The sequence below is a fragment of the Macrosteles quadrilineatus genome, unplaced genomic scaffold (assembly GCF_028750875.1).
Source record: "Macrosteles quadrilineatus isolate MER2022 unplaced genomic scaffold, UCM_ALF_1.0 Scaffold_2__2_contigs__length_208266976, whole genome shotgun sequence".
Taxonomy (NCBI): domain Eukaryota; kingdom Metazoa; phylum Arthropoda; class Insecta; order Hemiptera; family Cicadellidae; genus Macrosteles; species Macrosteles quadrilineatus.
The window spans coordinates 152,371,720-152,501,939 of NW_026542595.1; the positions used below are offsets into that span (position 1 = coordinate 152,371,720).

The window sequence follows — 130,220 nt, forward strand, 5'->3', positions numbered from 1 at the left end:
CGCTGGGAGCATATACTTCCGGTCTGCTGTGGGTCCAAGCCCTGGCAGCTCAGCTACCTGTAGACGTCAACGTCGTTCTGGGAGTTAGTCGTCGATCCGGGGGCGAAGCTGGGGAACATCCTCAGCGACCAGGTCCCTGATGTGTTCCCACGGAGAGTCATCCGCCGTCTCTTCAAGTCTCGCTCGAAGGCCGTCTACGAAGTCTCGGAGAGTTGTCACTGCCGTGGAGTCCCTGATGACGGAGTTCCTCACGTACCAGGGTGAATCTGTCGCCTGCCGAAGAGCCTTGCTCTGGACGACGAGCAGCCTCCGTCTAGCGGTTCTGCAGGTGAGGTGGTACCATGCAGGGGCTGCGTACGTGAGGACAGGCCGAAGCAGGGCCGTGTAGAGTCGGACTCTTGCAGCCGTCGACAACTTCCGTGACCTGAGCAGCGGGCGGATGGCGCCAAGACCTTTCCTGGCGAGGTCGCAGACCCTCTCGACGTGGGGAGTCAGGGTGAGTCGCTGATCCAGCAGGACGCCGAGGTACTTCACCCGGCGCTTCCATGGGATGTCGGCCCCGTCTAGGTGGAGGTGTTGACCATCGTCCTGCCTCCTCGACCTCGTGAAGGAGATGGCCTCACTCTTGTCAGCGTTGACTTTGACTCGCCACTTCGTCAGCCACGGCAGCAACAGGTCCAGCTGTCGCTGGACATACACCCTGGACATCCTCAGGTTGGCGGAGGTGGCAGTGAAGAGCGCATCATCTGCATAGAGCGAGAGTTGCACTCTCGGCGCCAGGGGCATGTCGTTGGTGTACCACAGGTAGAGTATCGGCCCGAGAACCGACCCCTGTGGCACACCCGAAGAGACTGGCCGTGGTGTGGAAGTCGCCCGTCCAACGGAGACCTTGAAGCGGCGAGCGGTCAGGTAGCTCTTGACGAGCCTGTAGATCGAGCCGGGTAGAGGGGAGGACGCCAGCTTGTAGAGAAGCCCCTCGTGCCAGACCCGGTCGAAGGCTTTGCTCACGTCGATCAGGACTGAGGTCGAGTGGTGCTTCCGTTCCATCGCTCCAGCGATGGTGTTGAGGACCCGCCGCAGCTGGAGGGTGGTGGAGTGGCCCCGCCTGAAGCCGTACTGCTCAGTCCTGATCGAAGAGAAGAACTCCTCGGGGAATCTCGCCAGGATGATCCGCTCCAGCATCTTGGAGAGCACAGGCAGGAGGGAGATCGGCCTGTGGTTCTCGGGGAAGATGTGGTCCTTGCCGGGCTTGGGGATGAGGATGACGTTCGCCAACTTCCAGGTGTCAGGGAAGTGGGCCAGCCTCACGCAGGAGTTGAAGAGACAGGTAATCACGACAATCACCCAAGCCGGCAGGTTCTTCAGTGCTGGAGTCCCGAGGGAGTCCGGTCCAGGGGCCTTCTTCGGACGGAGTCGAGCGATGTGGCCCTTCACCTCGCTGACGGTCACGTGGGGGATGTCCTCTTCGTCGGAGTCCGGCTCGTAGGTCTCTACGAAGTCGTCAACAACCTCGCAGAAGTCCTCGTCGTAGACGTCCGGGTGTGGGGAAAACTGGTCTTCCAGCGAGTCTGCGAAGGTCTCTGCACGGTCTTCGGGCGAGTAGACGAGCCCGCGTCCCCCATGCAGCGGCCTGTTGTGGGTCTTCGTGCCGCGCAGAGCCTTGGCGATCTTCCAGATCCCGTCGTTGGTGTCAGCCTGTCCCTCGACGAAGTCCTCCCACTCCTGGGACCGATGCTCAGCCAGCAGTCGGGAGCACCTCCTGGCCTGCCGGTTGAAGTCCGCCTTCGCTCGAGGGCAGCGGGACTGCTGGTACGCCCTCCTCAGGCGACGTCGCAGGGCGATCTCCTCCCGCAGCCCCTGGGGAAGTGGTGGGGGGGCCCTCGGGTCAACGTCAGAGCTGGCGGCAACCACAGTGTCCTGCAGCAGCGTTGACAGGTCCAGGACTTGCTGGTCGAGCTCCTCTGCCGTCTCAGGTGGCGGGGGAGGCGGTCGAGGGGCGTTGGCCAGGAGGTTGGCAAACTTCGCCCAGTTCACCCTCTTCCTGCGGACCGGAGGGCGGTCGGGGACTCCTCCCTGCGGCAGATCGAAGATCACCGGGACGTGGTCAGAAGAGAGGTCGGAGACGACGAAGACTTCAATCGGGCCATCGAACGAGCCAGCCAGTCCGATGTCCAGGATGTCGGGCGGGTGTCCAGCACGGGAGTAGTGTGTGGGGTCGGCCGGGGCAACCACGTTGATGTGAGGGTGGGCAGTGAGGTAGCGCCTGAGAGCGGCTCCAGTGAAGTTGCCTCTCCTGCAACCCCAGTCTAGGTGCTTCGCGTTGAGGTCGCCTGCCAGAAGCGCCGGGGTGTCGGGGGGCAGCAGTTGGTCCAGGAGTCCGGGATCAAGGCGTCTCCCTGGGGGGTTGTAGGCAGAGGAGATTTCCAGCTCTGCACCGTCGTGCTGGAGGGCGATGGTCGTCACCTCGATGCCAGGCGGGAGGTTCCTGACGATCGGTCTGTGGGTGACCCGACGATGAACCAGTATCGCCGAGCCACCACTGGCACGTTGTTGCAGAGGCCTGTCTGTCCGGTGAGTGTAGTAGTTTCGGACGTTGAACCTGTCCCCACCGCGCAGATGCGTCTCCTGGATGAGGGCAACGTCAACGTCCATGTCAGTGAGGAGTTGTGTCAGCTCATGGCGTCTGTCGGCAAGCCCGTCGGCGTTCCACGTGAGGATGCGAAGTCTACGCATGATGTTGGGTCAACTGGTCAACAAGTCGCTCGACGACGACCAACATGCTCCTCAGCGTGGAGATGAGTTGAGCCAGCTCAGACTGCTGCGACGGGCTCTTGGACGACTGGGCCGGGGTTGAGGCCGGCTCGATAGGCTGGGCAGGGCGGCTGGGCTGCGGGGCAGGGCTGCTGGGCTGCGGGGCTGGGCTGCTGGGCTGCGGGGCTGGGCTGCTGGGATGCCGGGCAGGGCCGCTGGGCTGGCGAGGAGGGACTTCCAGGCGAGGGCGGGGAGTTCGCCTCACTCGAGGGTTCGGGGTCTCAGCCGGGGCGGCGGACCGCTCCACAGGAGGGGTGGGTGTTCGGGGTCTCGGGCCGGAAGCTCTGCCGCGGTTGTCCGGGTTCCGAGGAGCTCGACGACGTCTTCTCCGCTGAGTCCGGAAACCCTCGTCATCAACCTCGGGAGCCCCAGGCGCCTCGTCGTCCACTGGGTCAGGTCTCGGAGCAGGCGGGTCGACCCGGCGCGGTTGACGGCCCGACGGTGCCGTGGACGATTTCGCCGCAGCCGCGTACGAAGCCCGTTGCAGAGTCTTGTAGCAAGTGCAGCCCCTGTAGTTGGCAGTGTGGGCCTCACCACAGTTGCAGCACTTCGCCTGGGCTGCTGGCTCCTTGGGGCACTCGGTCGCTGGATGGGTGTCCCCGCAGCGGACACAGCGGACCTGGCGGTGGCACTGGCCCGATCCGTGGCCGAAGCCCTGGCAGCGGTGGCATTGAATGGGTCCGTTGGGCCGCTTGTACTGCCGCACCTCCACCTTGCAGTAAAAGGCTCGCCTTATTTCATACACAGTGGACGGCAGGGAGTATCCTTCCGTCCTGCGGATCGTGAGGAGCCAGAGACCAGTCGGCATTCCTCGACGAGTCTTCATCATTTTCACTTCGGATATGTCGAAGTCGTGAAATTCCGCCATAATCTCATCTGGTGCTAGCGTCGGCGGCAGGCCCTTCACCACCACCTTGAGCAGCCGCTCGGTGCGTAGGGCGAAGGTGTGGAACGGTACCCGCTCTTGCTGCAGATACCGCTGGACGGCACGGAAGTGGGGCACAGTGTCCACTCTGATCCGCAGATTTTTCCCCGTGCATGAGGCGTCGAATTGGCCACCAACCAGTTGGCCGATGGCGACGGCGTGGGCAGGCCAGCTCCGCGGCATGTCCAGGAGGATAGGCGGAGGCCGTGGCTCGTTCCGCGACGGGGCCGGATCATCCTCCATGTCGGAGTCAGCGGCGGTCTGGAAGGTGTCTTGGCCGGTTTTGCGGGTCTTCCGCTCGGCAGGAGGAGTCGGGGACGCTCGCCTCTTGTTGGTAGTCTGGTGGCCTTGAGAAACGCCGTTTTCTCCAGACGACGGGCAGGGGTTCGCCTGGCAACTGTTCCCCTCGCCGCCAGTGAAGACGAACGGGCCTCCGCCAGGGGTGGCAGTGGCGCACCGTTGGTCGACACCCGCTCGGGTCACCGCAGCAGCGGTCTTCCCCCAGGCACTGATCTCCGTCCCCGTGAGGGGAAGTCCCGGGGGGGTGGAGTTGCTGGGCTGGGCGGCGACAGAGTTTGAGGGCCGGGCGGCGGCTAGGCCGGGGTGAGCTCCGCCAGGGGCTTGAGACACCTGGTGGCCTTTACTAAGGCCGTTTTTCCGGTCCGCGGGTGTTTGTGAAGCGAAGCTCCACACAGAAGCTGGGGGTCGGTCCGTATCCGAAGTCGAGTCCGTGGGCGATTGCAGGGTCGATGTCGGGCCCGACGCGCGAGGTAGGGCTGCAGAGCCAGAAGGCAAAGCAGCGGGCGCATCGGGGTGGCCTTGTAAAAGGCCGTTTTGCGGCTGGTCGCAGCTCACGGGTTGTAAATCCGGAGGGGTCCCAGTAGTCCCGCCTGTATCTTCCTCTTCCATCGTGTTGTCTAGAAGTTCAAACTGTTGCTGCGCTCCGAGATGTTTACTCTACGAAGGTTGGCGATCGAATGTGGCCTCACCCTTCAGGAGGGTCGTAAGTATAGTATTTTCATGTTATAAAGCCAGCGGCGTTCTTTACGTTTCCAAGGGGTCCAAACTCCAGTCCAAGGCGACTCGTTGATGTTGTGAGCTAAAATTCCAATTCGGTAATCGTTTCTGTTCAGGATCGAACCAGAAAAATTCAAATTCACTATATTTAATCAGTACTCAGTTGTTCTATATAGGGTTAAACAATTACTAATTTTAATTTAAATCGCAATACAGTACGGTAGGAGGAAAATGTATAATTGTGCTTAGTGCTGATGAAACAGAACAAAAGTCACCCAAAGTAACTCACTCTATTCTTCATCCAACCCGATCCCTCAATTTATTGGGTCTGGGTAGCCGAGAGGTTATAGTGCTCGCCTTCAAATCTGAAGATCGCTGGATCGATTCCAAGCAAGATTCTTTCCAGACCCAGATGCCATTTGTCATTGGGCTATACTGTACATTAATTGGTTAATGGTTAGATAGTAGTCTAACAAAGACCAGGGTTTGGACCGTTCCCTTTCAAAACGAAAAAATACCATTGACTTAGAAAACACGTAAACACTCAAATACACGTTGTGTTGTGCCTCAATGTAATGGTAATGAATGACAATGAAAATAAAACGACCATTGCGTTACTGTTACTTTTTAATCAACCGTACATTTTGCATTGCTTCAAAGCAGCAGACAAAAAGATAATGTTACATAACGAAATAAGAAAAGGTAATTTGCGTTAATACAACGTACAGGTCACGGAATGCGTGCAGAACGCCACTTTACAGGCATCGTTAATGCTGTAAAGAACAGTAGTTTGGTAAAGTACAGAGTTTGAGGCCGACGTCGCTATTTCTGTCACCACCGACTGGTAAATATGACATGCAGGATACAATGCTTTGGAAAATATGACATGCAGGATACAATGCTTTGGAAAATATGACATGCAGGATACAATGCTTTGGTAAATATGACACGCAGGATACAATGCTTTGGTAAATATGACACGCAGGATACAATGCTTTGGTAAATATTACTATCAGGATACAATGCTTTGGTAAATATTACTAGCAGGATACACGGCTTTGGTAAATATGACACGCAGGATACAATGCTTTGGTAAATATTACTAGCAGGATACACGGCTTTGTTAAATATTACATATAGGATACAATGATTTGCTAAATTCAAACTATGGGTATGATACATTGGTAAATACAACATACTGGTTACGACACCTAGGTAAATATAACGTGCTGGTTACAACGCCTTAGTAAATTTAACAACATACTGCTTGGTAAATGTAACGATAGTGTGTACAACGCCTTGATAATAGAGCCAATAGTTGTCAACAAATTATAAACTTTTCTATTAATGAAATATAGAGTTCAATGAGTTACTAAGGTCAGAATAATATTTTGCTCTCTAAACAACGCTCGGTCACCATGTTCCAATGAATAGCACTATTTTACCAACATATTCCAATTAAACTAAGTTTAGTACTTTAATATTTATAAGTGGAAACTCTAACTCAAGTTTTAATCATCTTTCGACAAACTTATCAAAACTTAGCTATTTTGTTTTGAAGATAAGTGCTTGTCGACCCGCTGAGAATCAAAACATTAAAACAAACAAACCGTTAAAAGATGTCGACGCACACCTTATAACAGCTAGCCCAATGATCAGTGGCAGGTGGGTCCAGTTTTGAACCATCAAAATCGTCTACAGTAAGTATTAAACATCTTGATACCAGCGGTAACCACTACTCTACTTATACAAATTTATAATTTTGTACATTGATTACAATTTTCTGTATGATCATTATAATTTCCTCGAATCAAAAAGTTATTACAGTTCTTTAGAAAACGCATCGTTGCTTTGGATATGCCATTCAAAAGTACAGGCCTAAAACGTTTTTTAACCTGATAATTTGTATACAGAATATCATATTATGGATGATTCTAGCATTAGATACAGGAATGGAATGGTAAAACCTGAGTATTGGAACTTATAAAAACTAGAAATCGTGAACAAGAAACCTACAATGCTCAGTGCTCGGAGCATCAACAAGAAAACCTGCAATCCAAGATGGCGGACCGGTCTAGTCCATAACCAGATCCGATGTTTCTGAAGCCACAAGCCAGCCCGCCGCTATAAAAGGAAAACTGTAAAGAAGTTTACCAACTTGAAGATTTATATACAGTGCACCATTGTAACTGAGCGGAAGTCAATGTGCAGACCGGAAGTTCAAGTCGTTGGTTCTCAAGTCCGAAAAGTCCCATCTACAATCAGCTGTTCTCGGGAGGAATCAGATTTATAACTGACCAAAACTGACTAGACTTAAATATAGCCCAGCGAATACATAAAAAAATTATTATTTTATTATGAGCTCGCTGGATTAACCTACCTGCTTTAGCAGCAACTATTATTTTAAACGGTATTTTGTTATCTATACTATTATATAAAAATCTAGTGGTGTCTGTCTGTATGTGTATTACTAATAGGCGCATAAACTGCTGAACTGACTGGGCTTACAGTTTACAAAAATATAGCTACCATATCAATGACCATTATAGGACTATTCACACTTCGATACTGACTGTGGGCTTTGCCTCTTTGGCTTTAAAAGTTCTGAGTTGAGGATTTTAAAAGTAAATATTGATTGGTCTCCATGGCTGCCATGAAAACACACAATGTTTGCAGTTTGCTATGCCACCCAAATGTAAACAAGCTGAACTTTCAAACCACATCAATTCACAATTCCACAGCTGGTTTATAAATAGGCATATAATATTCTCTACAATCATGTGACATGTACATACTCTTTTTTCATGTCATTTCAAAAAGCACCATTTAAACATTCATCAACCCCGGACGAAGGACGGGTCCTCTGCTAGTTTACGATAAATAATAAAAAATGTATACAATAAACCAAAGTAGAATATTTATTTCACTTTAATGGATTTGTATAGGGTCATAGCGCAAATAACGGAGAACAAAATTCTTAAGTTAAAACATTTCATTGTTAAAACATTGTTCATTTTGAAAACTAAAAAAACCAAAAAACCTTTATGAAAATTAAATTTTCTCCGTTAGGCCTATTTGTTTTATGGCCCTACTAGCAGAGCACCCGTCCTTCGTACGGGGTTGGCATATAAGTATAAAATGCTTATTTGCAGTTATACCATAGATGAAACATTATGTTTTATTTATGGTTATACTCAAGCTTTGCGTTTGCAATGGGGGGAGAACACAGTTTGATAAAATTTGGTTCATAAATTTACGGTATGATATAGTGTAACACATCTACCATTGCCATAATGTTCTACAATTGCACCTAAACAATATAAAAAAATAAATTATCAAACATTCGCACAATATCACAAATTATTCATTAAATTAAAAACTCAAACCTATCTTAAACAATCCTACTTTGACAGTTCCGATTGTGTATCACAGTTCAAATTAGCTATTGTCATATATGCAAAAACAAAATAATAATAGTGCTGCACCCTGTTGGGAAACCTTTTAACTTTTTAATGCTATGCATATTATAGAATCAACTTGCAAAGTTGAAACAGCTGACTAAATTTTTCAAATCCCTTAAATAATAATACTCATAAGGTTAACATGGGGAACTACAGAGCCACTTGGGCGGAGCCCGAAAGCATTTTTGAGATAAGAATATGCCTAAATGTTAATCGGGAATGTGAGCTATCATCATGCCAAATTTCAGCCCAATCCGTCCAGTAGTTTATGCGTGATTGAGCAACACACACACACAAAATCTATTTTTTTTAGATTTTTTTTTTTAGATTGGTCTTTTGTGATGGAATTAGCGAAACTTAAACTGTGGTGACAAATTTCCATAATTTCTAAGTTAAAAATGAGAATTTAGGATCACATGGTTTGATTGCAGTACCCTACTATCAGAGAGATGAGTTCACGGCAGATTCATTGATTTTGTAGTTTCCTGTTATTTATAGTTTCCTTTTCCTTCCTCTGTAATTTAAGAACTTAAATAATAGAAGAAAATTAATAATTTGTTCTAGTTGATATAATAACTGTATTCAAACGAGGAAAATCTGTACCTAACATTAAGAGTTTTGTCAAAGTGTTTGTCAATGTTTAGAGTATTGGTTCAATGATAACCTAGGTTTGAGGCTATGAGGCCTCTCTGACGTAATTTTGAAACTTTAAAATTTTAATAAAATTACGCAAAATTTCATGAACATTTGTCCTGAAACAAACAATTTACAGTGATAGGATAGGGCCTATATTCACCCCAAAAAAATCGCCATCCAACATTAGGTCCGGGGTATCCAAACTAAAAATTGTATCAAACACGAAAATCGTACGAGCAATTTTATCAATGAACATCCTGTATTTAGTATATGTTTATTTTGCTGATGGATAATCGTGGTCCTTACAGTTGTCTTGGTGCTTGGTCTTACCACAAATAGTTCGATAACAAAATACTTTATTTGCTCTTGTTACTAATCCTAGCCGTGCTACTTGGAGAAGTAGGGAAACACGTGAAGAGTTGTTTTAAAAATTAACGCAAATGAACCCGCCTGGTTATAGACTAACGGAATATTGTATATGGAAGCGTGGGAAATGACCAGGCCTTAGATATGCAAACTGTTTATGAAATTTTTAGAATATTATTTTAGCGCAAACGTGAGCTAGGTGATTTTTTAAATGTACCAACAGAAAAGTGTTTATGACGACTCAAACATATTTAACTAGCAGATCAAACTTTCTTGCCTAGCTAGTGGTATAGATTTGTCGGGGAATTACACTTGAAGGTACCGTTGGCTTTGAATCTCGCAGCTTTGTTGGTGCTAGCTCAGAGTAATAATTGATTACTCTGAGGAGAGCACTTATTACTTTTATTTAAATAAATACCCTAATGATAATATCAGGTACTTCCCCAAGGCAGATTTTGGTAGACTTTTTTTGTTGTTGTGTGGAGGTAATGAAATCCGTTGAGAAACGTTTGAAACAATTTTGTTGAACTTCCACTACTCAATGATTTGACTAATACGGAATATTGAAACTGTTTAGCAGAATGAAGAGAAGTATTTATTCATTCATTCAGGGTTCCCTGTTTTATCTGCGATGGGTGTACAGTTTTAAGTACTGTGTACAGTGTATACACCAATACAAGCCAATAGAGGTAGGGCTGGTTTATTGGCTATAGCACGGGACTTCTGTACTGGGGACACAGGTTCAAATCCTTCTATTCACCAGAACAGAACTCCTCCACTGGCCCCACTAAAACCATACAATATTTGTATTTGTATTCAATCAAAGTCACTTTATCAACCTTCAAAATCCTACAAAGAATAATTTGAAAAGGTTCATTATTTTAAGCTTAAGTAAATTCCCTTGATGGGGAATCGTTTCAGCAACCGCTTAGTGTTAAGTGGAATCATTTGGACGTTGTCATTTATTTATTAAATATGGTATAACGTTACATGGCGTGTGTACACACACATACACAGACACTGTACACGGTCAAACCCACACACGAACACGCACGCAAATATCGATTGGGCTTACACAAAGAACGCAGACATGCGCAGAGAATCTGATCTCGCTTTCTTAAACAATAAAAACATCGAGCAAACATTTAGGAGCCCGAATGCCATTGAGTAATGGAAAATATCTTAAAGCTGAAAGTGCATAATTTTAAAATTATGTTAAATTCTGATAAAGATAGTTATAATAAGAATCTCCAGGGCGGGGGTGGGCAATTGTTAAAGGTACAAACCTTGGTTTACGTAATTCGCCGTTAAATCGAATTATGTTAAAATATAACAAATAATTCAATATTTGTTCAATATCAAGTTTAAATAAAACAACTTTAACGATAAAAAAACTATATCAAAACAAGGACGCTAACTGTGAATCCTTTGTTTCCTTTGTCTAACAGAGACTTTGCCATGTTGCAAAATCCACAAAACGTTTCATTAAAGGCGAACCCTCTACCATTGAGTGTCAATGAACTTTTGAAAAGTTCTAGAATAATTATAAAAGGACGATAAATAAATTATAATAATAAAAGGACGATATAGATAGCATTTTTATTAGTAATCCACGTTAAGATGGCTCAACGAGTATTTCATTCCTTTGTTATACGTTAGTGTATTGACATGTGAAGTAGCCTATATTTTGTAATGTGAAGTAATTTATTTTAAATTTTTAGTGCTTTAAGTTTTAATGTTGTAAGGGTTTAGTTCTTACTTAATAACTACAATTGAATTATTTAAATTCAGCTACGTTTTGTTAACATGAATTTTTATGCGAAATCTATATCTATAGCCTACATATAAATTTTATATGTTCGCTATAAAATGTATATATGTATATAAAATGTATATAAAACCAATTGCCTTTTTCGCTATTATAAGGCGTTTTATGAGGTAAACGACCCAAAATATGGTAATGCACATTACTAACATGTAACATTTTTCCACTGATTACTGTGATTTTTCTTAGTCTTCTCTTCTTTTTTCAATTTTCGGAAACTATCTGAAGGAAATACTAAATTTATTATATTTTTCTTTGCACTCTCCTATCTACTATGAACAATTTTAAGAAGAATTTTCTACCAATTTCCTTGAGCTGGAAGGGGGGTTTTATTTTAGGTATACACACGAGTTTTGTACCCTGGTGCCCTGGTAGTACAATTTTATTTCATTCTTATACTAAGCAAAATATAAAATAACATATTTAGGTACATTTAACACCTAGGTATGTCAAACGAAATAAGTTTAATGTGGTTTAATTCAATCAGCTTGTATATACATGAGCTGCAGAGTTAGTAGTCCTCTTCAGTTTTTTTTTTTTTTTTTATTTTTTTATGAGGAAGATATTGATTTACTGTTTAATTGATATGGTTTTAACATCATTATATTACAACAATGTAGGCCTATTAGTCTAAAAGAGCAATTATTGTGGCTTAAAGGCTAAAGAAAACTCTGGTTGTTTTAGGCTATATAGGCAATTACTTTCGTTGGAACAAATAAATTCCTCTGTACATTTTTAACGGGGATTCAGGAGTTGCTTTATTTACATATTATTTCTTTTAGTCTGAGTACAAAGAAATGGAGGAATCGTTACAAAGCCACAAAACAATAGCTAGCAAGTAAGATTGGAAAGGATAAGCTTTCAGAACCAAACATCTCTGGCTGTACTCTCCGAAGCTCATACAAGAAAACTCCATCCATTCCCAGAAATCGTTTTCATTCACAAGGAGCTTGTTGAAGGCCCTGGGATCCTCCCCCCACTCCTCGGTACATAACATTTCAATAGCCAATCAGATGGCGGCAGCCTTTACTCCTGCAGTGTGCCCGGTCCAAGATTATCAATGGGTCGTAGGGGAGTCCCCATATGTTTACAAAAATAAGATCGTCTCGTAGTACGTGTTGTTTCGCACTAAGAAATAATGGGTATCGATATTTCTGTTACAGTTCTGTGTATTTAAGCCATTTAAGATTATTAGATAACAGTTTTTGGTTCATTGCAAGGTAATAAAAGTATTTTTCATTGTGATTAAAGAGAGCACAACTGCTAGGTTCCTCCCCTCATCTCGATACCGAATTGGACTCGTCTCAATCCACTCCATTTCAGCTGACTCTCGTACTCTCTCGTAGTAAGGCGAGGAAGGTGGATGGGGGTAAACAGTTTGTTGTTCACCGGCGTACCGATCGGTTGTGTGCGAGATGTCCGCTCTTGAATACCTCGTCAACGCATACTATGTAGATTAGAAATTTACTTATCGTAGTTATGAATGTTTTTTTCGTGTTGTAAAACTAATTTACCGTCGGATTATCGTCAGAATACAGCTTATCCTTAGGATTATCGGAGTAAAGTGATCCGCTAGGCACTGATCCGTGTTCGGGTAAAATATGCTCAAGTTTCTAACTCACAAACTTCGTACGCATTCCTTGAATGAAGAACACCCACATCAAAAGGTAAAGTTTCACTAAATAATCTAATTGAAGCCGAGTATTGATAAATTCACCTTCCTTGAAGGTCAAAACCAGGGACCTACCATCCAAGCTAGAGGCAAGATGGCGTCGAAACCTGTAAAGTAGAACAAAGGAATCGCACTTTTAGGTGTGATTTATTTCAATATGAGATCAGTTTTGATGATTTTATTGCTGTGAGATTATACCTTGGTATGTTAATTTTCAATAAATTGCTACTTTCGTATAATTTCTGTTATTTTCTGGTAGCATTTACGATGTAAGTTGGCGTTTGCGAAAGTACCCCAGATGAAAATGGCTGACGATAATTTTTCTGTAAACCCTTTAATTTTGACGTAAGCTTTCGATTTCAGGTTGAGGACGACGATCACGATTCTGGCACTGAATCCGACGACGAACAGGGCGAAAGTGAGGAGCCAGAAAACAGTGAGTTTGTTGAAAGTGGTTAAAAATATTTTCAGTTGTTATTAGGACAGAGGTCTTTATTTGACGTGTGTCACAAAACTAATAAGTTAAGATAAGTTGACTCTTGAGGCTGCCGATAATGAAGCTATAATTAGCCAGATCTATCTCCAGTGTGGTGCTTGGTATAAAGCTATATACTTAAATAGTTTGCTTACTTAAGTTAATTGATGGCAAGAAAACTTAACAAAACAGTGAAGTAACTTAGGCCTACTTACTTACCTTAGTAGGCTTGAACTTAAGTTAACTTAAACGTAGTACATTGGCCTAACTTGGGCCATTGATTTGGTTTCAAATTGTCTTTCCTCTACAATTCAGGTTTTCCTTATCCTGCATTTTTATCCTGTAGCCTACATAACGTATTTACATTGGTTAGCCTGCATTTAGGAAGTTACATCGACTTAGCCTGCTGTTAACTTAATTTATGGTACGGTACTCAAAAGTCTTGAAAGACTAAACTTAACTTAAGTATTTAGTCACTTAAATGCATCATAAGTTAGCCTAACTTAAAATTGAAAAAAGGTCGTGTGATCTGTAAGGTCTGCTCAGCTGTAATATCCAGGACGAGGATCTAGGAGGTTTCTTTTAACTTATAAGTAGCCTACCGTAGTTTTGATTTCCATCCAGGCTTAAACTGAGTTTTTGTTCTGTTATTGTCAGATCAATTTTTGATGTGGCCTTATCTCATATTTAAGTTAGCTTCTAGGCTCTTAGCTTAAACTTCTAAATTAGAATCGTGGTCTTCTGGCGATGGCCGTCTCTAAAACAGCAAAACATTAAGTTTCTCGATATTTAACTTAACTTAATTTAACCTAGTGCGCCATCCTCAATTTAACCTAGTGCGCCATCCTCAGGGGGCCTTGACTCTGCACAGATGACAAATCAAGTTGAATTCCAAATTAATGTGACGATGGTTGCTAGCGGGTCGTCTGCAATGGAGTGGCACCAGACAGATGTGTTTCAGCTTATAGGAAAATGCTCCCAGGTGGCGCGCGCCGACTAAAGTCGGCACCAGACCAACAGAAATATATTGAGTCAGTGTGAGCTTAGCCTCAGACGGAGACGTTATAATCGTAGCCAGCCTGCCGGCTTAGAATGCGAGCTTTACTTTGTTGTAGGGTGGTACTAAAATTTCCCGTAAAATCCTGTCTGGTAATGCTTTTGTCCCGATTTTGGGGATTTTCTCTCTTCAACCCACATTACAAAGACACTGGATACGGATCCATGCAGTGCTGCTACCTTTGGGTGTTTCAGTGAACTACATCCACTCTCGGGGTAACGCAGCACAGTCACCACTGCTCTTTTGTGATTCGTCAGACTGAAATATTTGAATGCCAATTGCGTTCGCTGATTCGGTTGCGTGCCGGGGCTTCGCCCGCCACTGGGGAGCGCCTGTACGTTGTTTTCAGCAGTCAACGTGTTAAATCAGGCTACATGTCCTCCAGTATCCATGAACAATATTCACCTCCCTCAAGTAACAGAAATAAAATACTTGGGCATGCACTTAGATGCAAAGCTTAATTGGAAGGCACATAATATATGGACTAAAAGACAACATCTAAATTTAAAAACAACTAAACTTAATTGGCTTCTTGGATCTAAATCACAACTCAGTACACAAAATAAATTGTTACTGTACAAAACAGTTCTAAAACCAATTTGGACTTATGGTATTCAGCTTTGGGGATCAGCAAGTACCTCAAACATTGAAATTATTCAACGTTACCAATCAAAATTATTACGTAAAATTGTCAACGCTCCTTGGTTTGTTACCAACAGAACACTTCACAATGATCTTCAAATTCGAACAGTAAAAGAAGAAATTACAAAATCTAGTGAAAAATACATTATAAAATTGGAAAATCATTCAAATCATCTTGCACTTAATTTATTGGACAATCACAACACCATTTACAGACTGAAGCGACATACGATATTGGACCTACCATTCCGATTCGGCTAAGTGTTATCAAAATTCTCTTTGTAAGCTAGTGTTGACGGTGGTCAATCACTAGCTCATGTTCTTCAAGTTATTTTTGTATTACTATTTATATCATTTGCTTATTGTTCAACTTGAACAGATTGTAAATTAAATAAAGTTAAAAAAAAAAAAAAAATTTGGAGTGCAAAAAGGTGTCCACAAGTCTGGCAGAGGAGCCAATGCTGCAAACTTCTGTAGTAGTCACAGGTAGCCAAAAGCCAAAAAACGTAGGGTTACATCAAGTCTATCTTTGACTGGGATTGCGTCCCTCAATGAAGTGTTTTTTTTTCGATTCTTTCTCCTATAACTTGAGCAAAGTCAAGTAGCCTACTCAAAGTCTGCACTTGTCATTCTTAGAATGTTTTTGAGACTGCCATCAATCCTCAATTCCCCAGGAAGAAAATCTATACCGTATCATCTAACTTATTTTAAAATCTTATAACATTTTACTGCCACTGTACTTAATCCTAGCCTGCAGTGAAGGACGTACTCACTAGCGACCCTTTTCTCTTTTCCTTCTACCACAGGCAATCTCAACACAAGCAGCAGCCCACAACAACAGATACTTGTTACTTGGGACTGAAAGTTTTGAGCAAGCTCTTTCTAAACTTGTTTTATATTTTGGCCCATACAACTTGTAGGCCTACAAAAAAAGTTTATAAAACAAGTTGCATAGTGTGAACATGGCTTTACTCTTACTGTCGGTTGCATAGGCCTACTGAATCAGCCACCAGAAGAGTTGCCTTTGGATGTCCAAGCGTGATTTTCATAAGTTAAATTATAATTGCATGCTTTCTTAGGCTAAGTTACTTAATTATTCTTTGCTAGGTCTACTTATTCATAGAAAACATTGATTAACACGTTTGCTGGGCCTGTCAAACGGCAGGTGTATCCCCAATGCGGCGCAGCCCGCATCGTCTAACAAACCCGATTGCCGCGTGTGATTGGCTTTCCAATTTCGGTCTGATGAATAGCCAAATAACGTGCAGAGATGTCCTGCTTTACGACGAGAGTCGACGTAGTTTGCTTAACATCCACAGATAGCAGCACTGCTTGGAACGTAGCCGGCCCCATTGTAATTGTATTGCCAAATGGTGGGAAAGAGACGGGACAAACAGTTAAATTTTTAAGTTTGCCAGATGGGGATTTTACAAGGAAATTTACTACTGACCTACACCACAAAAAATGCAAGTCACACACTACACGCTAACGTTGTATAGGTCCGCTTTTGACCGAAGCTAGAGCAAAAACAAAGATATACAAAAGGCATTGCTGAGCGTTCCCGATTGGGTCACATGGACGCACCATACGGGGACTGAGCACCTTACCCGATCGGGAACGGTCGTTGAGTGCTTTAGTCTACCTCCGTGTGAGGGCAACGGCATTTCAAAAGTGATGCTAGGCCAGCTAGCCTAATAAAAAGTTGCTGTTTTAGCATTATACTTGACTAACTGATGTTATACAATATCTAATCCAAAACACTGCTGTTTGATGAACTTTAAACTATTGATGAACTATTTGATGAACTGAAGTTTAGGCATAGCCTACTATTTACGAGACTATCTGGATTAGGCTAAGTTAAAAGATGACAACTACTGTAGGTGTTGGGTTTTTTCCACTTAGGCCTACAGCTTATTTCCGTATTTGGTTTTGAAGGAAAATGATTTGCCATCTTACTCAAACACGTTTTTCACGACTAAATTACTGGTAAGCTTAGCTCTTTATAATACTAGGTAGGCTACTGAATTGATACAATTTAATTTTACACACGTTTTAATACTTAAATATTTTTTAATACTTTTCATTGAAATGGTGACCGTACAAAGTAGGCTAGCTATTTTAAGCCGGGTATGAATAATATGAGTGGCGCGATCTTGTAGTCTTGTTATTGACTAAGCCATTTTTGGCGTTAAAGCCTAGACTACACTTAGGCCACACAAATAAATCTCCATGTAGGCCTATTTTCTTAACCAAATAAAAAAAATTATTTTGGTTCTAAAATGTTTCAATAGTTTAATAAGCCTAGGTCATACCGGTACTTGAAAGAAGCATTTCAACCCAAACTGATAGTTTGAATTAGGTTTAGGCCAATTTAAAATTTAAGTTAGGCCGGGGCCACACTTGTAATTTTTAACCAGCGAGACTGCTTTTTCCGTTTTCACGTGCAACGTGACCGTGGCCTCACTCGTCTTACGAGATAGGTTTTTCTGGCAAACCAGTGAGACTGATAGAGCATGCCACACTGGCAATAAAAATTGTCCGTGTCTGTGATACGCACTGCCCCCCCTCCACGCTCACTGCACAGTAACAGACAGGTTAAAACTAGAAACGTCCGTGGAAAAAATTCAGCGAGATAAGATGAGTGTGTTCACTCCCATAAGCCGCAATGCCCCGCGACTAGTTTTACGTGCAACGCCCGTGGAATGTTAGTAGAGAATACACGTGCAATTCCGTTTGTTAGTAAATGTCAAAAAAACCAGCGAGACTGACAAACGCGTTCACACACGTTTTTACTCTAGTGTGGCCTGCTCCATATACCGTAATGTATCTCTCAAACCCACAGGTAACGCCCGTGGAAAAAATTTAGCGAGATAAGATGAGTGTGGCCCTGGCCTTAGCCTATGCAAATCTATTTGATTCTAATGTCATGAAAACGTATAAAGGTTTGGACAGCTTGCCACAAAAGCACAAGTGTTGCGTTGTAAAAAAATTCTGGCATCGACAATTACAAAATGTAAAATTATACTTGCGCCTTCACCGATCACAAGCTTTTGACTCTGACCATTCTTAAATTTTTTGTGTATAAAACCGAAAGTGTAACTTTCCTACTAGGCCTAGTTAGTGTGTGTGGTTTTTTTATTTGAATAGGCTAATCTAATCATTTGGATAATCTTTTTGCCGATTGCATGGGAACTTCATTAGTAGGCCTAAACATTTAATTTGTTGTTGTTATTACTTTCAACATTTTTAGGGAAATATCCTCTAGGCCCATCTATAATTTGCAGATTTTGACCAAGTGATTTTTATAATATCCCCCCCTATTATTTAAGTGTTAAAAAAGTCATATTCTCATTCAATTGTTGACAGATCTTTTAAGTGCTACCGTACGGTAAAATTTATGAATGGCCTTATATTTGAACCACATATCTTATATCTTCATTCCAAACATTCAGCAAAATATTCCCCATTGTTTTTTATTTATAAAGGATTATAAATCCCTAATGAGGACCTCATTTTAATATCTTTCTTGTTCGAAGTAGAAATTACAGTAAAGGGAATTACAATGTAGGCAGTAACTTACCGTATATAATTTGCAACCGTACATTTACTTAATAATTGAACTGAACCAAATGAATGGAACCTTTTTGAATTTAGACACCAAGTAAACTCCTTTTAGGAGAAACGCAATACAGAGGTTTTAATAAGTTATTGTGTGACACCATTTTGGGTGCTTCAAGGGCTCTCGACAACTTTTATTTAAACATTAAAGCCATATTGCGGTTAATCACCTGTATCTGTAAGTAGGTTACACGTATGTATCTTGTCTAGAAGTTAAGGTAAAAAAATGTCCATTAGAACAAAAGGTGAACTGTAATTAGATGCTTAAAATCAGGAGTTTCTCATCTTTGTGAACACCCCTTAAGGTAGGCTACTGTTCAATTATTGGGTTAGGCTACTTGAAAAACCAAATTATTTTATTTTTTTAGTTGATATGCTTGATGGTTAGGCCTACAAAGAAAATATAAGAAAAAAAACATAGAATTCTCATGCTATTATGGGAATAAGTTAAATCTGTTGTAGCTTGATCATGAATATTTTTTTGATCAAATTCGGCAAATTTACTCAACTCCGCTGTAGTACAAAACCTCTACCTAGCAGAAAATCCAAGAACTTGTTAACCCTAATGTTATTTAAATAGGGAATAAATCTGACACGTTCGAGGTACCGTAACGTTTTAGTAAAAATACAATCATGTAAATGGAAAATTGCTTAGACAGCATGTTTTCAGGGTCGGTATTATGATGTGCTGCTGGTTGTAAAAATTAAATAAATAGGTAGTTAATTTGAAAATACTTTTCATCAGTTGGCTCAATCTAACAAACTAGCATACAGCATATGTAAAAGCAAAGGAAGGTCCCGGTACTTAACCATCTGGCAAAGGAGGCCATTTGTTTTTACATGACTGTACCGAGTCTTAAGGATTTGATCCTGGTTGTAAATTATTAGCTCGCCTTTCCTTGCTGCTGTTTATCCTTTTGGTGGGCTCATGTGTTTCAATTAAGGATCAATTTCCCCATGGCCTACTGTGGACTTAGCAGTATTTTATGTCCTATTTCCCCGTCTGAGAAAGGGGAAAAGTTACTTTCGTTTATCTGAAAAGATTATTGTTGAGTTACGTTGTAAAGGACATTTTTGAATTTGGTGTTGAATCTGATATTTGCTGGTTCAATTCTGAGAGGTAGCGATTTTTAAAGCATCAAATTAAATGAAGAAATGAAAAATGTTAATCACTACAATTTGGTCCCTTCCCAAAATAATACATACCTACAAAAATAAAGTAGGCCTAAGTACTAAAACATAATACTGAATTGTTTTAACATGATAAACAATAGGGTAATGCATCTGAACTTAGAATAAAGTAACTATAAAGAGATCTCTTACTAAATTAAAATAGCCTACAAGCCTGGCATTGTTCAATATCCTAAATTTAGTACCACCAATAATGCCTTATAAGTTAAGGTATCTCTATAAGTTTTAAAATAAAGTAAGCCCTACTTTGATTTTTTGGATTATGCAGTTGGTGTTTATAAACATGTTAATATTTTAATAAAACCAAAGGATGATTTTATTCCTTCTTATGCAACACAATTGTCTGAAAATTGTATATAAAGTGAGGATCGCACACAAAACGAGGCTACGTATAAACTCACTTCATCTTCTATACAAAGCTGATTCCTAACAATACTACACCCTGTTGCATATTTAACCCCTGTAGCATCTTCTGTTATTTAAATGTCCGTCTCATTTTGCCTGGTTGCTATGACTAGGGGGATTGTCGCTTGGGTTCCAAGGTTAAGAGGCCCAGAGCTTATGACCACTGGAATGAAGAATGATAAGTAGAAAGGCGATTTGGAAGCTTTTCATATAACTTAAGTGTTTTGTTGTGACAGTTTTCTTGGGTGGACTAGAGTATTTGAGTAAGTTATCTTAGGGTAAATAATTGCCCAGTTTAGAGTATTTGAGTAGTTTTGGAAAACAATTTTCTAGGTTAGAGTATTTGAGTATGCCTAGTTTTGTTTAAACAATTGCCTAGGATAGGGTTAATTTGTTTGATTAACTTCAGTTCAGTTGAGTAACGAGTAGTTGGATGGAATTGTATACCCTGTATCTTATCTATTGTAAATTTTTAACTACAGTAGAACCTCTTTAACCCGAACTAATTGGGACCAGGGGTAGTTCGGACTATTGAATAGTTGGATTACCGTACAGAACATATTGTTGTTTTTACATAACATTAGCTAAAACATGGCTAAAATTTGTCAAAATTATTTTGGGGAAAGTGAAAAAATGTTTTATAAAGTAAAATACAGTGTTAATTTAATACAGTACCGGTAGTAAACATGGTGAATAAACAGTACTGCAAATTAAACAGTATACAATAAAGAACTGCTGTACTGTGTATAGAGTACAGCAATGAGTGGTTCGGATTAGTGGACGTTCGGATTACAGGGATTCGGATTAAAGAGGTTCTACTGTATGTAGGCCTTTGCCACATCCCATAGTAAGAACAATCCCATAGTCCCCCATGTCCAGTGACATGATTATTTACAATTTAATTTATATTCTATTCAGTAAAGTCTCTTAAAACAGTTTTTTTTTACTTTGTGTTTATCAAACCATGAGTTATTATCCCTGTTTTGTATGAAAATGACCCAAACTCTTCTCTTCTAACTTAACTATCTATCGTTAACTTGTTCTTGGTACATATTATCAATATTCTTTACCGGAAACAGGTTGAGGATTGAATTAGCAACCTTTTATTGTAAGAAAGCACTCCTAATTGTAACAACTCAGGTGTGACAAAAACTTTGAGAAGTCATCTAGATACGATTTGGTTTGATCCATCGTTACAAATACACATGCTACTATGATAGGCTACTGAAAAACTGGCCAGTGTTATGATAGACACATGCGGCGATGTCGGAAGATAAGTCATGTCTCATTGTCCAAAACTATAGAAGTGTAATATTGCAAAGAACCACTTGATGAAGCAAGGTACCATTATTAACAATTTAGCTCTAAGTTAGTGATTCAGGGTCTACTACACCATGAAAAGTTAAAATTTTCATTAGTTGTAAGGTTTTACAATCATAGTCTTATTGTCACCTATACAGTGGATTGAAATAAACACATGTAGGTATCACCTGTTATTTATAATAGCATATGTTCAGCTTAACATAATTGCTTAACTAACCTATACAGCTATTTTTATCCAATTCAATTACAAATCTCTTTTTCTCTAGATTAAAATGCAACTTGCCCCCTCTGGCTTGGGTGACTTGAATGGATTTGACGTTTTTGTGCTGATCTCATCGTCTGCGCCAAGTTGGCACAAAAACAACACGAGTCGTAAAGTTTATGTTGCGCTTCACGGATCCATCGTGTCTTATCAGCGTATAAACGCTAGGGCCTACCACAGGGACGGCTCACAGCTGCATGCTGCATTATCTAAGTAATATGCTGCAACTGTGCCAAGTTACCGTGCCAACTTGTTATCATGGTTTAGCGTAGGCAAAATGTGCCCCAGCCTCATCCGTTTGGCAAACTATACAGAGTTACGTTCATTAGAACATGAAATTTGCTCCGATGTTTTGGAACCTTTACAAAACGTCCTTTGTAAATATGTCACAAAGTATATTTTCACTTAAATGTGTTGTTCCTGTACAACACATTTAAGTACAGTCAACAGTGAAATAAGCCAAGTTTTTTAAAGATGTTTTTTTTTAACTAAAGGGCCTAAAGGTATAAAGATATAGAGTAACTCAAAATTATGGTAAGAATAGAGGGCTCAAAAGTATTGTTTTTAGCCTAAAACTAAGATATTTCTAACAATTTGGAGGAAATCTTAGGAGCTGTTTTTGAAATTATTGTGCCCAAACTTTACTTATATTATAGTAGGCCTATTATAGATAAAATAATTTTGTCAGCTGTTTCAACTACACGAGTTGGTTCTATGATAGCCTATTAAATAGCATTAAAAAGTTGTTTACCAACCGGGTGCAGCACTATTAATTTTTTTTGCATTTATGACGTCTAATTTGAACCAACTTAGCAACAAAAAGCTGTGGAAAATGAGGATTTCAAACACTTTTTTCTATTGTTTGGGTGCAGTGGTAGAACATTATAGCTATGGTAGATGTGCTAAACGATAGCATACCGTAAATTAAAATAACAAAATTTTCATAATTCCTGTCCTCTCCCATTGCAAATGCAAAGCAAGAGTAGGACTGCTATAAGCATTTTATACTTACGCCAACCCCGTATGAAGGACGGACACTCCTAGTAGCCTATATATATACTTAAATTTTACTTTATATATATGCTTTGTCTGTAAATGCAATGACTTGAGTAATTTTTGTCCAATTTTGATGAAATTTGACTTTGGAGGTGTAGGACAAGATAAACTTGAATAAGTTTGTGAACCAGCATGATCGGGCCATTGGATCATGGAAGAATAGGGTTTTCCCACTTTTGCCCCTCAAAACATAAAATTTTCTTATTTATCTTTAAACTATTGAAAATGCTTTAAAAACAAATAATTTGGTATATTGAAGTTTTATTCTACGGTTATTCGTTATAGAAGATAGTAAAAAAAAATAAATTTCCATGTTGTTGTTATGGAGAAGTTAACGGTTGTAGTTTGCTTATTTAGGGACATATTTTGATCAAACTTTGCAAATTTATTTACCGTATTTTATACTTAGCTTTTAATATTTAACAAAATAACACACTTTATTATCCTCCCTGTAATAGCGAAGATTAATATCAGGTAATTGGAAATTCGCATAGTCTACAGGTTTGATGTGGTGGGGTTTAAGGGATTCGCGATTTTCACATTTAAATCACAGAGAAGTTACTTTATTTAATTGTTAAGTATGCTAAGGGCAAAAATAATCATCATATAGTCCTTACAAAACAATAAGAATATTGAACTTAAAGCAAAATAATTTCTATTCAATATGAGTATTTTGGTTTTCCCTTGAAATTTAGTTTAAAAAAACCATATATAGTGATTAGGCCAATTTGAAATAGTTTTAACAAAGTCAGAATTTGTTCAACAATAAATCAACAACAATGCTATTTTCATAATTAAAATTGCCTTGATGGTTAAATACAATTTTTTACATGATGTACATGTTTATTTATTTTAACATGTTTTACTTTAACAGTTAACAGTAAATATTTAAGTCATCAAAATATATGTTTTAAGGTTGTAGTGGAAGCTGAAAATATCAAACTGGTGTTGCAACTTAACAATAATCTTAATTAAAAATATTTTTACTGCGGTAGTTGTAACACTAATTTTCATCTAACAAACATTGTACATAAATGTTGTCGACGCCAACCTGTAACTCGTAACTAGTTTCCAAGTAAATTATCCCAGCAAACATTTCTACAGTGAAACGTGACAATCCCCAACTGAGAACAAACATTGTTTCGGCTTCATTAAGTCAGAAAGCTAAACTAAATACTGCTGGAGCGATTCATCAGAAAATCCATCAAGAAAATGCTAAGCCCGCGTAAGCCTCCCATGTGCATAGCTCCCGCCGCCGAGCAGAATTTAATTATGGAGAGAGGCCGCGGATTCTGTCTTTAATTAATATTTGCAAAAACGGCAGCGGCGACAGTGGCGCGGTATTTGTTGAGCGTACTGGCGATGCTCCAATCATTTAAAGATGGAGGAACCACATAAATCGAGAACTACACCCTGATATGTCGTGGCCCCTGCTGATTTATATGACACCAGTGTGTGATGCATAGACGCCACATGTAGGCCAAGGCAGAACGGCCACATATTTTCTGTTATCGCCTCCCCAAGTTTTCACTTTGAGCTTTGAGTTTTCTCTGCGATTTGGTATTCTTTTATTCCTTTCCTTGTGATTACACTGTTCTTTTGAATACGGTAGTTTATTGACTGTGTGAAGTGAATGTGAACTAGTACGTTTTTATGGGTAGGTACAGATTTTTATGATGACATCCAATAATTAAATTAAATCAAAAAGTGCCATTGATAACGATTCCAATATAAAATGTTTTAAAATTTGTAAATAGAGAATGTTCTATATCTGAGCCCTTGCTGGTACTTAATGGTTTTTTAATTTTATTTTATCATAACTAGTCCTGATATTCAAATAAAACAACTAGTTAAAAAAGATTACAAAACACACAGTTCACCAACAGACTCTTTAGTTGGTTTTTCTTGGCAAAATGTGATTTTTGTATCTTTTTAACTTTGTATTGTTTTTCCTGTCTTAATGCACAGTAGCCATCAGTCCAATAAATAACAAATAGTTGTTTGTGTAACTAGCAGCTTGCACTCGTGTTACATATTATATTTTTCCTACAGTTACTATAAATCATGTAAATAATTCAGTCTTTCATAATAAAAGCACACTGTTTAGTATTGTTTTGTTGGAATACTGGTGTGCAACAAAGTTAAAACTGTGTGCCAAAGTAAAAACTGTTTGCTAAAGTAAGTCTTTCTGTACTATAATCTGTGCAAGGAAGTCACTTTGTCTGGTGACTATAGGAAAAATATTGTTTAACATTACAAAAGGATTCACAAGTACCATGTAGAATTTATTATTGAATAGAAACTATAGGGTACCTTCACCGCTTCCCCTAAGGTACTCCCAGCACTTAGTTAAACTACATGGGCTAAATTGATTTCTTAGGACTGAAAAAGGCTTTACCTTAAAACAAAACATTAAAATTATACCAAAACAAAGCTCACTAGAATTCTGTTTTTCAATGTAGGCCTAAGCCTTAAGTTATCTATTTTTCAATCTTCTGTTAAATGATGTGATCATAAGGATGGTTGTTTTTTTTTAAACATCAACATTACATTATTGTTCACACTTTTGTTAGTTGTTACCCTGCTGGTGATAGATCTTTGGTTTTAAAGTCAGTTTAAACTACAGTATATTGAAAGTTCTGTCACAGAAAGTTTCAGTGAAATGATTTTCAAGGTCAAATTAACATTAAAGTAGTCATTCTTTATTTATACCATAGCAGATTAATTATTAATATGCATATTACAGTAATTAACATGATGATTGGGGTTGCAGGGAAGAGGTTTGTAAGAAAAGCACAGGAGTTACCAGTTTCTGTTACGGGTTACCAGTCCATCACACGGTAAATGAACAATAAATATAAAAGAATAAACCAAATACAAAAATCATTAGTAGTCATTTGTACTTATTGGACAAGATGTGATTTCTTGTCTGCCTTGCCTTTCAATTGCCTTTTGGCTTAAAAATACGGTAGTAGCAAAAACCTTTAAGGGCTTGAAGCCACTTTTTAAATATTACATAATTTACTAAATAGGCCTAAATCTTGAAGCAAATCAATCTTTTATATTTCTAAACATTGTTTTTTTTTTTACAGAAATACTAAGCTTTAGGTTACCTAATTTTAATAATATAATTAGGTCTATAATAATAGGCCTACTAAATCAATTGGTTAACTATGAATTATAACAATTTGTATCCTCATTTTGGAATGTTTGCACAAACAACATAACTTATATAGCCTAGTCTAATAATTATTATCATAACAATAGCAATAATAACAATGAACAAGATTTCCTAAGTTACATGGATAAATAAATAAAGAATCAGAATATTCTTAACATGAAGATGTAAAACAGGTCAAATTGCAATGTGGGTGTGTAATTTTTCTATTTTTTTATATTAAGTTTAAACGTCAAATATGTTTTTCAAAACTAATTTGACTGTGGGATTTGATTACAAACCATAAAATATTTAAATTTAAAAAAGGAAAAATATTCAATTTAGTGAAATAGTAAAATGCTTAGTCTTTTTCATGTACCAGGGTATCAAATTTCAATTTTCCTTTTTTGGATTTAACCATTTAATTATTATTATTTCTTTTGTAAATTGGAAACCGGTAAAATAATTTTCAAATCACAGCTACTACAGTACTAACCAAGCCTGTTCCCTTTCTTTGCTTTATCTATCAACCTTTCCATTTGTTTTATATCTTGAATTTTTTATTAAATTTTAATATTTTGTACACTGACAAGGTACAGTACAATCTATTGGATTAATATCAATAAAGTTGCCAGTTTTGACAGTGAATAGAGAAGAGATCAAATATCCTAGATAAACAGGGTTCCTACAATGAAGTCTCTCTCTTTTATGGGTTTAATCCTTGTGATATAAGAAAAGAAAGTACCAAGATGAAGGCACAAATTACATAACACCTTTTGCTATGGTGGAAAAACATTTGAAGCATAAGTGCCTGTGACTTATGACCAAGAAAATGGAAAGTCAATCAACTGAATTACAATTTTACTGCAAACACAACCTGGATCACTGCAGCTAAACTAGATGGTCATTTAACCAATAAGTTCTAAACCAACTTCTGTATATACTTAATAATCTGTCTAGCAAAAGGTAAGAAAAGGACAATGAGGTGTAAATAATGGGTCGCGGGAATTTTATCCCCCTGGAATTTTACCCCCTGGGCAAAGCTGACGTCACTATGACGTACTAACCTGAGCGGCCAAAAGTTTGTTCGCGGCCGGAATTTTACCCCTGCGGATTTGGAAGTCTAATGAAAATAGTCAGTGCGTGATTAATTAGATTAGCGATGAAAACCGGAATTTTACCCCCTGTCCATATAATTAGCAATTACACAACTGAAGATGTACGGGCCGGATTTTTACCCCCGGAATTTTACCCCCGGATTTTACCCCCTGGCCGATTTTAGAAATTGAATGTTTGATTTTCTTAGCCTATTTCTGTTTTTAATTAATTGTAAACATTTCATTATTTAGTAGCCTATCTTTATTTATTTTGTAATCTCAACTAAGTAAACAGAATTCGCTGTTTTAGTTTGATCATATTAACCAACAGTGATTGAATCCTGATACTCGAATCTCAAAATTAAAATTGAAAAGCTGTTCGATTAGTTAATGTTACAAATGTATATTAAGATAGGCTACTTAATAATAAAATGTTTACTATTAAATTAAAAACTGAATGAAAATAATTAATCATTCTCACTAATTTATATATCTGGCCAGGGGGTAAAATTCCGGGGGTAAAATTCCGGGGGGTAAAATTCCGGGGGTAAAAATTCGTGCCGTACATTCTAGGTTTTTATATTTTGATGTGTTCTGATTAAATTCACAACCGTGAAAATATATGTTTAATTCCGCGTTTAATCCATCGAGCTGATGTCGCGAAACTCAAAAGTTTGCGGCCGGAATTTTACCCCCTGGTTTGTGACGTCACGTTTGCCCAGGGGGTAAAATTCCAGGGGGATAAAAATCCGCTACCCCTAAATAATTGGCTTAAATGCTTTTAGGTTCAAAATATTAATCTATCGTACCCTTTTAGTGATAAAACAATATAGAGTAGTGGGCAAATAGTGTTAGGAAAGGGTTAAGGATCAGGGTTTCACTAATGAAAACCAAAGATTTATTTGTTTAGTTGTACCTATAATTCCTTTTAAAATTGTTGTCAAGTATTTTCATTGAGTGTAAACGTATACTCAATGAACAAGAGTATAATTGTCTTGAATATACGTGGATTGATAACAGTTTTGTGGCACTACTTTATATGAGAAATATTGGTACTAAGAACATATTGTAATAACTAAATAACTTAACAATTGTATTGAAAATTATTATTAATCCTTAGAGGGGTTTTTATGAAGATTTAACTAATGTTCACTTAGACTTTCTTGTTAATGAAATGGTGGAAAATTCAAGTACTGTAGTTTCAGTTTAATTCCAAAAGATGTGTTGACAATAGTGTGTAGCAATTATTTAGATATAGGCCTATAAGAATTTGGAATCAACGTGATTTAAGGTTACATAAAGCAGAAAAATTTAAGTTCCGATACATAAATTAACTGCTTTAATGCTGATTAAGGACCAGAATTTGGTGCTTTTACAGCTTGTGGGGAAAACAGTGTGGTAATGAATCTAGTGGTACAGTACTGAGATTGGTGGCCTAGGTTAGAACCAATGTAAGGGTATAGTATAATCCAATGTAAATAGGAGTGATGGTCCAAATTTGGCTGGTGGACAATTGCTCGAGGCCTTCAATTGTGAAGCCCCAGTTGCAAATTGAGTGCTGTTAAATCAATGGGCCTTACAAAGGGTTTCACAAACATTAACTTATTAGCCGAGTCTGCTTTGATATATGTGGGATTATGCTATTTCGGTGGTAGGAGGATTTTGATACCAGGTCGAAATCTTAAAATTAGGAGATAAATAAAAAATATTATGGTGTATATTTATGGAATTATTGTAATTTACCTGGTGTTAGAGAAATTCCATTCAGCCGTTTGGCAACAGTATCACATTACAGCTTACAAATTTTTTTGGGGGAAAGTTGTATTTTTATTTTTATTAAGGCTTGAAAACAGGTTTGAAGTTAAAATACTGGTAGGCTTAATGATCTGCTTGATAAATTTAACCTAGGGCTTGGGGGCGGAGCCCTAAAATGAGAGTCGAAAGGGCTAAAATTAAAAACCCTTGCTGCAAGGGTATTTACTCAAGTTTTCATGCTAAGGGACAGACACACACAGACATGCACACACGAATTGAATAGTTGTTGTTTTTTGCCTCTGGGAACAACAAAACAAAAAAGTAACTGAGACCGGGTCTTGCTATAAGACAGATCTACAGTAATAGATTATTCGCTATCCGGGAAGTTTGCTAAAAAGAGTTAAATCTAATAAATACTGTGCTATAATTTTAACAACAATATCATAATTTATAAGTTTAATCAAAAGATCTTCTGCTTTATGGGTTTGCCTAATTATTTTTATTCTGTGCTGGTCTAAGCTCTTGTTAAAATAACATCTAAATTTTGCAAACAAATCTATACACTTAAAATGTGAATATTCGGTTATTTTGGGTTGCATCAGGATGAAATGAGAGGGGATTGTAGTGTTGGAACCCCCTAAAGTTGAAATACCAATTGACATTTTCAATTTGACCTACATTTTATATAAAGATATCTTATTACACTTGTTTCTTCTATTGTGCTTACCAACATTGTTACAATGTTCCATACTGCAATTCTTGCAATGTTGTCATAACCATTTATACAGCAGACATTTATTACTCAAATGAAAAGTTAGTGCATGCTTATTACTGTTGTGACACAAAGGCCAAGTTTTATAGCGTTTCTCTATTGTTTTTCTTGTCTACAACCAGTGTGCATTTGCAGAGTTATATTAGTCAGTTGAATAGAATTGTTTTGGTCTAGTATGATTCAAATGTGTTAGACACTATTGGGACATTTTAAGGATCTTTATAGTGAGCACTCTCAGATCACAATTTGTGTAAGAATCTATAATATATAGAACGCAGAGTAAAGTTTTTTTACTTATCGTTTATACATGTTGCCTGAGCACAGTTGTTGTAAATATAATCAATCAGATCAAATTTGTAAAAGGATCTTCTTAAATATTACGAGCACAATTAGTTTGTGTAAGTATTTCATAATTACAATAAACACCCTCTTCAAGGGCAAGTTATGTATGAATATTATAAAGTTAAGTCTTAAAGTTAGCAATTTATGTAATAATCTTGAATACTAACAACACACTCAGAGTACAATGTGTGTAAGAATGAAGCATACAGTAAACACTCAGAGCACAATTTATGTAAGAATCTCAAATTCAATCAACACTCTCAGAGCACAATTTGTCTAATAACTTGAATACGATTAACATTCTCAGGGCACAATTTGTGCACGAGTGTCTTGAATTCTATAAACCACTCACATAGCACAATTTGTGTAAGAACTTGAATCCAATCAACACTCTCACAGCACAATTTGTGTACAAGTGTCTTGAATCTAATGAACATTCTTAGGACACAATTTCTATACAAGTGTCTTAAATTCAATGAACAACCTCTGAGCACAATTTGTGTAAGTACTTGAATTCAATTAACACTCTTAGAGCAAAATGTGTGTAGTATTAAATATAAGCATCTCAAATCACAATTCATGTAAAAACCTGAATACAACAAACACAGTCAGAGCAGAGTTAGGAAAAGCACATACAGTACAACAAATAAGAATTAATTATATCACACAAGTTGTCATCATTGCCACCATATTATGATTGACTGGTTATGACAGATGACAGAACAAGACTGGCTCGGGACTGAGACTGAGACACCATTCCCCCCGGCAATTCAAACCTAGCCCTAAATACTGAGGCTTAAGTACAGCATTAAGCCGCTCGATCAAGACTTTCTCTGCTTTGTTTTATCGCTGTTTAAATGCAGTCGCCCTGCCTAATGAAATTAACTTTGCCATCCACTCACGCGCCAAGTTGCTGCGTATAAAGGAAATAACTCGCCTTTGGCTCGCTGGGGGCTCCGCCCCCAGGCCCCCTAGCTGTTAGTCGTCATTAGTAGATTAGGAAGGGGTGAGAGGCCATCACCAAGAAGCCGGGGAAATTTCAAGCCCGTAGCACACCTAGAAGTGGTCTAGAGAGCACTCTCCGCATCTCTAAATTCTTTGTGGGGTTGTAATAGCGAAAATCGATATTGAAGTAATAACCATTTCACAAAATATTCGAGTAGATTGATAAGTAGAGAATAGTAAAGTATAATATTAAGTAAATAGTTCATCGTAAATATTCATGTATATGTTTATGAAAATAGATGAAGTTATTTTTGTTTCCCTGTCAGTTAGCCACAAACTGTATGGCATATCCAGTTCCGCCACGGGGAGGCCAGGAAACGTAGGAACCATATTAATTTACAATTATTTATATTAACAGTTATAGTATTTCAAGTAAAGAGATGTTAGTAAATATTTATAAATTTATTAATGAACATAGATCAAGTAATGTTTGTTTCCCTGTCGGTTAGCCATAAACTGCAAGGCATATCCAGTTCCGCCACGAGGAGGCCAGGAAACGTCGGAACCATATTTACAATTATTAACACATGTACAAGTCAGTAAAATTTTGTATAAGATAAGTAGATTGATAAGTGAATAAGTTGATAATAGTAAAGTGTTATATTAATAAAATAGATTATAGTTGATATTCATGTATATATTTATGAAAATAGATCAAGTAATGTTTGTTTCCCTGTCGGTTAGCCATAAACTTTATGGCATATCCAGTTCCGCCACGAGGAGGCCAGGAAACGTCGGAACCATATTTACAATTATTTACAAATGTACAAGTTAGTAAAATTTTGTATAAGATAAGTAGATTGATAAGTGAATAAGTTGATAACAGCAAAGATAATAGTAATGTGTTATATTAACGATAAAGATTATAGTAGATATTCATGTATATATATTTATGAAAATAGATCAAGTAATGTTTGTTTCCCTGTCGGTTAGCCATAAACTTAATGGCATATCCAGTTCCGCCACGAGGAGGCCAGGAAACGTCGGAACCATATTTACCAATTGAATTGAACAAATTTCTTTTGAATAATTCACCGTTGATTAAAGATCCCATACTACAATACTACGCAAATTTCAAGTCTCTAGCACGTTAATAAACGGTTCAGATGAGCATACCAAAGTCGGCCACTTTCGATGTTATTCTCCATAAGAATAACATGGGGCTCGTAAAAGTGGCAAAAAACCTTTAAATTTTGACATTTAACCTAAGTTTTGGGGGTTAAGGAGTAAAGTTACGAAAAAACGTTAAATGAGTAAAATTTGAAGGAAAACACAGAGCAGTAATAATATGTGCAAAAATGAATTATTTAAATATGAAAAAGTACCGAAAACCGGTAAAAATTTAATAAAAATTTACCAAATTTTGAAAGTAGGGCATTTTTTGAAGCTGAAGGAGTCCGATTTTCGGAAAACGCCTAAGAGGGTTTTGTAGAAAATGTAATTCCTGTTCCTGGATATACTTTCAAATCTTTTCTATCTCTTACCGTTTTCGAGCTACATCCGGTTGAAAAAAAACGTGTTTTGTCGTTTTCAGAGGTCCGCCATTTTGGATTTTTGGGGGGGTTAAAATTTGAAAATGGGACTTTTGCGAATTTCACTGGTATTGTAAGACCTCTTACTACAATACTACGCAAATTTGAAGTCTCTAGCACGTTTCTAAGTTGTTCAGATGAGCTTACCAAAGTCGGCAATTTTCAATGCTATTTCCCATAAGAATAACATGGGGGGGAAATTCGAGATTACGGGGGGGTTAAAACTTAAAAATGTAACTTTTTGGAATTTTCCCGGGGGTTTGGGCACTAGACCTACAACCACCGAAAATTTCAAGTCTCTAGCTCATCTAGAAGTGGTCTAGAATTAGTATCCCCCGTGAGTGAGTCAGTTACACATCGGGCTGTATAGTTATTTAGACTCGCCTTTGGCTCGCTGGGGGCTCCGCCCCCAGGCCCCCTAGCTGTTAGTCGTCATTAGTAGATTAGAGTTAAGTTGTAACAAAGCAAGAAGTGAAACCGTCAATATTAAGTTATATAAGTTAACTTTGAGTAAGATAACTTCTAGCTTAAGGAACACCTCATAAAAAAATCATTTTTTAAGTTGCGGTAAGTGAGTATGTTAGTCAAGTATTTTTACAATTGAGTTTTTGGTCAAAGGAAGTAATAATATGAAGAGAGAAGGGTTCGTTATAGTAAAAATCGACATTAAAGTAATAACGATTTCATGAATTTATTAGAGGAGATTGATAAGTTAATAAGTTGATAATAGTAAAGTATTATATGAAGTAAATAGATTATAGTAGATATTCAAGTATATAATTACGAAAATAGATTAAGTAAGGTTTGTTTCCCTGTCGGTTAGCCATAAACTTTATGGCATATCCAGTTCCGCCACGAGGAGGCCAGGAAACGTCGGAACCATATTTGCAATTATTTGAATATGTACAAGTTAGTAAACTTTTGTACAAGATAAGTAAATTTATATTGATGTTCATTGATAGGTTAATAAGTTGATAATAGTAAAGTATTATATGATGTGAATAGATTATATTAGATATTCATGTATATATGATGTAAATAGAAAATAGATTATAGTAGATATTCATGACGTATATATTTATGAAAATAGATTAAGTAATGTTTGTTTCCCTGTCAGTTAGCCACAAACTGTATGGCATATCCAGTTCCGCCACGAGGAGGCCAGGAAACGTTGGAACCATATTTACAATTACTTACAAATGTACAAATTAGAGAACTGTTGTATAAGATGAGTAGATTGATTAGTATGTCGATTGATAAGTGAATAAGTTGATAATAGTAAAGTATCATATGAATTAAATAGATTATAGTAGATATTCATGTATATATTTATGAAAATAGATCAAGTAATGTTTGTTTCCCTGTCGGTTAGCCATACAATTTATGGCATATCCAGTTCCGCCACGGGGAGGCCAGGAAACGTCGGAACCATATTTACAATTATTTACAAATGTACAAGTTAGTAAACTTTACTAACTACTTTATACAACAACGGGGACTTTTGATAAGGCAGGCCCCCTATCGTACTGCCGATGTTGTCAAGTCACAACGGGGAGTTTTGATTAAGCAGATCCCCTAGCCTACTGCTAATGTCAAATCAGGTTTAGAGAAGGAGATCGCCATACACGATGTTCTTTGCGTATGCGATTCCATCTCGGACACGTTCGGGGTGTACGAGAACAACAATATGGTCTGGATGTCTGACCCTACTGAGCAAGACGTATAGTTGCCCGTGCGTGAAGCAATCGGTCCGTAAATCAACACCGACTGAATCTATTGTCTGACCTTGGCTCTTGTGTCCGGTCATGCAATAGGCCAACATCAGTGGGAACTGACGTCGACGAACACGTAACGGCGAACCCTCGACAAACGCAAAAGTAAAGGTAATCCGGGGAATTCCGATAGGTTGCGTCTGTCCGGGAAGTCTCACTGTAATCAGGCGGTTGGTGATGCCGATTACGATGACTTTAGTGCCGTTGACGAGTCCTTCAGCGATGTTGAGGTTCCTCATAATGAGGCAAACAGAACCGATCTTCAGCCGCAGAACATGGTCTGGTACGCCCTTGCCAGTAGCCGTGTTCAGGAGTTGAACGTCGACATCCAGGCCATCGTCGTTCTCTCTGTCGACTGTGTCGGCGCTCCTCAGCTCGTACAGATGACCGTCGAGGGAGTTCAAGATGTGGTCGTTGATCTCCTTGACGTTCACTATCAGAGTCGAGAGGATTGCGCGTCGCGAACACATATCAGAGTCGAGTAGGACGTTTGCGGGAAAGACGGAATCGACCAAATCAGTCAAAGACGTCACTTGTCTAATCCCGAGCAGCGGAATTAGACTTTGTTCGTTCCGTCCCTCCAAGAAAGTGGTCGAACTGACAGTTCCGTTGCCTACCCTAAGAAGGAATTCGGAATAGGCTGTGGAACTACTAGTCCGATGAGCTGTTGTCAGGGCAAAAATTTTGAAATGCTGCCACAGATGGGAAGCCCGAAGTGAGACACAAACAATGTCAGTTGGAGTACGAGCGTTTACAACGACAGGCGCGATCTGGCGAAAGTCGCCACAACAGAGGAATATTTTACCACCGAATAGCTCACTGGAACGCATGAGGTCTCGCAGGGATCTGTCAAGAACCTCGAAAACGAACCGATGTGCCATCGGGGCCTCATCAAAGACAATGAGCCTTGCGGCCCTGATGAGCTCTGCTCGCTGGGAGCCGTTGGTGATGTTCCAAAAGCCGGTGCCGTCACCGAAGTCGAGTGACAACCGGAACATGCTGTGAGCTGTAGTTCCACCAGGCATGTTACCCGCGGCGATCCCAGAGCTAGCGACTGCCAGTGCAACCTGACGACAACCTCTCACGTATGCGAGAATGACACGAATCAGAGTGGTCTTCCCATAGCCTCCCGGGCCGTCAAGAAAAATGATTTTCGACGACGTTCCGCTGGCAGGGGCATTGAGAACGGAGGTAACGTACTCAAATACGCGGTTTTGATCTTCAGAGAGCTTTGGCACCCACTCCTCCACAAACACTCTCTGTTGATTTTCACCATGTAAGAGCAGTTCTCTGCCCAACTCCGTCGTGTCATCGTGTACATCGGGGAGGCCATGATCTGCGACGCAAGAACCCTGCCGACGAAGACTCCGATCAATATCGATGAGACCTAGCTTGTAGGCCAGTTCAACATCGAGAGGATTACGCTCTATGTGGTCCTCGCAGATGGAATCACGGAAAGCATCCCACAGGAGAGCTGCAGGAGCCCCCATGTTGCAGAGGATCACAAAGAAAGAACGAAGTCTCGGGCCAGTCATGAAAGTGGCGGCCTCGCGCAGTGCGTAGTGGTACTCCTGTTCGTCTTGCACCAAGCCAAGATGCCGCGCGACCCCTTGAAAAGTGCGGCAGTTTGGTCCACCGCGGGACAGGAGGTCGGCATAACCACGGCAAGATACAGTCATAAGCAGGATACGCAGGTAATACTGTTCTGTCCTGCTCGGTGAGACCCAAAACAGTCTGCACACCTTCTCGCCACGCTGTCGGGCAGTGATAAAATGGACGCCATCGGGGTGCTCGTATATCCCGCAGTTTTTGGGCGCTTGGCATGAACCACAAACGTTTCATAGAACCCCTGATAAGTCAGGTCGTCAAACAGTGAAATACGAGGCCGGTCAAAGTAGATGGTGAGTTTGGAGCTGTTCCTAGCGGCTGCCTCTGCCAGTTGGCCAGGTCTAAACAGGACGGACTGCTTGCCCTCCAGATGGACGGGAAGACATTCAACCGCCGGCTCAGATTCTGATACTGGAAAGTTTAATAAACGCCAGCACGCGTCACTGGCACCCACCATTCTCTTCGTCACGTAATGCTGTACCTCATCATCTTGCTTACTGAAGGGAGTAACTGTGACGTTCTGGAGAGATCCTCCCTTCATAAGATATTTGAAGAGGTACTTAATCACGCGGCGAGTAGACGCCAGCTCCAAATTGATGTGAGCCTCGTATTTCAACATCAGTGCGGGATTATAAGGCACAACCCAACCGTCATGTACGATAATGTTCTTATTGCGTGATACAATTGTCCCCCGATTGGTATAATCTCGCTTGTACTGGACGAATCCCCTCTCGTCGACGTGGGTGGTTTCACAGCAGGGCTTGGGGAAGTATTTGGTGCAGTAACCCTTTGCAGAGTCCCAACAGAGAAAGTCAGTCCTATGATCATTACCACATGGACCGTGGATCATGTGTTTGAGGACCAACTTTCTCAGTCGGCCTCCGGCCTCTTCTTCCGAGGGAATATCCGCGCGGATGATGGAGTCAATTTCGGACGCCTGAACTGGTCCGTCGCCGTCAATCTTGAATACAATGTGGGCGTGAGGAAGGCCCCTCATTTGCATCTCGATGACGTAGACGATATAGACAGAGCGTCCAAACATTGCTCCGCTGCGCAGGTCTCGGAGAAGTTCCAGAAGTTTGATCCTAAAAACTCTGCAAGCAGTGCTAGGGTCACTGCGAGTACCTCCACGAGGGCAAGCTTTCTTGTTTTCCTCCCAAGTCGCGTTGTAAGTAAACGTCAAAAAGAAAGTGGGGGAACCCAGGCGCGATACGATTGCCATAGCGTCTTCGTATTTTACTTTCATGTACCTGGGCCCCCCGGTGAACGAACTTGGGAGGTAGACTTTTCCTGCCTGCACCCCACCCTCGCCTTGGACGGTTTCATCACGAGCGATGTCGTTCAAGACCTGCTGTGCATTCCGAATCTCGTCAACCGGCCCCACCCGCAAGGCACTATCGGTGTTCTTCAGCTGCGTAAACTTAATGTAACGCAGTTTCTCCTCCTCGTACCTCGCGAACATCTCAACCTGCCAAGCTTGTGAGAGACGGCCTAGGTGAGAGAAGCGAGGTTCAGAAAGTAGGAGGCACCGCGAGTACTTAAATTGAGTCAGTTTGGCACCCTTGTTATCAAGGCGGCCAACGTGCCATCCCACAGTGCCTTGCGGGTAAAGTAGGGGATATTGGAAAGGTTCCATTAGGGGGTGTAAAAGATCAATAAATGTAGGTCTATCGGAACCGGATTTCCATATAGTCAGTCTCCGGGGCTCAGTGTCGTTTTCATCATTGCTGAGCACGGCGTGCACTTCGACGCCTGTTTGCCGATCACCGAGAACAGGGCCATGGGTAGACCTGCTTGTTACTTCAAAAGCCAAGTGAGCTGTTACGGAAGGCTCGTTGCTCAATCGACGGTAATGCTCAATGTAAGGATTTTCCCTAGACAGGAAATCAGCAATACCGTCGATGATCTCGGCATCAAGCGATCTACCCATCGCAATGTTACGGCGCTCTTCGCCATCGTCAATATACAGGCGGGACCGATTCACAAACTGAACGTTCCCAGAACGAGTGGTGAACTTTTGTCCTGGGGCGTCCAGATTGTAGACCTGGTGGTACATTCTTCCCTCGATCTTGAAAAAAGAAAGACCACTGGGATGACGATACCCGCCTGACACTTCGAGCGCGCAGAAAGCAAACAGGTCGTTGTACGCACGGGCTCTTTCCAGGAAGAGACGGTCGGAATAAAAGCGTTCTTGCAACGGAGGAATGTCGAGAACATTGAACGCTCCTTCCCCGCAGCACCATTGCTTTCTATTCTTCTCCTCCTCGAAGAGCCGTGCTTGGCAATGACGACATCTGTAAACGTCGTCAACCCAGAGACTGACTTTTTTTAATTTGTATGGTTGTATTTCATTGAGTGGCTCCCCATTCCAAACAGACATGGGGCCATTTTTGACTACGGACCGAGCAAGTGATGCGGGCATATAGCGAAGTTCAGACATTTTCGGATTTTTCAGGCGAAAAATCTGAACTCTCTCAGCAGAAGCACCGGGATTACGCAGGTCGTATTGCTGAACAGCCTTTCGGTGCACCTCAGGGTGGGTTTGAGTGTAACGTTGACTGTCATCCCGGAGTTTGTCAGCGTGCGTCTCCCTATACTTCTTCTTCGCCGCATCCACTTGCTCTTCTCGGGTCGTGTCTAAAAGCTTTGGACGACCACGCTTTATTGTTTTTGGTCTACCAGGACATTTGGTTTTCTGAACAACTGTCTCAGAGGCAGATTCTGATAACTGAGTTAAGTCATTGTCCGAACAGTCGACCGTGTGGACAGTTTGAGTTTCGTTGACGGAAAACTTTATTTTTGTGACGGAGTACTGCCCACCGACGAACGCAGAATTCACCAAAATGAGGGAAGCTAGAGAACGAAAACTATTACAGACGAACACCCTAGCCTTATTTCTCGCCTCATCAATGTCTCGACGACGGTTTTCGTTTACCGCGTGGGAATCAAAGAGGTACAGCCGCCCTTGGAAACGCCAAAAAGCGACTGTCACCAACTGTCCCGTAAACAAAAAACCGCTATCAACGGAGTCACCGGGCATAGCTGCTTCCAAAACCGAAGACAAGGAAGAGGTCACCTCATCTAGGCCATCGTTTCGTAACGGATACAACCCGTCCCAAACACAAGAAATTTCTTCGATGGTAACACGATGGTGTGCAACCACGAAGTGCCTGGCGAGGTCCTCAGGGAACAGATACCGGTTAGTGATGCTATGCTCACGGCGAGATAGTGTATACAAGCTATCGCCCGCCATGAGTATAGCGTCAATAGCGTTGGTACTGAATCCGCCGCAGAATCCTTGCCATGCGAGGGCACAGGTTGCATTTGCCATGCATTGAGCGTTGTTGCTCTCGGTAAATCTGGGATCTCCCTGGTGGAACGACCCAGCAGCAACGCAAGAGAATTCCATGCTTACAGAAAATTGCAGCAAAATCGCCAAAATAACAAGTCCAATAAATAGGAAGAAGTGACAGTGAAACTTAATCATGGGTAGCCAAATCCATTAGCAAAAATTAGAGCGAGAACCAAATGACTATACAGCGTTACTGACCTACGCGTTTTGGGGGTCAAGGAGTAAAGTTACGAAAAAACATGTGAAGGGTGAAATGTAAAGTAAACTAAGGAGAGTACGAAACATTAATAATATTTGAAGAAAAAATTTTTTATGTACGAAAAATTATCAAAAACCGTTAAAAATTTGAAGAAAATTTACCAAAATTTGAAAGTAGGGCGTTTTTTTTAGGTGAAGGAGTGCGATTTTCTAAAAACGCGTAATAGTGTCTTGTAGGAAATTTAATTCCTGTTCATGAAGATTCTTTCAAATTTTTGCTAGCTATTACCGTTTTTTAGTTATAGTCGGTATTAAAAACCGTGTTTTTTCGTTTTTATACGTCTACCATTTTGGATTTTTTTGGGGGTTAAAATTTTTAAAAGGCATTTTTGCAAATTCCACCATTAACGGATGATCCCATACTGCAATACTACAAAAATTTAAAGTCTTTAGAACGTTTCTAAACTAATCAGATGAGCATACCAAAGTATTAAAATTACATAGCTATTCTCCATAAGGATAACATGGGGCTGGTAAAACCGGTAAAAACCAATCGAATTTTCACATTAAAATTAAGTTTTTGGGGGTCAAGGAGTAAAGTTACCTACGAAAATACATGTAAAGGGTGAAATGTAAAGTAAACTAAGGAGAATACGAAACATTAATAATATTTGCAAAAAATAATTATTTAGGTACGAAAACATAGCAAAAACCGATAAAAATTTGAAAAAAATTTACAAAATTTTGAAAGTAGGGCGTTTTTTGAAGCTTAAGGAGTGCGATTTTCTGAAAACGCCTAAGAGGGTTTTGTAGAAAATTTAATTCCTGTTCCTGGATATACTGTCAAATCTTTTCTAGCTCTTACCGTTTTCGAGCTACATCCGGTTGAAAAAAAAGTGTTTTTTCGTTTTCAGAGGTCCGCCGTTTTGGATTTTTGGGTGGGTTAAAATTTGAAAATGGGACTTTTGCATATTCCACCGGTAATGTAAGATCTTTTACTACAATACTACGCAAATTTGAAGTCTCTAGCACGTTTCTAAGTGGTTCAGATGGGAACACGAAAGTCGGCCATTTTTAATGTTATTCCCCATAAGAATAACATGGGGGGGGGGAATTCGAATTTTCGGGGGGGTTAAAATTTGAAAATGCGACTTTTTGGAATTTTATGGGTGGTTTGGGCACTAGACCTACAACCACCGAAAATTTCAAGTCTCTAGCTCATCTAGAAGTGGTCTAGAATTTGTATCCCCAGTCAGTTACACATCGGATTGTATAGTATTTAGACTCGCCTTGTGCTCGCTGGGGGCTCCGCCCCCAGGCCCCCTTTTAATAGTAGCCGAGAAATGTTCACGGGGGACAGGATGTTGTCCGGAAATATTTTTTGTCCGGAAACATTCTTGCGTAAAATACGTAGTGATAACTTGGCAGTTGCGAATTCTTCCATAGGGGGGTTGTTTAGTGCAAACCAAACCAGTCTTGACATGTTAGAGTCTCGATGTAGGGCCGGAGCTATGATAAATTAAATTTGCTAAGTCACAACCTCTAAAACTTTCTTAACATCAATAAGCATCGATATAAAGTCTTGGGAGTTAGAGTGAGGTAAAATAATATTTTAAAATAACCTTAGGCCCCCTTCGGTGGCGGGGGGTTGGTAAAAATTATCAGCACGAAGAATGGACCCCTTGCGCAGTAAAAATCACCAAAAATAGGGGAAATAAGGTAAAATTTCAGGTTTAAACACGAATTTGGGGTGGAGATGGGGAAAAAATTAAACTAAATGCATGGCTCAATCAAGTCCTGGTTGAAGTTCGTTCGCTACGCTCACTCACCTTTAGGTTGGAGCTCGTTCGCTGCGCTCACTTGCCTTCAGGTTAGCTCGTTCGCTACGCTCACTCACCTTTAGGTTGGAGCTCGTTCCCTACGCTCACTTGACTTCAGGTTAGCTCGTTCGCTACGCTCACTCACCTTTGAGTTGGAGCTCGTTCGCTGCGCTCACTTGCCTTCAGGTTAGCTCGTTCGCTACGCTCACTCACCTTTAGGTTGGAGCTCGTTCGCTGCGCTCACTTGCCTTCAGGTTAGCTCGTTCGCTACGCTCACTCACCTTTTGGTTGCAAATTAGCTATTGTCATAAATTTAAAAGAGTAATAGTGCTGCACCCTGTTGCTAATGGTAAAATTTTATTAATGGGGATGAAAGAGGGGGGGTTAGAATGGGATTGCTCTAAATATCCATCATTCACCTACTTACATTTAGATCTCGTTTGTGTTAATTTTCTATAAGGAATATGTGTAATTAATAGGACACAACTATCGAAATGGGGTTTTTTGAGGGGGTTGGAGTATAGATAGGTGAAAGGCGCTATGGAACAAAATGTACACCATAAAATTTTGTATACAAAACATTTGTTTGTTTATATATAATCTTGCGTTTATATAGTTTTTAATTGACGAGAATCTTCAAAATCGGGATTTTTTATTTTAACTAAAATTATCCCCCCCAATTTTGAGGGTTAAGTAGGGTGAGTGAAAATTTAATTGACGAGAATCTTCAAAATCGGGATTTTTTATTTTAACTAAAATTATCCCCCCCAATTTTGAGGGTTAAGTAGGGTGAGTGAAAATTCCGAAATCGGTTAAGGATGAACTTTAGGCATATTTAAAAACAAGTAATAGGTCAAACATACCCAAAACGGATTTTAACCTACTCCAGGGCAGCCAACCCCCCCAAAAAACAAGAAAAAATGGCAAAATTTCAAGTTTAAGCGTGAATTTGGGGGTGAAGGAGTGAAAATGGAAAGAAATGTTAAATTACAAAATTGTAGATCGTAAAATGATACGTATAAAGATGGTCTCTGTTACTTGATCAGACCTACGGTTGAGCCGCGACGGACGTTTGAACAAAAAAAGATTATGAAAAATTCCAAAATTCTATGTTTAGAGCGAAATATAGGGGGGAAGGGGTGGAGACAGAAAGAAACTTTATATTATAAAATTGTAGCTCTTTTAATTCTAAATACAGTAAGTGTGCTCCGTTTTTTGATTAGACCAACGGTTTAAGCACAATAAACGTTTTAAAAAAACACCTTTTTCGCAACTTTCAAAAATCCGCCATTTTGAATTTTTTTTAGGGGGGTTAAAATTTGAAAATGTCACTTTTGGCAATTTTCCTGGAGGTTTAAGACCAATACCTAAATTCGTGCCAAATTTCAACCCCGTAGCTATTCTAGAAGTGGGTAAGAATTTGTATACCTGATGAGTCAATGAGTGAGTCAGTTACACAAGGGGCTGTATACAGGGTGTTTTTTTAAAAACTTGCATCTTTATTTATGTAAAAACCGCAATAGATAGAAATATGCAGTTTGCGGGAATCATCTATTGACGTAGGGGGACCAATTTTTTTGAATTCAACGTTACATTCACATTCCCCCCCTTTCCCCCCCTGACCCCAACTTAATTTTTTTAAATAGCAAGGTACCCCTTGTGACATATCAAATAAAAGAGCATGAAAAAAGAAAATGTTTGATGAAAAAAAATTGAAAATCGGTTCATAAATTTGTGAGATATGCCCCCCCTCAACCCCCCGGAACTTAATTTTTTTTAATAGCAAAGTACCCCTTGTGACATATCACATGAAAGAGCATGAAAAAAGAAAAATTTTGGTGAAATTTATTTTTTATTTGATATGTCACAAGGGCGGGTACCTTGCTATTAAAAAACAAGTTATGGGTAGGGGAAAAGGGGGGTGATTATCTCACAAATTCATGAGCCGATTTTAAATTTTTTTTCACCAAAAATTTTCTTTTTTCATGCTCTTTCATTTGATATGTCACAAGGGGTACTTTGCTATTAAAAAAAATTAAGTTCCGGGGGGGTGAGGGGGGGGGAATATCTCACAAATTTATGAACCGATTTTCAATTTTTTTTCATCAAACATTTTCTTTTTTTATGCTCTTTTATTTGATATGTCACAAGGGGTACCTTGCTATTTAAAAAAAATAAGTTGGGGGCAGGGGGGGAAAGGGGGGGAATGTGAATGTAACGTTGAATTCAAAACAATTGGTCCCCCTACGTCAATAGATGATTCCCGCAAACTGCATATTTCTATCTATTGCGGTTTTTACATAAATAAAGATGCAAGTTTTTAAAAAAACACCCTGTATAATATAGACTCGTTTTGTTTTGATTATTTTCCTAATTGCTATCGCATTCGCTCAGCTCACGACTGGTCGTAATTTAATTGGCGTAATGGGGAACCTTTCAACCATGAGTTTACAACTTAAATATGCTTTTGTTGCTGTTTTAATGCATAGGTACTATGTGTTTGAGCTGTTGTATGTGATGATTATTGAATCAATTGTTAGTTATTCTAAAAATGGTTTTAAACGAAATTTCTAAATCTTGCCAAACCGCTACAGCTGTGATCCATATAATTATTAACTTCAATATATAATACTGTATCCAGAAACAATCATTGGTTTCAGTCAGCATACTGTTGTTGATATGTTTTTAATGAGTTTTATCAAATTAAACTTATCCGAAAAGGAGCTGTAGGTTCGCATCCCGCTGGCAACAGTTATTTGTTGCACTGCATCGCAAAATGCAACCGTGCATAATTAATTAGAGGTCGTCCAATGGTCGAAAACTCGACTAAAAATATGTAATGTACAGACTTCTCTATTTTCACCCCACGCTGTAAATGAAACGGGGTAGCGGATTTTTATCCCCCTGGAATTTTACCCCCTGGGCAAACGTGACGTCACAAACCAGGGGGTAAAATTCTGGCCGCGAACTTTTGAGTTTCGCGACATCAGCTCGATAAATTAAACGCGGAATTAAACATATATTTTCATGGTTGTGAATTTAATCAGAACACATCAAATTATAAAAACCTAGAATGTACGGCCCGGATTTTTACCCCCGGAATTTTACCCCCCGGATTTTTACCCCCGGAATTTTACCCCCTGGCCAGATATATAAATTAGTGAGAATGATTAATCATCTTCATTCAGTTTTAAATTTTTAAATTTAAACATTTTATTATTAAGTAGCCTTTCTTAATGTATTTTCAACATTAACTAATCGAACAGGTTTTTAATTTTGATCAGGATTTGATCTTCGTAGCCAACTGTTGGTTAATATGATCCAAATAAAACATCGAATTCTATTTACTTAGTAGAGGTTACAAAATTAATTAATAAAGATATGCTACTAAATAATGAAATGTTTACAATTATTAAAAACAGAAATAAGAAAATCAATCATTCAATTTTTAAAATCGGCCGGGGGGTAAAATTCCGGGGGGTAAATCTGGGGGTAAAAATCCGGCCCGTACATCTTCAGTTGTCTAAACGCTAGTTATATGGACAAATTAATTAATCACGCTCTGACTATTTTCATTAGACTTCCAAATCCGCGGGGGTAAAATTCCGGCCGCGAACAAACTTTTGGCCACTCAGGTTACTACGTCATAGTGACGTCAGCTTTGCCCAGGGGGTAAAATTCCGGCGACCCAATGAAACATGTGACTGTAATTGCTTCAATTTGTTTTGATTCTCTGTTTAGCCTATATTTTGTTGTCATTTCGTCACCAGCAGGTCAACCCATAAGTCCCATGTAAATTTTTTTAAATTTCAAATTCAATTTTTGTGCTTATTTTTGAGCCTATTTTAATTTATAAAGGGATTCTGCACATCTACAGGAAAATATCCTTATAACAGTATGCGCAAATTTTCCCTGCAATGCACACGAAAAAAAGAACGTTTTAAAGAAACATGCTTGCCTATCCTTATCCTTATATATAATACGTGAAGGCGATTCCTACCAAACACTTAACTCCTCCGTTAATAATGAACGGATTTTTACAAACGACGTGTCAAAATAAAGATTTTTTTTGTGTAGACGCCCCTTTTCACCAATTCCTGTAATAAAAGTCCTCGGACTTTGACCCACAGACCATCGAAATCTCAATGTGTTTCTTACGAAGAAAATATTTTGTTTACTTAAACAGACGAATAATTTGTATTAATTGCAGCTGTTTATGTTTAACACATGATACACACAAGAGCGTCCGTTTTCAGAGTGAGTTCGTTTTCAGTTTCGATAACTGCAGTGGAGTGATTGATTACATTATCTTGGAGTTGACTCTTTTACATAGGAAATTACCTACGACTGTTAGGGTTATTTGTTTTGAAATAACATCTATAATACTTGCAATTGCTCTAATTCGATCAACAGGTGCACTAGTTAATATCTAATACTTGATAATTGATAACATGAATAATTTTATGAAAATATACTTTTTTAACATTAAGTAGATCTAAGTTATTAAACTTGAACAAAAGATACACGTGACGCAAGAAAAAGCATAATTTTGTCGCTTGGAAATTTATTATTAGCCTACTAACTTACTTTCCTATCTAAAGTATTAGTATCTTTTAACCAAATAGAAGCCACTCGGTAATTTGGCTCTGAAAGTTTTGAAATGCATTTTCTTAAGGTAAAATATTTTATGATGCAATTCATTTTTAGTACCTATTGTATTGTGATCACAAATCTTTGGCACTCTAAGAACCGTGGCGATAAAGTGATATGACAAATGTCAATAATAAAAAAATAGTGTAGTATTGGCAAAGTAGCAGAAAAAAGTAACAAATCACCTGCGGAATACAATTATGCGTGGTTATGTCAATTTGCGTAATTTCCAACTTACTGCCAAACTTATACCATCTGCCATTATTTTCTTCCTAATTTGGCCTCAATTCAAACTCGCCGACTTGAGGAGGTAATTTCAATTTCTTGAGACCCAAATTAGAGCGGAGAAGGATATGCTGAGGACCATTGATGCAAATTCTGCACTCTCGCGGACGGGGATTTATAAAGACAAAAGGTTCCTCAGGTTGACCTTTGATTTCAGTTGGAGGGTAAGAAAATAAATAATTTTGTCGCGCAGAATTTCAATCCTTGTTACCGGTTAGGTTTAATTAGCTTAGTTAGTTTTCACGTTTCTTACTTACTTTTCCTAAAGTATTGTACGATGAATAATTATTTGCATTCAAGTTTGCAGTAAGTTTATTTACAGTAATACATTTACTTTCCCAATAGTTTGATTTCCGTTCATATGCTTAATTAATTAAACCAACTCTCGTGTTTTACAATTCCAACAAATTCAAGTACGGTAGGCCCACATTGTTGTTAAATATATTATTTTTCATATGTTTTCCTTTTCTTATGTTAATAATACATATTTAATAATCTTATTTTTTCTTTACAATTCACTCGTAGGCCTATTTTAAAGCGATGTTTGATACATCATGTTTACGTAGATAGAACTTTAAAAAATAAGTTTGAAATTTCTCGAGTGTCTGCTGTTTGGCAGATTAAAAGTTTAAAAACGAATCTTAAACAAATATCCTACCTTAGTACGGATTAGGCGTATTTCCACAAATACAGTAATATTTCATTTATTCTCAAAATCTTTCTAATTATTAATTGTTGTATTTTATTTTACTTTTAAGTATTCTAACTTTGAGATCCCATAGTCAGAAAAATATTATTTGAACCTTTCCAGATTTAGTGTAACTTCTAGTGTATTTTTTACCCGAACTGCAGTGTTGTGTAGTGTAGAGTTCGTTCACCGTTATCAGCCGGTGTAGAGCGGTAGGAAGCCGCAGTGATAAGTGTTATCAGTGATGATAACTGAGTGAGTAGACCGCTTGTCGCCCGCAAGGTCGTCCAAGGTCATCGCCTGCAACTGCGCCTAACGTTGTCTACAGCCAGACGTGGAATGTACTGATAACTCTCAATACTACTTCACTACACCCGTACCATGTCATCACTAGAACATTCGTGATCAGCTCATCTTCATGGACTCAGCAATCGTGGAAACAACTGTGATATCATACCCACAGAGCAGAGAATAAGATTTAATACTTTTTATTCTCTGCTCTGTGGATCATTACCTGCAATCAGGACAACATCTGTGAGCAATTGTTGCGATCACGACGACATCGTCATCGTCCTCCGTAATCGCGACATCCAACTGTGATCATACCCTGCAATCAGGGCAAAATTCGTGAGCAATCGTTGCGATTACGACGACATCGTCATCGTCCTCCGCAATCGCGACATCCAACTGTGATCATACCCTGCAATCAGGGCAACATCCGTGAGCAATCGTTGCGATCACGACGACATCGTCATCGTCCTCCGCAATCGTGACATCCAACTGTGATCATACCCTGCAATCAGGACAACATCTGTGAGCAATTGTTGCGATCACGACGACATCGTCATCGTCCTCCGTAATCGCGACATCCAACTGTGATCATACCCTGCAATCAGGGCAACATCCGTGAGCAATCGTTGCGATCACGACGACATCGTCATCGTCCTCCGCAATCGTGACATCCAACTGTGATCATACCCTGCAATCAGGACAACATCTGTGAGCAATTGTTGCGATCACGACGACATCGTCATCGTCCTCCGCAATCGTGACATCCAACTGTGATCATACCCTGCAATCAGGACAACATCTGTGAGCAATTGTTGCGATCACGACGACATCGTCATCGTCCTCCGTAATCGCGACATCCAAGTGTGATCATACCCTACAATCAGGGCAACATCTGTGAGCAATTGTTGCGATCCCGACGACATCGTCATCGTCCTCCGTAATCGCGACATCCAACTGTGATCATACCCTGCAATCAGGGCAACATCCGTGAGCAATCGTTGCGATTACGACGATCGTCATCGTCCTCCGCAATTACGATAACATCAGGATGACTTCTCGCAATGACCGTAAATCATCGTTTCCAATAATCGCGATTTTCTTATTCACGTAAAATGAGAACCATCGGAACGCCCGCCGGTACCTGCTTTCAATTTGTAAATTGCAAATACTAATACACTAATAAGTTATACAGATATTTTTGTTTGGTCAGCATATTTTTACAAAGTGAATATACCACTTAAATATCATTGAACATTCACTTTTAAATAATATGGACTAATTTGTTAGCTATCGATGGTTCCAGGCCCTATATCTGTCAATCAACTTGTGGTCTAATCACAAAACGTGCTAATGTTAGGAGATAGATTCGGCAGATGCGGTTCCACGAGTTGTGAATTCAATCGTATTTTTTATGTCAAATTTCAATATTTGTTTTTAATACATTCAACTGACAGATACTGAGGTATAGATTAATATAATGCTGGGGCAAGTTTTCATATTCTCCGGCGACAACAGTTTTCCACAGCTCAACAACGACGATGCAATTAGCATTAATTGGAAATGCGATACAGTGTCAACGCGAGGCGGCACAATCGGCGCTGTTTCGCCGGATCTAGCACCAATACTCCACGAACTATTTCTCATCATTCTGGAGCTGTTATAGTTTCAGTGCGAGTTTTGATGTTTGTTAACCCTGAGTGTGTATAAGTATAGCATATTTTTCCTTGCATAAAGATTGACAGCTGTTTTTATCCATGTAGGTCTAAAATAGCTATTTTGTCCCTAGGGAGTAAAGTCTCCTTTACTATCGAGGGAATAAAAATTAGCCGTAGTCGATAACGTCAACAGTACAATTTGCAAACTACGATTGTAAGCAATCGGTTGTATGGAAAGTATCGGCTGTGTTAATTGTTTTCAATGATTGTAGTTCATTATTGCACTGTCGCCGACTGAATTAAAAATTGTCTACATTGAATCTAAGAACATGGATGACATGGGAAATTATTATTTTTCTCTGAAAGCCCCGGAATATCAAGTAAACTATTGATATATCAACTGTATGTGTTTTGGATATTGCTTGTAATTTGTAATGCCAAAATACAAGCAATAGTTTATAAATCTATCACTTTTATTTTGTCTAATTAATTTTCAAGTCGGTGATAATATTAAGAGGTAAAACCTTTTATTGGCCAGAAAACCTTACTATAAAAGAATTTTTAAGTTAAGGTGTAGTTCAGTAGAAGAAGTTATAACTATACGATTATTTTTGATGTCTCCTGTGATCTCATATCACTTAACAACGAGGAAAATCGCCACAGAACGTTACCATGTTTGCTTATTAGTTGGATACATTATTTTTGTCGGGATGTATTCCGCCAGCTATGAAACTGTTGATTTGTGGCGAGCTCTGACTGAAAAATACTTTTATGATTTTCAAAAAGGTGTTTTGGAACTTCGTGATGATTTTTTAATCAAGATTAATTGCGTCTCGTTGGGTCGATAAATTATTGGATTGTAACACCGACTGTTGATCTGTCAAGTTAAAGCAACTTGATTGGGTAGTGAATTAAGTTTAGAAGATTATTAAAAAAATCAATCTGTTTGAAACCGACTTTCTAGGAACTTCTGGAAAGAAATGTTTTAATTTTTGTGAGTCTTCGCAAAATTTAAAGTACGTAATCACTTTCGAAATAATTGTACGGTACCAGTTATAATGTTTATTACTCGTACATGCGTTCATTTTGTCTTACAATTTAACTATGGAAATTGAAAAATACCTTATTTTCCGAAAACTCTTTTATGAGTTGGATAAACCCCTAAGTTCCTGAAGTTCCCCAAGTTTCAAATCGCGAAAGGTGTGGCGGAAAGGGGGTTCTGAAGGGGTGGGACAGTCCATTATAATGCAACATAATTACACGACAATCTGGGAGTTAATAAAGCGGTGGATTAGGGGTAAAGGGTGGAGGGGGGCTAAAAATCCACACCTCTCTGCTAGAGATGAAACCAAGGTTTTACTGTGCGACATTGCTTTGGAGTGAATTTAAAAAATACCTGGTGATGATTTTGGTAGAAAATTATATCTTTAGAGTGTACCTTGTTTTTAAATGATAAAGCTGCCATGATCAGCACTGCTCTAGAAATGTTGTCATGGTTTTAAGTAGTATGACGTGCTTCGAATTAGTGTAGAGTAATTGCCTATGTTTGATCGCGTCATTGGTATTTCAATTTTTCCTCCTCGTAGTTTTAAAATTGTATGGAGATTGGACATTATTGTTAATCATATTTTTTAAAATTACATACAAACAAAACAAGTATTTTATTTACTCTAATTAAGGTTTTTATAAGTAATGTCACGAACACACGTGGAATTATTTATGCACTTAAATAATACAAGTTAACCACCTTAGAATTTAAGCCTCACGAATTCCTCCATCTTATGTATAATAAATATGTTTTCCTACAGTCACCCGACAAAGTGGCCTTTTCCTTTTACAGATTATAGTACAAAAAGCCTTACTTTGGTGCACAGTTTTTACTTTTGCGCACACCAGTATTCCATCCAAACAACACAAAACAGCGTGATCTTATTATGCACGTAATCCGTGTACGCTTTAAAATAAGTTGGCAACACTTTAAGAATAGATATCACGACTACGATCAGCTGGTGTAGCGTTTCTCTTTTCGTTCAATGTTTGGATTCAACCTAACCTAAAATTTGTTGTACAGTGTTTGCTAGTCTAATTATTTATATGATTTATAGTAACTGAATGAAAAATATAATGTGTAATACGAGTGTAAAATACCTTTGCTGCACTCGAGAAACTTACACTCGCTCGAAATCACTCGCTATTTTCACTATGGCTCGTGTGTAAACATTTCTCTCCTGTGCAGCAAAGTGGCACTTTGCCCACTACTTAAACAAATAACTATTGTATGTTGATTTTTTATTTTTATTTTTCTATAGTCTCTGTTTCTGTCTTTTATATAAAATATTTGTATAAAAAATAAATGGCAACCTTTGAACCTAATCGGAAAATTATGGTGATTTTTCATTGCGGTAGTGCAAGGTGAAGGAAATAATTGTTAAATTATTCTATTCATGTCGCTGTTTCACAACTGATATAATATTGCAGGTGAACCACCATACTACACAGATACCAGATCACCCTTGCATTGCCAAGTCAATGTGAAAAGAGGCAATAATATTCAGAAAACAACACTAATATTGACACGGGCGTGAGGTGAGGCTACATCCATTTGGCGGGTAAGACGTGCTTTCAGGCGGGAAACAGAAACGTTCTTTACAAAGCTGTTTATAAAACTTGAAAAGCTGCGAAAATAAATCCCTAAACTCCTTTCTGTCAGTTCCAGCTTTGTAAAACAAGTTGTAGCCACGGGTTGTTAAAATCAGTAGGATGATTTTGTAAGCGATTAAATTTGACGAGGGTTACGTTTTCAATTGGTCTGTATTTGATTCGGAGTTTTATCCAAGCCTAAATGCAAACTAGGGGTATCGTAGTCATACAATTAATGACACAAATAAGTAATATTAGCTTCGAACTACAGTCATTATAGAGGGTAAGAATGCAGTTTGTGCCGTATCGAAAAAGAGTTAAAAATATTACCTACTTTTAAATAAATTTTTCTTACAATATACTGTACTCCTCAATATTTAAACTTTATAATGGACAAAGTTAAGGAAATATTTTGAGAAATAACAACAAAGCAAATATAAATGAGCGTAGTCTGCAGCTTTGCTGTGGCGGGGATATTTTACAAGAATCTTCTAAAGTTAACGATTTCTCGCAAAATCTTTTTCTTGTATATTCACAGGAAGTTGTAACAAAGGAGGAATTGTCGCACCCAAACGCAGTTGTATTGTAATGAACTTATGCGTACAGTACCTTTCCTTACCACTTATCACAAACGCCAAGTCTGCTTTGTTAACCACCCTGTAGGCTGTAATTATCTCACATTACAATAAACCCCCTTCAACCACGGATCGCTAGGAATCGCCTCGGGTTGTCGAGGATCTTTTACTTTTATTAGAAAGAAATCCACCCCATTTCCACCCCCTACTCTCTCAAAGATACGCTACCTTAGCCCCCTTCGGCTAGTGTTCTTACAGTCTTTGTTTTGGATTTTCCCGGCGAAAAGCATTTCTTCGCTGTCTTGAAAACTTGGCGTTTCATTTCAATGTGGATTCTGTAAAATGTAAAGGTTGCAAATCGTTAGCGTTAGATTATAAATTTTTGTGAGAATTTGTAGTATTGATTGGGAAATCTGCTAAACATGTATGTCGGCAATTTTAAGTTGAAGTAGTTGCAATTTTAATAGATATTATCAATGGATATACCTCTTGTATTGTTAACTAAAAATATCGGTATTGTGTTTTTTATCTGGATATTTTCATGGAGCAGCGAGTTTATGTACTTGGCGTTATCTGCAGGTTATTGATATTTTCAACTACCCTGCGACTGGACATTTTATAAAAATATAAAAGTACCACAAAAATATACATGTTGAATTTTCCAATTTTTTAAAATCTAAAAATATCTTATTTTAGTTGTCTTAGTAAAATTATAAAGAAACGCATTATATTTTGCAAGACATATTTGTTACAGAGAAAGTGTTCACACAGTACTTTGACGCTAATGAACCAAATAGAAATTGTCGTAACGGTTAAGAATTCTGTTAATTGTATTTAGATAAAAAGGGCATGACAACGTGATTAGATTATTTCGTAAATATAATTTAACGATAGCTCAAGTATTTACACAAATTCCAAAGTCACAACATGTGTTAGTTAATAATTTTTAACAATTAAATGTTGCCACGAAACATCGTAAACACCTCAATAGTATTTATAATAATTAACGTTTTTTATTTTACATAAAATATTTAGCGGGTAGTTATGAACCTGTCTGGGCTGAAGAAAACCTCGGCTGCGTTGCTCAAGTGTCAATTAGGGCTGCCATTGAAAACCAAAACCATTAGTTTTAAATTCTCGAGACCGAGTCAATAAATATTTAACTATGCCATTTACGTTTCAACGTAAAGTAACTGGTAGATCAGGCAAACTATTGTAGGACATTACAAACTAATGTAACACATCTCTGTTTATACTTCGCTAATATTATGTGTAGTGTAAATCTTTGTTTTAATTTAACTCTATATAAACCAATCACTATATAAACAACTGATTAAAAATAAATCAGGCCACCATACGAGTTATGTATAATTTGTAAGCACGATTACGATATAGATACGATACATATATTTTTGACGAAAAATGACAATGTAAGTTGTTAAAATATGTAACAAAACTGAGTTTTCCATTTCACACAAAAACGAGCAATTATAATCAACATGTTGTTTACATAGACAACGGAGAACGTTATTATTTCATAAAGGAACTAGGGTATAGTTTACCTACACTATAATATTTCACAAAGAAATTAAACCAAGACATTGTTTACCAAGACTTTGACCAGATAAAAATGCAACGCGATGTTGTTTTCCTAGACTATAAACACCATTATTATTGCATAACGAAATGAAACCTAGATATTGTATATTATGACTACAAACACCTAATCCAACATGATTACGTTAGTAAAAAACATAATTATTACCAAAATGTTGTTAATTTAGATTCACAAGTGCATCGATAACAAGCCTTTCGTGTGGATTATTAATTAAGACCTGCTATCAAGGTTGACCTCTTATCGAGGCTTGCAATAAACAAGTGATTCGGGGTAAAATAAATTCAAAGCGATGTGGTTAGGTGTAAAATAATCTCAAGGGGATTTGAAAATGACACTTGCTTTGTGTAGGCATATTGAGGTTCCACTATTACTAGAAATTGGATTCGAATAATTGTGATACTTGATGCAAAACGGTTTCGACTACATACACCATTGTTATTCCATTAAAGGAAACCAATAAAAATTTTACCACGACTGTGATTACCTAAAAGTCCAACGCGATATACCCCACTATTCCATAACAGTGTCTGCTCGGTTGTTTACACTGAGGTATACAGGGTGTCCCGATACCACGTGGGCGGAGGGAGGTGGACGGGTTCATTGCTATGATCGATAACACCTACACTCCCACTGCACGATGCACTTGCACTCTCCGCCTGAAACTCGCCGAGGAATGTCAGCAAAGCGTCATGTTTGCTCCAAGAGATGAGAATTTTCTCGTTGAAATTATGTGGGTTCTTCAGTGTTTGGTTTGGTAATTTTTTTGTGATACAGGAGAGTGAGCGACTGATGTTTTTGTGTTTTTTAAAAGTCCTCCCAACTTGAAAAAATTCCTCGTCACGGTTGTCGCAATTTCATAAGAAAGCATTAAAGTAATCTTGAAGCATGCGTGATTGTTTTCTAATCCTAATACCGTAGCAAAATGCATTTTATTTATTATAAGGCAGTAACTTGGTCGGTACTCTACTGATGAGTGCTACTGGATCGAGCCTATCCATCCATGAGTACAGTTTAAAAAATTGGCAAAATTGAATCGTTGCTCAACATGTATTACTTTTATTTTACCTATCGATGTAAGGATTTTTAATCGTTTTATTCGTACAGGTTACCCTTACAGAAGTTTCAGAATCGAGTTGGGAGCCTGCGAAGGGAATGCGGTACAGTATCACGATCAGATGTTCTTTAACTTCCTCTAGAATTTCCTCCGCTAGATTTGATGTTTCAAAAGTGTAGCTGCCTTTATATGGAACCTGTCTCCTGGCCCGGACCAACGCCATGTAGACCGAGCTACAAGTGATAGGTTGTATCATATAGATAGACTATATTGTACTGTCATTAAACGCACTAATCTCCCCGTATCTACCTGTATATTTCTACGCTCGATAGACACCATTATTTTCTTTCCTCTGTTTGGCCACTAGACCGGCGGTCAGTGTTCACAGATACTATCGCCTGGTGGTAGGTTTGTATCCGCCAGTTGTATTGTGTAGGCCTCACCAGCAGCCGTGATCGCGTGCGCCCACACAAAACATGACGCCATTTACAATGTAAATGTCGGCGATGAGAGTGGAGATGGACACTGTGGTTACTCTGCTTCCGGAGTGGCCGTCCGCCCGTGTCGACTACGACGGTCAAACATACTACATGGAGCATACACAATACATCATGCAAAACGTCCGTCCTTGTCGACTACGACGGTCAAACATACTACATTGAGAATACACAATACAGCATGCAAAACGTCCGTCCTTGTTGACTACGACGGTCAAACATACTACATAGAGAATACACAATACAGCATGCAAAACGTCCGTCCTTGTTGACTACGACGGTCAAACATACTACATAGAGAATACACAATACAGTATGCAAAACGTCCGTCCTTGTTGACTACGACGGTCAAACATACTACATAGAGAATACACAATACATCATGCAAAACGTCCGTCCTTGTTGACTACGACGGTCAAACATACTACATAGAGAATACACAATACAGCATGCAAAACGTCCGTCCTTGTTGACTACGACGGTCAAACATACTACATAGAGAATACACAATACATCATGCAAAACGTCCGTCCTTTTCGACTACGATGGTCAAACATACTACATAGAGAATACACAATACAGCATGCAAAACGTCCGTCCTTGTTGACTACGACGGTCAAACATACTACATAGAGAATACACAATACAGCATGCAAAACGTCCGTCCTTGTTGACTACGACGGTCAAACATACTACATAGAGAATACACAATACATCATGCAAAACGTCCGTCCTTGTTGACTACGACGGTCAAACATACTACATAGAGAATGCACAATACATCATGCAAAACGTCCGTCCTTGTCGACTACGACGGTCAAACATACTACATAGAGAATACACAATACATCATGCAAAACGTCTGTCCTTGTCGACTACGACGGTCAAACATACTACATAGGGAATACAAAACATACATCATAGAGCAATCCAAAATTAACATCTAGGCCTATGCAACATAATGTAATACAAAATACAGAAAGTACGTCTACGACGGCATACATAGAGCACATCCAATGTACAAGAAATTTGTCATGGAGCATACATAATACAACATACACGTACAACATAGGCTATAAAATAAGTTATACCTATAATAAGTGTTCCCTACGACAGCTGCAAAAATTACACAATGAGGCACATAAGATGTGTTCTTGTTTTATTTAACGAGAATATCGGTTGCCACAGCAACTATAAAGTAAGTAGCACCGAAATAGAGAAAGTCCTTTAAAATCGGCCTGTCGATCTCACACTCTGTATTGACAACTCAACATAAGGGCCATTTTAACAAATAGTTTTGACCAAACAAAATTCGTAGCCTTATAATATATTCGTAGTCTTATAATATAAATACGACCAGGCTGAGGCTGTACATATGAATTTGATTTAGAATAAAATATTCTGAAAAATCAAATTTGGAGACGAAACAATTGATGTTCGTTTTCTTCTATGCAGGTTTGCTGTGGCGGGGACAATATTATCTTTGAATGTGATTTATTGCACTAAATGCAGTAGGCCTAGTTTCCTTCTGGGTAAATATTTTTTTTCGAATTTACTCATTACAGTACATTACTGGCCCATTTAATTCACTAAATTTATTCATGTGAATAGTTCGATTTATTATTTCGTATACTAAAATTATCCAGACGTGACCGTAGAAAGTGGTCGAGTGCTAATTAAATCTTGGTAGTGGTAGTGCAGTAAAAGTGTACCTGTCGCGGTGAAGGCTACATGTCAGTTAGCCACCTGCGGCGATAGGCTACACGGGAATAGAACTGGCTCTACTGCTGATGCATCATGCAGCCTTCCTTGCCGCCATTCTGGCTGGCGATCGCTGCACGTATATAGATATCGTTTGTCGCGGATCTTTTTATCTCTTGCTGAATGAGCAATGGTTTGGCAACATCTTCTTAGATCACGGGTCATATGATGCATGTCATGTGTTATTAGTGATTGAAATTGTGGCAGTTTTTGCAACAATTTTGCAAAATATCGGTATTTTACAATAAACTACCAAGATGGTGGATTCACATACCTAATTTCTTCTACATAGAACAACAAATGTGTGATGTAGCTCTATACACATAGACACACACACACACACAGACATCGCTACGAAAAGAACCTTCTGGGTTCAGGGAACCCAAAACGGATATTTCCACCTAAAACTCAAATTCGAAAATGTTGACGAAAATAAAACTTTCTCCACGCCTCCACTATATGAGAAGAAAGTTAAACGTTAATTTTTTTTAGATCGTTTGATCAGTTCATAAAGACATTTTTAAAACACAAATCTCGATAGAGAGTGCACTCTCTAGCTATCAAGATTCTACTTTCACTCTGCTACAGATGTAAATGCGTATACGCAGTACTGAACACGTCGCCGGCAAATGAATAAATAAGGTGTGTAGGGTTTCAACATCGATTGGCCCTGATATTGGCCAGGCCGCATTTAAGTAGGTCGGTTTACAGAAAATGTTTAGTTTGAGCAGATATACCGGAGACCGGGGCGGGCCGGACCAATATTTTGATCCCCTCGGGAAAACAAATCTGTTTTGGTTAGATATTGACGCCGTCAAATATTGTCGCTAGCGCGGGAATTTCGTTTCACTAGTTGGCAACGGGTGTGTTTGTGTTGGCAACACTGTGGTAAACATGTATGTGAATGAGTCCGTCTGTCGGCGTGTGACGTAGTACTACTTGAGTTGTGGTCGAATGTGTAAGAGTGTAGAGAATTATCTCGAAGCTTGTTGTCACCTTAACTTGTGTTTTGCTGTTTAGGTAAGTCGTACAAAAGCTTAATGCCAATTACTATTGCTATTTTAGTGTGTCGGCAATTTTTACTGCGATTTCTCCGATCTTCTCTAGGCAATTAAACTGTGATTTCATTTGGTCATAACACAAAATAGAAATAGTAGTCATGTTAAACTGTGATTGGTGTAGCACACAGTTGCATGCTAGATGGCGTTTTCAAGCTTCTTTGTCTAGTCAACAAAGTATATCCTCCATCAATAATGTTGAAATATCGTGCAATAACTATTTATGGATTGAAAAGTTTAATGCCTATGTTGTAACAGTATTGTCGTTTGTCCTAAAGATTTTACAGTAAACTAGTGGATTTTTTATTACAATACAGTAGTTATTATGTTTTGTTTTTCAGATTATTCAGCAATTAGGTAAAAATAACCATAACCTCATATTTTCAAAACAGTTGTTTTAATTACCTATTCATGGTTCCGCGAAACGTATAGTACACGTTTTTTTTATTTTTAAATAATGACCTTATGTAACACACGCAATTGCACTGAAAATTAGTTTAACATTAAAACGCTTAAGTGAAAATGTACCGGTACGCAATATTTCCTGTAGAACATTGCAATTTCTCAGACTCCGTATCCTGTTGACGTGCTGTTTATTTACGTTGTAGTAGCCAACATCTGATCTCTGGTCCGCGGACTTCAAGTCAATCGTAGAAGAGAAGACAAGAACGTACAGGTGAGGTAGATGGAGAGAGGCTAGGCTACAGTATGAGTCACGGACAGGTTGAAACATGCAGCCGCAGCTAACCGCCAACCTACGCAAGTGCTACAGCATGACGTCAGAGGAATAAATAATGTACCAGTGAGCATTGTGATAGTTGTGATGTTTAGTCGATTTGTCATCCGAGGGACACCGTTAGTTGGCTTACAATATCAGAGTAACTTATTTTATATTTTAATACTTTTATAAGCCCGAATAGACCTACTGGGCAAACCTCTCAAAAATATCTAAATGTTTACGCATTATTCAGCGAATTTCCTTATAGGGACAAGGGAACGGGTTTGTATGTGTTATGAGGCTAAACATCCTTTTAGCGAATTGTCCATATAGGGAATAAGCTATTACCGTAGTAGCCTACTCATGGTAAGACCTGGACCCAGGACCATTTACTTTTTCGTTTTAAAGTCCCTAGAGGCCAAAAACACCATCCATAGTGTCCGTTAGCACGATAACTCGAGCAAAAATGATCCGATTTTGATGAAATTTGGTAAAAACGTGTAAACCTACATTTATCCGAACGAGTTCGCGAATCAACATGATCGGACTATGGGAACGGGGGTTTATGGGGGGTTTTATGGGGTAAAAATAGGTTTTTTCCATTTTTGACCCTAAAAACAAAAGATTTCACAATTTCTTTTCAAACCATTTTGTAGAGCTTAAATAAACAAATAATTTAGTATATTGAAGTGTTATTATGCGGCTAATTGTTACGGAGAAAATTCAAAAAAGTTGTAAATTTAAATATTCCCATGTTATTCTTATGGAGAATACATCAACTGTTGTAGTTTGCTTGTTTATGAACATATTTTGATCAAATTTGGAAAATAAATTTATTTCTTACTAAGCTACAGTATTAACATTTTACAACAAAAACACTTTTTATCTTCCCTATTGCAGCAAACCTAAGTACTCGTTAAACTAATTATTTTTAAATAGAGAATTAATGTGATAATTTTAAGGAGACATTTGAGTGTAAATCCAATCAGGCAAATGGATATTCGCTAAGTCTGCAGGTTTGCTGCGGCGGGGGTATTTTAGTTTTTCAAATTTGTAATTTTCATTGCAGCCATCGTGTAGAGCTTTAATAAACAGACAATTTTGTATTAAAGCATTGCACGGATCCGGCACATACACCGTTGTTGATGCTGCCGGAATATACACCATACACCTTATGGTAACCATGTGTTTAATTTACTATATAGATATTATTGTACTTGGTTTGTCTTAAACTAGGTTTGGATTCTGGTATTTGCATCTGGTTTGACTTCGATTAACTTCTGTAGCCACAATTCTGGGGTTGAAATATTACACTGCACCTACGGAATTACGAAAGTATTTTAAGCCAGTCATTATTCATTATAGATTGCAACAACTACGATTCAATATAATAATATCGCTGGAGGCAGTACATTGCATTACAACTCAGACACAATACAATGATACAAACGAACGCATCAGTTGCCGTTATCTATGTATGCAGTAATTTGCAGTATTGGCACTTCGATATTGTTATCAGGTGTGTAAAACACAATTTTTACAATATTTAAACAGCATTTAGCGGCCCCGATACCAAGGGTCGTTGGAACGTCCTTGGTGCAATTGAAACCAACTGAAACAGGTTTAGGGATTGGGAAAATTAACGTGATAAAACTAACTTCGCAATCTGGTACTGAAACTTCTGGTAGGCAAAGAACTGTATAAAATTCAATTTTGTTAGCAGGTTTCGGTAAAAGCCCAGACAAGGAATGAAGATGGCTAGTTACCATAGATATGTTTTTTTAAGCACTTATAACTTTTTGTGCTGTAATTAATCTCTATGTTGTGTTTTGAAGCATGTAATCTTCTGTTGACGTGTCCTTAGATCTTCATGGCAAGACCTGCAGTATTTCAGAATCTATGTAGTTTTCGTCTCTTGAATTCAAAACTACTTCAAATTGTTGTCTTGCTGTTAGTGTGAGACACCACGCACAAAAGAACCTCATGTTTAAAATTTGATATATGTCGTAACCCAACTTATAATCTATATAAGTTCGGTAACCTAACTTGATCGGAAATTTCATTTTTTTTGGGGGGGGTTCCCTAAAAATTATAATTTCGACTCCTTTGTTTGAAACTTTGGAATACAAAAAATCTGCCTTTCTAATCTAATTTTTTGAATACATGGTAAATGTTGCTGCTTATTTGTTGCAGACATGTCAAAAGTTCTGTGTTGTTTCCTATTCTTTCCTTACTATTATTTATTGCTTTATCTTGGTCATTTATAGACATCGCTTCTTTCCGCTTCCGTTGCATAGTTTTATAAAATTGATCGTATATCGCACGACTTTTCACGAACTTTCTGCACATTTTCCTAAAATTGTACTCAGAATATAAACATGTTTCATAGCTTACTTGCTTACTATCATTATAGTGTCATATTTGAATTGTTTTGTAACAATGTATTTCTGTTCGCAGGTGAGTGTCACAAAACCCTGTGTTCTGGCTGTTTCGTTGAGTGAGTAGTGTTTTGATTTTCTTGTCAAAAGTCGCAGATTTGTCTGTGACAATATGCCTTATTTTGTTTTTATAATTTAAAAGAGTTATTGCAACAACTCAATTGAATTAGTTTTCGCTGCCCAGATTTCAGTGGAACATTAACACTTAAGGAGATTTGTCAAAAATATGTAGTTGATATATGTTCTTTTTTATTTGGTTTGGGGTTTACCTCAGCATAAGTTAACGGAATTATGTTTTTATTTTGAGTTTGTCATACTGTCTGCAGTTACCCTAAACGTAGGTTAACCACTTGCACTTAATCCTTATTAAAACGGTTATTTTAAGTCATTCGTCAGATAAGATGGTAATAATCGCTAGGTTAAGTTACTCTGTAAGGTACAATGAGTTGTGTTTTTTATTGAAGTGTGTCTACGTTTCAGTCTGTATAAGAGAAATTGTGCATTGACTAACTCTGTACTTCTATTTAACCTGTGTGTGACAGTTCTATCGTGCCAGCAGTTGTCAGTTCGTCAGATAGTTTTATCCTTTCTCCAGTCAGTGTAACTGCTGCCAATTTCATTTTTAGTAATTGTGCTAAGCCTTCTTCCGGAAAGAAATGCCATGTAGAATTAAAGGGAAATCGACCACACTCTTTGCCTTTGCCTGACAATTTGTAATACAAAACTGTATGAAAATATATTTTTGTCCCAAATTGAACAACCTTGACACCCTTAATGTACAATAATTATAGATTAAAACCTTTAATTACCACTTCGTGCGATATTTGTTGAATACAGTATTTACAAATAGACACGCAAAAAATTAACATTTCACGTTTAATTCAGTAGTATTTACGTATTGTTGCGTACGCACGCGTGGTGCTATCAAAACCGGACATCAGGCCTACTGCAACCCCTACTGAGGAACACGAATAAGTGACGTCACAGAGTCAGCTGACAGGTGGTTCTTATTTACAGTTATCTAGTTCACAAAACAGCTGATAAGTGATTGTGTTCGTAAATTCCCTCTCTTTCATAAAATAAATTAATCAACTAAATGCACTTTGACCTCTGGTTAAAACGTTAGTAGTAGTAGATTCTTACCTAGAATTAGACATTTTTGTTAAAAAAAATCTAGTAAAGTTTGTCGGAAACGCAAATTAATCACGCTATTACCAAACACGTCACACAAAAGTTGTAGGTTTCTACAGTTTTCAGCGTGGAGCTGCGACAGTCCCTGGTAAATTGTGATTAATCGCGTCAACAATAAATTGACGCATTGGACGAAAAAGGGAGCAGCAAAGTTGATTTTCCCGATTTTCTCAAGTCAATCGACATCGCTGGGCGTTGCTTTTAGGGCACTTGTTGTGGGAAATAAACAAAAGCTTTTCAAAATTAATATTTTTCTTCTTGAGGGTGATGGTTCGAGAAAAGAGAATGTGTCTCCGAAAGTACTAAAGGTTGACATGAAATAATTTACAATTAAATCGCTTAAATTACGGCTAATCGAGTAGCCTTGATTCTGATATCGTGTCATATATCAAGAAGTCGTATTGAACTTTAAAGTTCAACGTTTGAGACAAAATTATATCCTGTGAGTGTATAATAAATAATAATATTAAAAACCAAAATTTTAAAACATCCCAAATAAATCGTTAGTTTTTAAAATAACATTCATTTCTGTCTTGATATTGCTATTAATTTTATAAAATACTTTTCTATTTTAGAACTTATATAACAAGTAACTCTATCATTATTTGTTTTCAACCTTGTTCTCAATTGTTCTATTATCAATGGACACTTTCTTTAGGCTATACTCGCCCTCACGTCGCTATCCAAGTAGGCTAGGGGAGGCCATTATATTTTGGACGATTCACGGCCCCTTTGACGACGCGCCGCGGCACCAATTCCCTCCGTGGGTCATTACCGAATATTTTGAGCCTCCCCCAAGGTCACTCCGGTCCTCCAATTAGAGTATCATCTTTTTAAAACCACTCGAAAATATTCTCACAGGAACATTTCTCCTTTGAATGTGGGCTCATTGGAAGGTTATTCGACGGGGAAATGGTTTGGGGGTTTACCTTCTAAAATCGCAGTATTGTTTCATTTATTGCTGAAGATTGAAAAATATTATATTAGTAATAAGGTGAGGATTCAGAAGGGGGAAGGATAGTTGGGGGTTTAGTTTTAAAAAGTGAAAAACTCGAGACAAATTTAATACATTATACGGCTACAACCGCGAAAAAAATGTTTTATTGTATTTGAACGGTTAACATGTGTTTTTCGAGGAAATCATCGCCCAACTAATTCAGTTGTGTCATCTCGTTGGCTATATTATATAATACATTTTAGGTCTCGTGAAATCTTAAACCGAAACTTTATTACAACTTTGCCTATTTTAACTCTATCGTCATACCCATTGTGTCAATTACTGTAAAGCCGCACTACAATTCAACGCAGGTCCTTTAACACATATTGATGCTGTGAATATATAAAACATTAAATTACAGTTTAAACTCAGCAACAAGGGCTGACAAAGCATGGGGACTAATTACTCCTCAGTGTTGGTGGTTTCACAGTATTATCAATGACCACAGTTGAATGTGATATTGTAAACCCATTGTATTTGGTAATGAGGGCAAGACGAGTCAACAATTTGACAGGTTATATCCGGCGGAAACATTGGTGCTTAGTCAACGTCTTCGTCACACAACCAATCACGACGAAGCCACAAGTAGTAGGCGTGTCGTGTACGTCGTGTATGAACGATTACTGAATATACTCAACTACGATGTCGCCTTGGGTGTTGGGCAAGAACGAATGATATTAATTGATCGCGTATTAGATGTGGTACTTTTTAGATGGATACATTCTGATTGAAAATGTATACCAAATTTGTATAATGGTTTCTGTGTATTTGTAATACGAAAATGTCTGGATCGAAAATATTCGTGGAGAATTTTGTCAATACTGTAATAATTATGAATTAACAATTGAAAGGCAAAATTTAGTAGTCACTAAATAGAGTCACTCAGATAAGCAGTTGGTACGGCTTGCAACCGTGTAGCTTATTACATTCTTTTAACACACTTAATCGTTTGTGTTAAAAAAAGTGTCCACGACCGAAATACTCCTCAACGTTTTGGATCTGGGTTTGAACACGTTTATATTAAATACATGCAGCCTGCCCTTATCGACAGCAATGCAAATCATATCAGGGACGTCTACAAAACGATTGCGTATTACAATAACAATCGAATTATTTTTTGATTGTTATTTGTACTCTGATAAAACTACCAAATAAACACCAGTGTATGTTGATGAATTTATTTATAGACTAAGCCCGCATATATTCAACTCAGCCAAAATACATCTTAACTATCAAAAATCTACCTAAATCCTTCCATCCATTCAAGTCAACACGGTCGTTAACTAATGTGAAGCCCGAATTGTAAACAAGTATCAAGATGTTAACGACCTGATGACACGATGAGAGAATGTTAACAAAACGCTGGTTTCTGTGGCCAGAACGCGTTTGTTGCCGTTTAATGCCGCTTATCTATGCCGTAGACTGTAGAGCAGTAGAGCGTTACGGCCAAGTGTAACGCTAGTGTTACGTCAACGCCATCAGACACTTCATTTCTCAGCGTTATCTCAAAGAGTGTAACTCTTGTTAATGGCCCGAACTGTTCGCTGAGAAATTTGCATCTTGAATGGCATTTTTAGGTTGTGGTCTTCCGAGGGTTTCTGGAAGATTTTAAAATTATTAAAATGAGAGTAAAATTAAATTTGAGCCTACTGTATAACTTGTTTGACAAACGTTTCGATTGAAACCCCTTGAAATGAACAATTAATTGTGATAAATCATTTAATTATTAAAGGTCGAATAGCTTATTGGCCGTTTGATAATGTTTACTCACGTGCTACAAATACAGCTGCTCACGTGTGTGCAAATCAGCTGTGGCCACTCTAACTACAGCTGCTAATTTGACTGAAGCTGGCAAATTATATCTGGCAAAACCTACTACAGAACAGTAATATTGGATCGTTTCGGTATATCTTTTGTCCTGCACAGTTTTCCCGTTGAATTCGTTTTTCTAATTTGTATAACAACAGTATAATAATTTGAATTTTTTGAAGAAATGATTGTAATGGAAACTAATCTAGATATTTTACAGTAACTTGTTATATTTTGTCGATTTACCTGCCAAGTTTTTCCGTGCATCCGGGTCGCCTACCGAAAGTACACCTAAATTCTGGGTTGGATTAAGGCCGGTATCCACAGTGCGAGGCAGCTCGCTGCGAATGCCTCGTTGCGAATGCTCGGCTTTGCCTCGGACTGTGGATACCGGGGTTGCTCACTGCGAGCACCTGTGCGGCGCTCGCGTCGCACAATGTGAGGTGAGCCGTGTACTTGTCGGTCTCAGAGCAGTGCTCAAAGGTGCCTCACCCCGAGCTGTGCGTTAAGTGGATACCTGCACTGTCTGCCTCGCACCGTACCAGACTGTTCTCTGCAAACCATTCCACGCGAAACTGTCATCATGGATACTCATGATAGAATAAGAGATTAGTGAAGTGTTACGAAAGTAAACGTTTGTTTTGGGAGTCTAAACACCGAGAGTATTATAATAAGTTTAAGAGAGAAGACTTGTGGCGCGAAATATCGCAGTCAATGAATGTTCCGGTGAAAGATCTGAAAAAGAAGATTTACGTCTCTGTTGGGGTCTTACCGACGTGAAAGGTCGAGGCTATAGTAATCAAGAATCTCAGATTACTATCTCAGAGTATAAGAATTAAAGAATCTCAGAATATAAGAATCTCAGAGTAACAGCTAATCTTTCCTTGGTCGTAATAGCACTTCGCATGTAGGTATCGCGTTTTTTCACGGCAGGCTCTATCAATGTAATTAAATGTTCAAAATCTTCATTGGACATTCGCAAGAAATTTGTCACGTCTTCTTCGAACCTCACGTCTTCTAGGAGTCTGTTCCCATATTCAAACCGATTTCGATCAATCTTTTTGACCCAACAACGATGTTTACGTCGCTTTTTCTGTTGCTTTTTATTAATAATCGTTGCAATCACAATAAAAGCAGCAGCAGAAACTTGCACTTTTCTATGGAAAAACACCATTGTACCGACTGTCTTAACTACGAATGCGGGTGGCTCGCGCCATGTTCGCGTGCTCGCAGTGAGCATTCGTGGTTACAAACTAGCTGCCAGCTAAAGAGCTCACCCTGAGGCAGATGGCACGAGGCATTCGCAGCGAGCAGCCTCGCACTGTGGATACCCGGCTGAACAAAATTCTCCCTCGTGGTTCTTGTGTTAGTGGCTTTCAGCTGGGCTATACTATCAGCTTATTTAACTCGATTGCGTCGTGTAATTCAAGAATGTATTAAAGTGAAACTTTCAACCCGAATAATTGAATTTGAAGGATGTGCATGTATCGAATTGTAATTATATAGTTTAACCTCAATCTTGAGTAGCAGGTATACTCGTTGAAATCAAAATTATATTCCTACTATATGTTTTAGTTATAAGTAAAGAAAGGAAACAGTTTGATTTGTTTATTTTTGAATTGACATGGTGTTAATTGTTAATTGTAAACTGACTTAACAGCTATGCCATTAGCTTATCTCTTGCTAATGAGTGAGTTTCTGTTTTGCAAGTTTGCTGCCGATTGAAGGCATATCTTGAAACCATTTTGTTAAGTTTGATCGAACTAATATTTGGGTCAAAACAATCCTTGGGTATCGCTGGCGTTTTCCCTGTGTATTTGGATTGTACTGTTAAACAGAGAACGCGTTCCAAACATTATTAGTAAGAACGTGTCGTTTTTATGATTGTTTATTGTTTATTGCTCATTAAAAACAAATTCATCCGGCTTAATTTATACACATGTTATTGTTTTCTTAGTGATATTGGTATCACTGTATTCCTTTTACAAAATCCTACAACATGTGACCAATATTTTGCATCAAAACACGATTTGTTCCATTTAAAAACTTTAAACAAAATCTCTATACTTTTATAAAATTTAGGTGGTGTCTGCCTGTCTGGGCAGCTGTCACGACTAAAATACTAAACCGATAAAGCCAAAATTGAGCACAAAGATGGTCCACATATCTAGGAATGTCATAGGCCTATTCACTTCCTTGAGTTCCTCTCGGGCTACGCCCCTTAGACGTCCAAAGTTTTCAGGCGAGGTTTTCAAAAGTAAATATTAATTGGTCTCCATGGAAAAATGAGAAAATTCACGATGTTTACCTTTGCCTTGGAATGTCAATATAAACACGCAGAACTGCCAAATTGCTTATTTCACAATTTATTTCAGACAGCTGATCCAAAGAAAATAAATGTAATATTTTATTTTACACAACTATGTGGCAGGTTTCTATTTATTCTACAACTATGTCATTGACTATGGGGAAAAAACAACCGTTGCTGTATCAATCCAGGTTCTTCTTTCTATTTATTAAAGTGTTAAAAGTTATCAAAATATTGTTATTGATATATTTTCATGTAAACATTAGGGCAATTACAATTTAGGTTATTCTTTTTTTATTAAATTTAGTGGCTTCAAACTACTTAACAAGTGTTTGGATTAGGTGGTATAGTACATCTTCTTGTTGCTAAGCACGGGTACAGCAGCTACTCAAAATTATAACCCAATGGCAATATTGTCAACTTGGTTTGGATTCAGCCCTTGAACCAGTAACTTTTTCGGTTAAAGGCAAGTGCCAAGCCTAACCCTGTCAGTTAACTCAACCGAATTAGAATTATAATCTATAACCCCTGAATAGTAATGCAATCTAAACACTGTATAGCTTAACGAGGTATTGTTCGAAAATATAATACAGATTGAGAGTGGCGTTTAAATTAGCGCGGGTACGAGTGGAAAGGTTTGCTTGAATGTCAAATTACCAACTGGTGACGCTCCTACTACACTTAGAAATATGAAGCGGGCACAAAACGCTTTGTCTTCCAGAGACGGTGTTTTACAAATTGGAATCACGGTTAAATATTAAGTGCTTTTCAAGCGCTGGTCGATAGTTGTTGACGACACCGATTTTTCGTTTTACTTGCAGGCGTTTTTTACGTTCGGGATATTTTAAAGTGTTTTTTTTATTTTAGTTTAAAGTGTTGAGTAATTATTTACACTAGGTGAGTAATACGTTACATTGTGTATAATCAGGTAAATTTTAAAAGTTTTTTTTATTTAAATTGTAATTTTGAATTAATTACTCATGCTTAGTATGTAAGAGGTCATATTTTGCATTGCAACTATAAAAATGGAGGGGGGGGGCAGAGAATAATATTGTAGTAAAAAATGAGGAATGTTACAAATCAAATACTTACTTGCCTAAATCACTGTTTTAATTTATGGAATAACGGGGTTTTCGTCATACTGAGCTATGATGAAAACAAGCTGAACTATGATGAAAACTATAGCTGAACTATAACAGTTTAGCTCAGTGGTTTGACGACAATCTGCTCTATGTCAATTCCCTTAAAACGCATATTCTTAATTTCCACATCTCTGATTGTTCTTCCTCGTCTTTTAGCTTTCATATAGATGTGTATCCTGTCCACCCCATTAGTTGCACTAATTTTCTCGGATTGCTTTTAGACGACAAGTTAAAATTTTACCATCATATTGACCACGTAGTTAAAAAGGTTAGTTCAGGAATATTTGCCATCCGCACCCTTGCAAATTCGTGGAAATCTGATGTCCTATTTTCTGCCTATTATGGCCTTGTATTCCCACATCTTACCTATGCCTTGCCCATATGGGGGTATGAGAATAAGTGGACCTTATTTCTATTCCGTTTGCAAAGGCGGGCAATTAGAGCTATATTTTCTTTAAAAAGACGACAAACCTGCAAACCATTTTTTCAAACTGCAAACATCTTAACGTTTCCATCACTTTACAAAACCTTGCCATTCCTAAAACAAAGCATCGACAAGTTCAATAATTCCCATAACCATGCTTACAATTTAAGAACTTCTTATAATCTTCCAGTCCCTGTCCACTGTACAACCTTTTTTCAAAAAAATCTCCGCTACAATGCAGTAAGTATCTTTAACCACCTTCCAACGCATCTAAAGACAGAGTAAGACCACATGAGGTTCAAAAGGAAGTTAAAAGGTTTTCTATTAAATAAATGCTACTACAGCGTCCGTGACTTCCTGACTGACGGCTAGAGTCTTAATTTTCCTTGAAACAGAATGATTTGTAAATTTTATGTTTAAGGTAATTTTATTATTCTAAGTTCAATTCCATTTTATATTATATTATTGTGACCTAACCTATACATGTAATTGTGTCTACTTGGTTTAATAAACGAGTTATTGAGTTACTGAAGAAAAAACTGATGTATTCAATATATACGTTGCGGGTTTAAAGTTGCTTCTTCCTGTTGCAAAAAAGCCGAGGACGTCAGTGATTTTGATAGCTGTAAAATTCGTCCGCAGGTTTTACAGAAGATAGTCCCGATTAAGAAATATATTATCGTACTCCATTATACAAATTTGTCAGTGTTCATCATGGTATTATTTTACATAATATTGCACATTTCACGGCTGAGGGTATAATGGTACAAAAACACAGTGGCGACCCTAGAGATTGCGGGGCCCAAGACGAAGAAATACGGCTGTGCGGGGCCCCTGATAAGCGTGGGGCCCAAGGCACCGCCTCTGTCTATACATATAATTGCATCTAAATAACAGTTACAACTGCTCGTGAATGTCTGGAAAACAGAACGGAAGGAAGAACATTTGAGAAGCTGATTTACAAAGGTAAAATGTAGGACTTATGAATTTTGAACTTTTTTCTTAAACAAGTGTGCAATTTAATTAAAATGTAGTTACATTAACGCTGAGAGGAAAAGTATTTTCGCCATTCACTTATTTGCACTACTAAAATCACCTTTTCAAAATTTTATATTTTGGAGATTAAACAGTTTAAAACACAATCAAATAGGGAGAGGGGCCATAATCCCACTGCGATCGATTTTGAGCCACACGATTTCCTAGTTCAAAATAAGCTGCAGACTAGGACTAGAGAACCCCGCCTAGCCGCATTATACACGTCAGTGCGCGCTGCATTTGGAGAGCTCTTGAAAAATACAAACAGCCCAGTAAAATGCACTCCGCCGACCTCCGCTTGCAGTTTCACCACAAATCCGGGATTGGATTAAATGATTACGTCGAATATTTAATTTTAAATTGTTAAAATGTTTTACATTTTCATGCGTGTTGCTGTTGCGTGTGAAAAAGATGCATTTCCCAATGTTGCAGATGTGATCATTTGGAATTTTGTACTTTTTAAATGTTAAGGTTGCAATTGTTTATGTCCTTCACAAGAATTTAGTAAAAAAAATTAATATTCCGATTTGATTTAGTGGTTGATATCCATTTAATTATCATAAGTAAAACGTAAATAAATTATGGCTACAATGTTACCTATAACATTTGTAACCAATGTTACACGTGTTCTAACATTAATGTTGGTGGTAAAAAATAGCTATCCAACTAATTTATTAATAGAATCCCTGCGGGTTGGCTGTGTTAAAGTGTTTTTAAACGCGCGTACATTGATTTCATACTCACCTCAACAAAAAAATTGCTAGTGGTTTTCTAAAATGACTCAATTAACAAATTCCACAACAGTATGTTGAAGGGGGGCAATGACGGGTGGTTTATTTTGAGACGAGATACAATTGGAGTTTTGACGCTTTCGGTCTGAAGGTTTGAAGTGCGTCTAAATTAATTAGCTCTTGTTTAATTATAACATACTTAAGCCCACTCGGTCGTGACTTCACTGGACAAACATTTCAACAATATTGCACAATGCTTTGGGATATGAGTTGGGATTGTGAGGGTCTGTGTGAGCCGCAGATAATTTAATTTATTTTACGAAATCTACACATTATTAAGCATTGACTTTGGATGATGAAGTAGATTTTGTTGTAGACATTTTACCAAAAGATAATAGTGTAATTATCGAAAAGTTCCATTTACGCTCTTATTGGGGGTCATAAAATATGCTGTAGTTTACAATAAATTTAGGTCTTTTGGTTTTTTAGTTTTGCTGGGTTTGGTCAATGCACTTGTCCAACAGGTCACACTATCGACGTCTCAAAATATCTTAATGTTCTTGTTTGCAAATTATAAGAAGCTATTATTGCCGTTGGTGGCACGGAAAGACCTAGACCCGGGACTGATTTAGGCCGACTTTTTCATTTTGACCGTGCTTGAAAAAAGAGTACCTACAAATTAATTCCAATTAGGCTAAGTATTCATTGTTGAAGTAATCATAGATAACAATTAGGAGTGTGGAACGAGTGGTGGAGATTGCGAAACGGCTGTACGCCCACGACACACGAGTCCGACTTTTATTGGTCATTTCCCTGTCGTAAACACGAGGACGTGGATGCAAAAAGTAGTGTTGTGGCGTGAACTACGAAATAGAGGCTATTGCGGTAAGAATCGTTGTCTAGATATTTTAATCTATGTTTGCAAAATATAATTTTCTCACTGTTATAGGGGGATGCACCGCATGTAGTAGGCCTGCAAGTCCGTTACAATGGAAAGAGGCAAATTGCTTATTTGCAGTATAGGTGTAAGCTACTAATATAGACAGGATGTAAAATAAATCTTATTTATATTAGTAAAACAAAATGTAGTAAGCTATATACGATAGTTAATTCTGAATTGTACTGTATTGACACTTGCTAGAAAGTGTTAAAGGTAGTTATTTCATGGGCACGTCTTAAGCCTATGACAGCTCATCTTCAGTGAGCTCTCGTATAATCGAGCGTTACTTGTCGATTATTTACAGATACACATATGTACTGCTGTATACATAAATAAACATTGATCCTTTCGTATTGCCCATTTCAACGTTGGTTTTTCCCTCCAAACTCTTTAAATAATTATCCTCTTCAAATAATTGTTGCTTTTTACAGATTTTACTATAATGGAGTAGTTATATACTGTATCGATGCAACGCATAGTATCTGACATTTTTCAAGATCATTACTTGATTTTTGGTCGCTTAATTGATGCATTTCATGATGCTCCTAAATGTCTTTGTACAATTGGTGGTTTTAAATTTGATTTTTTTTTGTTTAGCCTATTTGGTAATTTTGTAACTTCGTACCAACAACGTAAATTTGTCTATTATTTAGCCCCTGAATCATTCACGTTATAATGCAAATACCAAATTTAGTTCTACCTGTACTACTGCTACGTGAGCCCATTCCCTTACCCATTCCGGGGGTTTGTAACGTGCAACCTGGTAAAGCAAGCTATTTCCATTTTTGACCCTTCCAGAGTTCCAGGCCATTTTGTTCAGCTTAAAAAACAAACATGAAAAGCTGTTGTACGCTTACAATTACAGAGATAGCTCCAAGAAACTGTATTTTAAATTCTCTTGGAGAATAATGAGTATCAGTTGTAGTTTGCTTGCTTATGGATTTATAATTAGATTTGACAATTTTTTTCGTACTAAGCTATTTAACATTTCACTAAAAACACACATGATGAGTTTCCCTGTACTACTTATGAAACCTAATGTTATTTGAATGTGGAATTAATCTGTCATTTTTAGGATATATTTGAGTGAAATCCAATCAGGAATATGGAAATACCCTTTGTGCTTTTTGCTGCGGCGGGGGTACTTTACTTAGCTCAATTATTATTTTTCAAAGTGTAGTTTAATCAACACCTTTTGTTTGTACAATATTCTCCAAGGCGAATGAATTTAGCATTCTCCAATACACGAATGCACGGTCCAACTGGAGACAAAGCGTTGCGTCTGTGTGTCAGATTCTAACCCCCCTTCCACCCCCCCCCCAGTGCTCGAGGGCTCTTACCTTACCCCTCCCCCTGCCGCTGGTACCCTTGACAATATACAACCCTCTATACCCCCTGCCACTGTGTGCTGCGTCATCCCTCGCTTGATGCTATGTACGGTCGCGTTTCTCTTTAATTATATAGTCTGATGATCCCTCTGAGAATCTAATGTAGTGGTTGTAATAAAAAAATACTAGTACACGTCATGGTGGAGTAGAAAAGTTATGGTGTTTGTATAGGATTTGTTGAGTTTGGAAGATTAGTTACGTTAGGTTTTTCATAAGTAACACAAACCTTGAGTTAATAATATTTTCAATAGGCTAAACCATAATTAAATTAAATATTACGAAAAAATGATTTTTAATTTGTGTCGATTACAAACTTCTTTTTTTGCATTCGTCTCTTTTGAGCGTTTTTTGTAATGGCGGTTCGAATCTTCTCCTGTCATCCGAGATTCATCTTGATCTCTCCAAATCGATCTCGCTCACAATCGAATCAGAGAACTTAAATTTTTTTTTTTTAATTTACTATTAAATAAAATTTTGATTTGTCAAGGAACTTTTCTAAACTTTTCGGTGATGTGTGAAATAATATTATTTTTTTACTATTAACCAAAAAGTGGTGAAGCCCTGCTTGACTGATTTACTGCCATAGTTTAAAAACAACTGTTTATGAGTTTGTGCGCATTTGTAGTCAAAAATTCATTTGGCGATTTTTACAAAAAACTATCCATCAAGGTATTTATTTAATATTGTGATTGTTAATGGACGGCAAATTTAAATTTGTAGGAAGAACATTAAACTTATTAAACTAATTGTTAATAATAATTTGTGAATTTCAACTTTAAATTATGAATGCAAAAATATACGTACCTTTACATATTGGTTCAAGCTAGTAACATTGATTGTTTGGTTTATACTCTACTGGGAATGCAGGAAGATTATATTTACATTTTCAGCAACCTATGTGAATTGAAAAGCTTAACTTGTGCCACTTTGCTTTGATGTGAGATTTGTTTAAACATTCTACTTGGGCAAAGAGCAGACTTATAAGTGCATTATCAATATTAAAACACGACTTGAAGCAGAGGTTTGTGTTTGTTCTTGTGTTTTAATGTTTGATATTGATAATGAGGTGACTGGTGAATTTGTTTTGTGGTTAAATATAGAATTCATAGAAAATCTGTTTGGATTAAATATTTGAAAACATTCCAAATTTTTTCTTACAAAAATTTAATTTCTTCCAGATTTTATAATGTAAAGAGTACCAAATTGTAGCAATTACCTTCGAAATCAATTGGCTAATGAAACTGCAAATAAAGTTGAATAGCTTGCTTCTATATTTTTTGTCTGATTGAATTAAAAGTTTGTACAGATAAAAATTGTTTAAACAAATGCAAATTTAATAAAAGAAATGCTTTAGTATTTTGTACTTGCAAGCATCGTAGGTATATTTGTTTCTATTTAGGGAATTGAAAATGACAATTTTAAAGAATTTAATTAGGTAACCCGTTTTATAACAAACTTTTTTCATAACTGGTCTATTCTATATTGCTTCTTCTTTTACCGATTTAGGGCATAAAATAACATGTTAACTGGGCGACACTTGTGTCAAGCAATGTGTGTGCCAAGCATTTCCGGTGTAGTAGGTCTGTAGAAATCTGTCCAATAAGCTGCAGGGTGTGAGTAGATACCAAATTGGATTCATATCATACCATAATATCCCAGAAACTTGGGCGCTGACCAAAGAAATGATCGAAAACCCTTATTGCTGGGTTTGGGAAATAAGAGTGCTGAGAAAATATACAGGCCATTTCATGATAACGGAACAATCACACATTTGTAACACATGAAATGTGAATGTCATCTCAAAATAAATAATAACTAACAAAAACAAAACTAGAACAAGATATTTGCACATGTAGAGTATAAAGTCATCTTGATAAAAAATAATACATTAATTCCAGAAAAGACAATACAACCATAAGAAAAAGCAACAAGTCACTACAGACAAAACTTTAGGCCTATATTAAATTGTTGATTTGTTGTATTTTTTTATATAAACTCAATTTAGAACAATTACCATCCTTGAAATTTGTTTAAGTACTCCTTTATAAACAGACTTATAAACAAGGGAATTAAACTTCATATAGGCTATGTTCCGTTATTTTTCTTATAATTCTATCATTTTTGAGAGAGTGGTGAAGAACTGAAGACTGATTTGCATGATGTTGCAGTTTACCATTCAAAAGTGTTTCGCTTTAGTTGCAGTCGATATGGCAACACTGGATGACTCATACACTTTGGTCTACCAACCAGTGAATGTGTACTGAGATACAGTGATTGTATAGTGTTATAGTGTGATGTACCCAAGTCTTCGCTGGATTTGATCGTACAAAATATTTTTTGGTAGTGCTTAGGTTAACAGAAACAGTTTAGTGCTTGTGCATGCCACTTATTTATTTCACATTTTGGCATTTGTTTGTTAATTTTTTTATATTGTTAAGAAAACATTCTCTTGTTGACTAACTAAATGTTAGTTCATATTATATTTTTACACTTATTCTTAACAGCACTCATTATGCCCCCATCTCATCAATTGGTGGTGTAAATAATAAAATATTAGTTCTTAAAACTTTTTTTGATACATTTTTGATCATAAAAACGCTAAACAAATCACGAAAGATGTTTTGTAAATTTCCTTATAGGGAAGAAGTGATGATTGCAGTTTTCATAGTAATAACTTAGTTTAAGACCTCTGTATTTTTTCAATTCATGGTCTCCAAAAGCCATTTGTGCGAGTTTTGTTGCTGTGATAACATTTTTGTAAAAATCCTGCAATTTGGACATAAATCGGTTAAACATCTTAATATAATCTGCATTAACATTAATTGAGCTTGTGAGCACCATGATAACTAATAAATTTAAATTAACCTTTAAAATTTAAAATCACATATTCCATCCCACCTATTTATTTGCAAAAGGAAGTATTTCCTCAAAGTAATAGGTACTGAAGATAGTCATAGATATTCATGATTCATCACTGACTTTTTAGTTGCGATCACAATAAAATATCTGATAAACTGGATATTAGTAAATCATTGCATAAGCCCTCAAAGCCTATGCCACCTTACTTGAAAAGGTGTAATGATTATATCAGGGAAATGAAGTATAAGAATTTGACCTTTAAATTGTGATAAATTACATTTAATTACTAAATAATCAATCAATTGAAAATTTAAACACTCCCACCATAAAAAAGTGATTAGGATTAGAATGTTGATCGCACATCTGGCATTACTAGAATAAAGATCACCAGGTTATTTATAATTGTATTGGAGCCCAGCTTACTTGGGCTGGTTCCAACTACTTAATTTATTTGTTATCGGATTCGCTATGTCTGCAAAAGTTTGCTGAAATATGGGGTATTTGATTAAATATCTTTCATTTTCTTTGACCAATCATATACAATCTTTCTTTGTTATAATTTTTCTTTGCATTGTGTTGTGTTTCTGGAAGAGGGGTTACATTTCAAAACATCTTTGAAAATGTAGATAGAGTCAGATACAAATAAAAAATTGGTTTTTGGCAAAAAAGAAAAAAATGTAAATAGCCTAAGATAATGCTGAACTAGAATTATCTTTAAAAAATACTCTTCAAACTGTCCAAATGATAACATTTATCTATGACTGTGTTTGGTTAGAAAGCCTTAGATGCATCTGTGATCAGGCATTTTGAAACCTATTACTTCTCCTTGCTCTGTGTGCACCGTCTGAGAGTCTGCCACATATAAATGTTGTTAGAGCAATTATCTCCATTCATACTTGGCTTAAAATACCTACTTTGTATGGTCACCATTTCATTGTAAAGTATTAAAAGTATTTATACTTGAAATTATTTACACCAGGAAAATCCATTTGCATCAAAAATAATTAATTAACTTTGATTTTAAATAACAGGGTATTTCACACGAATCCTGATAAACTTTGGATATAAACTAGAAAAAATATCCTATAAGCATAGTTTCTGAACTCACTCGTATTCTATTCATACACAAAAATAGTTGTTTAAGGTTTTCAGTGTATCTGTTAAATATTTTGAGCTCTAGATTGAAAAATTGACAAGATATTTTGATAAAAATTGCATTCAATATTAAATTTTAAATATTTTAGGTTTTGACATAAATAACCTCCATAGTATACATAATTCATTCCTTGTTCTCCATTCAATTCTTCAACTTTTGGTAAAGCTGCAAGCCAAAAGCTTAAATGGTTCAATATAAAGAGTTGTCAAAAACAAAAATATAGTAATGAAGTCTCTTTGAAATTTAATATTCTGTCTAGCAATGCATTTTTATTTAAAAAAAAATCTTGTCAATTTTTTAATCCATAGGTCAAAATAAGATACACTGAATGAAAACCTAAAAAAACCTATTTTTCTTTGTACAGTAAATAGAATACGAGTAAGTTTGGAAACTATGCTTATAGGCCTAGAACATTTTTTTCTAGTTTTTATTCAAGGAATCATTTTCCAAAGTTTGTCAGGGTTCCTGTGAAACACCCTATATATATAAAAAAATTATTTTCTCAAAAGCTAAGGTTAATCTTACCGCAAAAAAATATAATTATTTTAACAGAGTTTTAATTTAATGTCTGTAATTTTAATTTAACTTGTTAACATGAAGTTCCGCACACTGTATTATTTGCTAGTTACTATTGAACCTGTGTTTTAAATTCAATTGCAGTCAAGTAACTTAAATAGTTATTGAGAATTCTTTCCCAGTTTACAATTTTCTTGTGTAATATAAAAGGAAGCAGTATTTATTTATAAACTTATCAACACAAGTTTCGACTTTTGTTTCCGTGTTTGCTACTTTTATTAAGGACATATTTCAATGTTGAAGTTGAAAGATATTCATAGCATATTTTAATATTGAGGTTGGAAGTTAATCGAGGCATATTTTAATGTTGAGGTTGATAGTTAATACACTGTATATTTCAATGTTGTAGTAGTCATTAGGGGCATATTTAAAGGTTGAGGTTGGCACCTCTATTCAGATCATATTTCAATGTTGAGTTTGGTACTTCTATTCAGGCCATATTTCAATGTTGGGCTTCTGAGATTACGATGCTGACACACCAGGGTAGTTCTTACTATGAGTGAAGTATGAGTTAAATGAATGAGATGACAGCTGTGTTACTGATCAGCTTGTTCCCTAGCAGCCTGTTGTATTTCTGAGTTTGGTATTTAAGACATGTTTTAGTGTTGTTTCTAACAAATTGTTTGTGTTTCAGGCATGGACAGTGAGGCGGGCAGTGTGATAGGCGCTAGTGTGAGCAGTGTGACTCCTGCTTCTCCTTACTTCCTGGACTCAGCGCTGCCCAGTGACTCGGGGGAAGGGGAAGGAGACCACCATAGCTCTGAGGAGGAGTTAGAAGTTATCAACAGTTCCCACGGTCACGACCATGCGGCAGACGCAGCCCTCCGGAGCCGCTCCGCCAGCACCGTCCCAGAGAAACGGAAGTGGTCACAGGTACTTACTTATTTATACCTACCAACGACAGAACCATTTAAAAAGAATTAACAAAACAGATATAGCCTATAACAAATAAATAACAATGTAAAATCAATAGATAACATAATCAACAAGTAATTAATATCATGAAACTTAACAAGTAATAAATAGCATGAGACTCAAAAACAACAAAAATAAATAACTGTGACTTAATACACCAAAGAACAAAATTTGATCAAATATTGATAAATCGTTGCTCGCCAAGGAGAGTGAGGAACTTTCTTCGAGCCAGTTTGAAACCGTCGAAGAAGAGTCCCCATTGCTTGACACTGTGTTAATGATAATTTTTGACCTGTTTGAAATTCGGTACATTGCTATTATACCCACCACGCCTACTAACAAAGTACCAGAAATTCTATTGTAAACCATTCTTATCTAGTTTTAAGTTGTGTTGTAATTATTGAATTTGACAATTTTAACTTTTTACCCAGCTATGCTGGTTCGGTTTTAAACACTTATGTGAAAATAAATAATTAACTTGACTTGACTCCCCACCGGTAATATAGAGAAGTAAGCAAATAATTACTAAACAGGCTTAATTAATAACACCACAACATTTTCCCTCCACTTTTGCATGAGTTTTAAAACACCACTAGGTTTGATGAAATTAAAGTAGTATTCAAACCTTGTATTTCAAAAAACCTTGTATATATGATTTTTAAAACCTTGTATTTCAGGTCAGTGAATTTTCTGTTTTTCAAGAGGCAGTAGCCTTTTATAAAACGTCATAAGACGTAGGATCTAGTTTATAATATGAGGTAATATACCATTAACAACAGCAGTCAATTAATCTTATAATATAAAATACTTTATACGAGTATTATAAGACCAGTACAGAGGTTACTGTCGGTAGAGGTAAAATTTCATTTCTGAGGATTTTTTTACCTTAGATGAAAAAAATCTGTTCTCTTTAGGCTATCTGTTTTTTAAATGAGTATGTGAAATATCCTCAATGGATGGATGAAATAAAATACAGTATAATTAAATTGAAACATTGTGTTGAAACAACTGGAGGTAAAAACAAAAGAGTTGATGATTTCAGCTCTCATGTTTTTTCCATGGCTGATTTGAAACAAGTCTAGTCTCTGGTGTAGCTGATTCTTATTGTTCTTCTCTCTATTGAGTCTTCTCTCTCTCATCTCCCCCCCCCCCCCCTCTTTCCTCTCCTTCAATGTGGTATCTCATCAGTAATGTATCTTTGAGCTGTTAAAAACTATCCATATGAAATTCAAGACATATACACTCTAACACATACTCATATTAATCATTCCAGATTATCAAGTTATATGTAAACAGCTTTTAGTCGTACTTATATTAATCATCAGATTATCAAGTTATAAGTAAACAGCTTTTAGTAATACTCAATCGTACTCTTATTAATTCCATATATAGTATGGGATGGATATCTTTACTTCAGTATGCAAAAGTCAATGGTGAAACTGACTATTTATTTATTTATGAAATGTTATAGTTTTGGTTCACAGTGTGATTCTACAAATCTACATCTCCTGTTAATAGAATAAATGTGAAATGATTTTATGAGTAGAATCAATGTGCTGTTTAATTGATTTTGACCAAAAATAGAAATTTACAATGTAACACCGAACAGAAAAAGTGTTTTTCATCCTAATATTTAAGAAGTAGATAGAACAATCCATAACAACTGAAATCTATTTTGATACCTCATCTTCTAAGACAACATTTATGTTGTAAGCCATTGTTGTAGTATTATGAGGACTTAGTGTGTAATTGACTTAGTGTGTTAATTACAATTTGAAGCGAGAGTCACTTAAGGGAGTGGTAGGCAGATGTGAGAGGGGGGGGGGTGAAATTATTTCAAGATTACATACCCTTTACTCAACATACTTAATATATTACATCCCCCCTACCTTCCTCCTGCTGTCCTTGTATATTTTGGTTTTATTACTCAGGAGGTTTCATAATTCAAGTCAGTGCAGAATTGATTTAGGAAGAGGTTAATTTCATGTTTTCTTGCTTCATGCTGTATACATAAATCTGATGATAAGCGAGAGGTAAAAAGCTATGTTCATGATCAAAATATATCTATAAACAAGCAAACGATAACAGTTTCATTTTCCGGCATAGGAATAACTTGTTTTTTTTTTAATTTTCTCTAAAATTTTTTATCACATATAACAATGGTTCAATATACAAATCGTTTTTTAAATCGCCACACAATGAATTAATAGATATTGGTCGTTTCTATGTTAACTAACTTCTTGATCAGCATTGAACGTGTTATTAAATTTACGGAAAGTAAATAAAAGATACATTTAATAAAACTTAAAACATATAATATGGTAAAGATGGTGATCGATTTCGATTGGACACTCCAATCGTCTTTAGAACCAATAGGCGAATGTTTCATTTATGTATATTTACCGTCTTGTGAGTTAACAGTATAAGCGTAAATATATGTTTTAATTGTTATTAGACCTATATTTTATTTATTTTCCGTATTTCTTTGTTTTAAGGGTGAAAATCAGGAAAAACCAATTTTCTCCTCGTTCCCATGACCCAATCTTGCTGGTTCGCAAACTCATTCAAGTTTATCTCGGTCTAAACGTTCACAAAATTACTAAATTTATCATATTCAAAGATACATGTATACAAATTTGAACAAATTGTGTTTTGGCCTCTACTGGGGACAACAAAATGAAAAAGTAAATCGGTTCCAGGTCTATGTCTTACAGTGCCAGCTGCAATAATAACTATTGGGAAATTTGCATAGTTGTTTGGTAAATCCCCTCAAACACTTTGGAATTGTGCAGAAGTGGGAACATTCTGGAATCATGAAAGCTTCATAAAACATTGTTTTGAAGTGTAGTCTTTTAAACAGCAATTGTTTTGTTATAATGTGTGCACCTGTGCATATTAATTGTGATAGTATAACGCTGAACTATTGGCTCCCTGTGACAAACTGTGAGCCGATAAAGTATCAGTGAATTACGCAACCAAGTTTTTATCGTGTTTACATTTGTATTATCATATACCCTGACTTAGAAGAGGGAATATTCTGTAACGTATAGAAAGCATTCAAAATGGTTTACACTTACATTTGTACATCTATTTATAGATTGAAAGCTTTTCTTCGTTTGTGGATGGACAGATTTGTATTGTATTAAATATACAATCAAAGGTAATATTATTAGAGTGACCATCTTTTATAAAATTCAGTGAGATACTTCTATTTTATACTTAAAATATATACTAAAAAATCATATCAAACTTTACATGTTGTAACCTTAGATAGGTAATAATAATAATTGATGTTATTTAAATATTTGTTAATAATACTAGGTCTGCAAAATAAGGACTTTAATAAAATAGCAATACTAGATTGGGAAATTTTATCCTAATTTTAGGATGTGTCTCCATGATTTATATACTCTATGAGCACCAGAATTAAATTTAGCCTAATATGTCAAAGCATTGCAAAGAATACACATGTTGACAGCAGTTCCAAGTTGAACACCATAAAATTAGAAGATATGATAAGGCCTTGAAAAATAACTGTTGACTAACAAAACCTTTCTCTTATCCGGGATAGAATAAATTTAATTTTTCATCCCATTATTTACTGTCAATATCGAAGCCAACAAATTTAGTATATTTAGTATTATATTTTCTATTGAACAATTAATTAGAGTTAGAGTCTTGTCTGTTTCTAGTAGGCCTACTAAATGACTTTAAATACTCGTACATACTCAACCGTACTCAAAATGGTTACATATTTTTTGATATTGTAGAGTCCAAGAGAAGTGACCTAAGTGTATGAAGACTTTATTTTTTATTTGATTTTTATTTTAACTGAAAACCGTGCATTGTGATTTTAAATTAAGCCCTGCAGTCAATATCATACCCTACTGTATGTACATTGTAATCCTTGGACACTTACATCCTGCAGTAGTTAATATTGGCCAGTAAAAATTCAATTCAATTGACCTGTTAAAACTTTGGCTACCTATTGCAGCCCCACTACAACTGAATCGCTTACAATCAAAGTCATAGCAATTGTATCAGTAAATGAGGAGAGGGTTGTCAGATCCCAGATAGGGAAAACTGAGGGGCGATTAATTTTGTGACACGAGGGTGGGATCAATGTTGGGAGAGGCTTTAAGTGTTCAGCGGTAATCAACCAATTATGAAAATTCCAGAGCTGTCTGACTTTCAACAAAATCCTTTAAGTTACGTTTTAGCTTGGATAATAATCTTGCGTATTACTCATCCATTTTTCCCCCAATAATTTTTCTATGGCGTGGCCTATGATTTGATTTCTGTTAAAGGATTTATCTATTTTTCGTAAAAAAAATCATAGTGTGGCTTGTAAAATTGGACTATATTTTGTACAAAAGTCAAGCTACTTTGGTCTGAATTTGGTTTAAAAGATGATCATGGTTTCACCAATCGAAAGTTACCAGTACCAAGAATCGACAAATATCTTTGCTACCATTGGTTTAGAAATCATTGTAAAATTGAAGACAGAAATCGGCCTATCCCTATTTTAAAACCGTTTTAAGGTTTTCGCGGAACTGATAAGTACCCTGATAAAGCTTTCTAGTGTTGAGATATCACAGTCTAAAATTATCTGTATGGTGTATGTATAAAACAAATGAAGTATGTAACGAAATAGACTCAGAAACAAAAAAGGGGATGGCTTTACCCGATCCCTGGTACAAGATAACGGTTTGCCCCGCCTGTTAAAATGTCCTACTAATGCTACTTTGACGTCATTCAAATGTACAAACTTGTACTTGAAGATTGAATTGTTTGTAGGTGACACCGGAAGTATCCAGTGAGCCCAGCAGACGTACTGTGGTGTCGTCACTATCCCTGCCTAGATGTGAACTGTCTAGCAGTAGTGATGAGGAAGTCCAGGGACTGCTAGCCACCATGTCGCCTCCTGTACAGTTCCGCACGTCGCCGCCTCGCCACGCCCACCGCCCCGGCCACCGCTCGCTAAGCCCCCCGCCTAAGCTGTTTCACTATGTGCCGTCGCCCCGGAAGAGGCACCGTCACACCGCCGCCATCCAACGTCCGTGCCTAGATTTCGAGAAAATGCAACAGGTATTGTAAATAGCCTAATAATAACTATCTGAAAGATTGATAGAAAGGTAATACCAGTAGACCAAGCCTCAACAGCACTACTAAGTACTGCCATAAATAAGTAATTACTATTAACAATGGTTATTTTTTTTATTTGAAAGGATATGAGGTTATTTTTGTACACTTTGGTTATTTTTATAAATCCAGGAGGAATCTTGGCAGTAGGTTTTAATTATTAAAACTTGAAACTGTATGAGTTTTTCTTCTTTGCCTGCCCCTGAATAGCCGAGTGGTTAGTGCTAACCTAATAAACGAAAGGTCACCTGTTCGATCCTGAGAAAAAGTAAGTAGCTTTTTGATGATTCAAAACTGGACCCAGCTGGTCCTGATCATTGGGCTTTAAATACATGATCATGATTAATGAAACAGATGATCTTAGTCAATAACAAAGTTCAAAACACACCTAGGTGAATGTAGAGAGGTTAGTTAATGTATGATCAAGGCACTCGTACATTCTGTGGCGTCTTAATGATTGATAATTGATCACTTTCTGTTTATATTTTTTGAGGTTATATTTTCTCGACAAGGAATAAAAGGTGTAAAACTGCATGTTAGGTTTTTGCAATAAAAATAGTGTCTTTACACTTTAATCACTAGAAAATGTTTTTTTTATAAATACTGTCCATCCCACCCAAAATATACCTACTACAGTACATCTTACAAAAAAATGTTCTGATATAAATGTTTAGATTCAAGGAGATTTTATTACCGTACTGAGAGTATGTTGTGTTTAAAGACGGGATATTGTTTGCTTTTAGCAAGGTAATATTTTAATTTCATACTCTGGTTAGGGTTATACATCTTGGAAGAATTCCAAGTAATCCCCCTTATTTAACAACAAACCCTTATTTGTTGCTAAGTGAAAATCTGGCCTTAAAACAGTTTGTAATACGAGCCGGGATGCCCCCAGCGATTCAATTATGCTTTGTTGTATCATATTGTTGATTTTCATATAAACCGACTGGTACAGCAGCATTATTTATAAATGAAGCTTCAACAATTTCTTCCGCTTTTACATCGCTTTTACCTTATGTACTTTTTATTCCAATTACGGATAATGAGAGAGATATTTTTCCTACCTTTGATGGGAATAAATTGGGTTTAACATTTTTTACATGTTTCTTTCTATTGGTAATATATTGTTCTACAGAAAAAAAACTATATACTACAATAAACATAACTATTCCAAATGTTTTTTGTTGTGTGACAAACAGCAATTTAAAATTCTAAGAGGTTGCTCCTCCGTTTTCCTAATATACATTCATCCACATCCAATAAAAATCAAGATCACAAGTCCAACACAAATATATAATTACTAATTTTACAATTTAATTGTCTAACCAAATAAAATTAATAAGTCTGATAACACAGTGTTGATGGTTGAATGTAGAGAGGTTAGTTAATGTATGATCAAGGCACTCGTACATTCGCCTGGGGAAATAACCTAGCAAACCCGTTATGCACTTTCCGATCCCTCTATTTCACATCTTATGATATGTAGAGTTTTAACTATGCAGCAGACCAGAATATGACAGGTTTTAATAGTTTGCCAAAGCACAGTTTCCATATTTGCATGTTTAATATGCAATGCACGTATTGATGTTAATTCAATTTATTCTTAAAGTGCTTGGTTAAAATAACACCACCAATAATATTGGCCTACCTTATATGTTAAAATACCTTAAAATATATATTTTGAAACATTGTAAATTTATTTTGGCTTGATTTTGTAACCAATTGAAACTCCCTATCTTGCTTGAAATTCAGGGCAGTCAAAAAATTTTAATTTGTTTGTCTCAAAAATGAATACTTGTGTTCTCAGTTTTAAATTTTGATATTCATGTAAAGATAATAATGGTTTCTTTTCCTTCTTTTTCTCTCTCAATTTTACAATGTAAAAATATAAAATGCAACTGTATCAGTTTATTCCATGGATTAGTCTTAAATAAGCTTTTAGAATATATTCATATCCATCCTGTTTACAAAATATGTTTTAATCTGACAAGAATGATCGATTATTGGCTTAAACATAAGCCTCAGAATTTTATACTATTTAATTAAGGTTGGTACTGGCAGTCCCAATTATTCACTAGAAACATGTCAAATAAGAAGTGTCCAAGTAAATATAGTTGGTATAAATATACTATTACGTTGTGTGGGTAAGTGAGACGAAGCAGGCGAGATGAGAACAGCAGGAGATGTTTGGCAAGGCTGGTGCTCTGAGAATAGCTCGGCTCGCGTACACTGTGTTTACGTCCACCATTGATGTAAAAATACTCACCGACCCACACTGCTCTGTAGTACACACTCCGACATTCACTAGCGTATCTTGTACGTTGTAAGATTGAAAACATTCACTAGTGTATCTTGTATGTTTTGAGATTGAAAACATTCACTAGCGTATCTTGTACGTAGTAAGATTGAAAACATTCACTAGCGTATCTTGTATGTTTTGAGGTTGAAAACATTCACTGACGTATCTTGTACGTTGGGAAATTGAACTATGTACTTTTAGCATTCACTAGTATATCTTGTACATATTGAAAATATTCACAAGTGTATGTTGTGGGATTGAAAATCTACAACTACCACATACACTAGTGTTAACAACATAATGAGATAAAAAGACAGTGTGTTGTAAGCTAGGCCTAAAGGGTTTTTTGGATCTCTAATAGTACAATAACTGTCATTTCAAGAGGGGAGGAGTGATCAAGTGATTCTTTGTGGATACTGTCTGAAGTGTCCATGTTTCTTCAATACCTTAACTAAGGTATTAATAGATAGATAGATAGATAAATTAGGATAGATTAGACACTAGCACACTCTATGACTGGCTCACACAACTATGTACTTGTTTAAAGAAGTAGTGACAGCTGATCTATATGATGGGACGTCTACTTCTGTATCCGAAAATCCACAGTCCATGTAAAACTTGACACCTTCTATCAACATGAATCAATCACTTTTGATTCGGGGTGACACCCTCTCCTGTGAATTAGTATTTATGGCATGGTTCTATTTTCTCAATCTATTTGATGTGGTTACGAGTATTGTTGTTTTACGGTTTGCTGATGTTTTTCTTGTTGTTGCAGTTGAAGGCGCGAGCTGTGACAGCATGGAGACACAGCGGAGAGCATGGTGGCGAACTCTCCGTCTTCTGTTGGTGATCCGAAGCCCACCGCAGCCGCAACCATCGCAACAGACTTTTAACCAATTATAGTGTGCACACGCAACCGTCGCGCGATAGAGCATCAAAATAACCGGAAGAGTTTTATTTACAGTTTTTATCGTAGTTACGCGAGTGTTAAGTGAACGGTGCGACGAACGATGACGGGACTATATCGAAATGGAACGAAAAATTTGTATTAAAAGAACTATTATATTTTAATTATTAGATTACGTTAAATACCTATTACTATAATTCTATGTTATTCATGTATGTTGAAGACGTTTATTTTGAATCGGTGTGAGTGCAGTGAATGTTTATAAGTGTATGGCACTCTGGATGCCGTGTGATAGGTTATTAAATGACAAATTAATTTATATTGTGTTTTTGATCGTCCTTGTTACCTTACGATTTTCTTAGGCTTTAGTGAGTTTTGTATTTAAATCCACTTGACTGAAATTATAATATTATTTGAAGTAAAGGACTTTATGTTTTTATTTTCAAAACTGTGTTATCAAGCTTAAAGAATAGAGTTGGTAAATTTGGTCTAGTTTGCATTAGTTGCTATCTTAAAAAAGTGTATAGCAAAAATGCAAGATAAGCTAAATTAGTAATAAGTGATTTTCAGGTAACAATGTTTAAAAAGATATCTGTTGACTAAAAGAATTAGTTCTTTTGATAGGTATTGTGTTTCTTGCTTAAGCTGGGTTTTCCTAGGTGCGGAAACGGAGAGCGGAGAGAGGAACATGGAGAGGAAAAGAGATTAACATGGTTTTCCGCTCCGCTTCTAGGAAAACAGTAACACTAAATTACCTAAGACAATAGGAGTCCGCTTTACGCGTTCCTCTCTCCGCTCTCCACTTCCGCGCCTAGGAAAACGCGGCTTTACAGTAGTAACTGGACATTTGCTTGGTGATTTGAGAGGACGGTCATCAGAGCATAAATTGAAATACATTGCTCTGATAGGCTGTTGAATGTATCATTGGTGTTAAAAACTGACTTTGAAGGTAAATTGTCAATTTTAATGAGGATTTGTATACAAATCAATTATTTACAGAAATTAATTTATCATCAATGAGGGTGGAATAAGCAAAAACTTATTGTGAAAACTTAATATCCATTAGGTGATTTAGTATAACTTACTAAGTTATAAAATTGCTTTTTTAGCAAATCTGAACGAATACCATAGCAAAAAGTCTAAAACAAATTTTTATCATTCTGCAACAAGTGAGATCAATATGGGGCTGATGGCTAGCTTTTACCTCCAGGGTTTAACAGAATTTGCTGGAGTTTGGCCCCGTCTCCACCAACCGAACATGTCCGCTGAACACTGTTCACAAACATAAAAAAACGGACGAACACTCCACAATTACGGACGTTTTCAGTAGCTCACACACTGTTACAAGAGATCCGGACATTTTTAATAGTTGGGGATTTTGTGTAGTGATGATTACATCTACACAGCGTCGTCGTTATTTAGCAGTTGCTTATTTGCTCGTGTCCACTCGTCGACCTCCTCGTTGGTGGCAGAGACAACTGTATTAAAGAAGAAATGAGTGCAGTGACCATTTTCATGCAGAACTGACAGCGAGTTGCTTATTCACAAATTTTACAAGGGTGTGTAATGAAGATCTTGAATTAGGTACTTATATCACTGATTGAGCCAACTATTTCGAAACAAGATACTAATTACCGTAATCTTATAATTAACTTTAACCAACCGAAACTAATTTGTCAATCAATAAAAAAAAACTAATGCAAAACACTATGTAAAAAATCAAAACACGGGCAAATGCCAAACTTCACTAGAAATGATGAAAAATGCTACTTGCTGCACGAGGAGGAATGTGATTTCAACTAAAATGTTCGGACTAGGAGCGAACTTTTACAGCAATATCCGGTTCCCACCACGACGGTCAGAATGTTTGAAAAGGTGTCTTCACCAAACCAACATTGAACAATGTTCGGAAGAAATACAAAATGTCCGTTGAACACTGCTCGATGAACATGTTCGGTAGGTGGAGACGCAGCTTTATTGACTACTATAAGAAAGTAATACAAATAAAAAGTTAATAAGAGAGCTAGGGCCTATCGTGGTAGGAAAAATCTTAAGTGTGTACTACAAGCATCAACAGTATACGTACTTTGCGCTCTTAATACACAATCATTATTTCTAAACCTGCTCACTTTTCTACCCCGGCTTTGCCTTGGTCGATAAAATTAGCCTTAATGTTGAAAAGAGTTACTTTAGGCCCTATTGACACAGAATACACTATTTAAACTTAAAAAACAAAAAACAATACAAGGCTATCTTCCCATTCTGATTCAATGGTTCGTGAACTCATCAAAATTGGAGTATATTTTAAAAAATTTATTATGCTTTTAAGACGCATATATACGTTACAATCCAAACAAAGTGTTTTAGAGGAAGGGTCTCTCCACCTACAACACAACTGGAAACAGTTGGTATGTCAAGAAGCTAGTTCAAACTCATAAAGAATCCTGTGATTGTGATGACGTTTAACTATTTCAGGGGGTAAAGTGTGCTTCAACTAGAAGGCTATTTTAGAATCTAAGTAAGGCTTACTCTATCACTTGCACTATGCCCTCTTTCACACCAGTGCGGTGCAGGCACGTCCTGTATTGGATGAATCTGTTTTGATTATTGAATCTTATGGGCGCTTTCACACTAGTGCGGTTTCACCCAGACGAACCTAAACCTCTGTCCAGGCGCAAATAACAACAAACTATCCTAAACTTGTAATGCAGGCCTGGATCGGATGTAGTATTTATTTCATTAGCTCTTATGTACATTTAGCTCAAGGAAGAAGAAATTTGAATCGAGCACTTGATTAGTTTGGTAAGGTATCATTTTATAATTTAGTTATGTTTGGAGGCCAGTGATGTGGGTTTTTGTTTTCCATTTGCTTGATTAGGCTAAAGTAAGTTTTACTAAAATATTTCATTAAACATGTCTGGTTCATTCCATACTTGAATAATATAAGGGTAAATTAAGTTTGCTGATTACATGCATATAATCAAAATGTAATCTACCTACAGAATTACTATTTTTCTCCTCTGGGGCCAGGAAAAAAACTTTGCCCTTAGGTCTGGGTGTTATTGTGCAACCTACAAAAAAATCATCCCTAAAGGGACGAATTCTCTAAAACAATGAAAGCATACCATGGTTATGTTATAGTAATGGAAGCATGGCGAGAGATGTGTTAAGAATTGAAATCAGATTGCCGCGGACATTCAACAGAAGTTTAAGATCTTTCCTTCGTTACAAAAATTAAGCCTGGAAACGCTCGGAACCGGTCAGCTAATGTGAAAGGGCCAGCGCGGATGAATGATCCAACACGGGCCTGCACCGCACTGGTATGAAAGAGGGCTAACACTACAAACTTAGTCTTTGCTGATGTTTCGGCCTCATCATAGAAAGCCATCATCATAGCGGGTGCCTGTGCACTACTCGTGCTGCTAGTCTAGGATATCAGTCTGTATCACTACAAGTGGATTGCAAGGTCTGTGTTGGGTTTTTGATCCAGCTGTGTAATGTTGAACTGTTGCTCTCTTACACAATACTTCTTACAGCATTATCATGTTTGCCCTCACAAAAGACACCACAAGAGATACCTCTGTCTATAATTGCTTGATTTTTAACTAATATACACGGTTGTTATCTGCATGAAACGGGGGAGATTATGGTATAGATATTGTATCAAAATAAATTGGTTGTAAACTATATTATGATGGTGTTTGTGATGATGTAAAACTATACCAATTCTACGTACTTAAATGACAGTTACCATGGGGAAATCTGTATTTGAATCCAGCAAGTATCAATAAAGATGAGTCAGTTTTCATGGTAGCTGTGCATTGTGCATGGAGCACGGTTCACCGTTAGATGTTCAGACCAATGTGAGCCCAGTTCTGAGCAACATAGCGCACAATTCAGATGTTGTAATAGATCTATGGTGTAGGCTACGGGAACGCAGATTATCGTAAGACACCTGCTCGGATTATGGCTTTCTGTAATGAGGCTGGAACATCAGCTCCTAGTTATAAGTTTATGTCTGTGACGTGGTTGAACCCCGAAGACCAATTTTGTAGTGTTGGTAGAAGGCTGTTTATCCATTGTGGTTGTTACAGAATTTATTTAACCGGTATAAACTGAGGTAAGCTCTCATAGATAAGATCATACACCTAAAGTAGAGCCTCTGTGCGTCTTGATTTCAAGTGGTTGGGATATTACGGATAAATCACGCTAATGGGCATCTTCAATTGGACATCCATCTCACATACTTGTACACAGGCCCGTTTTTTACAATGTCAGCGCCCTAGGCACAACTAAATAATATCAGTGCCCCTTTGCAATATACAGAGTGCCCTCTAAGTAAACAGCCAAACTCCGGGAAATGGTTCTATGGGTCAAAATAAAGAGAAAATCAAGAATAACATTTTTTTACAAAATCGCTTTGTTAACCAGATATTCACCATTTTGTTTTTTTCACATTAACATTTTTATCCTTAAAGTTTTTCAACCGATATTATGAAACTAGGTACTATGTTAAGGTAATACTGACCCATGTTAGAAAAAAAATCATCTTGACTCGTCATCCAATTTCATAATGGTAGCCATTTTACTTTTGTAAACATTACAGTACTAAAAAAGGCTGATTTATAAAAAAAAAAAAAATATAAGAACACTTTTATTTGGCATTTTTAATTCCCTATCAAACGATACCAAGCTCAGAAAAATTGAATCAGAAATAGCTGAAATATTACGATTTTGAGTTATAATATGGGGTAGAAAAAACTAGGGTGCCCCATTTTACAACTAAAAATCGTAATATTTAAGCTATTCCTTATTCAATCTTTTTAAGCTTGGTATCAATTGATAGGGGATTAAAAATGCCAAATAAAAGTGTTCGTGTCATCTTTTCATAAAATCAGCCATTTTTTAGTAATTTAAGTTTAAAAAATTAAAATGGCCGCCATTATGAAATTTTATGATGAGTCAAGATGAATTTTTTTTCTAACATTTTCCCTATTACCTTAACATACATACCCAGTTTCATAAAGATCGGTTGAAAAATAAAACTTAAAGATAAAAATGTTAATGTGCAAAAAAAATGGCAAATATCTGGTTAACAAAGCGGTTTTGTAAAAAATGTTATTCTTTATTTTCTCTTTATACCCATAGAACCATTTACCAGAGTTTGGCTGTTTACTTACAGGACACCCATATAAAAGGGTGACCACCGTGCAGGTAATCCGGGAATTATGCGTGGATTATTTTTAACCGGGAATTATGAGTGAATGTTGTATTTCTACCTGGAATTGTCAATTTTCCGCGATCGCGCATGACAACAGTGACCTTTACATGACCGCGGGAGACGATAATAATTATGTCTACACCCGGCCTAGAGGGATGATTAGAACTTTACCCCGATCACAGAGGACGATGATAATTTCTAGACTACCGCGGGAAATAGTCAGAATATTACCGCAGCCGCAGAAGACGATGATGATCTTCACACGACTGCGGGATATGATCAACATTTTTCCGCAATCACAACCGTAGGAGACGATAACGGTCTCTACATTACCGAAGGAGATACAATAATGATATCGGCCACGAGGGATTATCAGAATTTTACTGCAATCGCGCAAGACAATGATAATGTCCACACGACCGAGGGAAAAGATCAGAGTTTTGCCTCATTGGCGGTAGACGACGATAATCTCCTCACGACCGCGGGATATGTTCATATATTGCTGCGATCATGGAAGACGATAATTATGTCTACTTGACCGTGGGAGATATTTAGAATTTAACGCGATCGCGGGAGACGATAATGATGTCTAGGCTATACAGCCACGGGAGACGATAATGATGTCAACACGGCCGCGAGGGATTATCAGAGATTTACCGCGATCACTTGTAAATATAATCACCAAATAATTTTTTTATTTTCCAATTTTTGGCGCCCCCCAAAAAAGCCAATTGCCTCGCGCCCTAGGCACGTGCCTACCGTGCCTATTCGGTAAATTGGCCCTGCTTGTACATACAGACACAATGAAATCTGTAAACAATAAGCAGAGTAGTCATGAATATACAGTATTTTATATGAGCTTAACATATGAGGGATAAATTTGTAAGGGTTGTCCAAACTATAGTCTGGAAAATATGTGTTTACCGGATGAGTATGTTTTGTCGAGTGCAGGATTACAAGGTGAGTACGTACGGTAAACTTATTTTGGACGAGTGATGTATGATATTTTTGGCTATACTACTCAAAAAGAGCCTAACAATGAAAAAAAAACTGTACAAATCTGTTGCATATTCCCACTGACTAAAGGAATTAACAATCACTACTCATAACCCCTAAAGGTTACGTTTTTGTTTTTTACCACTTATTGTCGATCATAATCAGCTGATGTCCGGTAAAAATTCATTACAGTACAGCACAGTAAAACATGTCACGAAATACCATTTGATTAAGCAGGCATTAAACAGCTGTTTTCCAGACTAAATCCATTTGAGGAAAATTAACTAAAACAGTGTAGTGTAGCAAAAAAAACTAAAACCAATCATGGTTGTTTATTTCTCGGTGATGTCATGTTAGCTAGGGAGGTAAGCTGGACTAAACTGGCACCAATGGCCACATAAACTACTCAAGACAGAACTGGTTATTTCATGATGTGGATTCATACATTAATGATGGTGCTTTACAGTCTTAAGGAGATAACTGCATAGATAAGTAATATTTGGTGACAAGTAGCAAACCTATTTTTTCTTGAACCAGGAAAATCAAATTGTAGGAACCAACTTGCTGGATATTTATTTATAGGCTATTTTATGAAAGGTCGAGAGGTGCAAACTCCATATTTCCTTTTTGAGTCTTACCGGCTACTATTTAATAGTGTTACATCCACGGCCACCTTTAACTCCAGGCCGCGGCCTGGTAGAATTGGCAACGTCGCATGTAGGGTTGTTTAGTGTCAGACATCCCATAAGATAAAATAGCAGACAGGTGACATCAGCTCATTTATTTAAAGTTTATTGATTTAATTTTAAATTTATAAACATAAATTTAATAAAATATTGAAAATAAAACATACAGAATTAAAAACCAAAACAATATGAATTGAAAATCTATATCTGTACATTAAAAGCGGAGTCATCATTTTCATGGTCCAGTAACCAAGCTTTCGTAAATACACAAATACCATTAGCGCTTCTAAACAAAACAGCTGTTACAACCCTACTTGCGACGTTGCCACTTCAAAGGCCGCGGCCTGGAGTTAAAGGCGGCCGTTGTTACATTGAGAAAATGAACCGTAAAGAAAACCTCAATGGCAAACAAATACTCCTTGCTCATGTTGAATTCATGAGGATGTTTACTTTAAATATCCAAAAATATTCTTATTTAAATGGTTAGATTTTCTGGAGCTTTTCAATGTTTTATGGATGGAAAACTGTCAAAATAAGAATTCAGAACATTTAGAAGCATTTTAAAGGAGCCCAATGACAGCACAATTAGGTCAAGAATCTAAGGAACAGTTTTAACAAATCTGACCCATCCTAAAATTGATCGAGCATGAATCCCACTCATGTTTTATGCTCAAAATTTCAGTTTTTCATGGGCTTTTATGTGACTAAAACCTATTTAACTCTTAAATAGTAAACATATTTGACAGATACCTTTAGAAACATTTAAGCAATGGTTGATTTCAAACAAATACAATCCTTGAACGAAAATATTAAACTTACAAACAATTCATTCTTGAAAGTCGAAAGCTAGATAAGTGTTTTTCTTTTCTTTCAAAATTATAAAAGGTTCTGAAAGTCCACTCCACTCGATGTTCCAAAGTTTATTCAGAGTTTAGACTTTACCGGGTCTGATTAAGTCTGGTACGCTATTGTTGTTTTACATAAACATTTACTTGTTTGGATGTAATAAGGGAAGAAATGTTGAACAGTTTTGAAATTAATGAACACTTCTCAATGCTTCTACTAACTTAACTTCTTCTTTAACCTACGACCAGTTTTTTAAATAGCCGTTTCAGTTCAGTTCTTAGAATTGAAAAGATTCATTAAACAGCATTGTTTACATACTTAACAGCATTCTTTATTCTTTTACCTAACAAAACGAGTAATGGACCAATAAGGTTCAAGGATTGAGAGAAAACGAGTAAAATTTTAATGCTTGAACCTCAACTAATCAGCTGTTAAGACTAATTTAATTGTTAATGATTAGTGGTTGCCTGGTTGGTAAAATTAGCCCATCTCTGTCAGTGGAAATGAGAGGTTATAAACATAACCTCTCTTAGAAGTTATGAATAGTGATTTTTAAAAGTTAAAAAACCGGTCTGCAACTCACGTAAATAGTCTTAACGACACTTGTAGAAGTTTTTAATTTGAGTTAAAATTTGCGGCATTATATTCTACTAGTAAAGGCCTTTAATTTGATGTACATATCAGACTATGCTTCCATTTAAGATTTACTTCCGACTCCTTGCAGGAGTCCCCATGATATGGCAGAAAATTGATATTTCCTTAAAAAAGTGGATTTTTAGGTTTGGTGTTGATGTACTAAATCTTATTGATTTATGTGTTGTCGTTTATAAAATATTAAGCCTGTGCGTGACTTTATGTACACCCTGTATATTATTTCATCTAATTTTGTTCAATGTATAATCTTACTAACATTATATTTATATAATGTCCCATCACCCCACAGAAATATCATTCTATTTTATGTTACAATATAATATTTATGTCAATTCTCACCATATCTATCTTGTAACTTACTTATAAAAAGCCAACAATAATCAAATTTACTTGAAAAATATACTAGTACAATGATATATTATTTACTAGAGTAATATACAGGGTGAATTTTAAATGAGTTCCCCCCCTACTTTTTTCCACACTTCTTAAGATATCATCTCCGGACCACGTCAGATCATTGTTGAGTAGTAAGTACTTCATTTTGACTGGGTATACATTTTTGGCCGCCATCTTGGATCCGCCATATTGGATACAAAGTTTTTTTTTCAAATGTAAAGGTAGGGTTGTGACCCATCATTTCAAACTTAGAATTTTATGCTGATTACAATGCCGCAATTAGTTTTTAAAAATCTTGATCCGTTCTAAAGTTATGAGGACATTTTATAACTTTATTTTTAGCCAATTTTAACATTGTGCATTAACAAAATAAGACCATAATCTCATAATAGTGCTAGATAAAGATAAGTATACACCACCATTCATTGTTGACATATTTTTACTTGGTTATGACGGATGTCGTTTTTTCAGCCGCCATCTTGGATCCGCCATTTTGAAATGTGATCAATTAATTTAAATATGAAGGTGGTGTTGTGACCCATCATTTTGAGCTACTTTTTTATGCTGAACTCAACGCCGCAATTCGTTTTTCATTTGCATCTTTTGATTTTGAAATATTGAAATTTTAAATAAGAGTATTTTTATATTTCATCAAGAGTGCTTGATAACCAAAAACGGATTGCGGCATTAAGTCCAGTATAAAAAAGTAGTTCAAAATGATGGGTCACAACACCACCTTCATATTTAAATTAATTGATCACATTTCAAAATGGCGGATCCAAGATGGCGGCTGAAAAAACTACATCTGTCATAACCAAGTGAAAATATGTCGACAATGAATGGTGGTGTATACTTATCTTTATCTAGCACTATTTTCAGATTATAGTCTTATTTTTTTAATGCACAATGTTAAAATTGGCTAAAAATAAAGTTATAATAAGTCCTCATAACTTTAGAACGGATCAAGATTTTTAAAAACTCATTGCGGCATTGTAATCAGCGTAAAATTTTAGTTTGAAATGATGGGTCACAACCCTACCTTTACATTTGAAAAAAAAACTTTGTATCCAATATGGCGGATCCAAGATGGCGGCCAAAAATGTATACCCAGTCAAAATAAAGTACTTACTACTCAACAATGATCTGACGTGGTCCGGAGATGATATCTTAAGAAATGTAGAAAAAAGTAGGGGGGGAACTCATTTAAAATTCACCCTGTATAATTGTAAGAAAATTTCAATATAATAATAATCTTAAATTTAGTCTTAACTTTCAAAATTAGTCCAAAGAAAACAAAAATTACTGTGGCAAGTGTAATTTATGTGAATTCACCAGCTGTACCTTTCAACAATGAACATGTGACTCAGAGAGTGACTTCCAGACCTTCAACCATTGCCTCTCCCCAGATTCTGCAATCTCTTCACAGTGTTAAAATCACTTTATAGGACATTGTTCTTAAATTAAATTCATCCCAAAGTGAGGTCTAAGTTTTAAATTGATTAGTACCAAAAGTATTAGGGACAAGTGCTTAGAAAGTACCAAATTTAAAATTATCTTAATAAATCTTATATTGTAACTTACCAAACCTATTTATTCTTAAAGTAATTCATCTATTATAAAATGAAAATTGAGACTTATCTCATCAGACAAATAAATAAAACATAAGTTAGGAATAATCTTAATTAAAAATTGGAGTTCAATGTGGGTTAAGTTAATAGACAAAGGAATTTTGTAAATCTCTTAAAGAGTCAGTCAACAACGATATATACATATTCTAGAAAACTATGCTGTGTGTAGCATCCTACCACTCTGTATCTTTTATTCAGGTTTAATTTTAAACACATTAATTACTCCAGTTGCTCCCTTATCATAAACAGTGGTTTAGTAACTCAATTGCTTCATAGAGTAGTGCAAACACAGTTTGTTTTCATTGGTATTATAGTGCAGTGTATACTATTGGTTTCATGAAAACACAATAATGAAATATTTACCCAGATCTGGAACATGCTACTCTGCATGTTCCATGCAACATCTGTTTGTTTGCTCATTTGTCCTTCTGTATATAGACACACCTCTATGGTACTCCCCCAATTAATATAAAAGTTGCTCTTTTATGCCAAAGTTATAAAAGACTTTTTTTAGTAGGTTGGTTTAAATTCAATCACACATTCTAATGTTTGTTACAATAGAACTGTGAACCGTGAACAACTACTTTCTTTAAGGTCTTGCTTTTCAAATTTTTGGTTTTGTCAAGAATATTTTATTTTCAATTGCAAAAGTAAAATATGACAGCTTTATTGTGTCCCAGTTTCATCCGGACTTAAACTAAGCAGCTTGCCCCAAAGATCTGTTGCATATTTCATAGTAATTTGCATCAAAACACAATACTATTTTAAGGAGTTTGAGATGAAATTGCTCGTCTGACGATGAAATCTCTGAACAGAGAAGCTGTAAAACAGTTTATACTATTATTCAAGTCTTCCTCTCTGAAAATAAAATGCACCTCTGATATGTAAGTATGAAAGAATATATTTTTTCTTGCATTCATACAAAAATATAAAGTTTAAATAATGGTATCTTTTTTGTAAGGGAATATGCTAAACCCTGGTCTGGTTACCATCCACCCATCCACTTGGCTTTTAAAGACACCTGGGCTTTGGAAATCTCACTTGTAATCAAACCAGACCTATTGATTTGATTACAATCACTATGGACACTGGGCTAAAACCACTATAATTCTGATTTATAAATGGAAAAGACTCTCAAAACTCCAAACCCATGGTTCATTAAGTATAGGTTATTTCAGTAGAATATTTATTTCAATTCAGATTTTTCCTGATTTTTCTCAAATTTAATTGATTTTTACAAGATTGATAATCAATAACATATAAATATATAATTTAAACGTATTTCTAACACAATATAAATGCCATAAAATTTATATTATGTTATTAATATTAAATATTTACTTGACCAAATGGCAAATAAAATCGGTGGCGATAAATAAATGTAGTAAATTAATATTGTCCAAACAGTCGATTTAAAAGTATTATTCATAACAGTTTTGTAGGAACAGCTCTTAAAATGTGACTCATAGGGGGTGGGGTGGGGGTGGTTTTACCTGTGACTCATAGCATGCCTTAACACTACATGAGTCATTCCTGAGAGTCAATACATTGACAAGGTAAACGAGTCCTGGTAGTGAATAGTTAAGTGGAGCGATTCTACGAAATGACCAGCTATCTCATTATTCTAAGTATTCCATCACGATACCGCCAAATAATACATCATTTTATGAATTGTACGATTGATGGTATATTTGTTGTATTTAGTGACCATTGCATAAAATTCTCTTAATATGAGATCTGAATTTTTCTATTTAAACTTGTTTTAATCAGTAAAACATTGATTATACAATCTACTACATTTTCCAATAGAGGTATCAAAATTAAAAATGAATATTGTCAAAAAAAAATTAAGAAAAGTTCCATAGCCAAATAATAAAGGTTGAATTAAGTCAAAATGAACAAACACACAGAAAGTACGTAATAATATTGAGAATATTGTCATTGTATACACTCACATCTAAATATATACATTTTATGCAGCTAATGCTGCAAAGTTTGTTTCGTCCAAGTAAATGTTCCTCTTTATTGATTTTGAACAGTATTATTGCATTAGTAAATAAATATAATATAAACATATAATTCAAAACCTCTTTCCAATAAATCCTTAGGATATGTAGTACTTGGTAAAACAGTTCATAACCACCGCCCGTGCTCCGCCACGGGAATATTGTCAGCAATAAAAGACATAATAATTAACAAATACTGTTTATCTTTGTATTTCATTTACAGGCTGCTTGATTTTTTCCATGAAATAGAACTGATAGTTGACCTGTATAAGCTATTTATGTTTATCAAACCGATTAGTCTAACCAAATGAATGTTTTATTGATTCCAGTTTCGTTTGAAAAACAAATAATGTACGAAATGCGCAATGATGATAACGTAATAAAGCTACTTATGGAGATAATTTGTTCGTGCAATTCGTTGTGTGGATTTAAGAGTTATTAAATCATGCATCAGCAGTTAGTCGCATTTACTGGATCTTTGACCCATTCCATAAGTAACAGCTGGTTGCGTCGTATATACCAAGTTGGCAATACTTTGGTTCAATGCTAGAGTGTATTAACGGTCCAATCCGATTGTAAAAGGAGTCCCTGATCTTAAAATTGTATAGACTACCAGAGGATGTTGATTCATTAAGATAAGACTTATGAACTCGCCATTGCAAATGCCGAGTATCTTGAGTAAGATTCATCACCTACGATAAAATGTTTGTATGTTTTCTACTCAGTAAAAATTATCTGTACAACCTGCAAGCGGATTCCCCTATGATTATTCTGGTGGCCGTAGAGAATAAATGATTTGACTGGAACAAACAGTTTCCCGTCACCTACTATGGGTATTATTTCACGTTCCATACTCAAAACTCAATTACTGGGACACATAGATAATATTTCATTCTAATTTCATACTAAATGTTTGCAAATTATCCCTTTTTAAGCAATTTATTAGATTCAAGTGAACGGAAGGCGCCAGGTAGGCAATTCAGATGCTACGTTCGTGTTGCGTTTGGGTTTGGAAGGAACTAAATAAATGACGGAAAGGTATGAGGATGTGAAAGAGCTTTGCATTAGAGTGGTGCTGTAATCATTTTAAAACTCTGATGACTGTATAGAACGCCCATAAGTAAAAAAAAATTTTTAGCTTTCATCCAACCCATACTGCGTTAATCTTCTACTAGTTGGACCAGTTTGCAAATTTCCCATTTTTAGAGAGTCTTGGCCCCTCTCCGATTAATTAAAACTATGCAATGCCGTATTACCCATTGATGATTACTTCGTAGCTGGAAAGATGTGAGATAAAAAATATCAGCATATAAAAATATATAATAAGTTTGTTTAAGGCAGTTATTATATGAATAGAACTACTAGCCTAATTGTAGATCCATACCAAAAGAGTGATTTGTCTACCTCAATATGGTTACAAACATCAATTCAAATGGCCTATTCAAAGTCGATTTTCAGAAACTGTTCTGTCTATTGTATACAGACTGAGGAGCGAGCTTGTCTAGTAGTAGCACGGGGCTTCAGTGCCCGAGATCCCGAGTTTAAATCCCGTTAATCACCATTGGATTTTTATCCATGTGATAATACCGCAACCCTTTAGGACTAGCCTGAAGTAATTTGTGAAATTTCCGGGATAGAAAAGCGTCTTAGGATACAAAGGTGGGATATGAAAAAATGTTTAAAATCTAAAAATGTAAAAAATTTAACTGAATGTAACCCGCGCTAAATTACAACTCACATTTAAGGCAGTAATAAGAAAAGTTGGTCAGCAGCTCTGGGTCTTTGAAAGCAGAATCTAAAAATTATCAAATGTTATGGGGGCGAATACCCAAAGGAAATGTCCATTTTAGTTACCATTCCTCCGCTAGATTATAAGCTTTAAAATTACACAAAAATCGTATGCATTGGTTAATTAGGGCGGGCGGAAAAAGGATGTAACAGAGAAAACCCTTATTGTATTATGTGCCGTATATAGAGATAGAATATATATGTATAGATTTATCTTTGGAATGTGATACCGGAATTCTTGTTGTAATCAAATCTAAAAATAGTTTTAAACAATCTGACACTTTAAATCTGGAACATTGAAATTCTAAGTTTCGAACTTCAAATCCCAAACTCGCTGATATGTAGATTTAGATATTCAAGTGTAAAATATTGTGTATTTCTATCGATAGTTAAGCAGCTAACTTTAACAGACATTCATATCCAACAGTGCTTCGTATCTCAAGAAGTGGGCATCCCCGCGCCGGAAGGAAGAAGTCAGTGCTCAGTTCCCGGATACGGAAGTGGGCTCTAAATTGACGTAATGAGCTAAGCAATCCAGGAAGACCATCGTGGATAATATTTCCCCACCCTTACTTTACATCGCAACATACGTGAAGTTAGAAATATCTGTGGCTGTACAGTGTACGCTGCTATGGTTATGATCGAGAAATATTACACGCAGAGCAAAGGGAAAATGCTTTAAATCGGCTTAATAATGGTTTACATTAACTTTTGACTAATCTGGAATTTACCACAGTAAGTGATAAATAGATTTTGTGATTTGACTCGGTTCACAATGTTCAATATGTTTTGTTAAATTTTGTGTTTTTGAAAAGGAGGTTTTCTTAGTAAAAGTTGAAAATACTGATAACAAATTTCTAAGCTGCCCCCAAAGTATATAATTGATTACACATGTTCCATTAAAAAACTCCTCCTGTATGCAAATTTCGCTAAAGCATCAGAAATATTTGGTCCCTAATATAAGCGCTCCGTAAATAAGTAGAATATATTTATTCGCCAAAATAAATATAGTTATGAAAATAAACTACAAGATAGCTAAAAAATCACAACAAAGCGTTTTCAAACCAAACCCCTATCAGGACCAGCAAAGGAGAGATACGAATAAAAGTACAGTTACGTGGAGGAAAAATAAGCTCATAAGTTGTGTAAACAGTTTGCCATTTACGAAACAGTAAAATAGGGTAAAAGGCGGAAGAACCAAGGTGGAAGAATATTTACAACTTTGTTGTTCAAAATTATCATACAAAGTAGGAGGGTGTAACGGGTAAGAATTTATCCGTACCGTTCTAAAGGCATAAAGAATGCTGAATGCAACATGTAAGTTCTATTTATCGATTTCTTTACGGATTTGTTATTGAATAAAAAAAAAATTGGCTACGAGGATCTAATTAAAAAGTGTGTGTAGTGTATTTATAATAAAAAAGGAAAATCGAGGGATTTGGAATAAAAGATGTTTAATTTGTAAGGAAATCAATGAATATGTGTTGTTATGAGAGGTGATTCTCGACGAATGACTGAAACAATGGATATACTGGTATTGGCCAAGTGATGGAATTACATGACCATATATAAACAAAGACATTTAAATTAATAAAGCAAACTAAGACACTTGACTTTACTACACGAAAATAATAGGTTTACTTTGCAATGACTATAGTCACTGCCATAACCTAATAACTTGTATTGCTTTCTTTTACAAATATTATGCTATCTGACGTTTGTAATATAGTGTATTTTGTCGACTACAATAAACAAATTATTATTATTAATTATTTCCTTTGTAGAAAGCTCACAGCTTGGATTGTAGAATGAAAATGCAATTTTAAGATTCATTCACTCCTTGCATTTTCTTTCCAACCTTACTGTGATATTAATGTACACAACACACCACTTTTCCCAAGTTGTTACAAGCTTTAACCCTAAACGAGAAGCTTTGGAGGACAAATGTAAATGATAAAAACGTTTTTAATCTGAATTTCCATTCTAAGACAGTCATTATATAAAAGGTGTTCCATTAAAACTTGTATGGTTAGCCTTATTTTTATGGTTAGTTTTATGGATAAGGGGAATTGTGCACTTTATAAATCTTTGTAGTGTCATAAAAAGTTGAAGTTCTCTATTTAACATTTTCTTAAATTAAATAGCTTCTGAGATTAGGTTTTACAGAGGGAAAACTTGTGCCTGTGGGACCAATGGTTTGTCTAAAATCAATGCTGGACACATTACGAGATTCTCCCTATATATCTGTGCTTAGCGAAGTTATAGGGGCCTACATTTAGCTCGAAATCACCATACTTCATACTTTATAACGAATGTTATGGGCTAACTGTATTGGTATTGTTAACGGTACGAAGTTTTTTCTGCTTTCAAGCGAAATTATAAAGCCAATTAGAAACCATGGCAATAGTTGTAGTATTTTAACTCAGCATTTTGAACTTTGTTAAATTCGAAGTGAAACATTGTGTGATCTGCAGTAAAATATGTCCTTAGACAGTTCTTGGGTAAGTGATAGAGGTAAATATTTATTTTACTCCAAATTAGTTGAACAACTATTTGAAGTAATAGTGTTGCGCACATTAAAATAAATAGTAGTATACACAATGAGGAATTTGTCTCAATGTGAACAATTAATTCGGCTATCTTAATTTATTTTATTGATTGCTATATTAATAACTTAATTAATTAATTCGAGATCAATTGAACTAAATTTAAGAATATTGCTGAACAAGTCATGGATATGCGTTGAAACTTTGGTATTTGTATGAAGTGTTTCATCATTTTGTTCTCTATTGTAAAAAGGGTTCACTCGGAGAAACTGTAAATACTTTCATGTTTTAGGCCAAGGACTCAGTTACTTCTGTTTCTGGCCCCAGTGGTAAAATGAGACGTAAGTACTGTAAACGTTTTTTCCAATTAAATCTAGAAAATATTTCTGTATTTTTTAAAGAATACTGATTAAATTAATTAGAACAGATACATATTTCAGAGGAAGAGGGGTTTCTCTCAACTCGATGTGGACGCATTGCAATTTTCCTTTATCTTTAGTCATCAAAAGATAAACAATTATGACGCCTAAACCATATTTTTTATGCAAGATTCTGACTGTGATTTAGTAAATTGGTTACTTTGGTTACAATCAGTTGATCTAAGTGAGCACAAAAATAACCCCAATTATACTAAATTACTGTAATATCTAATCGAGTTGTAGTAGTAAATATGCACGATCTTATCAAAGTCCCTTTTTATAGGCAAAGGCTCCAACGAACATTAATAATTAATACAGTACTGTGAATACTTGGAAAGTGCACAACTCATTCCCAATTCATAGTCCCAATTCATTCTTATGAAGATAAGAATGAATATTGCTCTTACTTAATATCGTACGTAAGGTTTATAGGGGTTATAAATAAAAAAAATTCTGTTTCATGCATACAATGATTTGGTTTAAAGAGCTATCGGAATGTTGTTTAGTTTAACATTTATAATTCATTCAAATTCACTAGCCCTTTGTAATTTCTTTTTTACAGCTCACTCTGGAATACCACCAACAAAAACTTTACCTCAAATGAGCAAAGATAGGACAAAATCTGCTACCAGTAGAAGCGTTAGGTCGAAATACACACTTATGGAGAATTCCTTGCCTCAGCTCAGTAACAAACCTAAAATGAGTATTTCTAGACACAATAAAAGTCAAGAAACTAATGATAGTTTGTCTGCTGCAGACGAGGGACGTATGAAAGATATCTTATTCGTGAGGAAAATGTTGGTGATGAACAAGAAGCAAGAACTTTTGCTGAGCAAGCGTCTTGCAAACTTGTTGGAGGAAGAGGATGAAACTAAAAAACTTGAGCAGAGAGAAAAGAGTACAAAGCTGAAAAGGAACCCATCCCATATTAAGCTATTAGCTAAGTATGAAAATAATACTTGCGACCACATTGGTGAAAATACAATTCCTGAAACGCACAGTAAAGGAGTTCCTATTGAAGATGAGGTATCCGTAGATGAGAAAACTACATTAATAAACAAGACAGAGAAAAAAGACCCGAATGACACACCAAACAAAACAGCAGCAGCTAAGAAAATGCAGTATGACCTAAATGGTAGGAGAATCTACTATTATGACGACCTTGAAGATGAAAGAAAAGATGATGAGTTGAATTTAGATAAAATCCCAATACATTTTAACGAGTATTCTGAGATCAACAAAACACCTGTTAACCCAAAAAAGAAACAGTTTAAAAAATCAGCCACTTACATTAAAAAACATGGCAGTTTGGAAAGGAAACCAATGTCCAAGGATCAATTGAAAGTCAGAAAAGAAGGTGGAAATTTTAAAGATTGTAACGTGGAAAATTCGTTGGGAATTTCTTTAAACTCTGGATCTGGTGGGGATGGAAAAAACGTACAAACTATAGTTGTCAATTGTTCCACGGTTGTTAAAAGCTGCTCAACACCGAAGAAGAATCTTAAGGTTTGGAATTATGAAAGACTTTCAGATTCAAGATGTGAGAACCGTGGGAATAGTGAAAATGTTTTGTCTGATGACAGTAAACAAAACAGTGAAACATTGAGAAACAAAAGGTCAAATAGACCACTCAACTGTGATCAATAACTTTCAAAATGGAGGGAGAAATAATCCATAACTGTAGGTAATAGAGTAGCTGAAACGAATCAAATTTTGAAAAAAATGCACAGATACCAACTGTCAACCTTGATAAATTATATTTTATTTTGACTATGGTAAAGTTTTAGTATTATTTATGCTAACAGGCTTGACAAAATTTCTGCAAATGCAGAAGCATAATAATCTTTTAGTTATTATTTTTAATGTAGCCAAACTTAATACATCCCTTAACAAAATCTCTTAAAGGTTTCATGTATCCTATCTTTCTATAAACGAGGATATTGTTTGTATATTTGTATACTTGGCAGTGACAAACTCAGACACCACCGGACCGATGGCCTCGAAACTTGGTACATACATATAGAATGTTATGGAGTAGGTTTATACACAATCAATTTCGTGATAACTTTTTGGGCTTAGCCCGAGGACAGTCTTAAAGGTGCCCATTTCAGGGATTTTGAAAGAATTTTAGTTAGATTTGTTTACTACCAAAAAATATGAAAGTAACATTTAATACAGGTAATGTAAATTAATGGTACGTTTCGTTCTGCTATTTAATTGTATTTGTTTCTACCACGATTTGTTTCTTGGTGCCATGTGGTTGATGAATTAGACTTTTGCATATATTTTGAAAGCAATACACTATACACAATACTGGTTCAAAATAAAATGTTAAAATACGCGATAGTAGTTCGTCTATAATGTTCTAATATAGATAAATAATATTTAACATATTTCTAGCTTTAATAGTGCCAAAATTTGTGTACATGCATTTATGACTTTTATTATATATTGCATTTTGTACCCGGACAAAGCCGGGGCTTGCTGATAGTAAAAAAAATAAAAACAGCTTTAGATAATGTGATTTACAAATCAATAATCACACGCAAAGCAATTGAAAATAAATGAATAAATGGTACATCACAGATAAAATGCATCAGTACACTGATATCAATCTGTTTTGTTGCAACTTATCTTGTTTGTAATTTAACAATTACAAGTTTTATTGCATTGATTATTAAAAGTTTTCAATTTATGTAACCACTTTCAAATTATCTATAAATAAAAAATATAAAATGATACAAATGTATTTGAGTGAGAATCCCATGAAATAATAAAATACTAGCTGCATTTTAAAATGTGATAAAGCCACCAGTAAAATTATTTAAATTCTCATACAAAGTATTAACTCTACATGAAAAAATTCCGTAAACATTTGTGAACTTTGTTAGATGATCGATATAAACTGAAACTGAAATAATATTTTGTTGTATGCCTACTAATTATTGTACAACAATAAGTTATTGCTCCGAATAATCTTATAATGTGGGCATTGTATATGCATGATAATCGTGCCTTATTTCAAAAGTTAAGCTGTTGAAAGGATAATAGAAAAATTACGCAGCAATGGCCTCACCAGATATTTTATCTTTTCGTAAATTGTTAAATTACCTCGAAGAAAGTGAAAGTAACACGATATATGCAAAAGTGTCACAACTTCCTAACCTCACCAAGTGACACACTTTTCGGTATCGGTTGAAATAATTAGGGCCTCCGAAAAACTTTGTTCTCATTATACTGAAAGTGAGAACTGATTTTTATTTTCTGATTAGTACGAAACAGAAGAATTCCGATAAGAGTTTAGTTTAAAAGGCTAACATAAGTTAAAATCAATCATTGCTTCCAAGGAACCCAAAAGTAACAGAACAATGAACTGTAAGTGTTATACATTTTTATAAAATAGATTTAATATTATTTTTTTGTTTTACTGTGGGATTTGTTAAATAGTTTTACTCTAGTTAGATTGAAAATTCAGAACTTTAAATATAATAATCATTGATACTGATACACATATTGGGAGTGATAGTTTAATTTCAATTTAATTTAGGTTAACTGTTTGTAATTTTATAACAGTTTAACGTTGGGGAAAACCTAATAAATTAAGTAAATGTAGCAAATAATAATTATTTTACATACTGTATGAATACAATTTAGATATATAATTTTAAAATGGTTAGAAACCCGATTTTTGCAGAAAAATTTGTTATTTTGGTATTTCTATCTTAAAATGGGAATGTATTATTTTTTTAAAAGGGGACCCGTCTGCAAATTTTTCATTTTGGTGGGATTTGACTAAGAGGTTAAACGAACAATGAATACCCTTTTACTATTCAAATATTATACTCGTTAAGACCAATATTAGGTGAATTTAACTATTAATTTACAATAAATCTATAATATTAAAACGAAACAGTGTTTTTTTATTTCACGTTTCTGAATCAACCACTCGACGGATTTTCATGATTTTTGTGTTGAAAGAAAGATAATTTTGAGAACTAGGGAATGTCGAAGCCATAATTTTAGTTTAGGGTCCCAGTTTTTCAGAAATTAAGTTTTAATTTTTAAAAAGTCTAGCAGCCGACGCTAAGATTCTAAACTAGCTTTTGGCATAAAATAATTTGCTTAACATAACAGCTGTAAACATTCAGCTTTTGTGTCACAAATTCAGCATTTGGATAAAAATGTAAAGACATACTTAGGGTTGACTTATTTATACTATGTGTAATGCTAATCATTGATACGTTCAATTCTTCTGTAAGAGGGTGACAGATTAATTAAATATACATAGTAAAATAGTAGGATGTTCGAATTATTTTTTAAAGCAATCTTTGTAATCTTCGATTTGTTTTAGAGCAACATAATTTGTTTTAACTAACAGCTGGTTAAATATAAACTATGGAACTATGAGGTTATTTTATTTTTGTCATTGATTATAGGAAATAAGTAAGATTAGTAGAGATAATTACACTACAGTTTAAACCACAGTTTTCACCAAAATTAATTAAACCACAGTACAAATCGAGGCTCTGTACACGAGTCTTTATAAAAAAGGATAAATGCGAATTATTTTACTGCTCCACTCTTCAAGGAAAGATTAGAAAAATAACAATGTTTACATATTTTGATTCTTCATGGTAGCTTTTTGTTTACAATTAATGTTTGTTTGGACAACATGCTTTAACTTTGTTTGGATTAGGCCCGGAAATATTGATGTCATAAAAAGAAGATCAAGAATAATCAGGAATCACGATTTTAAATTACCACCATAACCTCAGCCGGGTTTTATACAAAGATAAACGGATGGATGACATACATTGAACACAACGTCAACATTTACCTAGGATACTGCAATTAGACAAACCATCCTTTTATGAAATCGTGTTCAGTTGTGGTTACGTTTGGGGGCGCCTATATCAGCGCCCCCAATCGTGAAAATATCACTTTTATTTTAACTATGAACATATTGTAGTTTAAATAAACTAATATGAAAAATTACGATGTACATTTATTCAATGAGGGTGAGCAATTATCAAGGATAGAACTGATAATGGTATGGATAATAAACATTGACAATTACGTCATTAGCTTTACTAGCGTGTTTACTTTTTATATTCCTGCTACATGTGACCAGTTCTTTATTTCAAATGAATGTTATTTGAACCAAACAGCTGTTTCAAAACAAACTGTTATTGTTTTTACTTTTCTTTGTTTATGCTTATTTATTAAGCAATTAATGCAGTTTTTGATGTTAGGACACCAAAGTTAAATTATGTGTACTGTGAATTTTATTGGATACTATCGTTTTATTTTAGGTCGTTTCTATTCAGACCTACTGGAAATTGTGTAAAGTAGTTGTATCGTGGTGATAATAATTATGGAAGAGGCAGGTATGCTATGGAAGGTGGTATCGTTGACTAGGTCTATACACTTCTCAATTGACTATTACTCTCTCTACTGTAGGCTACTTATAATCAGTGTGCGTCTGTGCGAATCGGCTGCAAATCTCACTTTAACGCTTTACACATCGTAAAAATTGCAGAATTGCTGTTTTATTGTAAAATTATCGCATTTAAAATGCATATCGTATAGGCTTTATTCTATGGAACTTCTTATTCTATGGAATTAAAACATATTTGGTCACACAACATTTTCTTACAAGATGATTTTTCACATTAAAACTGCAAGAAACTTTGTATTTATATGTGTAAACTAGCTGATCTGAATTTACACGGTTTTAACTGACTACTGAATTCCCGTACGTAGGACGGGCTAACACCTCGTTAAATTTATTGCTTTTTTGATCTACAACAAGAACAGTGATTTACCTACCTCAAAGAAGGTTACAGTTACCAAAATAGTAGCGTATTAAAAATCCATTTGTTTTGTCTCTTGTTTACAACCTTACTGCGATTATCAGCTATTTACCTAATAATTTCACCTAATAGTTTGAAGGTGTAGGATCACTTTAGAGATAAATAAAACCAACTGACGTGAAAAATTGTTTACATACCCTTCAGTATTAATAATAAAAATAAAGTATTTTAAAATAATTTTGCATCTTAAATATATTTTTATTTGATGCATGAGTTTAATTGAGTTACTGTAAAAGTATAATTTACTGTACAGTTTCAAACCTGCCTACATCTAGACGTGATAAAGTTAAGGAGTTTCATAAAACCCAGATAAAGTATTATAAACTTTAAAAATGTACATAAAACCCTTCCTTTATTTGAAAGGATAAAAAATCCTGTCTTTAAAACACAGTGAAAATCCTGTGTTTCTGCACACATTATGGCAAACTTTAAACATAATATGAAGTAAACACAATATGAAACTTTTTTACAATTTATTAGCCTATTATTATTTTGTCTTCATCATGCGTTGTAATCACCTTCTTTTGATGATAAAATGTATCATTGAAGGTTAATTTTATTAATAGTAAAAATATAGTTAGGCAAATTTTGTTTAGTAGTACACGTTCTACTGCGTGTTTAAAGACAAGAAAATTTAATATGATGTTAGAATCTTTCAGTAATATTATTTATTGAGGTTTTAAATTTTTTCAGCAGATAATTTTCATTACAGGTTTGAAATAAAAAAGAAAGGGAATAATGTTTTGTCAGTAGTGATAGGATTGAACTTTAAAAGGGTTATAAAACTACACAAAGTGATTACTAACATATTTACTTAATGGAAAAACTTCGAAGAACTTTGTGTAACAATACCTCGAACCTCTAGGACTAGCCTGGAGATATATGTAAAACAGTTACGGACTAAAACCTACTAGTGTCCTAGGTTGTGAAGGTGGGGCAAAAAACTATATTGCTCACGATCGAACTGATGGCCAACTCCTGTTTTTAGACTATCACTATAATTACTGTTTTTAGCTACACAAAATTCATTCAAATTCAACTTTCAGCCAAAATCCTCATCGCTCTCTGCCTCTTCGCCATGTTGGCCGCTGTGTCTTGCACGGCGCCACGAGCTGCTCGCGAGGCCTCGGACTTCGGTGCATCCCCTGTCGAGGGTGCTCGCCCCCTGGAGTCGCCCCTCAGGATGGCTCGTGCTTCTGACGCTCGTCCCCAACCTCGTACCTTGGACTTAATCGCGGAAATCCTCCGCTACATCGAGAGGTTCTTCTCTAGAATTCTAAGATTAGGAGCCTAAGGTCTCCAACGTCCTATTCTTATTGTTCAATAAAAGCTAAACTAAAAAAAATTAAAAGTATGTGTTCACGTGAAATTCCTTTTTATTTGGGTTTATCTAGTTTTTGACGATTTACACTGAATGTAACCAATCATTGAATCGTATCAGATTATGGGCTTACAATCTACAAGACATGAAATACAGCTACCTTTGGATTATTTCAGTTTAGCCAAACTAGCCTCAACAAAGCTTAGCCTTTATACAAAATTGATAATGCCACTTATGTTTACTATTTTCCTCAATAATCTTCATGAATAGTTCCGATTTACATTTGAAGTAGAACAACAAAAAACCAATGAACTGTCACAGTTCTCATGATTATTACAATTAGTGTCACACCAAATATACATAATAGTGTATACAAATAAAGAAACAATCAAACAGGCTTTCTCGCTGGATTTATTTCATCATATAACCACAGAATAAACTAAATTTCGTTGAAATCGGGTGGTTATAAGGTGGTTGTGTTTATTATAAGTCTAGTTATCGTAATAATGGTAACTACATATATACAAAATAGTGTCCCATACGTAAACAGCCAAACTCTAAAGATGGATCTATGGTTAAAGAAAACTCAAGAATAAAACGTTTTCCTTAATCGTTTGGTTAACCAGATATTCACAATTTTGTATTTTTTACATAAATATTTTCATCTTTGGTTTGTTCCAACCAACAATCTTTATAAAACTTGGTATGTAGGTAAATAAGACCCATGCTAGACATAACAATTAACTTGGTGAATTTCAAAATTTCAAACTGTTAGTCATGACTGGGACGGGTAGCGTCGTCCTGTAATCCAGCTACTAGGAGGTCACGATTTGTGGATATTTATAGGCATGCACTGTGGATGCGATACTCCCTGGTGTGGATTAACGTCCGCACGAGTGAGTACTACGCAGTACTATCCTGAAAATTAGACCAATTCGTATATACAAAGGAAAATGTGGTTCGGATTCCACTCTAAACTGTAGGTCCCTTAGTTGCCATTAGCTGTATGGGCTATTAATTAACAGCTGTGTCTAAGGAATATGTCGGCCTTAGTCACTAACAAGACTACAAGATCGCGCCACTCATCCTACACTCATCTCCATTCATACTTGGCTTAAAATGCCTACTATGTATGGTCGCCATTTCTTTGAACAGTATTAACAGTATTAAGATTTTAATTTTTTAAATTTAAATAATAAATAAAATGTTGATAAATCTAAATATTTCTTTTAAGGAAAGTTCAAATATCTTTAAGGTTACAAGCCAACCTTATAAGCTGTTACAAGTAAATATCTTTATGGACACGTTTAACAGTCTCAGCCAAGTATTTCACCAGTGAAGTGAGAACAGTTCACGGATAATTTCTTCTTGGCAGAAAACACCACCTGTCATCCATAGAGAGTGAAGGCGAAAAATATTCTGCATCTGGGGTGATAAATATTGGTTAAAATAAGGATGTAATGTAAAAGTGTTACTTAACAAAATGGTAAGGATGATTTGATGATTGACATTTTAAGATGTGCGACAGCGTAAAATCCATTCCCAGGCGTAATCATGATGTTGTCAAATGTACATACATGGTTACAGTACAATGACTAAATAGTGTTGTTCTCCTTTCTTTAAACATTTTGAAATTCTTTCACATGAACATAAGTTGTGTATTAATCTTGGCGTGTTTTTGATACCAGTAAATGAAGCAAACATGAGTCAATATTGGTAAGTTATGTGCAACAATCCGAAATATTTTAGTCAAATTAAGATTTTTGTATGCTCACTTTCTCTTCCGATCGAAGCTGGATATGGTAATTTTGTTCTATCGAACATTAAAATTCAAACTTATGATCTGATTTCAATGAACACTTATTTAATATTCCTCGATCTGCATAAATATTAAAAAGAAGAGGAGATATCTTGACGAGGAACATTTACCCTTACAAATATTTATTTTGAAAGTTAGTTACAATAGTTATTTGGGATGCATTGCAAAGCATATAAATAATTAGTCTTTAAGGCACTGTACAACACGTTTTTCGGTTATAAAAAACCAACCAAATGGGAAACGCTGCTCCAGCAGATCGTAGCGGATTACGCGTGCACTTTAAAAGCACGCTGTTTTGTGTTGTTTAGTTGGAATACTGGTGTGCGACAAAGTCAAAACTGTGCGGCAAAGGAAGTAAATGCAGCAATTAGCAGCTTTCTGTACTATATCAATGCAAGGAAGCCCACTTTGTCGGGTGACTGTAGGAAAACATTTTTTTAATATTTCATATACAGTATTATCAAATCTACTGTCGAATAGTAGGTAAACTTAAAAAATTATTTTCCTACAGTCACCCGGCAAAGTTGGCTTCCTTGTACTGTTTATAGTACAGAAAGCTGCTAATTGCTGCATATTTATACTTTGCCGTACGGTTTATACTTTGTCGTACGGTTTATACTTTGCCGCACATCAGGATTCCAACGAAACAACACAAAACAGCGTGGTTCTATTATGCACGTAATCCGTGTACGCTTGGAAATAGGTTGGCAACACTTAAAGATAATAATACTATGAGCAGCTGATTGACTATTATAACTACGATTTAACCTGTCATTTCGTGTTTATAGTTTCGGTATTTCTGAACTTTCTGGACTTTTCTTTTAAACGTTTTTAAAACATTCCTACCATCTTAATAAACAAAAAAAATACCTTTAAAGCATTTTTTTAGGCGCGGAAACCACTTCAAATTACAAAAACATACGGAACTATATTCTCAAAACGTGGAGCACATTTCTTGCCGAGGAAAAATAGCGGAGTGATACGGACCGGGTACTACTTTCTCTAGGGCAAGGGCACCTATTTGTGTTGCCAGCTGAACCTAAAAAACGTGTTGTATAGTGTTTAAAAGACTAATTATTTATATGCTTTATAGTGACTGTAGGAAAAATATAATGTGTAACACGAGTGCAAAAGGCCTTTGCTGCACTCGAGATCATTCCACACTCGCCTGCGGCTCGTGCGTAAACATTGCTCTCGTGTGCAGCAAAGTGCCACTTTCCCCACTAGTTACACAAATAACTATTTCAAGATCATTTAATTGTTCTTAATCATGTGAAAGGGTTCTCGTGCAGAAATACGTGAAACATATGTTGTAAAGAAACATATTGAACCAAGAGCGAAGTGAACAAGCGAAATTGCGTCCCGGAACAATTAAGAGAGTTGGTCCATCTCGTTAGACCAAGTCCAACTTCCGTGTCCGGCCCAGCTGTTCAGAACGTTTAGACGTTTCAGCTGACAGTAATGAAGCTTATAGATCACCAGACTTACGAGCAACTTCGATCGCGACTTTGAAACATTATTTATTCATAACTGATTATGTATGACAATCATGAGTATGGCTGTTGGCGGAAATTAGAATAGCATTCAGCAAAAGAAATCGATCGTGTAAACACACAATTCAGATTAAATATTATAGGCCTAGGAATGTTTTATAGCATATTAACATGAAAACTAAAATATATTAACCAGGTAAGTAAGATAATATATTTCATAATATTTTTATTAAATACGAAATAAAATAGTGCACTACAATATCGCATGTGCTGTAGTTTATAGTCAAAATGCTTAATGAAAATTGCACATTATAAACAGTTACAGATAAAACCAAAGGTTGTACATTTTTTCAAAATTAAAGATGTTTCGTCCAGGCCATTGGATGGAAATTGAGAGAATAAATATAAATTGAACAGTTCCCCACACATAAAACACATTTACTTTTATTTAATGAATCATAAAATCAAAACTAAGATCTTTATTTGGTAAATACAGCATTTGTAAAAGGTCAAACCTATTTTACTCATTTAAGTTATTTTAAAGTGTTTACAAATTTGTCTCAATCTTATAGCCTAAAGATAAAGATATTGATGGAAAACTAACACTGTATTTGTATTAACTCCCGTTTTCATGCGAGGTGTTTTGTTAAACCAAAATCAATTTGAGGTTAGAGCTGTAGAAGTCCTCTCATTTATAACAGGAAGTTTAATCATTTGAAACAGGAAGTTGTGTCACAAGGCTTGGTATTCAGCTTGACTTTACTACTCACGTATAGTCGTGATCAAAAGAGATATTTACGTTCTGAATTGAGTTGTGCAAAACACATTAAACTGTGAATTGAGTTGGTGTGAGTTCAGTTTCTGTAACTCGTTCAACGATGTGCTAACAAGAGGGGAGTGATTTTTCAACGATGTTCTAGTAATACGTTAAAGCTAGTAAAGACATTTATTGTCATCTACGGCCATGACCAAACTGTTCGTGTCTTGTTATATGTTGACAATAATATCTCTTTATCCATATTTATAGATACTTATAATTAACTGTGGAACGATGTTAAAATAGCATATGACTTTATTGTTAAAAATACAGACATTGTAATTTTGTCTTACAGTAAGTCAATGTTAATAGGCACATTATATAAATTTAGGGTACCGTTATCTAGTTGTATTTTGAAAATCAAGACCAATAGGCCTAATAAGGTTTCCTTGATTTTTCACAAGTTAAATCGGTTTTATTTTATATTGGTATTAAACGCAATTTTCAAATAATAAACCGAAACTTAATTCCGTATTTTAGCATACTTGTGCCAAATCCAGTGAAAATGTTTTAATAGTTAAGTAAATCCAAACCATGGTGGAAGTAAATATTTACTTATTTACTTCCACCATGAATCCAAACGACTTTAGGCGAAGGAGGTCCAAACCGATTAATGTTTTGTGATATGGAATTATGGTTAACTTTTGTTCGCTTTGGAAAGATATTTTGGTGACCTCTGATATATTGAGTAAAAATAGTTAATGGGTTTATCTCGCCCTGCCTAATATGAAAGAATGATTTCACTTAATTTGTTGATTTTATAAGCTGCCGTTAACACAAGGCTCTGGACCTCAGGAGACTTAAAACATTTTATCTAATTATAATTTCAATAATACATACTGAGTAGGCCTATACAAGGGCTTAACTATGTACAAAAAAGTACCCACCAGGATGATCCATCATAAGAAAATGCCATGAATAAATTTTATAAATAAATATAAATTTATATTTATATATTAATAAATTATTATATATTATAAATTTATTGGTATAATAAATTAAGAACCTTGTTTTCTAAAAAGGTTTGAGTTGAGACTCTCGACATTAATTTCAGAAAGGAAAAGTGATAATTTCAGGAAAGTTTTTGAGCACCACATGCCCCTGACATGGGCCTAACATCACTAGTCCTTCTCTATATGTGCTAGTGTGCAGCTGAACAGTAGTTCTAGGACAGGACTTCAGTGTCATAGTCATGGGATCAAATCCAACCAACCACAAATAAAATCTTTTAGCACGTAATCACCTTACACGATGAACTGTAGCTCATGTGTCTAGCAAAGGAGTATACGTTTATTAGGTTGGAATAGACCAGTTAAAGTATTTTAAACTACCATAAGAAAATTGAATTTTGGAGACATGTTTGGATTACACTGTTATATATTACCGTGTGTGAAGTTTGCTTGGTTGCATGACATTTCTGAAAAAATCCCCTACTGTGTTAGTCCAAATTATAATGGATGTACACATTTTCTTTAATGTAAGATATCTTAGTGTGTGACAGATCCAAACGTTGTTCACATGTCTCTAATTAAATTGAATATACAATTTTTTTTCATCATAGGATGAAACTTAATAATTTTAACCAAGCAGCAAAAAATCTGTGATACACTAAGAGAATTTTACTTGTTTCTATTGTTTGGGTGCAGTGGTAGAACTTATATTAATTATGGCTATGGTAGATGTGCTATACTTTTTTTCCTAGGACGCTAGGCACGAGCCCGGGATTGTTTTTCCCATTAATGTACTTCAGGCTAGACCTAGGGGTTGCGGCATTATCACTGAGATAAAATCCATTGGTGACATGGCGGGATCCTGTAATTATTTTTTAGACTTAGAAGGTGGGATGAAATAAGGATACTCTGTTTACAATTTCAATTGTATTTAGTTTTAAAAGCCAATCAGGCTACATAACCAACTCCTCCGACGTTTCCTACATTATCAATGACTTCATCGACAACTTCTTCAATTGCTTCTCCAACGTCTCCAATGTCCCCAATATCTCCAATGTCTCCAATGTCCCCAAGTCCTCCATCGCCTAAACCTCCTTCAATGTAGACATCTTGCCTCGCCTCCCGAGCACCCTCTTCCACCCCATCCACATGCGCGAGGACCACACAGGAGAAGGCGAGTACTAAGAGTAAGACTGGAAACAAATTATAGATAAGTAATGGCAGTTTTCTTGTGCATGTGCATTAGCTGTGGTGGAATACTAGGATACTTTCCCGTTGGCTAGATGTGGGCCATTTAGAATTGATGGTTTAATGTATAGGTCTGTTGTATTTGCAGGCTACTATCTGCATAGACATGATTATACATGTGATTATGATTATGTGACTTTTTGTTGTGAGATTTTGGTGCAAACACCATGGTCTGTTCTCAAATGGTGTCTAAAGATGAACAGATATAAAGCTTAAGTTGATAATTGATATACAATATCTGCGGTTGGAAAGTAAATTTGTTTGGGTTGATTGAATGTATTTAATTTGACTTAATTGCGGTTTAAAGAATGAAAAAAGTCTACTAAGTAAAAATTGGTTTGTATAGCCTAATGAGTATTCACCACCCTGAAATAGGTTTTAAACTAAGAATAAATTGGTTAATTTATAGATAATGTTTATTAACGAGTTTATAGTTTGGGTAAATTCCTTGTCTTATTTATTGAAACCTATTAATCAACTATCTTGTGTTGTAACTAAAACAATTAAGATCTTCATATCAGACACCCTCACCCTTATTTTCAATGCAATTTTGTTTAAAACGACATATACGGGACTTAAAGCTACTTATAGGGTAGTTTATTTGTCCAAAAAGTGCCCTGAATACTTTTTTTCATAAATTATAAAAAGCAATGATTAGTACTGTAGCAGTAACATCGAACTTGTTAATAAGCTACGTCCAACTTTCTCACATAAGTTGGTGTTGCTTCATCCGGGTTAAGTAGACGAACTATCCCACCTGGCAAAGCTCGTAGAGTGCAATCGTCAACTTTAAGAAATTTTAATTTAACTTAACAGTATTGCTTATTCTTTACATGCTCATGACCATCCTATTTAAGTATTAAAAGTTTTAAAGCTGTTTCCAATATTTCGTTGACATTTTCCTTAAAACAATTGCTAAGCCAATTAGAAAATTGTTATAAATTTTGGAACTGCATGATTGTTCTTAACGCTGAGAAGTTGTTATTTTATCATTGAATTTAAAAATTGCGAAAGCACATTAACTGTATGGTGGCATACTTGTTCAGTAGCTGAATCATTGAAGATGGCTAGAACTTAAGAACCAGATATAATAATAAATCTTTGATGGTTTTCTATTAGCATTGACTATATAGTTGAACAATTGAACTAAAACTCTTAAAATCCAGACATTTAATAACGAATTACGATTGATTGGAAGTACTAATGAGGATAAAAGAATAAGATAAAGATATTAAGTTAGCATTGGCATAGTAAGAATTTTTGACCGTTATAGTAGCCCTTTAAAAAATATTTTTAGTAAACAATTTTGCCAATTTTAATTTACTTGTGAATAATACTTGTAATAATACTTGGAGTTAGGGCTTTTTATCTTTGTATTAAACCTTAATCTAAAAAAGACGTCAACGACCACAAAGTATCCCCGAATGCAGTAATTATTGAGATACACTTTTCAATTCATATGATCAGAAAAAGAGGTAAAGTATAATAATTAGTATCCATCACACGTTATTTTAACTTTAACTTTCAAGCGTAAATCTAAATTATGAATTCCAGTGAGCGCATCCATAATTGAAACTTAGGCCAATCTGTGCCAAAAACAATATTATTTAGTAGTACATGAACAACTATTTTTAAAGATGTAACGTATTTTTATGTTGACGCTTTTAGATTATTTAAAAGGTCAAATAACGGTAGAGTGTTTTAAAAGGTTATTCTTAATTATGAATTTAGTTGCTGATGTTAATTGAACTTTTCTATGTGTTTGTAATATCAGACTAAACCCGTTCTAATTTAATTTATCGGTTAAAGATTATTAGATTTATTTTAATTTTGTAATATCTCAAGTGCTTCAGCAGTAAACATTGTACTATATTGCAACAACAGTTACCTTAAAACTTTTATGTAACTTAAAAACTAATCCGTAAGAAAGTGTAGAGAAGTAACCAAGTGCTCAATCTATCTACTTACTCTTCATGTTGTGAATGGTAGACTGCTGGGTAACAAAACGCATGTTTTTACTTATAGGTACACAATAAGGAAAGAGGAGTCCTCATATCTTTCAGGTGGGTGGGCTAATTGTTTAACCTAAAAACCCGGGTGACTTTGGCACATTCAAGATAACATTGGGCGGGGCTGATAAAAGTGTGAAACTTTCACTTTCTATAGAAAGGCATGACTATTTTAAATAACGCCTAATATTACCTTTTTCGTAAGACGAATATCACTAAGTTTTTAAGTAATTTTCAATGTAGGGAAAAAGCTTTTTAGGTAATTTTCAATGTAGGGAAAAAGCTTTAACCATAGGTCTCATGGTAAGACCTGGACCACAGACAATGGAATAAACCTCTGTGCCTGGACCCGGAACCTATTTACTTTTTCGTTTTGATGTCTCCAAAGGTCAAAACACCATCCGTTCAAATGTACTGTATACTTTTTCATTTAATGTTTTATATACGTGTCCGTTAGCATGATAATTCGAGTAAAAATTTTCTGAATTCAATTAAATTTGGTTAAAACGAATAAATCTACATTTATTCTTATAAATTTGCAAACCAGCATTATATGCCTATAGGAACGGGGTGGGGTTTCTTGGGTTAAAATTAGAATTTTCAAATTTTTAACCTTCAAAACATCGAATTTCCAAATGTTCTCTTAATCATTTTGAAGAGGTCAAAAATGAATAATTTAGTATCTTGAAAAGTGTTTGTACGGTAATTGATTACGTAGAAAATAATATAAAAAATCTTGATCTAAAAATGTCCATGTCATTCTTACCGAGAATAAGTAAACGGTTGCAGTTTTATTGTAAATTGATATGTTTTTATCAAATGTATCAATTTAATACTAAGCTACGAACATTTTACCAAAGCACACACTTTTTTACCCTCCCTGTATCAGCAAACCTACGTACTTGTTAAACTCAAACATCATCATCATCATTATCATATATTATATTAAAACGTGACAGGGGTTTTTATTTCACGATTCTGAATCAACCACTCTACGGATTTTCACGATTTATATGTAAAAATAAAGATAATTTTAAGAACTAGGGAAAGTCGAAGCCATAATTTTTAGTACAGGGTTTCAGTTTTTTTTATAAATTAAATTTCAATTTTTAAAAAGTCTAGCAGACGACGCTTACATTCTAGACTAGCTTTTGGCATGATAACATTTGCTTAAAGCAACAGGTGAAAACATTCAGCGTTTGTGACACAAATTCAACATTTGAATAAAAATGAAATCACATACGTAGGGTTGACTTATTTATACTATGTGTAATGCACGTTCATTTATTTGGTAAGAGGATAACAGATTAGTTAAATATACAGTAAAATACTAGATGTTCTAATATATTTTTAGAAATCTTGGGATTGTATGAGTGCACTATAATTTGTTTGAACTAACAGCTGGATGGATATAAAAATATTTGATAAGACTATGACTCCTTTACTATGAGGTTATATTATTTAGTCTATGATTTTATCATTGATTAATGGGTAAGTAAGACAATTGCTGTATACAAATCGAGGCTCTACCAACGAGTCTTCAAAGAAAAGCCTATGCAAATTATTTTACTGCTCAAATTTTTTTTAATAATTAATAAATTTATATAAATGCCTATTATTAGCAAGCACTCCTCAGTACAAACTGTTATACAGGATAACTCTTGTCAATTAACTAATCCTAACTTAAAACTAATTACCAAAATAAAATACCCTCTATTTACAATATTTTGGCTATTTACAACTATATATACATTTTCTTCAGCCTAGATCTAAAAGCTGGGACACCCAGCATTTTCAGTTCACAGGAGAGATCATTGTACAGTTTAAGGTCCAAAGTACGCAAAACCTCTCTTACCTACTTCCAACCTCACCTTCGGCAAGTGAAGTTGTTTGTCTTGTCGAGTATTGCGCTGAGACACCCGATCGCGTTCAAATTTATCTTCGCATAATATAAACAGAAAATCAAAACAAATCAAAGAAATTCCAATCACATGTTGTATTTACAGCGTGGGTTAAAAATATAGAATTTTGCACAATACATGCTGTCTTTTGGTTGAGCTTTCGACCACGGGGTGAGCTCTCGTTATAAATAAAAATACTTTTTAAAATTCCACGTTTTTTAACACACTAAAGAGTAGAAAATAATTTATAAATATTTGGAGAGAATAAATACCTGTAAGATTTTTTGGTATCAGTTTTATTAAGTCTCAGTAATGCTCTCGTCCCTTAATATATATTTTAAATAACAATTATTTAATTCATTATTTAATTATTTTAATCAATTATTTTAAGGTGTATAATACAATGTCTCTACACTTCCTGTAAGGCAATTTGTACCGTCTTCTAGTTGCCCAACCTTTAACATGAGGCAAACCGCCTTTAATTTCTTTCATTAGTGTATCGATGACATGATCGAATTATACTCATCGTACAGTAACGCATCCCCACACACTTATATCCAACGACTAAGCCCTTACATTGTTTTTTTTTAAACCATTTAATTAATTTTGTTCTTATGTTAAAAATGGTAAATGTGTAAAAACATCTATTTCCTTGGGTGGAGTAAGGCATGATTAAACATTCACATAAAACTTAGTTTTCTTGTTTTGTGTCATAGATGTAGTTTAACAAGGCACCAAGTCAAGTTTTAATTTTGTTACACAACAGTTAAATAAAAAAAATGTGTTGTACATTTCGTTTCCTAAAAACAATATTTATTATAAATTATAACATTATAAATATTTTAAATGTGGGAGAAGGTTTTATTTTGTAAAAGCAGGATTAAACTTGACCTCAAATTTAACATATTTAAGACTCTCGGCCCCCGATTTCCCTACATCATGGTGGAAGATGATCTTTATTCCTTCCTTGCGAACACATAATTCAGCCCATTGATCTTCCTAGACAATTCCCTGTATCTCCCAAAATCCAAACTTCCTTAGTGTGCTTACGTCTAATAACTGATCTTCATTTACAATCCATTTTAAATAATTCGTCTGCACCTAGACCTCTTCAATATCTTTCACTTATCCTTTACGCAGTGTTCCACCGTTTCTTATTTTCTTAACCTCTTACCACCTTCTTCGCCTCATTACCGATCTTCTAATCCTAGTCAGTCACTGGCTTGTCCAGATTTCCAATCTTCCCTATCATATTAGACCACCCAAACTCCCTCCCTGGGGCTTTGAGGGTCAATACTTTTAATGCGGCCGCTAGCAGTCTCAAGCCTGCAAAAAGAGCTTAACTCTTGAACGCAGAGAGAAAGTATAAAAAAGAAAGACAATATTGTCTGCATTGTACATAGTAGTGTTTTTATCTGTAAATAAAACTTGTTACACTAATATTTGTAAGACACAAAATATCCAATTTACAACATTATTTTTTCTTTCCATTTTTAGGTAGGCCTACTATACGAACCTGTAAATAAGTACAGTGTTTACCGACACACAGGTTTGACAGTCTACAACCCTCTGTTTTGCAGGCCATCCACAAGAACCTTTTTTTGGTGTCATCACAACCATTTTGATAGACCATGACTTTCCCCTCAGAGTTCGAAATCAAATCTAATTCAGGCGAATATGCTTTATAACATTAGCTTTATAGCCTAAAACCATTCTAAAACTCATCCTCAACTGACAATTTACGGGAAGAGGTACTTTAAGGCACATAAGATGTCTGTTCATCCACTCTTTAGCTACCTAATCATAGCTAAAGTATTGAAAATATAATTACAATTTAATTTTGTAATTTATTAATTCAGTAAAAGGAATTGTAGAAGTGAGCTCTTTACTTGCCTGCAATCCTGCAAATCATCAATCTGGTTGAATCATGGATCATATGGAGGTAATTTGTAATATTCGGCCCGGGTAGATCAAACTTTACTCATGATGTCATTGGTAATACGTTATTGTTTGACTATAAAAGAAGTGAACCTTAGAAAGGTCAGGAATCTTAGAAATATGATGTGGAAATTAACTTAAAAACAGACAAAGGCGACTCCAGGAAAGATCATGATAAAAGTTTCAGAATCATCTGTTAGTTGTAAGTATTTCAAAGGTAATAACAGTAATAATTTATAATTGTATTTCTACGTTTAAGTAATAAGTCATAATTAATTCATCAAAGATTTCCTGCAATCTTTACTATTAAATTGTTAATGAGTTTGCTTCTTAACTTTTTTAATCCAGACCCGTTTTTTACATTGTAGTTATAATGTCGTCTTGTAAAATATTCATAATCATATTATGCTTCATATGAACATAATATGCTCATGGCATAATATAGTATTCTATTACATATAATGCCCTGTAAACAAGTTTAGTAAATCATAAACATTTTATGAAAACTACTATAAATAAATGCCACTATTATTCACGAAGTCAAAAATAAAAAAATAAACATTTTATAAAAACATAGTATATTTCAATGAATTTAAAAACAATTTCCTAATTCCTATTGGACCCTAAATGCTTTCCAGGATGTTCTCGACTGCTTGTTCTTGCACGACGTTTTCCAGCGCCTCGTTCTCCAGGTCTATGTTGTCCACGTTGTCCAGGGCCTCTGCAACCTCCTCTATTCCTAGTCCTTCGCCTCCCAGACCTCCTCCTAGGAGGCCTCCGCCGCCGTACTGCTTGGCTTGGCGGTGACTCGCCCCTCTGGCCTCCACAACCAGAACACAACTCACAGCCAGAACCAACGCCACCGATACTGAAACTGAAGGCACATAATTTACTTTAAGAAATGTGGAATGTGGAATAAGAAATAAGTAAGTAAGAAGACGCGTCTTATTGCACATCTAGAGCTAAAGTGGAACCTTCATACCGATCCCTGAGTTTTCACGGTTTGTAGTGTTTTTAGATATATCAATAAGTCAGTGAGTCAGTGAGTCGTGTTTGCCTGTTATAAATATAGATAGCTTAATGTCAAATATAGTTTCGCAGCTCTAAATGCTTTTGATGAACATATTTTATGTTTGATTAATATGAATAACCCAGATACAAATCGATTCATAAATATGTAATGTAACCGATTAAATTATTGTACTGAAATACTAACTTTGAAGCAAAACCTTTTATCTATGATATTTTTATCACATTTAATTACAAATGTATCACGACTGTTTTTTGCTCAATAGAAATAAATAATAAAAATACGGTAACCGGGGATTTCACTAAACCCTCTCTAATATAAAAAAGTTCAAAGTTGGGTTATCTAAATATAGAAAGCATTAGTGAGTTTATCAATTATTAAAAAGTATCAAGCCATATATGATTCGTAGTTGATGTACTTAATAGTGTGAAATTCGTTAATCTTGTTTTAGTTTTGTTTCACCAGTTATAATTATATAATCCTATATATTTTAAACTATATTTCTTCAGTGAAATGCCTGCTTTTATTTAAGCTGTTAGTATAAACTGAATAAATGTTAGTTATTCAAATTGGACGAGTTTCAAACGTTGAACAACCAACATACACACTATTTCATTATTTTTTATAAAAAAAATTTATAACGATTTTTTATGATTAAAAATCAATAGCTCCAGTATTGTTAATGTTTATATGCCTTAGACTTAAAATAATCAGTAAACTATAGGCTTTAATTTGAGCTATTGATCGTCTGAATCAGTAAAGTTCAAGACACTGTATTACTCAATCAAAAATCATAAATTTGATTTTTTCTCGGATATGACACTGTATTTATTCAAATAACACAGCGCGTTGTAAATGGCGGTATATTTTGTGGAAAGTAAAAACAAGCGTTTTTACTACAAGTGTGGCATATGTATTAATTTGTTTTTAAGAGAAAAAAAACATTAAAATTGAAGTTTCAAACATTTATAACTGAACACAAGATTATTAAAAATGATTTTACATATCCTTCATTACAAAGCGTTTTCGTTTAATTTCAATAAAAACAGGCTTCCAATCTTTAAAACGTGTCATTTTATATTTGTCTAAACAAATAAAAAAACTAACTAAAATTATTTTTGGCACCGGAATAGAATTCATACGTGCGTTTGTCATTGGACTTTTGCTGGTAAATCCATTAAGACCTATGCGAAAGAAAAAGTGAAAACAATACTTACATCTCATATTGAACGAAAGTCTAGACTGAGGAGAAAACAAAAACACCATGTTTTATATTTCTTTTGCCGCCAATTATGAGTGAACAGCGCATATAAGGTTCATTAGGCGGCGTCACCTGGCACCGAATTTGAAATGCAAATTTACATTCGTAATTAGGCAAAAACCCTTGTAACACTTACAAGACATGTAAGATTACATAGCCTTTCAACTTTTTAGGAAGTTTTACATTGTGTTAGGTATTCATTTCCTTGTGAAAAAAGTGTTCACTTAATGCCAGGCTTTAACGAAAAATGTATACTGTTTATGACTAATACATTATGACGAACTGTATTATTTGAAGCAAATATAGTCAGATTCAGTTTTCCCTTAGTAATATTTATGGACAATAACTTTTTAAATATTTATAATTAAATAATTAATTTAGGCGTATATTTTAATTGCTATGATTTTATAGTGTAATAATTTACTTGATCGGGTTTATTAAAAATGTATTAAATTCATTGAACACTACAGCAGTACACTTTTAAATTAATTTTATTAATCAACAACCAGTTTGAACTCTAAGGTCATAATCATTTTTACATCTCAAACAAATACAATAACATATAAAGAAACAAATAAATAAAATCATATTTACATTTGAATATTGAGAATCTGGATTTCTTGTTTAATTTTGTTGTAGGTCTATATTATGCAGGTGGTTCAAAAAGGTAGGGGCAGAATTTAAGTAGTGATTCCTTTTGTCAAAATAAAGAGAAAATAAATAATAACATATTTTTCCAAGATTTCTTCGTTAACCACATATCATACACACAAAGTTTCATAAAGGTCGGCTGAAAAGATTCAAAGACAAAAATGTGTATGTAAAAAATACAAAATGGTAAATATCTGGTTAACGAAGCAATTTTGGAACAAAAAATGTTATTGTTGATTTTCTCTTTATTTTGATCCAAGGAAGCACCACCTAAATTATGCCCCTACCTTTTTTTTAACACCCTTTATAATAAATTATGGAATCTTACTCTGGGGTCACTCATCAGGGTGTATCCGTATACTGAAGCTACAAAAACAAGCAATAAGAATTGTGGGTCGCCGGAATTTTATCCCCCTGGAATTTTACCCCCTGGGCAAAGCTGACGTCACTATGACGTAGTAACCTGAGTGGCCAAAAGTTTGTTCGCGGCCGGAATTTTACCCCCGCGGATTTGGAAGTCTAATGAAAATAGTCAGAGCGTGATTAATTAGATTAGCGATAAAAACCGGAATTTTACCCCCTGTCCATATAACTAGCGTTTAGGCAACTGAAGATGTACGGGCCGGAATTTTACCCCCCGGAATTTTACCCCCGGAATTTTACCCCCCGGAATTTTACCCCCCGGAATTTTACCCCCCGGAATTTTACCCCCTGGCTGATTTTAGAAATTGAATGATTGATTTTCTTAATTTCTGTTTTTAATTAATTGTAAACATTTCATTATTTAGTAGCTTATCTTTATTTATTTATTTTGTAATCTCAACTGAGTAAACAGAATTCGCTGTTTTATTTTGATCATATTAACCAACAGTTGGCTTCAAAGATCGAATCCTGACACTCGAATCTCAAAATCTATCTATATATTAATAGGCAAGCATGTTTCTTTAAAACCTTTTTTCTCAGCTCGTGTGCATCGTAGGGAAAATCTACGCATACCGTTGGAAAGCTATTTTCCTGTAGGTGTGCAGAATCCCTTTATAAATTTAAATAGGCTCAAAGATAAGCACAAAAAATAAGTTTAAAAGTTGTAAAAAATTAACATGGATCTTATGCGTTGCTATGCTGGTTACGAAATAACAACGAAATATAAACAGAAAATCAAAACAAATGGAGGAAACTCCAATCACATGTTTTATTTACAGTGTGGGGTGAAAATAGTTAAGTGAGTACATTACATATTTTTGGTCGAGTTTCGACCACTGGACGACCTCTCGTTAATATTAAAACCCTGTTCGATTAGTTAATGTTACATATAAATTAAGATAGGCTACTTAATAATAAAATGTTTACCATCAAATTAAAACTGAATTACGATAATTAATCATTCTCACTAATTTATATCTGGCCAGGGGGTAAAATTCCGGGGGGTAAAATTCCGGGGGGTAAAATTCCGGGGGTAAAATTCCGGGGGTAAAATTCCGGGGGGTAAAATTCCGGGGGTAAAATTCCGGGGGGTAAAATTCCGGGCCGGCACATTCTAGGTTTTTATAATTTGATGTGTTCTGATTAAACTCACAACCGTGAAAATATATGTTTAATTCCGCGTTTAATCCATCGAGCTGATGTCGCGAAACTCAAATGTTCGCGGCCGGAATTTTACCCCCTGGTTTGTGACGTCACGTTTGCCCAGGGGGTAAAATTCCAGGGGGATAAAAATCCGCTACCCCAGAATTGTAACTGGAAGTAAAAGATCGCAGCCATGTAAACCCATCTTTAAGCAACTTAACATATTGAAAGTATACAACCAATATATATTCAGTTGCCTGCTTCAAAATCCAACTTCCATCTGCATGAAAACAGAGGGGAACAGCATGATCACAACATAAGGGGAGCACACAAACTGAACACAACTAGATGTAGGCTAGCAATGACGAGTGATAGTTTCCCGCAGGTTGCTGTTAAGATGTTCAATGTCCTGCCAAAATGTTTAGTAAACATGGAAGATGAGGTTTTCACCAAGAACTTAAAGGAACTTCTCCTAGCAACCCATTTTTCTCAATTGAAGGATTTTTTTGAAATCTCAACAACACTGTCATGTCGCTAGCATAAGCATCCACCGCCGCTGCGCAGTCAGTATATTTTAAATATATGTTTATTTAATCATAAAATTGTAAATAGTAGTTTTTTAATTATTTTGACGCTATCCATCCGGCCCAGGTTGGTCAACGATGAAGAGTAGGTATTTCAGGTATTCCATAGGTATTAATAATGTAATTATATTCTAGTGTTACTAATTTCTTTTTCAAATATCGGATTTGCTTAGTCAATGTTCATGGAAATAATTAAATTGCGAGGATATTATTTGAGATTTGTGTGAACGTAAAAATCTTCTTTAACGGTTAAATTGTTTTATCGTTTTAATACACTAGAATTTCTAAATTTTCATTAATATTTTTGTATTTAGTAATGAAATAAATTCAGTTACAGAATTTTTAAAACTTTGAAATTCAACATCAATGGACGAGTTTTATTAATAATTACTATATTAATTTCGACCATCCTGCTTATCCCTATCATTGTTTTTCCATTGATAATTATTCAACTCGATCCAAAAATATAAATTAGCTCTATGTGGTCAATAATTCATGTGCTTAAACTGAAATCACTCAGCGGCAATTAGTTCAAACATTGCTAATACCTATGAAACACATGAGCTTAATTTGATTTTCGTGTCAATAGTTCTTGTTTCAATTGAAGTTATGAATCGACCCTCTCTTGTTAGTTCAGTATTATAAATATTAAAGCTTACACCCATTATAAAAATAACTTTACTAGCCTAATTTTATTTCAAAATACTGATGCTAATAACAAATTAATTTACTATTTTAAATTTGTGATGCTTTAGCTATTTTTGATCTGGCATGGCCATTTTATAAAAAAGGAAAAAAAGATCTAGCAAATTAGAGAAACAATTGCCCGAAATGCCTAAAACACTCAAGACAATTCCCTATCCTGTAAGGGGTTTTAATCCAATATAAAGAAATGTGTTAAGTTTGACGTGCAATGTAGGCATAGTAGCTAGCACCATTCAAAAATTACGGTTTGGCGAAATCCTTTGTATTTAAACGTCGTTTCACTGTTCCTATTTACCTACACGGAGTATTTACCCTTAGGGAGTATGTTTAATCTATGGTATTTATCAACATAATATATAATTTTTTCCGCTGTACACTTACCACAGAATATTAATGTCATCGAATTTACTTTAATTTTCCAGCATGTTTTATACATTTTGATAATGCTTGGGAAATTTATTAAAACCCTCCTTCTTTTACCTCATATAGTGATTTTTGGAAGCTTTATAACATTCGTGAAACTAATTACAAAGAAATCTCCAGTTTTAAATTGTATTATTTCCAAACAAAGTGTTTTTGTTAAATAGAAAACTTAATTAATATATATTCAAATTTTGACAGTTATTAAAATCAAATCGGTTATGAAAAATTAAGGTAAAGTTTAAATTAAAAAGTTATTAAAAGTATAAACTTAAATAATAATTGAAATATATTTGCTTCAGCTAGTAATAATTAATTAATTAAGTAATTAACAAGTAATTAATTTAATGGAAATGAGTCTACTTAGAACTCAGTGCGTATACTCGAGTTGTAAAAAAATATGAGTTTAAAAATTCTGAGCTGAATTACTATTTAATATCGCGATCTGAAATCAAGTTTTAATTTTAAACTAAGCAAGGAAACACCGAAAGTAACTTTATTCGACGTTTCAAACGCTGAATAATTTACTGGGAATAACGAAATATG

General features: G+C 36.0%; 2 protein-coding genes across 7 annotated transcripts; both read left to right on the forward strand.

Moving 5' to 3' along the window:
• Window positions 1-12,368: 12,368 nt before the first annotated feature.
• Window positions 12,369-87,325, forward strand: LOC128986113 (uncharacterized). 4 transcript variants are annotated; one of them, XM_054406258.1, is made up of 6 exons: window positions 12,369-12,708; window positions 13,077-13,149; window positions 61,100-61,139; window positions 78,271-78,509; window positions 83,349-83,639; window positions 86,771-87,325. In XM_054406258.1, the coding sequence occupies exons 1-6, from the start codon at window positions 12,686-12,688 to the stop codon at window positions 86,843-86,845; spliced, it is 741 nt and encodes a 246-aa protein (XP_054262233.1). In that variant the 5' UTR covers window positions 12,369-12,685; the 3' UTR covers window positions 86,846-87,325. The 4 variants fall into 4 exon arrangements, with proteins under 4 accessions (XP_054262233.1, XP_054262232.1, XP_054262234.1 ...); XM_054406259.1 differs by lacking the exon at window positions 61,100-61,139 and adding an exon at window positions 25,516-25,582 and having other exon boundaries at window positions 12,661-12,708; XM_054406257.1 differs by lacking the exon at window positions 61,100-61,139 and having other exon boundaries at window positions 12,371-12,708.
• A 16,212-nt stretch (window positions 87,326-103,537) lies between these two features.
• Window positions 103,538-105,827, forward strand: LOC128987449 (uncharacterized). 3 transcript variants are annotated; one of them, XM_054408295.1, is made up of 3 exons: window positions 103,538-103,624; window positions 103,962-104,010; window positions 104,651-105,827. In XM_054408295.1, exons 1-3 carry the CDS (start codon window positions 103,604-103,606, stop codon window positions 105,733-105,735), a joined length of 1,155 nt encoding a protein of 384 aa, XP_054264270.1. In that variant the 5' UTR covers window positions 103,538-103,603; the 3' UTR covers window positions 105,736-105,827. The 3 variants fall into 3 exon arrangements, with proteins under 3 accessions (XP_054264270.1, XP_054264272.1, XP_054264271.1); XM_054408297.1 differs by having other exon boundaries at window positions 104,846-105,827; XM_054408296.1 differs by having other exon boundaries at window positions 103,612-103,637.
• The last annotated feature ends 24,393 nt before the right edge of the window (window positions 105,828-130,220 follow it).

Bases quoted from the DNA above. Each gene is read 5' to 3' on its own strand.
- LOC128987449 (XM_054408295.1), top strand. From the start codon at position 103,604: ATGTCCTTAGACAGTTCTTGG. The intron at 103,625-103,961 runs GTAAGTGATAGA...TTCATGTTTTAG, and splicing joins TGTCCTTAGACAGTTCTTGG to GCCAAGGACTCAGTTACTTC. The intron at 104,011-104,650 runs GTAAGTACTGTA...TCTTTTTTACAG, and splicing joins CCCCAGTGGTAAAATGAGAC to CTCACTCTGGAATACCACCA.
- LOC128986113 (XM_054406257.1), top strand. From the start codon at position 12,643: ATGCTCAAGTTTCTAACTCACAAACTTCGTACGCATTCCTTGAATGAA. The intron at 12,709-13,076 runs GTAAAGTTTCAC...TTTCGATTTCAG, and splicing joins AAGAACACCCACATCAAAAG to GTTGAGGACGACGATCACGA. The intron at 13,150-78,270 runs GTGAGTTTGTTG...TTTGTGTTTCAG, and splicing joins AAGTGAGGAGCCAGAAAACA to GCATGGACAGTGAGGCGGGC.